This window comes from Microcaecilia unicolor, chromosome 9, assembly GCF_901765095.1.
Source record: "Microcaecilia unicolor chromosome 9, aMicUni1.1, whole genome shotgun sequence".
NCBI lineage: Eukaryota > Metazoa > Chordata > Amphibia > Gymnophiona > Siphonopidae > Microcaecilia > Microcaecilia unicolor.
In genome coordinates this window covers 9,653,793-9,780,947 of record NC_044039.1, presented here as the reverse complement: position 1 = coordinate 9,780,947, position 127,155 = coordinate 9,653,793, and the positions used below count along the sequence as shown (strand labels likewise).

Here is a 127,155-nt window from a genome sequence, read left to right as displayed (position 1 = left end):
AGAGCGGCCGAAACACGACGCGTGTCGAGTCCAGTTTTTATCAATAAACTCTTGCTGTGAACTTTTTCCGAGTCCAGTAGTAGTTTCATTGACATCATCCATCGTGTCACCTTCGCTGTGCCTTTAACCCAGAACTACCGCCGTCCAAACGCGCACGGTGGCTGTAATTCCTCTCCCAGCACACAGCGTTGCCAGCACTGGCGGAAAGATTTTAAAAGTATTTCCGCAGAGGGTTACCCAGCTGTAATCCGGCAGTGCCGTGCTCTGCCCGGTAACCACTGAGTTAGCTCGGGAAACTTTACTTCCACCTCAATGGGTGGCGTGAAGTGCTCCCCCTTGAAATGGCCGCACAGCGAGCGCAAACTTGCCATACAAAGCCATTTCTTTTTTTGGCCTTCTTACCAGCCGTGATAAAAGGGGTCCTGGCATGTGGCAAAAAACTAGCCCAGGCCCCCCCCCCCCCCCATTTACCGCAGCTTAGTAAAAGGGCGCCTGTGAAAGCACAGGATATAGAACCGCTTTTCTAAGGAAACTTTTTAGCCTGCTAGTTCAATCATTGATACCAACATAGATTACTACAATATTGTATATATTGGATGTTTAAAAAAAAAAAAAAAATACTAGTACCCATGCAAATGTATTGTTAGGATTGACTCGCTTAAGTATGTCTTTCTAGATCCTTCTCAGCTCTCCGCCTTTATTGCATCTAAAAGAACTTCTAGTAGCTTTAAAGAAAGTTAGCACTCTCTTCATAAGTGTATGATTTCTTATGTTATATTTTCCTGGTTCTCCTCAAAAATTAGAATCTTGGATCCTCCCTATTGTTAGGACTTGAGTATTATATCAGAAATATTTTATTTTGGAAAAATGCTAATACTTATTTTGGTTTTGTTTATTTTTCATTCCTATGATGTAATACTATCCTTCAAGATGTATCTTCAATAATTGTTTGTAAAATATATAAATAAATAAAATACTAGTACTAAAAAAAACTTCAATCAGAACAGAATATAGTAGCCCAACTTGATTTGTGGAACATCAAAATATGGAAGGGTTACACTGCTGCTGCTACTGGTAGGTTTGCACTGGTTACCAGTTGAGGCATGTTCCCTTTTTAAAGTATGCTTGTTAGCCCACCGAATTATTTATGGGACTTCTCCAAGCTATATATAGGATTTAATTCATTTCTCCAAAAGCAATGCCAGTTTACAATCTAGGGAATTTTTACTCCTCCAGTGTTCTAGCTGTAGGAAAACCATGCACCATTCTTGCTTTTCATATTTGGCAACTAAATGGTGGAATAAATTTCCTTTGGAAATTCGGAAGCAGGAGAAGTATGGTAGGTTCTGGAAAATGTTAAAATCTTTTCTGTTTCATAAGTTTCTTCTGATGTTATTGTGTTCTGTCTGAAGGCAAGGATTCTGTACTGCGTGCTGTGCTCTTAATTAACTGTAAGCCACATTGAACTGGGATAGAAATGTCATGTGTACATTTTTAGCAATTGTATTACACTGCAGAGAAAGACATGCTTTTGGATAAGCAGAATATATATTTGTATAATAAATGGTTTCTCTTAAGCTCCATACTCAGCAGCCTCTAATCTGCAAGTTCTAGAGAAGGCCAAAACATTTGGCACAGAAGACAGAGCTGGAAAAAAAACACATCTTGTCTCCGGGATATGGGATCACTTGCACTGCTGAGGAATTTAATAGATTTGAGGCCAATATGGCACATCAGCATCACAAGAGTTCTGGTGAAAAAGCATTACAAGATGGCACTATGTCTAAAGTACTGAAACAATGTAACTATTGCTGACAGTTCATCACTGACCATTCTCACTAGCACTTTGGCAGTTCATGTCACGTAACCTTAATTTTCACAAGTCTACCTACAATACACATTTAAGATGGTTTAATAAGATTTACTGAGCCCAAAATAAATATAAAATGAAACAGATTTCTCTTGCAGGTCAATATATGGATTGTTTCTTTTACAGGATTTTTTTTTTTTTTTACAAGAAAAGATTTTGTGGATGAATGATTAAGAATAGAGGCAACAGTATCTATTTAATTATTTGAATATCACTGCAGCCATATGTTCAAAATCAGGGTGAAACTAATATTCGAGTTCTCTTGGACTTCTTAAAATATTTGAATTAAAATATCTTATGATGTGGGACGTCACAGATAAAGCTATGCCTCACTTCGCAGAAACCATGATGGGCTTGATTTTATAAAAAGTCACCTATGTGGGAAGTTTGTAAAGGCTCCAATATTGATACACAAATTTACACTTGCTCCAAGGGGGAAATTTTATAAACCATATTTGCACAGAAATGGGTTCTTACAAGCCCCCCCTTTTACAAAGCTATGCTAGCGGCTGCCAGTGTGGTAACGCCTAACACGGCATTACTGCGAGGCTTTGTAAAAAAAGGGGGCGGGGGAATTAGTTGATGCCTAAAAGTAAGCAAGGTATGAGCTGGCATGTATTTGTACAGTGACCCCCCTAATTGTATAAAAGCCATGAAAAATTGTGTGCATAAGTTTGGGCACATGCCCAATTTAATTGAACAAGCCAATTAGTGCTAATTGGCTTAACCAATTATTGGCACAAATTGAAAGCAATTAATATGTACACACAGAATAGGGGCACTTATTTTCTTTTTTTTCTCAGAGAAAATTTATCATATTTAAAGCTCCTGAAGAAGCTTGTCAAAACCCTGCAGAGTCGAACTCTTTATGATTTTATTGTGTAGACAAGAAGAATGGAAATGTTGAGAAGTCCAGCTACGGCACCCACAGGATTTGCTCAATGGTGAACTACGTGGATTTAGCGTTCCCTTTTGAAAAGTTGAGCTTCAGAACTAATTGAATCCGTTCCATTGAGAAGCACATCGGATTGGAGAGCAGCTTGGGAAAGCAGTAAGACGTGTATATACTTGGATCCTGTTCGGAAGCATCATCTGATCATATAAAGCTAAGTGCCCGATTTATTACATCTGCTTATTATTCAGGAAAAAAAAGCACACAAAAGTGATCAAGAACTTTTTTTGATTGTAGTACTTTTTTTTTTTTTTTGAGTAGGAGGACGTGACAGGATTGACTCAGCAGTTCAAAAATTTTGAGAGAGGTACCAAATTCCTTATTACATTAATAGCACTAGTGTGCATTTGCTTATAAAAACATTTTTAAAAACACATTGAGGATGAAGTTCTATGATCGAGAAACTTGTCCACCCTTAGAGACGTAATTCACTTCACCTCGCTTGGGTGAGTTTATACTGAGAACTTCCCAATTAGTTTCAAATATTATTATATAATTGAGAAGTTCTCAGTATAAACTCACCCAAGCGAGGTGAAGTGAATTACGTCTCTAAGGGTGGACAAGTTTCTCGATCATAGAACTTCACCTTCCATGTGTTTTTAAAAATTTATATATTATATATATATATATAGGGAATTTTTTGATTTAGTTGGTTTACCACACAACCCGGAAAAAAGGGTGTGGAAATGGAGGAGCATGGATGTGGATTGAAGTTATGCATGCAATTATAAAATGAGGTTCCACACATAAATTTAGGCAGTGGAATTTGCATCACATTTTTGTTGGTGCAAATGGATGCATCTAAATTTATATGCAACCCCTGTGTTTAAACTAGGCTTAACTTTAGGTGCAGCTTATAGAATAGTGTTTAAGAGGTTTTTTTTCCACAACAAATGTTTAGGCAAGATTTATAGAATTCACCCCCCAAATGTGCTCAAGGGTGGAACTGGGCAAAACATTGGTGGAGTGGCAATATGTGCGCGTTTATAGCTGCTCTCAAACAGATATAATGTCCGCACTCCCAATCGAAGCACGATTACTGCAGGATTTGTACTAGTACTTTATAAAAAGATACGTGGAAGTGTATTTTCAAAGCACTTAGACTTACAAAGTTCCATAGGTTACTAAGGAACTTTGTAACTGCTTCAAAAATGAGCCCCATAGGCACCTATCAGTCTATATAAAGTGGGCACCTTCCTGCCCCATTAACCTAAGGGCCCCGTTACAAAATCACCCTCTCAAGGTGTAAATGTGTGTGTGTGTGTGTGTGCGCGCACATGTGCATATTTCATGAAATATGCACATACATTGTAATCCTGCCTCTGCTCCACTCTGGGAATGCCAACAGGCAGACCACACAAAAGTGGGTACAGATCTACGTGCACACTTTTTTTACACATAAATGCAGTCATTCAGTTTTATAAAAGTCCTCATCTGCCTGGAAAACAAACTTTGGACGTGGCAAAACAACTTTATAAAATGACCCCTACAAACCTATCGATTGCAAACATCTCAAATTTTTAATATGACCTTTAAAAAAAATACAAACTATATCTACTTTATGATTCATAAGTACATAAGTATTGCCATACTGGGAAAGACCAAAGGTCCATCGAGCCCAGCATCCTGTTTCCAACAGTGGCCAATCCAGGTCACAAATACCCGGCAAGATCCCAAAAATGTACAAAACATTTTATACTGCTTATCCCAGAAATAGTGGATTTTCCCATCCCCTTTATCATTTTCATCGCCCTTCTCTGCACCTTTTCTAAATCCACTATAACTTTTTTGAGATGCAGCGACCAGAATTGAACACAATATTCGAGGAACGGTCGCACCATGGAGCGATACAAATGATTGCTCTGACCTATCATGAAACTTATCAAGTTATTTGCCAAATTAACTTAAATTTTGTTAATACAATCACAATCTGTAATGATCAGTGGACAGCAAATAGGAGGTTTCTTCTAGTCTATGGGTTCCCAAGCTCAGTCCTTGAGGGCCACAACAGTCTGGTTTTCAGGATTTCCACAATGAATAGGTATGAGATAAATAACATAATAGCCATACTGGGTCAGACCAATGGTCCATCTAGCCCAGTATCCTGCTTCCAACAGTGGCCAATCCAGGTCACAAGTACCTGGCAGAAACCCAATTAGCAGCAACATTTCAGAATCCCAAAGAGTAGCAACATTCCATGTTACCAATCCCAGGGCAAGCAGTGGCTTCCCCCATGTCCATCTCAATAACAGACTATGGACTTTTCCTCCAGGAACTCATCCAAGCCTTTTTTAAACCCAAATAAATTTACACTTTAAATTTAAATTTGTTAATTTTTTTAAACTGCCGTTACCGCACCCTCTGGCAACAAGTTCCAAAGCTAAACTCTTCTTTTGAGTGAAAAAATATTTCCACCTATTTGTTTTAACAGTAATTTCATTGAGTTTCACCTGGTCTTTGTACTTTTAAAAATTTACACGTACTGCCTCCATTGTACACAACTAGATCTCATACTTATTCATTGTGAAAATCCTGAAAACCTGGAAGGAATGTGGCCCTTGAGGACTGGGCTTGAGAGCCCCTGGTTCTAGTCATTCAGATTACTCGACACCCAACATGTCAGGAATGCAATAATCATGGTTCCATGCAGAACAAAGCTCCAGCTCATTGTATTTTTAAGCATGATTTAATCAAAAAGCATAAATTCTGGGGTTTGTTTTATAATCTGTACAACACAGTTAATTTAAAATGAAAACAATGAACCAACTGCATTACTGATACAATTTAACACGTTAAGCTGCACTGCAATACTTTTGCAGAGTTTTTCATACACAGAAGACTGTGTAGTTAGATTACGCTGTTTAATATATAGCATTTTTTTTTCTATTTTAAATTACACTCCCCTTCCAAAACACTAGTGTGGCATAAAATTAATTCAAACAAGAATTACTGAGAAGTCAATACGCTATTAATGGTTGTAATAAACATGGTTAGTATAGTTACATTATGAAAAGTAATTCTGAAGAAAGTTGAAGTAATTTCATTGTGGTAGGTATACCTGGTTTATCTTCATTAAAAACTCATTTTTACAAAGTGCCAACATTAATTTGGTCGCAATGAATAAAACGAATAAGCTGCCATGCCCTGTGTAATGGACACACATACTCTCTGTAATACTTTTAATTTACTGCCTCTGTATACTAAGTAGCAAGTCAAAATTATACATACAAAAATATACTATTTATTCACTTCAGGATTATATTTTTCAGAGTTAGGACATCAAATTGTATTAATGGGGAAACAGATCTATTTTTAGCTGTATTCAAAACTGTAAAAGTGTCTATGTAAATCTTTTACAGAAAGTATTTTTATTACAAAAGTATATTCTCTAGGGTGAAAGCATTGTTGGTCACCTGCCGAAGATGTTTTCCATAGAAAGCAGGATAAATCGTGCACACAAGTAGGTGATCTCACTGCACGTCACCAGAATGAATACCTCTCCTGGAGCTTAAAAACAGTGCAAACTTCTAAGCAGGTGTAGCCCTTATCGAACACAGCAGTCTCCTCGCTTCCTCAGTTGGTTCTGAACTCAGGAATTAATGCAGCTCTCTGGAAGGTGGGAGGGACAGTGTTGTCAATCAATCCTGCTGCCTATGGAAAACACCTGTCAAAAGGTGAGCATCAGTGCTTCTTTTTCTGAACAAGCAGGATCCAGGCAGGCACAGGTGGTTGACTTCCAAGGTCAGAGCTGCTAAATTTTTCATTGACTGTCCATTGTCAAGGAGCAGCCAACACATTAGAAAGGTGCCAGAGATGCAAATGTCACAGACAGACTGGTCAGCACAGCTCAACGAAATGTACTGCCCTCTACTGTAGTCTCACCCCAGCAATAAGTGAGTGAGTGGAGGATTGGCCTAGTGGTTAGGGTGGTGGACTTTGGTCCTGGGGAACTGAGGAAGTGAGTTCGATTCCCGGCACAGGCAGCTCCTTGTGACTCTGGGCAAGTCACTTAACCCTCCATTGCCCGCCGCATTGAGCCTGCCATGAGTGGGAAAGCGCAGGGTACAAATGTAACAAAACAAAAAAAATAATGCAAGGTAAATATATGAAGCTGCTTTAACAAATAGAGTCCAATGAAACAAACATGAGAAAAGCTCCAATAGCTGTAGTGTGATTTGATTCTCTATTTTTAGGCTTGTCACTTAATATGTATAAAGTTTTACATCTGTCCAAAATTCAGCTGCTAGGCTTTTGACCGGTTCATCTCGATTTGATCGTATTACTCACGTATTGTCCTCATTGTGTTGCCTCCCAGTATTTTGGAGAGAATTTTACAATTCTCTCTTTTATTCAAAGAATTCTTTTGGCGACGCTTTTTTTATACTTTGTCTTCCTTAAGACCATATGTTTCTCTCTGAAATAATTAAAAAAAAAAAAAAAACCACCAGAAGGCTTTAGTTACCTACTTCCCAGCAATATCATCTTGCCAAAACTTTAACAGATCGTTTGCACTGGTGATCATGTTTGAATGAAACAATTTAGCAAAATAGATTAGAGTGATTATCATTTTTGTACCTTTAGAAAGCGACTGACGGCAGTTTTGTTCAGACGGCAGAACAGCATTTTAACGACGGAACTGAATTGCATTATCTATTTATTGTTTAATATTGTGTATGTGAACCCATGTTCTGCCTAGAAGTGTAGACAGTTTAAAATAAATACATTGATCAGATTTCACTTCAGAAGTGAGGAACACTAAGAGTTGGGTCCATGATGTAGCTACTTTGTTAATGTCAATTTTGCAAATATAATACCAATTCTATTGGGGGACAAGGGAGACAAACATCTGTGTGTAGTTTTTTCTCACAGGGATTTTAATGAGGCTTCAGGCAAAAAGGAAGTACTTTTTTTCTCATTTACGTGGAAGACTTTTGGTAAAAATGTGGAATGCGTTTGAAGAGCTACTTTGTTATAATGAAACCGTGTAAGGCTCATAGGTAATTAGAGCTTGAACCTCTCTTCTACCAAAGGTAATCGCCAACAAAGAGAAAATTTTCCATGCGAGACGTTAAACAAGGCAAATCTATTTGCTCACAGACACATTAAGGTCCTATGACACAGGAGGACGGTGCAACGGTGGTTTCGGATGGAGTGGAGTAGTGGTTAGGGTGGTGGACTTTGGTCCTGGGGAACTGAGGAACTGAGTTCGATTCCCGGCACAGGCAGCTCCTTGTGACTCTGGGCAAGTCACTTAACCCTCCATTGCCTGCCACATAGAGCCTGCCATGAGTGGGAAAGCGCGGGGTACAAATGTAACAAAAAAAAAATCTCTTCATGAATTCAGAAATACGTGGTGACTAAGAAGCCAAATGTTCATCAATTTCTAGTAAACAAAAGAGCACCGAGATGCTCTTGTTTGAAGTCTCAGATGACAGAGAGGGTGATGTAGGTGTGACCATTTATGAGGCACCAGATGGAAAACATTTTCCACTTGAAGACATAGGTACATCTGGTAATTAAAATCTCTTGAGTGTGTGGTGGGAAGACAGTGCAGTGATTAAACACTGTTCAATTTCCACACTGTGTGAGAGATAGGACTTTAAGGTTGGAATGAAGAAAGCAGCCCTTGCTCTGCGTAATTAATAATGGAGATATTGGAAGCCTGCAGGATGGATGGATTGCTAAGCACTTCAGCAAAGGAAGCCAATTAAGATGAGGCCAATGAGAATAGTTATTCCTGACCTCCACTGAAACTTTTGTAAAATTTGTTGCTATGAGTGAAGCTGGAAAGTGTAGTGCACAAGGTATTGCTAAAGAATCGCTTGTCAGATGAGCTGAAGATGGGCAGACTAAGCAGTAAAGTGGCAATTTTGCATTTTCTATGCTGGTAAACAGATCTAGGTGAGGGATTCCCCATGTTTGGTAGGTAACATTGCAGCATCTCGTTCTGACAGGATCTCATGTGGTTGGAAGACTCTGCTGAGTCTGTTGGTCACCTGATTTTGGATGCTAGGGAGACAGCAAATTATATCCAAAATACAAGTAACCTATAATAAAATCCTAAATCCTTAATGCTTCTCAACAGAGGCAGAAATAGTCTCCCCAGTTGTTTGGTGACATAAAAAATATAGCACACTTGTTTGTCTGCTTGAATGAAGACCAAGTTGCCTTGGAGAAGATGGACAAAGACTCAAAGGGCTTAAACTATGGCCCAGAGCTCCATTTGATTCGATACATAGGGGTTATCTGGATCCCATCCATGTTCCCTGTGTGAAGTAAGTCGAAATAGGCTCGGCACCCTATGGTTGAAGCTTCCATTGTCATGGCAAAATGGTCTTCCAGCAGAGTAAAATAAACTTGAACTTGCTGTGAGACATCAACCACTACACCACATTTCGTAACTGAAGAATGCAGTATGATGAATGGAGGCTGGGTATGCTGACATCACTGAAACGAGATCCATTTAAGGGCATCTCATTTTCATATGAGCAAAAAAAAAAAGACATGCAGTGTAGCAGCCATATGACCTAATATTTTAAAGAATGCTTTGGACATGACTTCTGTCGAAGTCTGTATATGGCCAAAATGGTGCATCAGAGAGTTGTCTATCCAGTGGCAAAAATGCCTTCTTTTGTACTGTGCTTAGAATTGTCCCTAGGAAGGACCGACTGTTTGCTGAATGTAAGTTTGACTTCTGGAAGCCGACTACAAAGCCCAGACTCTGCAGCAAATGAATTGTTTCACCCCTGACAGATAGTGCTTCTAGAAGAAAGTTGTCAAGGTGGGAAAGAAACTAGATGGCTTGCTTGTGAAAAAGTGCAGCCATGACTTCAAGGGATTTAAGTGACAAAACTCTGGAGCCCGATGATAGTAGCCCTTGCGTGGTTTCAAAAAAAAAAAAAAAATTTCTGCAGCAGGAATTGATTAGGATGAGAGTATAAAGCATTCTTGAATAAAGAGGAAAAAGCATTTATTCTGTATTTCCTCTTGCACAGAAAGAGGTTGAGATCCCTGTTGTCCAGGATGGGATGTAATTTTCCTGGTTTCTTGGGAATCAGAAGGTACCTGGAAATTTTGTAGAGAAACACTGGATTGAAAGTGACAATTGACCTCTTCCTTCCTGGTTTTGCATCTTGTACTGAAACCAAATATGATTGCTGGAGTGAATGAAATTTTGGATAAGCACGTTTGTTTTTCCTTATGTGCAAGCAGAACTCCTGATTTACTATACCATTGCTCAGAGATCGTATAGCTGCAGTTTCAGCCCACCTCTTCAGTAGCCACTATCAAATACTCCAGCATGCTCTGTAAGAACAGGTAGGGGTGATCCAGAAGACTGTATGACAGCCCTGAATGCCAGTATTTCTAGTTTTAGGAAGGAAACCAGAGATAGAAGCTGGGATGATCAGAACACCGTTGGATTTGGAGCCGCTAAGCTGGGCCAAAACTTTGCTACAAAGCCTGTATCAGGAAAGAAAAATATCGGAACAGAAGTGAGGAACTTCTTTCTGCAAAAAGGTCTTCTGTGTTGGGTGAAGAAAAAAATGACAGTGCTATGTGGATTAACAGCTGGTTGTGCACATTTCTCACGGTGCAGACTGTCGTAATGGTCGTGTCCTCTGAAAAGCCCTCAAATTTTCCATCTGCACAGGGAAGAAGTCATCCTGAAGGCTCAGTACATATTGCACCATCCATCCTTTCCAGTGATGAGGTCACCAAGCTGATGACAAGCACAATTAAGAACTCGTTCTAAAGCCTAAGCGCTGATCCTATGATGTTTACTCTGCACTGTTGCCAGCCCAGTCTGGGACACCCAAGTGGCCATAGCAAGTGCCCAGAAAATAAAAGTATTTCTAATCTGGCAAACTCCAAGGGAAGGGGCCACTACATTACATTTCATTACTGGGTGGCAGGATCTTGTGGGTCACAGTACAGCGAGGTCAGTGGATGGTCCAGAAAGAAGAGAATCTGCTGAGGAATAGAGTCTGTCAATCTCTGTGCAGAAATTACTTCTTTCTTGATGTCGGTAATCCACTACGAGTTTGTCGTGATACCTTCAGAGTCAAACAAGGCAACCTCTATGAAAGTGAAGGGATATGGAGATGTCAAAGACAGCACGCAGGGTTATGGCCAACACCCAGGCAGAGTATACGAACAGGATGAAGGTCCGAATTCTCAAAGATTCTTCTGCACTGTAGGCAAGAACTAGCTGCAGACTCCATTGACAATGTTCTTTTCTCTTTTCTTTGTTTTGAAAATAAAATTAATTAATCAAATCACTAAAACCCTCTCAAACTGGAGGGACAGCATTGTTTTTGTGTCTGTTCAGCAGAGCAGAAAGACAAAACTGAGTTGCTGAGGAGACTGCTATGTACTGGAAGATATAGGCTCGGAATCGTACACTAAGTTCTCAATTCTGGCATAGCTGTTGCATCTGGCAACATCAGCCATTTGCGTGCCTGAGTCCATCTTGCTTAATCGAAGGAAAATTAATGTTCCATCTTTTATATAACATGCTGTTGATCCCATTTACATTTTCTGAATCTAATCTAAATTAAACTAGCTAAATACCAACCAAAATCAGAGTCCAATAAAAGTGAAAATTAGATAGAATGCATAATTACCAATTCAACCTCCTTAACTATAATAATCCATTTCCAGTTCACTTCAGGAAAATTAAATGCACTTAGCTACAAAAATATTTAAGGAATGAAACTGAACACAAAGGCTTTTGGAAGAACTAACTAGAAAAATAGTCGGGTCAGACCTTTTGTAAAGCTTTAATGCGAAGGCATCACATTTGACAAATGTCGAAATGTACTTCAAAAATTCCAAACCTGAAAACTTCATCGACATCAATTTTTATCCAATATTCTTATTTCAAGTTTTTGAAGAAAAAAAAAAAAAAAAAAGAGCTGCAATAAAGTGACTTTTTAAAATTTATCCCAGAACAATGATTATGTGTGTGTCAGTTTATGAATACTGTCGGTCACGTTGCAATCTTGAGCAGCGCTCTCTTCTCTTCCATTGGGTTTCAGCACAGGCACAGAGTTGCTGAGATTTGTTGATTTCCGAGAACTCTTTGCAACGACACGTCCATCCTCCTCCGTGTCGGAATCTGGCGTTGTTATGGCACTCGTCTGCAGACCCAGAACTTCACAGACTGCTTGTGGCAATTCCTAGAAGAAAGGAAAATAACCACAGTACTGAAATCTCTTTTCCCTCCCACTGGAAACCTAATTTTTTTTGATCAGAATTATTATTTTGCTTTTCATTAGATATAAAGGCATAGTGAGCACAAATACAACAGAAAATGATTTTTCTTGAAAAGCTGTCACTGATATCTCCTGAAATAATCTTTATTGGCAAAGCTTACAAAACAAATTGTCTAACTTGTCTGGTTCTTGCTAATCCTATATAATAATTCTCACCTCCAACTTTCGAATGTGCCTGGGACCGTGCCTCCCTCGGAGGTGGTCTGCTAGGCAGGCACGCAGTGACGTCAGTGACAGCTGATTCCGAGCGTGTTTCCCTACTCCTCCCCTGCCTCGGAATCAACTGTCACCCCTGCGTTATGGCCCCCTGGACCCCCCTTCCGTGACCCTGTCGATCCCCCCTTCCCGCCGAAAACCGCCCCCCCGCCGCCGACTACCTGTGCTGACGGGGGACCCAAACCCCCGACAGCCGAAGTCCTGTTCTGCCCTTCGCGGCGTTGGTTCCTCAATGATCTTCTCTTCAAGTTTCAGTGCGTGCGACAGAACGTCAGATGTCAGACGCACGCACAGAAACTTGAAGAGAAGATCCGCGAAGGGCGGAACAGCACTTCGGCTGTCGGGTGTTTGGGTCCCCTGTCAGCACAGGTACTCGACAGGGTCACGGAAGGGGGGGGGGGTCGAAAACGGAGGGAGGGCAGACTGTGGAACACCGAGGGACGGTGGGGGATTGCCTGCCTAGCGCCCGTTTCATTGGTTACAGAAACGGGCCTTTTTCCTAGTTTGTAATATTATCCTATCAAGTGTAAAGCTTGGGCTTATCACATTTGAGACTCAAGGTAACAACTGCACCAAGGAAGAGGCCAAAGCCTGTAGAAAGAAGGTACAGGGTGAAGGTTGTCTGGGGGCTGTAACTGCAAAATCAATATACCCCTTATTCTATAACTTGAGTGTCTAAATGCTCACACCATTCGAATGCTCAGTTATATAACACTAGCATTTGTGTGTGGATGTTACATATTCGTGTGCAAGTGCTAGTTGGGTGCCAAGTAGTCTTCTATAATTTTAGTATATTATCTTACACAGGGGCCCTTTTACTAAGGCAGCCCAAAAAATAGCCTGCACTGGTGTAGGCGCATGTTTTGGGCGCGCGTATGTCCATTTTTCAGACGACAGAACTTAAGGACCTAAATGTGTGCATCAGACAAGGGAAGAGGGATCAACAATGTCCCCATTTTGTTTTCTGTTGGTACATGAATCTGTTTGCTATTGCTATGCCTGAACATTAAATAAAGCTAAAAAAGAAAAAAAGAAAAAGGAGATGTAATAGAGATATTCAAAAGTATAAATAAATGCAAAACAAGCATTTTTTAGTGGAAAGAAGTGTAGCTCTAATTCCGAAAACAGGGGTAGAATTACTCAAAAAAAAAAAAAAAAAAAAAAAGAGCTGAGACAAAAACAGTAATACAGTTCAAGAAAACTCAGGCTATAAATTGAGGACTCCGCGCAGATGTGAAGAAAAAGCCAAAGACCGACTGGGGTCTATGGCACTGCACCAGGCGGTAAATTGGACCGACTAGGTGGGCTTATTGGCTTTGTCATTTTCTATAGTGTAGTACCACCACCAATTTCAATCACCATAACCACTCAAACGTATAATTTCAGAATCCATCATCAAGTTCAAAAATCAGAAAATTTCAGAATGACCTTGCATTTCATCATTTGCATAGAAATAGCTTCTGCTTTGCACAGTACATCTTCCACATCCAGTTTCATGGACAGTTCATTGATGTGCTAAAATAAGCAAAATGAATATACATTTAGCAACTGTACAATTATATAACTTGAAAAGACAATAATTCAACTTACACCTTCTTTCTGTAAAACGGCTTAACAAATATTCCCTCTTAAAGTCGGTCAGGTCATTATAAACCCCTTGGAGAGCAGTATTTTTGAACCCTGGCTGCAGTGTTCTAATCATTCTCATCTAATTCAGGAGCACTGAACATACTTATGACGCTGAGCTATCCGGATAGTGGCCGAATATTATTATTATTTATTGCATTTGTATCCCACATTTTCCCAGCTCTTTGCAGGCTCAATGTGGCTTACAATACATCATGGATGGTGGAAATATATAAGAAAATAGACATTTAGTATTGCAGAAGGATCATGGGTACATGATAATGATAAAGCATAATAATAGTATAACAAGCAAGTATTATAAGACAATTCTGGATATATGTGGAGGAGTTCACATTTGTTGATCTTTGTGGTATGACTTGTTAAAGAGATGGGTCTTCAGTAGTCTACGAAAGTTAGTTAGTTCATATATCGTTTTCAAGTTGCACGGCAGTGCGTTCCAGAATTGTGTGCTCAAGTAGGAGAAGGTTGACGCATGCATTAGTTTGTATTTTAGACCTTTGCAGTTGGGGAAATGAAGATTGAGGAATGTGCGGGATGATTTTTTAAGCATTCCTGGGTGGTAAGTCTATCAGGTCTGACATGTAGGCTGGGGCATCTCCGTGAATGATTTTGTGAACTAGGGTACATATTTTGAACGTGATGCGTTCTTTAAGAGGGAGCCAGTGTAGCTTTTTCTCATAAGGGTTTAGCGCTTTCATATTTTGTTTTACCGAATATGAGTCTAGCTGCAGTGTTCTGGGCTGTCTGGAGCTATCCAGATAGTTAACTCTTCAGCAGCACTATGTGGTAATTCTATAAGGAAAAACATAGTTTTGGGCATCAGGAAAGTGTGTAAATGGTGATACTCTTAGTCATTTATGCCCGTAATGTGGCCACTTAAGTGAACAAATGCAGGAGTAAGCCACCCAATGGTTAGTGCAGTGGCCTGAGAATCAGGAACTGAGTTTCATTTCTCCTTGTGACTCTGGGCAACTCACTTAACCCACCTGTGCCCCAGGTATAAAATAAGTACATGTCTATAATATGTAAACTGCTTTGATTGTAACTATACAAAAGAAGTATATCAAATCCCTTCCCCTTCTTTCTTTGAATGAAATTTTTAATACTGACTAGCAGGAAAGAATATGCCAGGATTTGATAGCACATGCTTGCCGGTAGAATGTGCCTAAGACAGGGTTATCATATGTCCAGATTTACCCGGACATGTCCTCTTTTTGCCAGTCCGCCCGTTTGTCTGGATTTCTGGACAAACGGGTGGGCGGGCAGCGGACCTATCCTAGCTTCCTTTCCCCTCCCATCTACTGCCCTGGTGGTCTAGTGACCTCTTAATCGGGACAGGAAAGAGCCCCCTCTTTCCTGCCCGGAGCGCTGCCCTTGCCTGCATCCTGTTGCTGTGTGACAGTCTCGGGATTCAAAATGGCCGCCGGACTTATACGGTCTGTGCCAGAGCCGGTGGTGGGAGGCGGGGCTGGTGGTTGGGAGGCGGGGATAGTGCTGGGCAGACTTATACGGTCTGCGCCCTGAACAGGACAGGTACAAATCAAAGTAGGGTATACACAAAAAGTAGCACATATGAGTTTATCTTGTTGGGCAGACTGGATGGACCGTGCAGGTCTTTTTCTGCCGTCATCTACTATGAGAGTTGAAGCGGCCTCGCGAGACTTCAATTCTTGGTGGCCATTTTGAATCCCGAGACCGTCACAGCAACAGGATGCCGGGCAAGGGCAGCACTCCGGGCAGGAAAGAGGGGGCTCTTTCCTGTCCCCATTAAGAGGTCACTAGACCACCAGGGCAGTAGATAGTAAATAAGGGGAGGGGAGGGGAATATGTGACAGGGGGTGGGGTGAGAGCAAGAAAGGGCAGGGCGATGATGCAAAAGGGGCATGGTATGGGCGGGGCAGGGGGCGTGACATGTGTCCTCTTTTTCAGAGGACAAAATATGGTAACCCTAGCCTAAAATAGTGCTGCTGAAAAGTATTCCTTAATTTACACATGTTCTGGCTAACATCTTGGTGCGGGCATTTGCATCAGCTACGGGGTGTTTTCTGCCTTCTCAACTAGTATTCTATAAAGAAAAGTACTATTCTGTATAGAATTAGCTTTAAATAGGAGCCTGCTTACCATTGTTCCCTCTAGCTGAGCGGGAGACTCCCACTGCATTGATGCCAGTGCTTCAATGCTGTGTTGTCAATCGCTACAGACAGGTAGGTAGAGCTTGCCTGTCCCTCACAACTGAAAATGTGATAGTGAAACAGCACCCCCCACTGGCAGGGCTGTAGGTGGAGGACTCCTGCACAGCTTAGAGAGAGAGCAGTGTTACTTAACTTATTCTAGGTTTTCTGTTATAAAATTACCCTTCAAATATATAGTACCGCTGAAAATCCAAAGACGGAGCACTTAGGGTACTTAGCATATTGGTCCAAGTGATTCCAAAGCAAAATATACTAGTTTACCACACTGTAAAATATTACATATGCCGAGATTAAAAATTATTATTATTATTATTATTAGCATTTGTATAGCGCTACCAGACGCATGCAGCGCTGAACACCTGACACAGAGAGACAGTCCCTGCTCAAAAGAGCTTACAATCTAAATAATACAGACAGACAAGACAATTAAGGGCGAGGGAAGTACTGGGTGAGAAGAAACAAGGGGGGAGGCAAATGAGTAGTGGCTGGGAGCCAAAAGCAGCAGTGAAAAAGGTGGGTTTTCAGCATAGATTTGAAAACAGGTAGAGATGGAGCTCGACGTACAGGCTCAGGAAGTTTATTCCAGGCATAAGGTGCCGCGAGAGAAAAGGAACGAAGCCTGGAGTTAGCAGTGGAGGAGAAGGGAGACGACAAGAGAGATTTGTCCAGTGAGTGGAGGTCACGGGGAGGAATGTATACAACAGCAAAGATTAACATAGAAATTACAAATGTGATGTTTCACTGGTTAAATACTGGATAAGTTAGCAGACCACAGATTAGTAGAAAAATTATGCTAAACTATGCAAATTTTACTTAAAACAAGAGTGCATGCTCTCTATAGAATGAAACTAATATGCAGCCATGAATGGAACTATACATTGTGAATTCTTCTCATTCATTCAATTATGAGCCCAGAGCAACCTTTTACCTCAAAGGCACAGTAAAAATCTAGACTGATTATTTATATTGGAGTCTGAATGTCAGTTCACATTCCAGACACAGACATTATAAAAAGTTAAAATAGACTTCTTAATGCAGAATAGTTCAGTGACCTTGGGCTTTGTACTGTGTATTTCCACATGATAAATTTGGCTTAAGGAACTATTATGGATTTTTCATAGTTTTCCTGAACCTACTGTAGTAATCAATAGAGTGGAGGAGTGGCCTAGTGGTTAGGGTGGTGGACCTTTGGTCCTGGGGAACTGAGTTTGATTCCCACTTCAGGCACAGGCAGCTCCTTGTGACTCTGGGCAAGTCACTTAACCCTCCATTGCCCCATGTAAGCCGCATTGAGCCTGCCATGAGTGGGAAAGCGCAGGGTACAAATGTAACAAAAATAAAATAGATACTATTGGAGATTCTACATGGAATGTTGCTACTATTGGAGATTCTACATGGAATGTTGCTATTCCACTAGCAACATTCCATGTAGAAGGCTGCGCAGGCTTCTGTTTCTGTGAGTCTGACGTCCTGCACGTACGTGCAGGACGTCAGACTCACAGAAGCAGAAGCCTGCGCGGCCACATTGGTGATCTGCAAGGGCCGACTTCTACATGGAATGTTGCTAGTGGAATAGCAACATTCCATGTAGAATCTCAAATAGTAGCAACAGTGGAGGAGTGGCCTAGTGGTTAGGGTGGTGGACTTTGGTCCTGAGGAACTGAGTTCGATTCCCACTTCAGGCACAGGCAGCTCCTTGTGACTCTGGGCAAGTCACTTAACCCTCCATTGCCCCATGTAAGCCGCATTGAGCCTGCCATGAATGGGAAAGCGCAGGGTACAAATGTAACAACAAAAAAAAAAAAATCAACTTGCAATGGAGCTTGTGTATTTAACAGCAGTTTTCCCCATCGATACAAAATGGGAGAAACCCCTCGGCGGGTAGATCCCAGGGTTTTCTGTATATGTCCGTGTAGAAAGTCATATGTGCAGGTTTTAGGTATATGTTGGAAAGGAATGGATTTAAAGGCAGAGTTTATAAATCATTCAACCAACTGGAATGCTCAACTAACCAGTATCTCACAACACAGCTTTTTTTTCTCTTCTGGTGTGCTTGCACAGGGGCACAAACTGTGCATACACAGCAATATTATTTACCTATTACAGGGGTTCTCCGCAGACTGCAGGATAATGCAGCACAAAGGCTCCTAAGAATGGAGATCTGACATCCCAAAGCCCTAAATTTCTCAGAAAGCAAACTAGGCATGAATACAGTATCCTGGTAGTCAGCAAAAAAGCTGTCCTAACTTAAACCACTCAGCTATATGGCTACCAGTTAAATAACAATGCAGTACAGTGATAGTATATTCATCCCTGCCGCTTCTGACAGCAGGATTCCCCAGGATCAAAGTCTGCTGACCTTGCTCTATGGATTGGTTGGTTATGTGTGAATACTTAATTTTCCCCTGAGACATTTGCACAATAAGAATATCCCTCTATTTATATGTTTTATTTGTATCCCACATTTTCCCACCTATTTGCAGGCTCAATGTGGCTTACATAAGTACATAAGTACATAAGTAGTGCCATACTGGGAAAGACCAAAGGTCCATCTAGCCCAGCATCCTGTCACCGACAGTGGCCAATCCAGGTCAAGGGCACCTGGCACGCTCCCCAAACGTAAAAACATTCCAGACAAGTTATACCTAAAAATGCGGAATTTTTCCAAGTCCATTTAATAGCGGTCTATGGACTTGTCCTTTAGGAATCTATCTAACCCCTTTTTAAACTCCGTCAAGCTAACCGCCCGTACCACGTTCTCCGGCAACGAATTCCAGAGTCTAATTACACGTTGGGTGAAGAAAAATTTTCTCTGATTCGTTTTAAATTTACCACACTGTAGCTTCAACTCATGCCCTCTAGTCCTAGTATTTTTGGATAGCGTGAACAGTCGCTTCACATCCACCCGATCCATTCCACTCATTATTTTATACACTTCTATCATATCTCCCCTCAGCCGTCTCTTCTCCAAGCTGAAAAGCCCTAGCCTTCTCAGCCTCTCTTCATAGGAAAGTCGTCCCATCCCCACTATCATTTTCGTCGCCCTTCGCTGTACCTTTTCCAATTCTACTATATCTTTTTTGAGATACGGAGACCAGTACTGAACACAATACTCCAGGTGCGGTCGCACCATGGAGCGATACAACGGCATTATAACATCCGCACACCTGGACTCCATACCCTTCCTAATAACACCCAACATTCTATTTGCTTTCCTAGCCACAGCAGCACACTGAGCAGAAGGTTTCAGCGTATCATCGACGACGACACCCAGATCCCTTTCTTGATCCGCAACTCCCAACGCGGAACCTTGCAAGACGTAGCTATAATTCGGGTTCCTCTTACCCACATGCATCACTTTGCACTTGTCAACATTGAACTTCATCTGCCACTTGCACGCCCATTCTCCCAGTCTCGCAAGGTCCTCCTGTAATCGTTCACATTCCTCCTGCGACTTGACGACCCTGAATAATTTTGTGTCATCGGCGAATTTAATTACCTCACTAGTTATTCCCATCTCTAGGTCATTTATAAATACATTAAAAAGCAACGGACCCAGCACAGACCCCTGCGGGACCCCACTAACTACCCTCCTCCACTGAGAATACTGGCCACGAAATCCTACTCTCTGCTTCCTATCTTTCAACCAGTTCTTAATCCATAATAATACCCTAAGAATGGAGATCTGACATCCCAAAGCCCTAAAATTCTCAGAAAGCAAACTAGGCATGAATACAGTATCCTGGTAGTCAGCAAAAAAGCTGTCCTAACTTAAACCACTCAGCTATATGGCTACCAGTTAAATAACAATGCAGTACAGTGATAGTATATTCATCCCTGCCGCTTCTGACAGCAGGATTCCCCAGGATCAAAGTCTGCTGACCTTGCTCTATGGATTGGTTGGTTATGTGTGAATACTTAATTTTCCCCTGAGACATTTGCACAATAAGAATATCCCTCTATTTATATGTTTTATTTATATCCCACATTTTCCCACCTATTTGCAGGCTCAATGTGGCTTACATAGTAGCGTAGAGGCATTCGCCAGTTCAGTAAAGAAACAAATACAGGTGATAATATGGTTGAGTAAGGAACATATGTTTCAGTTACAATGGGAATCAAGGAGAGGAGAGATTATTTAATGTTCGGTACAAGCTTTTGGTTGTGATGTGTTGCAGGGTTCAGGCATTTAAGTTGGGTCGGCGGGGTATGCCTTTTTGAACAAGTCTTCAGTGATTTCCTAAAGTTTAGGTAGTTGTAGGTTGTCTTCACAGCTTTAGGCAGTGCGTTCCATAGTTGTGTGCTTGTATAGGAGAAGCTGGACGCATAGGTTGTTTTGTATTTTTTTGCAGTTTGGATAGTGAAGGTTTAGGTATGTTCAAGATGATCTGGTTAAATTTCTGAGTGATAGGTCTATAAGATCTGACATATATCCCGGGACTTGGCCATAAATAATCTTGTGGACCAGGGTGCAGATTTTGAAGGTAATACGTTTTTTGATTGGTAGCCAATGCAGTTTTTCACGGAGGGGCTTGGCACTGTCGAATCGAGATTTGCCAAAAATTAGTCTGGCTGCTGTATTCTGAGCGGTCTGGAGTTTCTTTATAAGTTGTTCTTTGCATCCAGCGTATATTCCGTTGCAATAGTCTACGTAACTTAGTACCATTGATTGTATTAGGTTACGAAATATTTCCCTTGGGAAGAAAGGTTTTAAGCGTTTTAAGTTTCCACATCGAGTGGAACATTTTCTTTGTTGTAGAGTTCACTTGGCTCTCTAGAGTGAGGTTGCGGTTGATTGTGATGCCATTTTCAGGCTGTTTGAAATAGGGAGGGTGTGTTCTGGGGTGATTAAGGTTGTTGGTTTGTATGTACAGTGGGGGAAATAAGTATTTGATCCCTTGCTGATTTTGTAAGTTTGCCCACTGACAAAGACATGAGCAGCCCATAATTGAAGGGTAGGTTATTGGTAACAGTGAGAGATAGCACATCACAAATTAAATCCGGAAAATCACATTGTGGAAAGTATATGAATTTATTTGCATTCTGCAGAGGGAAATAAGTATTTAATCCCTCTGGCAAACAAGACCTAATACTTGGTGGCAAAACCCTTGTTGGCAAGCACAGCGGTCAGACGTCTTCTGTAGTTGATGATGAGGTTTGCACACATGTCAGGAGGAATTTTGGTCCACTCCTCTTTGCAGATCATCTCTAAATCATTAAGAGTTCTGGGCTGTCGCTTGGCAACTCGCAGCTTCAGCTCCCTCCATAAGTTTTCAATGGGATTAAGGTCTGGTGACTGCTAGGCCACTCCATGACCCTAATGTGCTTCTTCCTGAGCCACTCCTTTGTTGCCTTGGCTGTATGTTTTGGGTCATTGTCGTGCTGGAAGACCCAGCCACGACCCATTTTTAAGGCCCTGGCGGAGGGAAGGAGGTTGTCACTCAGAATTGTACGGTACATGGCCCCATCCATTCTCCCATTGATGCGGTGAAGTAGTCCTGTGCCCTTAGCAGAGAAACACCCCCAAAACATAACATTTCCACCTCCATGCTTGACAGTGGGGACGGTGTTCTTTGGGTCATAGGCAGCATTTCTCTTCCTCCAAACACGGCGAGTTGAGTTCATGCCAAAGAGCTCAATTTTTGTCTCATCTGACCACAGCACCTTCTCCCAATCACTCTCGGCATCATCCAGGTGTTCACTGGCAAACTTCAGACGGGCCGTCACATGTGCCTTCCGGAGCAGGGGGACCTTGCGGGCACTGCAGGATTGCAATCCGTTATGTCGTAATGTGTTACCAATGGTTTTCGTGGTGACAGTGGTCCCAGCTGCCTTGAGATCATTGACAAGTTCCCCCCTTGTAGTTGTAGGCTGATTTCTAACCTTCCTCATGATCAAGGATACCCCACGAGGTGAGATTTTGCGTGGAGCCCCAGATCTTTGTCGATTGACAGTCATTTTGTACTTCTTCCATTTTCTTACTATGGCACCAACAGTTGTCTCCTTCTCGCCCAGCGTCTTACTGATGGTTTTGTAGCCCATTCCAGCCTTGTGCAGGTGTATGATCTTGTCCCTGACATCCTTAGACAGCTCCTTGCTCTTGGCCATTTTGTAGAGGTTAGAGTCTGACTGATTCACTGAGTCTGTGGACAGGTGTCTTTCATACAGGTGACCATTGCCGACAGCTGTCTGTCATGCAGGTAACGAGTTGATTTGGAGCATCTACCTGGTCTGTAGGGGCCAGATCTCTTACTGGTTGGTGGGGGATCAAATACTTATTTCCCTCTGCAGAATGCAAATAAATTCATATACTTTCCACAATGTGATTTTCCGGATTTAATTTGTGATGTGCTATCTCTCACTGTTACCAATAACCTACCCTTCAATTATGGGCTGCTCATGTCTTTGTCAGTGGGCAAACTTACAAAATCAGCAAGGGATCAAATACTTATTTCCCCCACTGTATTATGTTGGGATGAGAGAGTGTGTTTTTTCAGTATTCAGTTTCAATTGAAATGAGTTTGCCCATGTTGATGTTTCCCACAGGTTGGCAAAGGCACACTAGCATGCAAGTAACTCTTATAGAACATTTCTGCACGCACAGCTAGATCTGAAACAAGAAAAAAAAACGCTGAATACCTTGAGGATTTCATTAAAGCCATAGTGTTGTTCCATTATTTGCTGTTTTTCAGCGTCCAGGATAGCACAGCATATAAGGAGGTGAAAATTGTGGCAAGGCAGGTTTGTCCACAATACCTGTGAAAATTATTGGAATGATTTTTATTAAATTACATAGTGAAAAATTTACAGCGACACAAATTGCAAGGCACAAATTCACTCAAACTAATTATAAAAAACAAATGCAGAACCAGAAATCATTAAATCTTTTTTAATAAGTGTACTTAACAGATACAAAGTAGCTATGAATCAGAATGAACATTAAATCAGATTCACAGAATCCATCTGCAAGGTCTGGATTGTTGGTCCTAGTTCTACCGCATAGTAAAGAATTTTCTAGAGTCACTGTGAATGTGAAACAAGGTGGCCAGGGGAAGGGAAAACCTCGAGCGGCAAGGGGGGAGGGAGAACCTCGAGCAGCAAGGGGAGAGGGAGGGAGGGAAGAAGAACCTCGAGCGGGAAGGGAAGGAGGGAAGAAGAACCTCAAGCGGCAAGGGGGAGGGAGGGAGAACCTTGAGCGGCAAGGGGGAGGGAAGGAGGGAAGAAGAACCTCAGGAGGGAGGGAGAACCTCGAGCGGCAGGGAGGGAGGGAGGGAAGAAGAACCTCGGGAGGGAGGGAGAACCTCGAGCAGCAAGGAGGGAGAACCTCGAGCAGCAAGGGGGGGGGAGGGAGAACCTCGAGCAGCAAGGGGAGGAGGGAGAACCTCGAGCGGCAAGGAGGGAGGGAGAACCTCGAGCAGCAAGGGGGGGAGGGAGAACCTCGAGCAGCAAGGGGGGGAGGGAGAACCTCGAGCAGCAAGGAGGGAGGGAGAACCTCGAGCAGCAAGGGGGGGAGGGAGAACCTTGAGAGGCAAGGAGGGAGGGAGAACCTCGAGTGGCAAGGATTCCTCCATATTGAGGTCTGTAATTTCCTTGTTTTGCATACCGATTGGTAATTACAACTTTACTATATTGGATTTCCTTAGTACTGGAAAATTTCTATTCAAGTTTGTTCTTTGATGTGTAATAATATTTAATAAACATTTAAAGAGTAAGAAAAAAAATAAGGAATCTGAGAAAACAGTATTTCCATCGTGAGGATAGTGGACAATAGGAACAGGCTTCCAGTATAAGCTACAGAAACACTGGCAGCATTGAACCATGCATGGGATACATACAGAGAAAGCAAAGATCAAGAAAGGTCCTGTGACAACGCAGTAGGTAGGATGGACCACAGGGTCCTTTTCCTGTCAACATCCTCTGTGTTTCTATGCCAAAGCAGATAAAATGCCCGCTCTTGTCAGGGAAGAAGTAAAATCTACCAGTTTTCCACTGGGACTCCAAACATTTAGCAACCAGTGACAGTTTTCAGTAAACAGCAACACTCACTAAAGTCGTGAGGGAGATCGCTGCTAATTGCCCACAAATTGCAATTATTATGTTTGTTAATTGTGTGTGCTACACATCCCTTGATACATGTGAAGCTCCATTTTGCATATTATGTTGAAGGTCAGGACGTTCACAATTCCCCTGGTACTTTACAAAAGGCTCTGCCAAACATGGAGTCAATTTTAAAATATGTACAGCAGGGAGCAGCGATTTAAAATAAAATATATGTGGAAAAAAAGAACAGCATCACTCAGCAGCTTCCAGATATTAAAAAAAAAATCAGCATATATAGACATAGTGGCTCAATTTTGACAACCTACATGTATTTTTAATTTTAAGGCACAAAATAAGAAATGGAGAATTAAGGAAAATTAACCCCTCATTTGTACCCTGGCTGAAAACTAAAGCTTAAAAGAAAAAACTACATATGCGTCAGAGCTGATGCAAAAGCCAGCAATGAAATTGTGCAGAACATATAGCTTTTCGAGAGCCGTTATAGCCCCCGAGCATCAAGTTAAAATGGAAGATATATCTCCGAGATAACACAAGAGCTAACCACCTGATTTATTAATCCTGCAGATCAGTGCCAGTATCTGCTGAGGCATAACATCACATGTGTGTGGCTATATGTCCATGTCGTAAACTGTATGTTGGGCAAACAAGCCCTCTGTTTAGAAAATAGATGACAGAACCTAGCAGTTTGAAAAGAGAGAGGATTAAGGCGCCGCTCGAGTAACAATGGGGCTCATTTTCAAAGCACTTCGCCTTACAAAGTTCCATAGGTTTCTATGTAACTTTGGGGCTCATTTTCAAAAGAGAAAAACGTCGAAAAAAAATCAAAGCAGCATTTGGACGTTTTTCTTCTCAAAATGTCCAAATCGGTATTTTTGAAACCTATTTTGCAGATGTTTAGCTATGCAATTCGACGGCAGTGCATCCAAATCACAAGAGGGTGTGTGTCGGAGGCATTTTGAAGGTGGGATTAGGGCGTGCCTAAGACTTAGACATTTTACAGCCATATTAGAACAAAACAAAAACGTTCAGGACTAAAATTAAGACGTTTTGGTCTAGACATGCTTTCATAATGATTAAGGCACACAAAGGTGTCCTAAATGACCAGATGACCACTGAAGAGAATCAGGGGTGACCCCCCCCCCAATACACCCCTTCCAGTGGTCACTGACCCCCTCCCACTCCCCAAAAATGTGAATAAAAATATGACTTACCAGCCTCTATGACAGCCTCAGATGTTAAAAGTCAGGTCTATCAGAGCAGCATGCAGGTCCCTGGAATAGTGTAGTGCTCAATGCAGTGCACTATGGATAGAGGGACCAAGGTCCCTATCTCCCTCTACCCCTTCACACTTGTGGTGGAAATTGTGACCCTTCCCAAAGTCATCAAAACCCCAATGTGCCAACACATAGGTGCTCCCTTCACCCATAAGAGCTACTGTAGTGGTATACAGTGGGGGGGGGGGGGGGGGGTAGTGGGTTTTGGATGGATTTTGGAGGGCTCAGGGGGACAAGATAAGGGAGCAAAGGTGAGATGTGCACCTGGGAGCATTTTCATGAAGTGCACAGAAGAGCCCTCTAGGGTACCCCATTGCTCTCATGGGATGTCTGGGGGACCAGTCTACTAAAAATGCTGGCTCTTCCTACATCCCAATGGCATGACTCTCTACACTGTAGTTCGGTTGTTTTTTTTTTTTTTTTTTTTTTTTTTGGGGGGGGGGGGGGTTCGAAAATGGACCAAAAAATAAAACGTCCAAAGCACAAAACTTTGTTCGAAACAGTATTTTCGAAGACAACATGGACTTTTTTTTTTTCCCCGAAAATGACCTTCTTTCCTATTTGGATTTTGGACGTTTCATGCAAAATGTCCAAAGTCAGACAGATGTCATATTGAAAATGTCCCTCTTTGTAAGTCTAAGTGCTTTGAAAATATGCCTCATTGTCTCCAAGTTGGTCATTCATATCAAATGTTATTGTGTGTGTTCTTGATTATATTCCATTTAATTTACAAGGAGGGAGAGTGTAAAAGCCAACTTTTGACAAAAGAACAATGGATTTATAAGCTTCGATCTGAGAACCTAGAGGTCTGAATTTAAAGACTGATTGACAGTTTGGTTTTGAAGTAACCAGAGGATGCAACGTCAATAGTGATGTTTAGAATGAAAGCGTTTATAAACCCAGCAGCCATTTTTTTGGATGGAACTGAACATTTAAAATTGAAGTGTTAAGAATATACGACTCTTTTGATTGAATAGATAATAGGATGGAATGAATATATGTTATGGTACTGTGGTTTTGTTTGTTTGTGTTTTTTTTAAACACAGAGTCCTTAATCCCTGAAACAGACTGAAGCAAAATGCTGGCTGCCATAAGCGAGACCAATGTGTGGTTTCAGATAAAAGGAGATTTTTTTTTTTAATACAAAAAATTTCATAGCAAAATTAGTATAATTTATAAGAACACACAATGATTGTAGGACTAATTTTGCAGAAAAAAAGGAGAGGTTTTTTTGAGGCCAGGATGTGATTATTCCTAAATGTCAACAGCCTTGTGACCAAGACTAATATACAGAGGCTTTTTCCTTTCTTGAACTTGATATGAGAATTTATAGACTCAAGAGAAGTGAAGGTGAATTTGTTTTGGTTGTGCATGTGTGTGCAAGTCCCATTGTAAAATGTGAAATAAACGTGTACATTATTAGACTACCCGAACCACACCTAAAACATCACCCTTGAAAATCCCTGTGCCTTAGCAATCTTCACATATAAGCAGTGACCTTTTAAAAATCTCTACATGCAGCTTATTTACACGAGAATATGCTGTTAGCACATGTCACATCTTGCCCATGTGCATCTTGTCAATGGGTGACAGGTTTATAAGATACATGACAACTATAAAATGATTTTTTACTGAAAAAGAAACATTGACATATTATTCAGGTAGGAAGCATATATACTCCCAGTCTGTGTACACTGGAATATCACATACCCCCAGATTCAAATTTGGGCGCCCAGGACAGATGTACGTGCAAATTCATCAGTTAATGAAGCATTAACAATCAATAACGAGTAATAGGCAACAATTTGCACTGTTCTATAACATCCACACTACTGTTCTAGCATGCAACTCAAAAGGGATGTGGCCACGGGGGGTCATTACTAGAAGTTAGCTAGCTGCGATGTTATAGAATACTGCGATTTGAGCACCTAACTGCCAAAAATTAGGCACCAGCATTTTACACCAGGTTTCAGCAGGCGTCAATGCTGGATTTCTCCTAAAGTTAAGCGAGAAATCCATGGTAAACTAGTGTTCTATAAAAGCGTGTGCTATATAGAACATTTCACATGCTTGATATACTACAAAGAGCCTAGCCAAGGCTTCAATACGGTTTGCAAAAACAGATTAAAAACTAGGGCATGGAAGAAAAAGAGAAAGAAAAAAAAAAAAAAAGAGGGAGAAGGATGGGGAGGGGGCGACACTGTGGAGTGAGAAGGGGAGCGGGAAGGAGACACAGAAAAGTTAGGGAGGAAATCAGAAAAATCGGGTAAAGGGAAGGGTTATGAAGCAGGTCAAATGCTGTTCTGAAAAGGTGAGTTACTAGTGCCGTTTTAAAAGATGCAATGATGGGTTGATCCCGAATAGGACGTGGAAGCTAATTCCAGAGTTTAGGACTTAAGTAGCTAAAAGCAGAATCTCGAGTACTGGTGAACGGATAGAAGAGGGCAGTACTAAGGGAAGATTATTATCAGCTGATCTAAGACAATGTAAAGGAGAGCAGGGAATAAGATACGTCTTCAGATAGAGAGGGGCAGAAGGGGACCTAGATTTATACACCAACAGTAGAATCGTGAATTTTATTCAGGAGGAAATAGGAAGCCAGTCTTCAGAAATCAGGAGTGACATGATCTAAACATTGTAAAGTAATTTGACCACTGTTGACTGGATGATTTGTAAGTTTTTTTTATACTTTTAAAGGTAGGCCTGCAAGAAGGGAGTTACAGTAGTCCAAACGAGAAATAACCAGTGCATGTATAAGTGGACATAAAAATGTGGCAGGAAGGATGGAGCGGACAGACAAAAGACGAAGAGCAAAAAAGGAAGCGCAAAGAATCAAATCTATGTGAGGTTTCAAGGATAGAGCTGAGTTAAATGTGACACTAGTTTAGCACAGATTTTTCCAGCACCTAACTTGGGCACCACTTACAGAATCCAGTCCATGGTGGCAGAATAGTCATAAGACACAATATTGGAAGAGCTTCACATTCTGTCAGATAAACACACACAGCAATGAATCCTAGCGGAAGGAAGCAAGTCTTACTGTGGTCCACTGAGAAGAACCAGTCCCCCTTATTTAAGAGGGGAACAGCTGTACCTACAACCATTCTGAAGAGCTCCTTTCCTACAAGCTAATGACTAACTCTCATGACTAGGATGAGTCTGAATAACCAAGTCTCAAAGGACAACTCCATGTCCTTGGCATAGGCTGGACTGCACAACCCTAGCAGCTTCAGGTGGGATAAAAGGCATGAAAGATTATCTTTGGTGACTGGGGGTAAAGGTTTATTTGGAGGATTTCTCAAAATCTAAACTTGAGTCCTCTTGAAGAATTCTAAGACACCGGCCACCGAAAGCGATGATGGCCAACGGTTTATGAAAATTCTTAGTTTCTCCTTTTCCTTAGAATTCTCTCTAAATAACCAGGTACCAATTATTCAGACATCGTAAAAATATATATATATATCCAAACATGAAGGAAATGTTATACCTCTATATTTAGAGTTTGTTATTAACAGTTTCACATTGTATAAAATTAAGGGCTTTCATACCTTACAAGTCAATAACTATTCTACAGTTAACCCATGAACTCCAGCGAGGATAACTAACACAAAGCCCTTCTATAAAAGTTCAGTAACTTTGGGGGGGGGGGGGGGGGGGGGAAGCACTGTTCAACAAATAGTAAGGTAAATACAAAAATATTTACCTCTCTTATTAAATATACTAGCCGTTAAGCCTGTTAAAACGGGCGAGATTTCCAGCAACCCTCCTCACCGCCGCTCCCTCCCCCCTGCACTGACCTGACAGTGCCTCTCACCTCCGTGTGAAAGCGCTGCAGGCAGTTCGCTCGGCTGCTGCCTGCAGCGCTTCCACACGGAGGTGAGAGGCGCTGTCAGGTCAGTGCAGGGGGCCCGATACGGAGGGGGGCGGGAGCGGCGGCGGGGATGGGGGGGGGAGGGTGTAGGTTGGTGCGCGCGATGTTTGTTTGCAGGCTCCAGCAGCAGTGGCAGCGTCCGACAGTCCCACCGACTCCACTTCCCTCTCTGTTCCGCCCTCCGACGTCATCACGTCTTGACGCGCGGGCGGGACAGAGAGGGACGTCTCTACTGCGCATTTGCAGGTGAGTCGGTCACTTGCCATTTATATGTTTGATAGATTCACAAACACAATATCAAGTTCAACCACAGTACTACAGAGTAATACAAATAATCAAATAATACATTAATTACATTAAGGCCTGAAAATGCAGTGTTATAACCGCCACCAATGTTGTTAGATTTGCAGTATTGCTGAATGCTGCTCTTTATTTTTTTCCTTTTAAAGAGAGAAGGTGGGGGTGGCTTAACGCCGGTTTAATAAAGAATACTCAAAACAACTTATTTTAAAATAAGGCCATCTCCTCTGCTCCATCCTTTTAGTCCCTAGTTCAGCATAAGAACTGAGGACTGCCCCTAAACAAAGACAAAATATATATACTTATATTGTTCTTACCTCCCATAATCGAAGAATATCTTGAAAATTAAACTCCCTTTTAAACCTGATCAAAAGCCATCGGAAGCAAAAGTACAGATATCCCGAGTCTTGAGATTCTAAGAAAAATAATCACAGCCCTCATGAAACTAAAACTTCCTTTATCAAGCAAATATGTACTGCTTCAAATCAATATTTCCCTAGTCATAAAACCTATAACTTTAAGCTGAAACTATGCCAAACTTTTGGTAGCTATGAGCCCAAGCTATTATTTTATATACAGTATATGGCTACTATATTGTGAAGGTAAACCCCAACACAGCCTACAAATTTAACAGTGCAAACAAAATACAGTTGGCATAAAAGGAAGAAAAAAAAGTATGCTAATATTTCACCTTTTTCTGAAAAGTTGAGTAGTTTCAGAAGAGAAAGGTTTGATTCTATTATATGTGTGTGAACACCCTTGAAGCGCAAAAGTATTTCATAAGACTTACCAAGGTAGCTGCAAAAGCCACTGTCCAGCAAGCGTAGCAAACTACTCAACTGGATGAGCTGCGTCTTCATACCCTGCATCTGCTCTTCAAAATTCTGATGCTTTTAAAGGAGGAGGAGGAGAAGGGGAAAACATGATCACAGGGTCAGTTTCAACGCAATAATGACCATCAACTCAAGTAGAAAGATCCACAATGTCTGTTGATTAAAAACATCCAGGTAAGCCTAAGTAGAAGTAACAACTACACTGCCCTGGTGTGCTGGTTAATACAATAAAATGTAACAAGAGCAACTGGGTTTATTGCCGCCTGACTTTTAAAAAGAAAAGCTTTCAAGAGAGAACAGAATTGCCATGCTAGATTAGAACCATGGTCCACCTCAGCTCAGCATCCTGTAGCCAAAAGGGGCCAATCCACGTCACTTAGCAGTATCTCACCTGCTCGATAGCTAATAGCCAATGACCAGGAAGAATAGGAAATAGAAGCAGCAAGACACAGACTAAATGCATTAAAGCAATTTCAGCAGTCAAACTATGCATGTAAGTGTCAATATACTAAACTTACAAAAGTTACTTTCTAAGAAATAATGTTTAAAGTGACCAAATCCAGCAAACAAGTTGTAATTGCTCAGTTAACAGTTAAAATAGGAGAATTTGGACTTACCTGTTAATTTCCTTTCCTTGAGTCTTGCCAGACCAGTCGAGATAAGCAACTCATACCCCTGCCAGCAGATGGAGCAAGAGAAAAACAGCTCAGAGCCTACTTCACTGTCCTTACAGGGGTTGGTACTGTCTTCAGCTCCCCAGTATCCTATATTAAAAGTTAAGAATTACCTTTGGTAGTCTTATGTTTTGGGTTTCCCAATTCATCCCCAAAGCTAAACCTGGTGAAATCAAAATCAGTTTATGGTCACTAACAATTATTTTCAGAATGGGCTTCAACGTACTCTTTATTAACTTTCTACATTTGTCAGTCTGAGAACTCTTGATTACCATGATTTCCATGGGTGGGTTCTGGACTGGTCTGGCAGGATTGAAGAAAAGGAAACTAACAGGTAAGTCCAAATTTCCCTTCCCTTATCATTTATGACAGACCAATCCAGAACAGTGGGATGTACCCAAGCTCTGCGACAATCCACAAGAGTGGAAGAAGTCAAGATTGTGTTGACAAACTGAACCCAATACAGGCCATGTTTCGGCTCCCAAACCTTCTTCAGGGGTTGTTTTAAAAGCCAACAGGACGATCATAAATTGGATGACAAATAAAACATCAACACTAAAAAGCTCAACTTCGCTAGTTCGTTTTCTGACAATAAATGCTTGTTTGATCATCTTTGAGATTGTGGTTGGCTTCTTCTATTCTTGTGAACTGTCTTTGATTACCAGTGGGAGATTTCGTTTCCTGATTTGTTTGTCATATACCCAAGCTCTACCATAGCTCTCAGAACTCCTACACCTAAGGTGTCAAACCTCCAGACCGGCATACCCATGCTGAGGCACTTAGAGCGGAGTGCAATAGAGGCAAGGACACTATCTTACCAATATCCTCTGGAAGGCAGAATCTAACTCAGTTTATGAGGACTCTTGTGTTCAGTTTGAGTTAGCTTGCTGGCCCTCTGGGACTTACATAAGTAAATAAGTACATAAGTATTGCCATACTGGGAAAGACCAAAGGTCCATCAAGCCCTGGGATCTTGCCAGGTATTTGTGACAAAATAGGCCACTGTTAGAAACAGGATGCTGGGCTTGATGGACCTTCAGTCTGTCCCACTATGGCAATACTTATGTTCTTATGACTTATCATCAGAAGACAGAAAGCCTAATTCCATCAGGACTCAGGAGGAGGAGAGTGCTGGGCACAGAGATATGTTTTCCTTTAAAATTACCCAAGGAGACCAACCTCTGCCTCAAGATCTACAAGATGTTACCCTTCAAGGCTTGAGAAAAAGGGGGATCCGAGACCTTAGGACTAAACCCAGGTTCTAATCAGCAGTCTTGCATGCTCAACTCCCTGGAGGACAATATCCCATCTGTCAAAATAGTGAGGGAGCTTCTGTGCCTGTGTCCCAGAATCAGTCTTTGCCCTCCGTGAGAGCTGTGTTTATCTTCATCCCAATCTCTTGTGGAGGAAGAATGTTGAAGAAAAAATAAATCACTAAAGGGGAATGGTACCCCCAAAAACTGAACTCAGAGGCTTCAAACTCCTACACAAATCTTCTATGTGGTCCTCTTTCTCATAAGCAAATACAATATCACCCGACACTATGTACCCTTGCCATATTGCCCTATTCTGCCAACAGCCAATGGTAAAAGAGAAAGGAAGGGATGTTTCAGGAACAAATCATCTGACTGGGGGAAAAGTTGAAGCACTCCAATTGGCCCCTTCATAAAATGGGTCAGGGTATATCCAGGCTCCCCAGCAGGAATATGCACAGGAGAGTGGATGTAAGCCCTGGTTCTGCCAGGATATCCACCCCCACCCCACCCCAAAAAAAACCCCCACACACATTCTCTTTCTTTGGCTGAAGAATTTGCTTGTTTTGAAGTTCCACTGAGCTGATATAAGGTCTTATTCACAAAGATGCCCCACTTCACTCCTAGTAAAGCCACAGCTGCTTCTTCCAGTCCTTACACTTCATGGTCCCAAACATTTGATCCATAATGGTTTGAGTCATGTGTGCTGCTGCCACTCCGAACTCCATCCAAATCTGACACACTGCTTTCTCTCAGCTTTGCTCCCATCAGTAAATAGTGTTGCCTTGCTTGCTCCCAAGCTAGAGGACAGGACTGGGAATGCTACCTGGCTGATTCTGGCCCTCAGCTAGATCTGGACTTGCTGGTAATCCTCCAGGGCCACTGTCACCATTTCAGCTATCCCAAACCACAGCTCTTCTCCCAGCCTGGCAGGTCCATCATATAGTGCAAAATAACCATAAAGGAGACTCCCGATCCATTCCCTGTCAGACAACTGAGAAATCACCTGCTCAGGCTCCCTCCACAACCTCCCTAGAAAAAATGAAAGTAGCTTAGTGATGCAGAGCTAATGGAAGTCACCCTGAAAGGTGTCTGAACAACCAAAGAGACATATGGGTCCGAGTCCAAGGTACAACATACAGGTACATTATCCTAGCACCTAGACCCTACAAAAAAAGGCCCATTCTCATGGAAGAGGTGGTAACAGGAGATCAGGGCACAGAGTGAGGTCTTGAGCCCCTGATGTGCTAGGGCATAAGACCATGATTTTCTTAGGAGACAAAACGGTTCCCCTATGTTCCAGAAGTTAAGCACAACAAAATTGTTTTTCATGATAAATCATCCTGGCTACTGTCAAACTCTCCTGTGCTGATTGTCCTAAATGGCCAGACATCTGAATTCACAACCCCTTGACCGACAGATAATTGGGGGCATAATTAGTCCAAGGGGAGAGAGCCTGAATCTGTCAGTGACTGATCACACCTACCGAATCTGAGAACATCTGGGGTAACTCTTAAAAGGAATGTCCCTAGGTATCCACACAGGGAATTAAGGGAAGAAGTCTGCCATTCTGAATGGGGACCCCAAGGACAGGCAGACTCAGAGCTCCCTTTTGAGCCCAAAACCCTAACACTGCCCCTGAATCCTACATTGAAGTTGAAAGGAAATATCCCTGAGTCGTGTCCAACAACCGAGTGAGAAGATTCCACATTTCCATGAAGGAGCACAGCTGGAACACAGTGGTTTGCAACAAGATGTTGTCTACCTTGGTCAAACTTTGTATCCAGGACTACCTTCCTGAGGTTGGGAAGGAGCTGCCAGAATAGTATTGCTCTGAATTTGAATCAAAAATGACCAGTATTGTTAGGAGGGGCCTGAAGTGAGGAAGGACCTCTCAAATACTTCCAGGCAGTCTCTGAATTTTTAGTCCCAAAAGTTCCAGGCCTTCTTCAGAGACAGTTAACTTTTACAGAGGATGAAACTGTGCAACCTGTTCGAGACTGCTGTCTGCCACCCTGCATGGAAGCTCCTGAGAACCATGGCTGAAACACTGTGGCCCTGTCTTGAATTAGCCCTTACTAGACAATATGAAGAATCCAATCAAAGGGGTTCCTAGAATTATTTACCTCCATTGTGCAAGACTCACTGGCCATTAACCTACCCAGGACCTATTAGGTCCCGCATAGGAATGTTCAAGACCTCTCTCCTATGCATATTGTTACCTGTAGGAAGGCCGCCATGGCCCCAACCAGGGGATGCTGAACTCAACACAAAAGGACTCGACATGGAGCCACTGCAAATAGCTGCTTGGAATGAGCTGGGTGCTAAACTTCCACAGAAATATAAGTACCTGTATACATGTAAACCGTTTTGAATGTAGTTGCAAAATACCACAGAAAGGCAGTATATCAAGTCTCATTTCCCTTTCCCATTGTATCCTCCTTCCTAATGCTTGCTTCCAAACCAGATGAAATACACCAGTTAACACACTGACCTACCATGAGTTACTTGCAGCATATCACCTTCCTTTATTTCCTGACATACTAGAAAACAGGTTATACTCAGCTACCTGGTGCCTGCCTGCTCCTAGGCCAGGTCAAATGTTGCAGCAAACACACTTAACTGCCATGACTTATCTGCAGTGTGACACATCATCCCCTCCCACCCCCAAATAATAAAACAAGAACATACTGCAGAAGTGTTGGGAAAAAGGAGTGTGATCAGTTTAGAGCCCCTGACCAGAGCAGGAAACCAGCTGGAAAAAAAGCTGCACTGAAGGCTTGTTTTATTTTTCTTTTCACAAAACCTTTAATTGGTCAGCCCACAGGGAACATAGATTTGGCCTCCTCCCAGGAGTTGGGAAGTTGGTCAGTAGACATTGCTGCCACAACCTGCCACAAGAATTGGAGAGAGGAAGAAACCAGGCACCACTGGGTTTAGCACCCCTGGGTTCTGTGGACTGGTCTCCATCAATCCTAGCTCTCTGTTACCAAGGGGGAAGGGAAATTGGCCCCAAAAGGAATGTTGCCTAACGTCCCCCTGTCCCCCCAGACTCAGTCTATGCTCCACTGGGAATCTGAGCCTAAATCTTTCCCAGGAACAGGACACAAGTCTGAATCATCTGCTGAAACCAGAGAAATACTAAAGAGTTGAAGGCAGCACCAGCCCCCTATAAGGAGAGTGAAATCAGTTCTGATGGCAGGGTGACATTACCCACTTGTCTGGACTGGTCTGGCATGGACGACAAGGAAAAGCAAAATCTTTTGCTCTAATATTCAATTAAATCCTGAGGAATATTAGTAATTATACACTTTAAAAGTTCCTCCTGTGCACATATTTATGAATATTTTGTAATGCTGCTCCAACTTTGGCTCCTCTGGAACTTGATTCCACAATTCTAAGAATCGCTCACTTCATCTCCTTAACCACAAAGACCCCAAATGTACCACGTGACTAGATATGATCACTCAGCCAGGCGTGTACCACGTGACTAGATATGATCACTCAGCCAGGCGTGTACCACTTTCGCTTGAATACATAACCAAGCCCATTCAGCCTCAGCACCCTAAAAGCAAAGGATCAGCAATTTAAAATGGGTCCTGGTTTTCACCTGCAACTAATGCAAGATCTTCAAGAAAGGAGAAGCTGGAATCTACTTCAGACATCTCATTACTTAACAACTTATCAGAGACTGGGAGTGTATGTCTGTGCACATTTGCATAGGATTAGTAAAGTTTTTTTATTCTCAGAAATGGTCTTCTCTAAAATTGCCTGAAGTACATGTACTTAAACTCATGCACACAGACTCTCTATATGCAAAGGTTTATGCAATTTGGGTGGAGGTGATCCTAGGGCTAGGAATAGACTTGTGCACATATTTATAAAATAGGGGCCTGATATTCAGCTTGTGGTGCTCAGCATTTTGCTGGCTACTGCTGGTGTTAAAACTGGAAATTGAATGCCAGGCCATGTCCGGGCACCAAGGTTGAATTTCCAGGTTTCCAGAGCTGGCGGTTAAATGCGATATTCAGCAGTTAACCGGCTATGGGTTACCAAATAAAGATAGGATTAATCGCATACATTGGACATTTGTGTGGTCTTATTTATGAGGTTAACTTGGCAGGTTAAGTGCTGAATATCGACACTTAACCGACCAAGTGCCAACTCTGCCCCTGGAACACCCCCCAAATAGACATTTTTTCAGTCTGGTGCTAACTGGTTATTTTTAGCAGCATTAACTGGTTAAATGCCACTGAAAATTAGTGGTTAACCCCAAATAGGTGATTTAACCAGCCAGGAGCTATTTCTGGCTGGTTAAATCGCACTGAATATTGACCCCTTATGTGTACACAAACAAACAGGAAAATTTGTGCATGTCAAAGAGCAGATATAAAAGTGTGCATGTACTTTCCATTGGGTAACTTTCAAAGGGCTAAAGTGTACATCCTTTCCCTTTTGAAAACCAATGTAACCCATATGCACACCACTTAGCCAGTGTTATAAAATAATCCACAGCACATGTAAAAAAAATACAGATCACTCAGCTTGAAAGACCAAATAGGCACCTATTTTGAAGTGATTTTATAAAGATACATAAGCACCTATGTGTCTCTGTAAAATTCTTTTGCGATTCTAATCAACATCCTGACTAAATTGCGGCCACATAAATTTATACCAGCTTGGGAACTGGTATAATTGTACCCGATTAAATTCTTCTCCATATTTTAGAAACTGAACATAAGCATTGCTAGTTCAGCATTTTCAGTTCCAAGCATACAGTAAGTAGCCTATTAGCTTGGCAACTTCTTCCTGAACTTTCTCCATAGTGATCATGGCAGCATTTACCAACAGACAAAAGGGGGCGCTGCCCTGGGCCCCTGCATATAGAGGCCCAAGCCACCCAGTTGCCCATTGGTAAGTTTATTCTCGATTCCACTATCTGTGACCCTTCTCCGCACCTCCCCTCTGCCCGCACGAGTCCTACGCCCCTTCCGCTGCACTCCGCCCCCCGTTCCCATCCCCCAGTTCCCAGAATGCATAGGTAAGTACTTACAACTGCTTGACACGGACAGCACCCAAACTCCCCCTCTCCTCAACCCACCTACCCTCAGATGGTGTACACGTTTAGTACATGCCTTCTTGACACCACGCACACTTTTACATGCAGGATAATTGTATACAAGGCCTTTTACACACATGCAAGAGGTTTTGTGTGCAAAATGCTCTTTACAAAATTACTCCCTTTAAATGAAACGTTTGGGATATCCCATTCCAAAGCAAAATAATTTGCTCTTTACCATTTGATCCATGTAGGACACAAAGCACCAAAAGGCATCCACTTCATTTTCCATCACATATAAAACAGGAGAAAGCAAGTCGCTCATTCCTTGTACGTATCCTTAAAGCAAAGAGATTAGGGCTTACTCAAACACATTCACCAGCTGTACAGTTTATTCTCATTTCTAAAAATTATCTGCACCTTGCAAAATAAAATAAGACAAAATCCGATTCTCACCAACAGCCAGACTCATGGAGAGCTACAGTCATTTTATTATTTTCAACTCTGAATTTAAGGTAGACCTCCTAGATGTTTTACTTCTTGTATTTGCACATTAGGGAATATACAAGCTACTTATGAAGTCTTTCCTCCTGCACCTGTCTGACCACTTCTTTGTCAAAACTTCTGGCAAAGCATTTTGACAAGCTGTAAATTAAGAGGTGGTGTTGGTCTTCTTCAAGCAGACAGAGTATAAATAAATTTGACAGATCAAATAAAACAAATGTAAACACCATAACAGATGGATAATTGATGTAATACTTCATACTAAAAATCTGCCCAAGTCAGCCGAACTCAAAATTGTAATACTCAATTATCTATCAAAGCATCAAAGATAAAAATATTGTTATAATAAACCACTCTGGAGCCTCATTATAGTGCATTAATTATTAGAACATGTACACTTTACCTATCTCAGACCATTGCAAAGAGGAACATTTCGGGCCAACAAAACCTAGTAGAAATTATCATTCCTTATGCCTGAGAATGTAAACGTGCTTTGCTAGTGATGCAGCTGTGTTAAGCTTATTAGCCCACAGGTGTATTGTGGGAAGATCTTTATTTTCCTAATTAGAAACAAAGTACTTTTGTATCAGCAGAAACAGCAGGGGAAATGAACTAGACTGGAATTTTTGACAGCCAAAATAACGGAGAGCCTAGCAATAAACCTATATTATTACGTTTAATGGGAACAGATACCCAAAGATACTACATAGTAACATAGTAGCATAGTAGATGACGGCAGAAAAAGACCTGCACGGTCCATCTAGTCTGCCCGACAAGATAAATTCATATGTGCTACTTTTTGTGTATACCTTACCTTGATTTGTATCTGTCATTTTCAGGGCACAGACTGTATAAGTCTGCCCAGCACTATTCCTGCCTCCCAACCACCGGCTCTGGCACAGACCGTACAAGTCTGCCCAGCACTATCCCCGCCTCCCACTAGTGTCTGGCAGTTTCTATCCAGGATTTGTGTATGTTTTAAAACTTTCACTGTTCTGTTTTTATTTTTAAGGATATTGGACTAGATTCTATATATATCATGCCTAAACAAAATCAGTGCCAAAATGAATTACACCTGGGTGCATTCTATAAACTACGCCTTAATTTAGACGCACTTACAGAATAAGCCTAAATTTCTGCGCAGTTTATAGAATATGCCAAATTCAGTCACGGGCAGTTACGCCAAGTAAAACTTGGTGTAAATGACGATGTCTAAATTACATGTGGGCTGGATGTATTCTATAACCACGTGCATAGATTTTAGAAACGCCCACAACCAGCCCCCGTTCCATGCCCCCTTTTTCAATTGTGTGACTTAGAATTTACACGCATCACATTATAGAATAAGCTTAGACAGTTCTGTGTGTAAATTCTAATTAATGCCAATTAGTGCCAACTAATTAAGTTGCGCACACAAATCCAGAATACAACCGGATTCACGCTTTATAGAATCCAGGGGATTTTGTTTAGTTTATTGTGAACCATTCTAGAAAACTGGGTTTTGCCTAGGAGAATAGTATATAAATAGACAGTGCTTTGCAAATCTCCTTGCAACCTTATATCATTTCTATATTCTGCTGTGTAAAACATACAATTCAAGATGCAGTAAAGTAGGGTCTTGCTTCTCTGATCTACACAACGCAATCCATACTATCAACATAAAAGGTAGGCATATTCAACCAGAAAATCATGCTTACATAAGTCATTACATTCTTTGACACAATATTTGATGTAAATCTCCTTCGTAATATTTCAGATTCAGATCCGAAGACCACCTATTCTCAATACTCTCAACACGATTAAAGACCTTATAATGCTCTGGTGTTTATGTGATGGTGTCTCACGCTATGCTGAGGACCTTGGGCATGTGACACAGACCTCCAACTCTTCATCAGCACAACCTGAGAACACATTAGCAATGTATATCCCACATATCACTGGTTCAACACTTGTATGTGTAACTCTCTGCTTCTGTAACACTTTGTGGGCTTTCACAGCGGTCTCAACATTGCCAGCTGTGAGAACTAGTCTTTCATAGCTTCCTACAGATAAGAATATGGGAGCGTGGAATATATCCAGCATCATATCTAAAAACATTATACAAAAGCTTTTCACAAAAGGCATGCGGTTTACAGACAGTTTGCAATATGGGGGTGATTTTATATGAGATTTATATATATGGTCTACCTAAATGATCATCCGACCTTCAAAAGATACCTCGCGACCTACTTATTCGGTAAGGCTTATGCTCTTGACCCGCCCCGCACCGCTACCTATTGAATTCTATTTTCTATCCATATTTTCCCACCTCTGCTATTACTCACTTGTCCCTTTCCCTACAATGCCGCTGACTGTTTGTTGAAGATTTGATATATGCTTTTGTAAATTACTGTAAGCCACATTGGGCCTGCCCTTGGGTGGGAAAATGTGGGATATAAATGCCGTAAATAAATAAATAAATTTGAGAATGTAGAAGTGTGTTTTATTCAGCTAGGCACTTAGAAAACTGTCCCAGTGCATACATGCATAGAATAGGTACTCAAAACACACAGGGGATGTTTCCCTAACATTTATGCCCCAGTTAGATGCGTAAATGTTCAACTTCAGAACTCTAGCATATATGCTGGCATTTATCATACTTCTGTTATGTGACTGTTGTTCTGTGTTGTTTAAAAGAGTATTATTTCTGCCCCGTATCACACTATTCCTATTAGGATTCAATTTGCAGTTATCCAGTTTTATCCCACTGACTGTATTTATGCTTATTATTTGGTCGTTTTACTATTAACAAAATTTGCTGTTAACAAAATTGTGATTTTTACATCACACTGTACAATGCCTCGGATGGATCTCTTTATAAAGGTGGTTAATAAATCCCAATACACGTGCATTAAATATGCACATACATGCTGGATATGTGCCTATGCGTTATTGTGTAAATGCACACAGTTCTTACATAGCACTATTTTAGAGATGGGTGTACACACTGCCCCGGATTCTGTAAAGGTCGCCCAAATTCGGGTGCAGATCCCAGATCAGCGCCCAAAATTAGTCAATGGGCTCCAATGAATTCATAGTGTTAACAAGCATTTAATTGGCACTAATTCGAGCACCAATCTAGCTAAGTGCTATTCTATAACAATGGGCACCTAAATTGAACCAGGTGCAAAGCAAAAGGGGGCGTGACCACGGGAGAGGCATGGGCGGGTCAGGAGTGTTCATACAGAGACGCAGGGATCTGCACCCAATGTGTGTGCCAGGATTTAAACCAACTTTCAGCTGGCTTAAAGTCCTTGCTCACAACGCTATTCTAGAAAGAGTGCTCATCCTGAAGTGCCCTTTATACAACAGCATTCAGTGCCGAATTTTCAGCACCATTTATAGAATCTGGCCCATTATGTGGAGTCTGAGCAGAAAGTGGGCACAGCACACATTTTGTGCCTATCTTATACATTTAGGACTATATATGACGACAGAACAATCCATGCAGGAAAAAAATACTCATAGGTGTATTCTATAAAGTATACCTAAACCTAGGCATACTTTATAGAATAAGACTAAATTTATGCGCGGATTATAGAATACTAGTAAAAAAGCCCCGCTTCTGATGCAAATGAAACGGGGGCTAGCAAGGTTTTCTTCTGTGTGCATGTGGGAGTGTGTGTGTCCCTGCCCTCTGCCCTCTCTCCCCTCCCCCCTCCGAGTCCTTCACTGTTACAGAGAGAGCGATTTGATTTCGTGCTTTGCTGTGTTTTCCTTCACTGTGTGTTACAGAGAGAGCGAGGGCGGGGCAGACACTCATGGGGAAACTGGATATCTCTGTCCCTGCCCTCTGCCCTCTCTCCCCTCCCCCCTCTGAGTCCTTCACTGTTACAGAGAGAGCGATCTGATTTCTTGCTTTGCTGTGTTTTCCTTCACTGTTTGTGTTACAGAGAGAGCGAGGGCGGGGCAGACACTCATGGGGAAACCGGATATCTCTCCCCCTTCACACTTCCGGCTGGAGGCTTCATTTAGAACGTTGGTGGTGCCTTTTATATAGAGAGATGACAAGTGCTTGTCCGTGTAAATAAATTTGGCAGTGTATTCTATAGATTTTAGAAACGCCCACAACCCGCCCATTTCACACCTATGGCCACACCCCCTTTTCAACTATGCAACTTAGAATTTAGGCACACCACATTACAGAATACGCTTACACAGTTGAGCATGTAAATTATAATTAATGCCAATTAGTGTCAATAATTGTTAATTGGATTTTATCAGCCCTGACTGGCTTGTTGGAACCTACATTTAAGGGTACAGTTCTAGAAAGCAATGCTTTAACGGATAAGCTAACATTTACACGCCTAGTAGGCATTTAAAGGTCAAGAATGGCATTTACGCAAGTGTGTGAACATTTGCGCAGAAATGCACTATTCTTCAAATACCTACTTCACTTATAGAATGCATAATTGTAAGGGGAGTGCACACAAACAGAATGTGGGAAGAGCACAGGCGTGACTCACATATCATATATAATACAATGCTATAATTTACATGCATAACTGTTGCATTTAGCTCTATGGCTGGCATTAAGTACCCACACCAAAATGTTAAGAGTAATATATGCTTGGTTAGGTTAGTATTCTGCCTCAGGTCCTTTAGAGAAGAGGCTCCTACCAGTGCCTGTTATGGAACTGGTCTGATAGTGACTTTTTATGTGATATTCATGTAGGCATTCTCTGGGGAGGGAATGGGTGGAGCGAGGGCAGGATCACACTTATGCATACATTATACAAAATACGCTCCTACCTCAGGGGCAGGAGTAACTGTGTGCAGCAGCTTCCAGGGCAGAACTGCTCTCAAGTGCATATGCCACATTTATAAAACAGATGCATCAGTGATGTCTATGTATCTTCCCAGCCTGGGCACCCTGTTACGAAAGTACCCTTTTATAGGAACAGGACAGATTGTGCAAGTAATCAGAGCGGACTGAAATCTAAGATTATGCACCAAGCTAGTCCCAAGAACTTCTGAGGGCCACGTCTCATTAGCCCATTAAGGCACATGCATAGAACATGAGCAATTTTTCAACTGTCATTTCTGATTAGGACCTGAATTTGCTTTCTGATAATGTTACAAACGCCCAACCATATTCAATATTTGCCAATTCATAAAAAAAATTGGTATGCTGGCATATTAACTGTACTGCTTTCACAAATGTTTTAATTACGTGAAGGACAGTCTCATCCAGATTTTCAATTATAATGTTATATCCCAGGCAAGAGCAAATAAGACAAGCTCTGAATGAATGAGCTTCAACCCACTTACAAATCCGTCCCTTTAACAGGCCAGGAAAGACAACGGGCAGAGTGAACTTACAAGGAAGGAAACAATTTATACTTCCATTACATTTTTCTCTTATTTTTTTATTTTAGTTACATTTGTACCCCGCGCTTTCCCACTCATGGCAGGCTCAATGCGGCTTACATATTGTATACAGGTACTTATTTGTACCTGGGGCAATGGAGGGTTAAGTGACTTGCCCAGAGTCACAAGGAGCTGCCTGTGCCTGAAGTGAGAATCGACCTCAGTTCCCCAGGACCAAAGTCCACCACCCTAACCACTAGGCCACTCCTCCACTGTTGCTACTATTTGAAATTCTACATGGAATGTTGCTATTCCACTAGCAACATTCCATGTAGAAGTCGGCCCTTGCAGATCACCAATGTGGCCGCACAGGCTTCTGCGAGTCTGACTCACAGAAACAGAAGCCTGCGCAGCCTTCTACATGGAATGTTGCTAGTGGAATAGCAACATTCCATGTAGAATCTCCAATAGTAGCAACATTCCATGTAGAATCTCCAATAGTAGCAACATTCCATGTAGAATCTCCAATAGTATCTATTTTATTTTTGTTACATTTGTACCCTGCGCTTTCCCACTCATGGCAGGCTCAATGCGGCTTACGTGGGGCAATGGAGGGTTAAGTGACTTGCCCAGAGTCACAAGGAGCTGCCTGTGCCGGGAATCGAACTCAGTTCCTCAGTTCCCCAGGACCAAAGTCCACCACCCTAACCACTAGGCCACTCCTCCACTCCACTTGTTTCTTTAACCATTTTTCCCACTACCCTCCCCCCTCCAATTTCAGATGTATTGTTAGATGTTGGAAGCACCAGTGGAGGTGGATTCCTGGTGTTCCTCTTGGTCTCTGATGGCAGCTTCTCCATTCTTCAGCGACAGCAGCAAAAACTCCTACCACTGCTTCCCCCGTCCCCACTCTCTAGCAACAAGACGCCACCCTGCTGCCCCTCCCATTTTTTTCTGTGATGATGTAATCTCTTATTGAACCCCAACCCTCTGATGGCAGTGGCAGCTGCGCAGATTTCTTGCCAGTTCCTACATTCTCCAGTGACAGCAGAAACTGCCACGATTGATCCTTCCACCCCTCTCCGCTTGCACTAAGTTTGTATGTGGCCACACATGCACACCACATACAAATGAAGGGACAGGCAAACACACACAACATCCCCAAAAGGAAGACGACGACAGGATGAAACAGCAAGGAACAAAAGGAAAAATTACTACAAATATCCTCTCCCCTTTCCCCTACAAAAAACACAAGCAGTAATCATCACAAATACACTATTTCTCTTTACACATTGACAATCAATTAAACCTTACTTATTACATGTAAATACTGGTTTTTTTTGCATAATGCTGCTCTTCTTACCTAGATCAAAATCATACATGCAATACGTCATCAAAATGTCATGCAGCAAAATCAATCCGGGATTATCTTGGCCCTCATAAAACTTGTTTGTTCGATCTGTTCTGTTGACATCTTTCTCTAAAGAGATGGAGAAAAGTTTCAAACACTTCGGAAAACAGATAAAAGTTTTCAATAAGCCCCTATCTTACAAATACAGCATGGTCACTTAGTTTCGGATTTTCACACAAAGTCTATCAGGAAGCTTTGAAGAGCTTGATACATCTGCATTCACTGATTGCTATTTCCAAATACAGTGAAGTAGCATTAAAGAATATGTACTTCAACAAAAATATATATATATTTTTTACTCACCCAAAGATGACTTATAAAAATAAAAAAAAAAGACTTCAAATATTTAGTAAAATGTTAACAACAGAAGTGGCCTCCATAAATTCAAAGCAACAGTTTAAAAGCACTTCAGCTTAGCTGGCTGCAAATGTCACTCAATAATGAAACTTAATGTCACACAGTTTGGTGACAATTTGCATTTTTCATCATCACCCTTTTTAAAGCAAACATTTCTTGCAACTTCAATTTTTAGAAAGGAGATGCAGCCAAAACTCACATTTCATTAGCTCATTACTGTCCGATATGATACATATGTTTTCAAATTACAATATCTAAAACCAGAGGAGTTAATATTTTACATAGTAACATAGTAGATGATGGCAGAAAAAGACCTGCATGGTCCATCCAGTCTGCCCAACAAGATAAACTCATGTGTGCTACTTTTTGTGTAAACCTTACCTTGATTTGTACCTGTCCTTTTCAGAGCACAGACCGTAGAAGTCTGCCCAGCACTATCCCCGCCTCCCAACCACCAGCCCCTCCTCCCACCACCGGTTCTGGCACAGACCGTACAAGTCTGCCCAGCACTATCCCCGCCTCCCAACCACCAGCCCCGCCTCCCACCACCGGCTCTGGCACAGACCGTGTAAGTCTGCCCAGCACTATCCCTGCCTCCCAACCACCAGCCCCGCCTCCCACAACCGGCTCTGGCACAGACCGTACAAGTCTGCCCAGCACTATCCCCGCCTCCCAACCACCAGCCCCACCTCCCACCACCAGCTCTGGCACAGACCGTATAAGTCTGCCCAGCACTATCCCCGCCTCCCAACCACCAGCCCCGCCTCCCACCACCGGCTCTGGCACAGACCGTATAAGTCTGCCCAGCACTATCCCCGCCTCCCAACCACCAGCCCCGCCTCCCACCACCGGCTCTGGCACAGACCGTATCAGTCTGCCCAGCACTATCCCCACCTCCCAACCACCAGCCCCTCCTCCCACCACCGGCTCTGGCACAGACCGTATCAGTCTGCCCAGCACTATCCCCGCCTCCCAACCACCAGTCCCGCTTCCCACCACCGGCTCTGGCTTTTCTCACAAGATCACAAGGAGCAGCTGTGAGATTTGAACCGGCCACCTCTGGATTTCAAGACAGGTGCTCTAACCATGTATTTATGTTTATTTGTACTAACTATACCTAATGGTTAGAACAACAGGCTAAGAATCGGGGGGGGGGGTGTTCAAATCCCATTGCCACTGAGATTCTGGACAAGGCACAACCTTTCATTGGCTCAGATTCAAACTACAGGCCCTCCGGAGAAAAGAAAATAAACAACTGTAGCTGAATGTACCTTGCCTTGAGCTACTACTGAGAAAAGCATGAGCCAAGTCCAAATACAAAATTCAGTACCAGGCATAATAAGAAAAATTAAAAAAAAAAAAGCCTACAAAAGTCACTCAGGACCTATACAGCAATTCTAGCATACCATAATAGCACTAACATTCAGGAGTTATACAACAAGGACTATCTAGGAAAAAGTAACACCATAAACATCACAGCGAACACTGAAACATCAATACATCTAACAGAAAATTAAACAAGCCAAAGCAGTGGGCAAAGGTGCCAGCAGGAGGAAGGTGAGGAAAGTCATGCATGCAAGTTGGAGAGGCTTAGCCTCCTCAAGTCTCTTACACCAGTTGCCTATGAGCAGGCATGTGTGTGCGCTTTGGGGAAGGTGCAAAAGTCAACTTATAGAATTTAATATCCACACGTATAGCCCCTATAAATGGGAAATACATGTTTAGAGGCTGACTGAATTTCCATTTCCGTACCAAAACTAGACCGAAATCCAGGTTCAGGTTTCGGCCAAAAATGCCTGCGCATGGACAGTCATTGCGTCAGAGCAGTGGCTCAGGGCAAGAATGAGTGAGGTTCATTCCTGCCCCCACAAAGACCACTAGGGCTTCCTAAGGTAGGCCCAGAAACGGCCTATGAGTGGTCAGGTGAGATCACGGGTCAAGGGGGGCTTCTTTTTTGATCGGGTATGGAGGAGGGAAGTTTTGTTTATGGATTTGGTTTTTGCCAAAACCAAACAGTCAACTTCGGTCACTGTTTCAGTTTTGGTAGAAACTGAAGATCCTGGGTTCAATCGGGATCTATACACATTGATACTTTGGGTCCACCTAAAATCATTCCCGCTCCACACACTAACCCCATATTGTATGGACCACTATGTGTAAATAGCAGCTTTCTAAAATCATTATTTGCACGTGTCAACTATCCATTTGTTTTAAAAACCACTATTTATATTTAGGAAGATTTCTGCAATAAGGAATATGCACTCAACTAAATGGTCTTTAATAGCAAAATCATGAGTGGTTTGAGAAGTAAAGGGGTGAGAAGCTATTTAGATTTTGCTCACACCTTTTTCAGTAGTAGCTCAAGGTGAGTTACATTCAGGTACTCTGGATATTTCTCTGTCCCAGGACGGCTCACAATCTGTTTGCACCTGAGATAATGAAGGGTTAAGTGGCTTGCCAAGATCACAAGGAGCAGCTGTGAGATTTGAACTGGCCACCTCTGGATTTCAAGACAGGTGCTCTAACCACTAGGCCACTCCTAGTGGTCACAAACATCTTGAATACTAAAACTTCGAAATCCCTAACTGAATGCCTCTACTGCCACAATACATATTTACCAATGCAGAAATTAATATTTGCAACCTTACACCACCAAACTCCAAAGCAAAATTTGAAAGTGCACTTTAAAAAGACGATTACAACTTTGATAACCAAACTACTCAATTGTGCAGTACATAAAAACAATTACCTATAAGGCTTCTATAATCTCGTAACCTTGAATTCCGTTTCTCTTGTTCTTCGCTGACTGATTTCCACTGAAGTTTCATTCTGAAGTATTCATCTCTAAAGACAATCAAGTCATTTCAAAGTCAGTAAGATGCAACAGTGACTTGTTTATTTTCAGTTTGATACGTATTGTGGAGAGAGTGGCCCAAATGAGATAAGAGGATGAGCGGAGAGCTTTATGCATATTGTGGGGAGGGGAAGATGATCCAAGTGCCTACAAACATTGCTTTATCAGATTTGTCCATTTTTGGCAGCTCCTTGGTACTGACTACTGCCAGGCTCCAGAAGGTGGACTTACAATCTGGCAGCATGAAATATGGTAAAAAACAAAAAGTGAGGAGAATGGATGAGGATACCAAAAAAATATGTATTATTCACATGAAAAATCAAAATTAAAAAGTAACAAATTAGTACATAAAATGGACCCGACACGGCCGTGTTTCGGCCCTAAGGCCTGCCTCAGGGGTCTTTGCAACCTCAGAATATGTGCTCCAAGGGAAATATCGAAACGAAGATCTCTAAGGTCTCCTCTCTTCTAAAAAATGTATATAAAATGTGCTAAAAAGCAAAACAAACTTGTAATACTCCTCTCCGAAGAGATGTCTACAATTGTGAAATATATAGAAGAGAGGAGACCTTAGAGATCTTCGTTTCGATATTTCCCTTGGAGCACATATTCTGAGGTTGCAAAGACCCCTGAGGCAGGCCTTAGGGCCGAAACACGGCCGTGTCGGGTCCATTTTATGTACTAATTTGTTACTTTTTAATTTTGATTTTTCATGTGAATAAATACATATTTTTTTGGTATCCTCATCCATTCTCCTCACTTTTTGTTTTTTATCTCACGGTTTCGTGAGGGCGTTTACCTCCTCTTTGTTTTTGCTTAGCATGAAATATGGGCCAGTTACGAGCCTGGCCTCATTTTTGGCATCGCTCACAGAAGTGTCCTATAATTCAATTAGTACAAATGAGAGAGCCCAAGGAGAATGAGGCATTAACTTATATCTAATAACCTCCTCTACAATTTTAATTCTAAGAAAATTTAATAAGTCACACATACGCTTTTCTTTTTTGTAAAGTGTGTCTTTCTTCTTTCGTACTATCCCAAGGGAAATAACCCAAAAGGAATTTCCAGACTTCTTTCCTTAGGGAATGGCAAAGTCCCTAATGGGGAGAAAAACATACATTTTAGAAAAATCTTGTAATAATTTACAGCAAAATAATACTCTCTCCTATGAACGAGTAAGGTAAAAAGGAGTAGACAGCACTTCAAATGGAAGAGCTGAGATGCTGCCTTCGTTTGGATTTAAAGGTTGCAACTTAAGTAGAGGAGTGTGGTAGCCGTGTTAGTCCACTCTTAAGGTTATCAATAGAAATCAAACAAAATAAAACATGGAAAAGAAAATAAGATGATACCTTTTTTATTGGACATAACTTAATACATTTCTTGATTAGCTTTCGAAGGTTGCCCTTCTTCGTCAGATCGGAAGGACCTGGGGTTCCTAGCCCATTATAAACCATAAAGCTGTATGTCTCTGTTGATCACCCCACCCCTCACCTATCCACACCCATCCTGTTAGAATATCAATGATATGCTTTGATGTCCCCATGCATACCTCCGACCCACCCCCATCCTCCCACCCTGTCAGACTGTCATAGTAATGCTTGAATGTTTTCACTTATATACACTGTCAGCTAGCACATTTGCTTATTTCCGATCTGACGAAGAAGGGCAACCTTTGAAAGCTAATCAAGAAATGTATTAAGTTATGTCCAATAAAAAAGGTATCATCTTATTTTCTTTTCCATGTTTTATTTTGTTTTATTTCTATTGATAAGTTTGCAACTTCAAATCCCAAAGTCACTATCCATTACTATTACTTATCTCTTTAGCGCTACTAGACATATTGCAGCACCGTACAGATAAACTAATGTCCACAGTATGGGAAATAGGTTCTGGATCTAGAGTCTGACAGTCACAGCAATGTAGCAGGAAGAAAAGAAAACGAGGAGTGGTATTATAGAGACAATATTAAAAACAACAGAATTTGCAGGTTAAGGAAGAGGCACTCTGGGTCAATCTATTTACATTGGTGTCATATACAGACCTCCAAAAAGATACCGCACTAGGTATGGGGGGTTACCATACAAAGTGTGGAGGTGCACTTAATCCCCACGAAACAATTAAAAGGGAACAGAGGGGAGCGGGGAAGATAGTCTCTTAAACAATGGGGAAGACGTATAGTTTCAATTAAAAAATAAAGTTTATTACAACAGGTTGACTCAACACAGCCGTGCTTCGGTGCCGTAGTTACACGTGTAACTACGATTATGCTCGCCACCGTTCTTGTGGAAGGAGAGAATTGTGAATTCCTATGTGCATTGTTTTCTGGTGTTTTAACCACCCAAGCACCTGATAAACCTTTGGAAGACTCCTGAAGAAGGCGCTACGGCGCCGAAACACGGCTGTGTTGAGTCAACCTGTTGTAATAAACTTTATTTTTTTTTTTAATTGAAACTTTACATCTTCCCCATTGTTTGTTAGGAGCCTACCTTCCCCACCCCCTTCTGTTCCCATATACAGACCTCCATCACAGGCAGGAGAAATAGACAGATTTAATTGAAGGCATTCATAATAAAGCTATGAAAGAGGACGTACTACTAATAGATTTCAATATGTTGGATGCTGAATGAGGCATCCCTGTTGCAGGATAGTCTAGAAATAGGAAGATCCTGAATTATTTATACAGTGAACTGTTCCAGTGGGATGGGGCCATAATAGACCTGGTGCTTACAAATGGGGACAGTGTTCCTGAGGTTATAGGGGCTGATTATCTAGCATCCAGTGAACACCATATGGTATGGTTCAATAAGACAACACACATGGAAAGGGTCTATTCAAGAGTGAAGGTTCTAGAATTTAAAAAAACAAATAAACAAACAAAACACTGAACTTAACCTTCACAGACTACAAGAGACTGAAGAGAGGAAGACAGGCAATATATAGAAAAGTAAAAGAACCTGGTAAAGCAGTCAGGAAACCAATGATACAAATGGGGGATAGCTAATACAGTAAGAGGGGGTGAAGGCTTTTCTTTTTTTTTTTTTTAAAGATACACTAGTGATAGTAGGAAGTACAAAGTTGCGTTGTGAGACTCAATGGTGAAGGCTAGGAATGTGAATAAACCGATAAGGATAAAGAGGAATTGCTTAACAAATATTTCTGACCTGTGTTCACAGAGGAACAGCAGGTCTACAAAAGACAATCACAAAGAGGAACAGAAGTGTGGCCGACCTTGAAGGATTGTCAGTAGACTGCGGGGCCTATGGAAAAGACCAACAGTACAGCCTGCACTCTACTGTGGTATTACAGCTAAAACAATATCACTGCATGCTATAAGTATGCAAATTACTGTCATGATTTTAAAACAACAGTAATCTACAAATCATTGCTAAATGCCATTTTTCCTGTAGGTGCCTGAGCAGTGACTGGCTCAGGCACTGACAGGAAGGGTGACATTGAAGAAAAAGAAAGCAAAAATTGACGGTACCCCGACCCAGCTTTCTGCACAGCCCCCTATCCCTAGCAGCCTCCCACCCTCTCCTTTTCCCAACCAAACCAGGTCCCAACCATCCCCATTCCCCAACAGTAAAACATAAAATTACCTGGTGGTCTAGTAGGACCCCCCTCCTCCCAATCTGACCTCCCTATTATCAACACACCAAAATCCCCGGTGGTCTAATGGATCCCCTTTTCCAAGCACACACCCCCCTCCCATACCTGAAGGCAAGAGTGATGCCTTTCGCTCCTGCCCCTGGCCCCGTCATTTTCATAATGGTGGCACTCTGTCCTGCATGGTGAATCCTGGGATGCACTGGGCAAGGCCAGTCTACCATATAAAGGAGAAATTCCAAACTGCAGCCCACTAAACCTTCCCTGCCTGTGGCCAAATTAGCACACAGAGCAAGATTTTTTTTTTTTTTGGGGGGGGGGGAGTGGGGGGCACTATATACAGAGAAGATGGTAACACAGAGGAGGAGACCTGCAAAACAACACATTCAATTCTGTAGGGTTCTCTACCCAGCAGGAGAGGAAGGCCTGCTACACTGGATGGGGGAAGGAGAATGAAAGGAAATGGGAGGTCAGCAAAACAGAAAGGTGAAAGCTAGGATGAAATGAGACAAAGAAGAAGGGTGGTCTGAGCAACACGAGAATGAGTAAGGTGACAGCAGAGAGGTCCCAAGAGTGTATGGAGCACACACACAAAACCCTGACAAACACTCCCCCCAACTGCCTCAAGCAGCAAATGCTAGAGTGGGAGACAGGTGGTAGAGTTCCTAGGAGTGCAGCAGGATTAGCAACTTCCTAGAAGGTGAGGTTATTTACCTGCAATGGGGGCTCTTTGTGGATGGCAAGGAAATGCAGTCATACATACGGGTGATGTCTACCTAGCAAATATAATTGCTACATCTTAGCACAGGAAAGTCTCAAAATGGGCTTCCTGAGTATGCATGAATGCTCCAGTACTAACTGTCCCTATCTCCTCAGTCAATACGAAGCTAGATACAGGTAAGCAAATTCTTTCTCCATGGACAAGCAGGTATATGACTCACACAGGAGGTGATAGCCAAGCTAAGGGTTGCCTTAACTACAATGCTCCTTGGGCAACCCAGGAATACAGTTCTAATTCCACGATATCTTTTTTTGAGAAACAGCGACCTTTCATAAGCCCAGAAAAAGGAACAGAAAAAAAAAAAAAAAAGCATTCACTTGGCCAGCCAGAACTAATATAACAGACTGGCAGACACTAGAAAAACCCCTCCATCTGTCCTACTCTAGCACTCTCATCTCACTTATCTCAAATGAGTACAATTCATCTCTCCCGACCCCTCTTCCCTCACAACCATAGCCTGAATGCTCTTTCCTTTTTCTCTTCCTATCCATTAATATCCTGAGGAAATACATCTTCACAGAAAGGGTGGTGAATTCGTGGAACAGCCTTCCCTGTGGAAGTGAAGGAGACGAAACCAGTATCTGAATTCGAGTGAGTTTAGGACAAGAACATAGAATCTCCAAGGGAGTGATAGAGTAGATGGCATGAATGGGCAGACTGGATAGGCCATATGGTCTTTATCGGCCTACATTTTTCTCCGTTTCTATTCTTCTGTCTCCCTGTGCTCCCTCAGCTCTGCAATCGCACAGCCATTCTCAAAGCCCAGCAACTTTGCAAAAGAGGAGGCTCTTTGCAAAGTACACACAGATTGGGACACAGGACCCACTCACAACCAAAGCCACACCAGCTTAGTTCTCAACAGACACGAACCAAGGACCTAAGCATTTTATATATAAAGATAATTATAAGGATGACTGCAGCGGACACAAATCTTATTGGAGTCAAAAAAAATTATGCAACCATGAATTACATCTAAGACTCTAGCAGAGTGAAAATGTGCTACGCACTCATGAGTATGCATTTAAACACAGCTGACTATGCTAAAATGTTGCTTTAAAGTTACTGTTTAATAAAATGAAGACCATTCTCCATAATAATTTAGCACTTTTCTTTCATGTAAGTGGAGAAAAACGACAGCCAACCGTTCACTTCTTCAGATTATCTGTTCTCATCCTTTATGAAACAGCAAATTTAATGAACCAAATAAACAAACTTAATTAAAAGCAGCAGTACTTGCAAATTATTTTTAGATAATTCAGTTGGAAATTAAAAAACACACACTCATTAAGATCCCCCCTTCCTCACTCTGATTTTTATTTCCTTCCCCTGGGATACCTAATAGTGCAGAGTCTGCACGTTAAGTCCTGTGAAATGAAACTCAAGGACCTAAATTTGTATACAACAGAGAACAGATGGAAAGAGGGGCTATGATAGAGACATTTAAATACCTCAAAGGAATAATTAATACACTAGAGGTAAGAATTTGGATTTTTAGATTTAATTACTTACACCTTTCCAAATATGAGCTCAAAACAAATTAAAGTCAACTACAGGAGGTATTTCCCTGCCCCAGAGGACTAAATGTTAGGGGCTAAATTTAAAGAGAAAATAATGTTTAGCCTGACCCACTAATTTTCTTTCCTTGTGTCCAGCCAGACTAGTTCTAGCATATGGGTTTTATGCTCCTCTACCAGCAGATGGAGACAGAACAACTTGTTTGCTGACACCACTCTACATCAGGTCCTGTGCTAACATCAGCTCTACAGTATTTTTGTAGCAAGCCCAAGGACTCACACAAAATTACCAGGCAAGGCCTTTGAGGTCTTCCTTTGCCCACTGGGATCTAGAGTTCAGGGTGGATTTTTTTTTTTTTTTGCAGATCACCTTCAGATAATAGCTTATGAAGGCGCATTTTCAAAGCACTTAGACTTACAAAGTTGCACAGAAACCTATGGAACTTTGTAAGTTTAAGTGCTTTGAAAATGAGCCTCCATGGCTCCTCAGATCAGTAAGCTACGGTCACATGGTCAGTTGCATGATCATAGTTTAATAAAGAATCTGGAGAAATTTTCTGTTGTGTGATTCTCCAGGAAATTACAGCTGTGTTCTGAAAGTAAAAAATTACGACAGGATTTTGTCTACCTCTTTATAACCTTCATTGGTTACCACATGAAATTAGGATCCGTTTTAAAGATTCATGCCTTGTTTATGTATACACACATGGTACTGACAATGTTATCTAGCAAAACCTATGAAGAGAGGTTTATCAGGACATTCACTCAACTATTCCCAGCTGGAACTTTTGGATTTGCTGTCCCTGTCTGCTGTTTGTCATCAACTAGGGAGAAAGCCTTCTGACACATAGGCCCCAAAACTCTAGAAGCTTCTTTCTGTGGACTTGAGGAAAAAAAAAATGTTCTACATTCTGGAAAAAAATTGAAAAACTTGGTTCTGCAGGCAAACAGAGGTAGACTGGGGAATTCGTGTTTTATTACCCATTTGTTTGTTTATAAAATACATATACTCCTTGATTTAGACGGGTAAAGTCTGGTGACAGAATCTGGAAGGAATATATACCATGAAGTAAGAAGTTCACGGTACAGAGGTTATAGGGAGGGATGGGTAGAGGGGGAGAAAAAGGGGTAAAATTGATGATCCAGATAAGATGTACATAAATGCAAATGATGTGTTGTTATGATTACAGAATGTTTGCCTTTAATAATTCTGTTCCAAATGTATGATCATCAATAAAAATCGTTTAAAAGTAAAAAATACACACTATATTAAAAATTGAGATCCACTCCAATGAATTGTGAGGGGTGGATAAATCACATCATGTCAGACCTCAATGCTGACCAGTACTCAGAAAGAGCTTCCTGCCTCAATGCACTCAAGATCGACAACATGAGGGCTTAGTTTTCTAGATAATCCTAATAAATTTTCATGAGATAGCTGCATACATTTCTACTATTGTATGCAAATATATCTCTTATATTCTTGAGGGATATCCTGACAAACAGGATTAAATGAAAAGTAATGACTCCACCTCCATAACTTTTGTTTAAATATATTGTAGTAAGTAAAAAATGAAAACAATGCTTGAAACTTGACTTTTATTACATACATTTACTTTTCTACATATTGTCACCACCATTCACAACACATTTCTACCAACAATGGACAAGTTTTTGAAAGCCATCATGAAAGAACTGCACATCTTGTCTCTTCGACTCAAATGAAGAGGTGAAAAGGACTGTAAGCAACTGGTTGAACAGATGCCCCCAAAGGTATTCCTTCAATTATGGAAAAAGATGGAAATTGCATGGCGCTAAGTCTGGCCTGTATGGTGGATGGGGTAAGAATGTGAGACCTATCTTCGCCACCACCTATCTGTGGTGTTTCATGCTGTGAGAGACCTAGCATTGTCATGATGCACCAAAATGTCCTTCTTATGCTTCTTAACTCCATCATTCTTTCAAAGTTTTCAGGATTGCATGCTTTGAGTGATCCCTCCGATTGTCCTTACAAGCTCGTCATCCTTTCTTGTGTGAAACTCATTCGTTGCTGTCACAGGTCACCCACTTCTTTTTTGATCACACAAATCAGCCCTTCCCGGTCCACAATCTTTACATATTTTGGCCCAGCAATGCACAATACTCACATCAAACACAGTTATCACCATAAACAACCTGCATGCGACAGTGAATTGCACCGACAAGTGCTTACTGCATGCCTCCATTTCACAATAGCAGAACAGCCTCTTCACAAAGACACTTCTTGTCAGCTGAGGTGAAGGAACAGATTTCAACAAACAAGTGAGCAGGTATAGCATGTCATGAATTAAGGAGGTGGAGGCATTACTTTTCATTTAACCCTCATAGTTGTGGCCCACCAGGATGGCAGTTTGACATTTCTGCCCTAACTAGTAGTCTCCATGAGATAAGAAAATGTTTTCTAGAGGTGGCAACCTTGTGAAAACAACAAATACACCATAAAACTTTATCTCTGGGGCCTATAGGACACATTCTACCATTTCTTCTGTGGTGAGGTAAAGTGAAACAATAGTGGCTCCATGTGATAGCAGTGTCATCATGGAAACCCATGCATATGTACATAAGTACATAAGTAATGCCATACTGGGAAAAGACCAAGGGTCCATCGAGCCCAGCATCCTGTCCACGACAGCGGCCAATCCAGGCCAAGGGCACCTGGCAAGCTTCCCAAACGTACAAACATTCTATACATGTTATTCCTGGAATTTTGGAGTTTTCCAAGTCCGTTTAGTAGCGGTTTATGGACTTGTCCTTTAGGAAACCGTCCAACCCCTTTTTAAACTCTGCTAAGCTAACCGCCTTCACCACATTTTCCGGCAATGAATTCCAGAGTTTAATTACACGTTGAGTGAAGAAAATCTTTCTCCGATTTGTTTTAAATTTACTACACTGTAGTTTCATCGCATGCCCCCTAGTCCTAGTATTTTTGGAAAGCGTGAACAGACGCTTCACATCCACCTGTTCCACTCCACTCATTATTTTATATACCTCTATCATGTCTCCCCTCAGCCGTCTCTTCTCCAAGCTGAATAGCCCTAGCCTCCTTAGTCTTTCTTCATAGGGAAGTCGTCCCATCCCCGCTATCATTTTAGTCGCCCTTCGCTGCACCTTTTCCAATTCTACTATATCTTTCTTGAGATGCGGCGACCAGAATTGAACACAATACTCAAGGTACGGTCGCACCATGGAGCGATACAACGGCATTATATGGTACATCACTTTGGAAAGCTAGAGAGAAATGCTGGAGAGTTTTTATACTACCCCCATCTATCTGGGCACTATTGGATGACATCATCCATATACAAGGTCTTGCTATCCTGCTTTTTCCTCAGAGAATACATCTTCCCCACCCTTCCCCCTATTCACATTTAAAAAGATTTGTAGTCTGCCTATCCACTATTCTAGGCAGATGAATATAGTCAATATATGAAACAGTAAATAATAGAATGCATTCCTTGTGTGGCTCTGAAGAAAAATAATTGTTGATTCATTTTTAACACAATAATTTCAAGAAGACCCCACGAGTTTCATAAGAAAAAAAATTATATATTCATCAGGGTCTGCTGCCCAGTAAAACTTGTTCGTTAATAAACCAAATTTTATGCAGTATTCGCAAAATAATTATGTCAAAATGTGCTGGAACATTCAACTTAAGATACTTCGTAAAACCAGAGTTAACACAGAAAGCTGACTGTACAGCTAGAGGTGTGGTTACATTTTTGCATTATCCCGCCTATAACAACATTTGCACAATTTAATGCGCCTATTATTTTGCATATTGCGCAATGATGCCAATTCAATGTATGTTAGGCTCTGGCATTAACATAGATGTTTAAAACTTTGTTGGTCTCAGGGCTAATGCGCTTCGTTAAAAAAAACCTTGTTGTACAGATTGCTATTTAAATTGTTTAATGGAAATGCAGCAAAACTGGTTTACAAGCTCGTTTTCTGAGAATACTAGAATTTAACAGGGACCCTATAGGTATACTGGGTAAAGAAGCTTATGTGAGGAAAATTAAGGAGACTGAAGTTACCCCTTTGAACATCAACATCTTCATACGGTCTACATTCAAGATCCTCCCTTCTGAATCCATGTTCTGAGTCCACTCTTGAACGGATACTGGCTCTCTCCGCTGAACTGTATGGCGATCTCCTAAGTCAATCTAAAATAGATAGCATTTGTTAAATTTACATAACTGCATCTATGGCACTCATTTTTTTTTTTTTTTACATGCCAAACTGCTCTAATTATTATTGCAAGCAGCTGCAAGGGACTTAATGAAATACAAATGACATTCGCTTCTATAATGAACAAACACACCGAATTGTAAAACTGCTTATGGGTTGTACTAATGGTGTTAATTTTACCTTACAAGCAATTCAGCCTACTTCAATTAATCTCTGAAACACATTTTGAATACAAAAAAAAAAAAAAAAACCATAGAAAACTCAAATAGTACTGTGCATTCCCATTACTCTCCTATCATAATTTGAGTCAGATGGGTGTCAAAGATATGATCCATGATGCTTTTATCACTGGTCCATCGCTGCTGACTCACCCAGTAGTAACAACCTGTGAAAGAATGCGAGTAAAAAGAACTGATGCACTCCCAAGTACCTCCACCAACACATCAGCCAGGAAGGAACGGCATTAGCCTAGGGCTTGGGAACACACATTCCCCCCAGATTCTATATAGCGTGCCTAGAGATCCACGCAGAAATCCAGTCATATTCTGTAATAACACACATAACTTAACTGGCTTAACAGTTCTTAACAAGCAATAATGAGCACTAATTGGTAATTAGAATTTAGGCGCCTAACTCGCTAAGAGTATTCTGTAATGAACTGCGCCTAAATTCCAATGCGCGGTTTAAAGGGGGAGTGGCCATTCCAAAATTTACACACATAGTTATAGAATATGTCCCAATGCGCATAAATCTAAGCGCCGGGATTTACGTTATATTTTCATTGGTGTAAATGGACACGCATAGTTTTAAGCGCTGGGATATCAACTAAGCATATTCTATATACCACGCCTAAATCTAAGTGCCGCTTATAGAATACACTTAAGCAGAAATATTTACTGCACCGGTTTGTTTGCTTTTTTAGGCACCATGGTTAGAATCTAACCCATTATCTCATTCCCCAGCCCACACTCCTTACAACCTGCTGCTCCACAGTTCAGATCAGGAAAGGTGGTCTGAGGGAGAAGAGGAAAGAAGGGAGAGGTCCTCATGGTGTGTGAAGGAGGAGAGAGCATGACACCCAGGGGTCAATTCTCAGCAGAATCAAGTAAGTAGTTATGTCCCTTGGCAAAAATTTACATAACCCTAGAACTATTACTGGATTTGCACTAATTTCCAGGACTAGGAATTCAGGATAGCCACTGATCCTTGGTGGCAAAATAAAAGGCTTCAACCTATGCGTCCAAATTTTCATCACCCAAATTACTTTTCAGATGTAAAATCCCCATTTTAGTGTTAGCTTGCAGTCTTAAGCACTACAAGGATGGCTAAAAAAAAAAAGAGACCTGCATCCCCCCTGGTCTCATATTCTTATACTGTAAACATAATTATCTGTGCATAATTATGTTGCAGAAGGCTCTTATTTACAGAGCTATAAAAATACTGAAATACAACAAAAAGATGCTGGCAGAAACTGATCTCAACAGGATGGCAGTATCGATTTTGGCAGAGTAACCTTTGCAAATGTGAGCTCTGGTGGGATCTGTGGGTAGAAGAGTACCAACACAGTTAGCAAAGTCCTTGCGAGAAGTACAGGCAGGGGAGTTAAAATAAGCTCCTCATGTGTACTTTTTACAGGGATGGACATAGTGCCTCTCCCCCCCTCCCCCCACAGACACACACAAACACTGGTGGGAAGGAAAATTTTCCAAAAGGTGCTTTCTGGTTTTTGTTTTTTTTATTTCATACAAGCCTTTATTAATAAACTGCAGCAATACACCAAATAAACAACAAAAATTCAACAAACTACAAAGTTTCACTCTGACAACTTACTATAAGAAACAGTCTATTGATTGCGTAAATTATTTTGTAGAAACATATCAAGCAGCCAGATAATACCATCTGCGTCTTCTATTTTTGTATTAAAGGTAAAATTATGTATAATCATACCTGATAATTTTCTTTCCATTAATCATAGCTGATCAATCCATAGACTGGTGGGTTGTGTCCATCTACCAGCAGGTGGAGATAGAGAGCAAACTTTTGCCTCCCTATATGTGGTCATGTGCTGCCGGAAACTCCTCAGTATGTCGATATCAAAGCTCCATCCGCAGGACTCAGCACTTAGAGAATTACACCCACGAAGGGACACTCTGCCCAGCTCACCACCGCCGAAACGGGGGAGGGGAATTAACCCAGCTCATCCCCACACAAGTGGGGGAGGGGAATCCGTCCAGCTCATCCCCGCGGAGCGGGGAGGGACACCACACCCGCCGATGCGGGGGGGATCTGGCTTATCCTGCAACCGCAACCGCGGGAGGAGCTGACTGACCCTAACACCGCCGAAGCGGGAGGGGTACAAAGCTGCCCTACAGCCGCACGAAGCGGGAGGGAGTGCCGGCAGAATTTTAAGTCTCAATCCAGCCCCGTAAAACGGAGGGGAGAGGAATGCAGCAGCTCACTGTAACACAAACTCGTCTTAACTCTTGAAGAATCCAAGTGAAAAAACTTGAACACGAAGTCTTTCTGAAGTAACTGAAGACTAAACTTGAACCTGAAATGCAACCAGAATAAAAACAGTACAGATATCTGGGAGGGGCTATGGATTGATCAGCTATGATTAATGGAAAGAAAATTATCAGGTATGATTATACATAATTTTACCTTCCATATCATCAAGCTGATCAATCCATAGACTGGTGGGATGTACCGAAGCAGTACTCACCCAGGGCGGGACATTGAAATTCCTGACCTCAACACTGAAGCTCCAAACCGGGCCTCCGCCCGTGCAGCCACAGTCAAACGGTAATGCTTGGAGAATGTATGAGCCGAAGCCCAAGTTGCCGCCTTGCATATCTCTTCCAAGGAGACGGATCCGGCCTCTGCCATCGAGGCCGCCTGAGCTCTCGTGGAGTGAGCCTTCAGCTGGATAGGCGGCACCTTCCCCGCGCCACATAAGCCGCTGCAATGGCTTCCTTGACCCATCTTGCCACTGTAGGCTTAGCAGCTGCAAACCCTTACGAGACCTGCAAACAGGACAAACAGATGATCCGATTTCCGGAAATCATTGGTCACTTCCAAGTATCTGAAGATGACTCGTCTCACATCCAGATATTTAAGAGCAGAGTACTCCTCTGGGTAGTCCTCCCTACGAAAGGAAGGGAGACAGAGCTGCTGATTCACATGGAAGCGAGAAACAATCTTGGGCAGGAAGGAAGGCACTGTGCGAATAGTCACTCCTGCCTCAGTGAACTGCAGAAAAGGCTCTCGACATGAGAGCGCCTGGAGCTCGGAAACTCTTCTGGCTGAAGTGATAGCCACCAAAAAGACTGCTTTCAACGTCAGGTCTTTCAGAGATGCCCTCGACAAGGGTTCAAAAGGCGGCTTCTGCAATGCTCTTAGTACCAGGTTGAGATTCCACGCAGGCACCACTGAGTGCAGAGGAGGGCGCAGGTGATTAACTCCCTTGAGAAAGCGCACCACATCTGGCTGCGAAGCCAGGGAAGCACCCTTCAGGCGGCCCCTGAAGCAAGCCAGAGCCGCTACCTGGACTTTAAGGGAACTGAGCGACAGGCCTTTCTCCAGACCTTCTTGCAGGAACGCCAACACTGAAGAAATTGGAGCAGTGAAGGGAGAAAGTGAGCCTGCTTCACACCACGCTGCAAAGATACGCCAAACCCTGGCGTAAGCAGTAGAAGTAGAGCGCTTCCTCGCTCTCAGCATAGTGGCGATGACCTTGTCTGAGAAGCCTTCTTCCTCAGACGCTGCCGCTCAATAGCCAGGCCGTAAGACCAAAGGGGGAGGGATCCTCCATCACCACGGGACCCTGATGTAACAGGCCCTGCTCCACTGGCAGCCGCAGAGGATCGTCGACTGAGAGCCTGATCAAGTCCGCATACCAGGGACGCCTGGGCCAATCCGGACCCCACCAGGATTACCCTGCCGGGATGCTTTGCCACCCGGTCTAGCACCCTGCCCAACATGGGCCAGGGCGGGAACACATAGAGAAGCTCTTGTGTCGGCCACTGTTGGAGAAGAGCATCTACTCCCAGGGATCGAGGGTCCCGTCCTCTGCTGAAAAAGCGCGGGCACTTGGCAATTGGCCGATGACGCCATCAGATCTAGGCTCGGCTGGCCCCAGCGCTTCGTGATGTCCAAGAAACGCCTGAGCAGATAGCTGCCACTCTCCGGGCTCCAAGGTATGGCGACTGAGAAAGTCCGCCTTGACATTCATGACTCCGGCAATGTGGGCCGCTGAAAGCTGCTCCAGGTTCGCTTCCGCCCACTGGCAAAGATTCATAGCCTCCTTGGCTAGAGGGGCGCTCTTGGTACCTCCCTGGCGGTTGACATAGGCCACAGCCGTGGCATTGTCCGACAGGACCGTACAGGCTTCAACACCAGTACCGGGATGAACTCCAAAAGCGCCAACCGAATGGCTCTGAGTTCCAGGAGGTTGATAGACCACTTTGCCTCTGCAGGAGACCAGAGCCCCTGCGCTGTCCTTCCCAAGCAGTGGGCTCCCCAGCCCGACAACGAGGCGTCCGTCGTGACGACAATCCACTCTGGGGTCACCAGAGGCATTCCCGCAGACAACTTGTCTGTCTGCATCCACCAGCTCAGCGCCTTGCGCACTGCTGGGTCCAAGGGAAGGCGCACAGCATAATCCTCCGACATCGGAGTCCAGCGCTGCAGCAAAGAGTGTTGAAGTGGTCTCATATGAGCCCTGGCCCAGGGCACAACTTCCATCGTGGCCGTCATAGAGCCCAACAGCTGCACATAGTCCCAAGCCCGAAGGGGAGAGGCTACTAGGAACTGGTCCACCTGAGCCTGAAGTTTGACAATCCGATTGTCTGGCAGGAACACTCTGCCCACTTGGGTGTCGAATCGAACTCCCAGGTACTCCAGGGACTGAGTCGGGCGCAGCTGGCTTTTCTCCCAGTTGATGATCCATCCCAGGGAGCTCAAAAGAGCAACTACCCGGTCCACAGCTTTGCCGCACTCTGCATAAGAGGGGGCTCGGATCAACCAGTCGTCCAGATAAGGATGGACTTGTACCCCTTCCTTTCGTAGGAAGGCCGCGATGACCACCATTACTTTGGAAAAGGTCCGCGGAGCAGTAGCCAACCCGAAAGGGAGGGCTCTGAACTAGAAGTGTCGTCCCAGGACTGCAAAACGCAGAAAGCGTTGATGAGGAGGCCAGATGGGAATATGCAGGTACGCTTCCTTGATGTCCAAGGATGCCAGGAACTCTCCTGCCTTCACTGCCGCTATAACAGAGCGGAGAGTCTCCATGTGAAAGTGCCGCACTTTCAAGGCCCGATTGACCCCTTTGAGATCGAGGATAGGCCGGACAGAACCTCCTTTCTTTGGTACCACAAAGTAAATGGAGTAACGTCCCTTGCCAAGCTGACTTTCTGGCACCGGAACGACCGCGCCCAGGCGGATCAGATTGTCCAAGGTCTGCTGCACTGCCACAGCTTTGACCGGAGACTTGCAGGGAGAGAGTACAAACCCGTCTTTTAAGGGTCGGCAGAACTCTAGTTTGTAGCCGTCTCTGATGACTTCCAGCACCCACGCGTCTGAAGTTATTGTGGTCCACTCGCCCAGAAACGAGGACAGCCGTCCTCCAATCTGCACTGGGGCGTGGACCAAGACCCCGTCATTGGGTACGAGAACCCTGGGGGAGGACCGGAGGGAGCACCTCCGGGACGGCGGTCTCTGCGAAAGGAATGCTGCTTGGGGGAGAAATTCCTCTTGAAGGAAGAGGGGGCAGAGGAACCCGACTTGCCCAGGCGGTACCGACGGGCTTCCTGCAACCGTCCTCTGGAGGTACCGGGACGAGTACTAGCCCGAGCCCTGACCTCTGGTAATTTCTTGCCCTTAGACGTGCCGAGATCGGTCACGATTTTGTCCAGCTCGACCCCAAAGAGCAGCTTGCCTTTAAAAGGCAACCTAGCCAGGCGGGATTTAGAGGCTTGGTCAGCAGACCAATGTTTCAGCCAAAGCCACCGCCGCGCAGAGATTGTCTGAGCCATGCCTTTCGCTGAGGCCCTCAAGACATCATACAGCAAGTCTGCCAAATAGGCTAAGCCCGATTCCAGGGCCGGCCAATCAGCCCTCAAGGAATGATCCGAGGGGGAAGCCCGCTGCACCATAGTCAGGCACGCCCTGGCCACATAGGAGCCGCAAACTGAGGCCTGCAAACTTAAAGCAGCCGCCTCAAAGGACGACCTTAAGGCCGCCTCCAATCTTCTGTCTTGGGCGTCCTTTAGGGCCGTGCCAACCTTCCACCGGCAACGCCGTTTTCTTAGTCACCGCAGTGATTAAAGAATCCACGGTAGGCCACAGATAGGCCTCACGTTCACTCACAGCCAAAGGATAGAGGCGGGACATAGCCCTAGCCACTTTAAGGCTCGCTTCTGGGACATCCCATTGAGCCGAAATTAAGGTGTGCATGGCATCATGCACGTGGAAGGTTCTAGGCGGGCGCTTCGTCCCCAGCATAATGGCAGAGCCAACAGGGGCTGAGGGAGAGACGTCCTCCGGAGAGGAAATCTTCAAAGTGTCCATGGCCTGTAACAACAGGTTGGGCAAATCCTCTGGGCTAAAAAGCCGCGCTGCAGAGGGGTCATCCGCTCCATCCGAGCGGGGATCCGTCTCCTCCAAGGAATCCGCAAAGGACCGTTGGGAGACCTCAGACACGCTGCCCTCATCTACATCGGAGGAGACAACTTCCTCCAAGGCCTGGGAATCAACCCGAGGACGTTTACCTCTGGGAACCTCAACCTCTTTACCAGACGAGGGAGCAGGGGCAGCGTTGTGCATGAGGAAGGCCTGATGCAGCAGCAAAACAAACTCGGGGGAGAAACCCCCCAGACTGTGCACTTCCGCAGCCTGGGCAACAGCCCTAGACGCACCCTCAACCGGCGCTCGCAATAGCAGGGGAGAGACATGCTGCGCATCCAAAATGGCGTCCGGCGCGAAACTCCGCGAAGGAGCCGCGCGGGAAGAACGGCTCTTAACTTTAGCCGCTTCTGTGCCGTCGCCCAAATTAAGGGCGTTCATGGCATTAATGTCTCCAACCTCAAGGGCGGCCCAAGAAGAAGCCGTCCGAGCCGCGTGGCCGGCCAAGATGGCGGAGGCGAGGAGCGGGGGATGGGCGTTTATGGCGGGAAAAACCGCCACGCCGGAGGAAGGACCGGGACATTCATCGGTCACGAAACTGTCACCCACAAGGGCGAATCAGGCTTTAAGACCCCCGCATCCCCTCTAGAAGCGCTCAAGCGACCCGGGGAGCGACCCTTTGCGCCCTCGCCCTCCGACGCCATATGCCACGAGGAGAAGAATCGGGGAACCCCCTGCCCGCTATAAAAAGGTAAAAATTACCTGCTGTCCGCTCCGAGTTGTAACGACCTGGAGGCATATTTTCAAAGCACTTAGCCTCCCAAAGTTCCATAGAAACCTATGGAACTTAGCCTCCCAAAGTGCTTTGAAAATATGCCTCCTGGTGTCCCAGTGAGTAGCTGCAATAGACGCTTAAATAAACGTCGAAATAAACGCCTTTAAGGACGTTCAAAATTTTTTTTTTTTTTTTTTTTAACGGAGCCAGCGGGAGGGGGGAGAAAAGGAGGGACCTGGCACCACCAGGTTTGCACTTGCTCAAAAGAGCCCTCAACCCCAGGCACTCAACAAAACCTAAAAATTAGGCTTGGAGGCCTAGCCAGAGCTGCTGCTGTGTGTGACCACCACCTGCTGAGATAGAGAACATACTGGGGAGTTTCCGGCAGCACATGAACACATATAGGGAGGCAAAAGTTTGCTCTCTATCTCCACCTGCTGGTAGATGGACACAACCCACCAGTCTATGGATTGATCAGCTTGATGATATGGAACAAGGTTTTGAATTTTTGAACACTAGGAACTCACCCCTTTCTCAGTGGTTAGACATCAGGTTACTCAAGGTGAATCCCTTAGAAAATTTTCATGCCCCTCCCCCATCTAAATAATCCTTATGAATGTAAAGAACACTAATACACTAGAGTAGCAAGGGGGGGGAGAGGGGCAGTCTGCCCCGGGTGTGAGCTCAAGGGGGGTGCTTCTTGCCAGCTCCCACCCCCCCCCCCCCCGGGTGCACCACGATGACACCCCCCCAGACCCAGTGCCTACCCTGAACTCTAAGCTGCCGCACCCTACCTTTAAAAATGCTCAGAAACCGAGGCGAGGCGCAGCGCCTCCCCCTTGCAAGTAGAGGAAGTATGGATGGATCGTCTCGTCGTCGATCGGGCCTTCCCTCACTCTGTCCGTCCCGCCCTCCGCTGACGCAACTTCCTATTTCCGGAAGGGCGGGACAGAGCGAGGGAAGGCCCGATCGATGATGAGATGATCCAGCCATACTTCTTTTACTTGCAGGCGCGAGGCGCTGCGCCTCGCCTCGGTTTCTGAGCTTTTTTTAAAGGTAGGGTGCGGGAGCTTAGACGGAGTTCAGGGTAAGCACTGGGTCGGGAGGGGGGGGATGTCATTGTCCTGCACCTGGTGGGGGGGGGGAGTGAAATGGCAAACCGCCCCGGGTGGCAGCCCCCCTTGCTACGCCACTGCACTAATACAAGAGCATAATTTCATAATGTCAGAAAGGTTCAATAAACAAGCCAACAGGGGGCTTCCACCAGCAGAATTCTTTGTCCTTACCCGTGTAATAACTTCAAATCCAGGTTCTTCCTGTTGGTTTATTTTCAGTCCCGGAATAGCATCACTAAGAAAATCTGCCATTTCTTGTGGAGGTCGGTGTTGTACTAAAGTGTCGCTTCCTCGAAAAGTATCAAAAATATAATTTGTAACTTTGGAGAACCCTATCATAGTAGCTACATAGGGATCCTTTTTCAACTTCTGTACACAAGCAGAAAAAAAAAAAAAAAAAGACACACACAAAATTATCTACAGTTATTTTACTAATTTGTAAAAGTAATAGGAAAATCAAAGATGACCACCACTGAGGCGACATGGCATCGTCGGACACCACACGAATACGTTTTCAATAATATATGGCTTTGCTAGAAATTAGAGAAGGTAAAAAAACTATTACATTGTTTACAGTTTTTATTAATACCAATTCTAGAGCATTTTCCATTATAAGCTATCTTTAAAGCAACAAGGATTTGTGAGAGGTTTGGAGTCAACAACGTATTATCAATAGAGATGGATAACTACTGAGAGGAACAAGACGCATACGTAAGGAACTTCAGATGGAAACCAAATGCTAAGGTGGCCATGAAATAAAGCTGATTTTGCTATGAATATTTTTAGCTCACACTTTTCATTAGTAGCTCAAAGTGAGTTATATTCATGTGCAACTGGTTATTTACACATCTCTGGAGGATTTACAGTCTATAGCCTCATTTATTAACCTGTGTTTAGGTGATAATGTGCATTAATATGAGTTAATGAATGTTATTTAATGCAAGCTCCATTATTCTCAAAGAGGCTATTTACTAAAGCACATAACTCATTAATATACTAGTAAAAAAGGCCCGTTTCTGACACAAAGGAAACGGGCGCTAGCAAGGTTTTCCCCGGAGTGTGTATGTTTGAGTGTGTGTGAGAGTGACTGTGTGAGAGTGACTGTGTGAGAGAGAGAGAGTGAATGTGTGAGCGTGTGTGACAGAGAGACATTGAGACTGGGTGTGTCTGTGTGTGTGTCTGTGAGTGTGTCTGTGAGTGTGTCTGTGTGTGTGAGTGAGTGTGTGTGTGTCTGTGAATGTGTGTGAGAGAGAGACAGTGAGTGCCAGGGGCCCCCCTCCCTCCCACCCAGTTCCAGTGTCACCCCTTCCTCCGTGTTCCAGGGTCATCGTCATCCCCCTCCCTCCCTCCCTCCCTCCGAGTTCCAGGGTTGTCCCCCGCTTTTATTTTTTTTCTAGCTTTTGTACAGGTGGTGCATTCCCCCCCTCCTTCCCCGAGTTCCAAATCCCTCTCCTCCACCGAGTTCCAGACAGTATGGTAATTGTCCCCACAACTTTTACAATCAGCACATATGTTGCGCAGACCTGTGAAAAACTCCAACTTTAACTGAATGGTACTCCACAAACATGTATACGGGTGTGAAAACATTTTGCAAAGCAAAGCACTGTACATACAACGCTATATCCAACTATAATTAAGTGGTGTTTAGTAAATTTTTACAAAGTTTCTCTGAAGGAGTAAGAGCTGTTGGTAACGTCTCCCAGAAAAAGCTAAAAAGCCTACAACGGGCCCTGTTTACTAAGCTACGCTATAGGTGAGCTAGCATTTTTAGCACGCGCTAAAGCTAGAGACACCTATAGGAATATATGGGTGTCTCTAGCATTAGCACACGCTAATTTTTAGCATGTGCTAAAAACGCTAGCGCACCTTACCGTGTTTCCCCGAAAATAGGACATCCCCCGAAAATAAGACCTACCCAGGTTTTGGTGCCCTTAGTAAATATAAGGCCTCCCCCGAAAGTAAGGCCTAGCAAAGTCTTATTTTCAGGGGATGTCTTATTTCGGGGAAACACGGTTGGTCCGCCCACCCTCCCTCCGTCGCTCCTGCAACTAACCCCCCACCCGAGGTCGCCCCCCCACCCCCCTCCATCACTCCGAAACTAACCTGAAGCCTCCTTTCACTTGCCTTCCAGTTCGCATCGCAGCAAGCAGCAGGGCAGGCCACTCCTTCCTTCCGTGTCCCGCCCTCGCCTGACGTAACGTAACGTCAGGCGAGGGCGGGGCATGGAAGGAAGGAGAGGCCTGCCCTGCTGCTTGTTGCACCGCGAACTGAAAGGCAAGTGAAAGGAGGCTTCAGGTTAGTTCCGGAGCGACGGGGGGGGGGGGGGGGGGGCGGCGACTTCAGGTGGGGGGGCCATCTCGGGTGGGGGGTTAGTTGCAGGAGTGATGGAGGGAGGGTGGGCGGGCCAACCGTGTTTCCCCAAAATAAGACATCCCCTGAAAATAAGACCTAGCGCCGTTTTGGGAGCAAAAATTAATATAAGACAATGTCTTATATTCGGGGAAACACGGTAGTAAACAGAGCCCAAAATGTTTTTAATGTCTTTAAGGTTTATAGTTCAGCAAAATGCATACCGCTGGATATCTCTGAGAACAGCAAAGCCTCGCAACCAAACAGATCTGATAAAACTGAAGGAAACAGACTGTGCCAACTGCATAAATTCAACAACCACAAACAGCCTTCGTTGCATTCAGTGTTAAATAAAACAAATATCTAGCGGAAAATGGCATTCTACCAGCTGTATAGCAGAGTCTGAAAACTAAAGAGAGTTTTAATCAATAACTGCTCAATTTTAAACTGGGAGAAATCGGTTCTCTTTAGCCAGATAAAGCATGAAATAACAGTAGTTGTCTCTTGGATAATGCTACAGATGAAAAACACTCTTTTAAGGATCACATGGCAACAGCAACAAGAATACAAGCGGGATTACAAAATAGATTCACTGCCGTTTTGTCCCTGCATGTGGAGTGAGCTGTGGGGACTACGATTTGTAGGACTGTCCAGTGGCTTTAGCGGGATATGCTGAGGGTCCCCCCCGTTTGTTTCCCCTGAAGAAGCCCCGGTTGTGGGCGAAACGGGACCGTTGGGCAGGGCAGCCCGATTGCAACCACATTAAAGCTAAGCGGCATTGAGCTTCACTTTTGTGAGCATATCACATTTGATGTTTATAAATTACATTTTTTTTTTTTAATAATTGGCACAGTGGAGGAAGGTGGGTAAGTGACCGATGATTGATACGTAGTGACGCTCATATGAGCACAAGGTTTTCAGCCTGTTCGCTGTATCCGAGGTCCTTCCCACCATTTCTTAGTCAAGCAGTGAATCTATTTTGTAATCCCGCTTGTATTCTTGTTGTTCATGTGATTGACTCAAGCGGGAGTTCCCCGATTGAATATTGTCACATGGCAAGAGGCCATCATTAGAGAAAAATATATGTTGTCAATAATGGCCCAATTCATAAAAGTATTAGCCATTCAGTTTGCTCTTATAATGGGTTTTGCCTTTGCAGACAGTACAGTTTATATTGTAAAGGATAATTCTGAAAAAGGAAACAGTGCCGTCTGGACAAGGATTGGGTGTGCATTATATTCAATGAAATCAGTTATGTTGGATTGCCCAATAGAGGAGAAGGAGGATTATAAAAGCATTGCAATCTATCACCAGAATTTAAAAAGAAAGTCTGATATCTCTCTACGGAATGCGGGTGGGGGGGGGGTCAGCATGATTTCCTAATTCTTTCAGGCACACGTAGTATTTAACAGCATCAAGCAACAGATAACATTGTTTCCTATGATTAAGGACAGGGCCAGTCCAGGGGCTCAGTAGCAGGGCTGAACACTGGGGCTGACACCCCGTTTAAAATACTGTGTACAATTCTAAAGACTGCACCTTCAAAAAGATATCAACAGGATGGAGACAGTCCAGAAGGTGGCCACTAAAATGGTCACTGGTCATCATAAAGCGTGTAAGGACTTAAAAGACGTCAACAAGTATACTTTGGAAGAAAGGCAAGAGAGGGGAGATATAAGAGACACTTAAAATACTTTTGTAGCATTAATACACAGAAGGTAACTGAAAGGAAGCTCTGGAAAAAAAGGGGATAGACTCGGGAGCAATCTAAGGAAATACTACTTTGTGGAAAGGGTAGTGGATGTGTGGAAAGGTCCCCTGGTGGAGATGAAGACTATCTAAATTCAATATACGAGACAAGAACAAAGCATCTCTAAGGGAGAGGAAGGGATAGTGGATGGTATGGATGGGCAGACTGGATAAGTCATATGGTCTTTATCTACCATCACTTTCTACGTAAATCTCACTGAAAGTAGAGAGAGGTCTCTTTCCGAGTACACATTATATATATATATATATATATATATATATATATATATATATATATATATATATATATATATATATATATATATATATATATATAAGTGCAAAGCTAGAATGGGCAAATTTGGAAATCATTAAAGGGTAGAGATAATTCATAGCATAACTACCAAAATAATGCTGTAGCCGCAGAGAAGGCAGTGCTGCCAAGTGATAACGTCTCTGTGGAAGACATGGATTCAGACCTCATCTGAAATATATGTCCAGTTTGGAGTCCATACTCCCAAAAAGAATACTGGCAGATCAGAGAGTGCAGAAAAAGTTTACCAAAGTGGTGCAGAGCAAGCATCATGAGTTATCCTATATAATAATTCTCACCTCCAACGTTCTGAAGCTGCCTGGGACCGTGGCTTCCGCCGGAGGTGGTCTGCTTCATGCAGTAGATAACTGACGTCACTGGCCTGGAAGCATTGAAGCGCGAGCAGGCTCAGCGAGTCTGCTGCCTTCCCTTCTGTTTGCTCTGAGCAAGGGAGCAGAGTCACAGCTCAGAGCGAACAGAAGGGAAGGCAGCAGACTTGCTGAGCCTGCTCGCTCTTCAATGCTGCTGCCGGGACCCCGGTAAGAGAGGGGGAGAGGGGACTGAAACTCGGAGGGAGGACTGGGAGGACAGAGTGAAGGACAGTGACAGAGGGAGGGAGGAAGCCATGAAAATCGGAGGGGAGGAAAGGGGGCCGAGGGACTTGGATGGGACACAGGGACAGAGCGGGGGGGGGGGGGGGAAATCTTGCTAGCGCCCGTTTCCTTTCATACAGAAACGGGCCTTTTTTACTAGTACAAAATGAAAGTTAAGAACTTAAGTATATCTACCATAAATGAGAGGGGGGAAATAGGAAGGACAGTCAAAAAAAATAAAAAAGTACATACGCTACACAAAAATAAGGCATTTTCATTGGAAGGGAAGGTCCTAAAACAAGGGGTCAGATATCACAAAACTAAAGCCTGCTAAATAGAAAGTAAGGTACATGCATGGAACAGTTTCCCCAATAAACATGCAACAGGAACAAAGAATCTATAAGCCGCAGGGGGGGGGGGGGGGGAAGATAAAGCTAGAGATATGGAGGAACATGGGAAAACAGACAAAGTAGTTGGATCTGGTGGTCATCACTTGCTGATAGCAGGTAAGGTTAACCTACTTGTAATACACTATATGTTGGCTCATCAAGTAGATTTTCAAAAGATTGTGATGGGCTCCTGTTCTGGAAGTTTACCAGAAGAACTCTGTTATCTTGTGGGGACCTGTAACAAAATTATTCTCATTAATCATTTGTAGAGTGCACACCAGACATACACAGCGCTGAACACCAATAATAAAACAGTCCCTACTTCTTTGGAGCTTACAGTGTATTCAAGGTGGCAGGACAAGACACAAAAAACAATCCAGAACTCGGATGAACAAATCTGCAATCTGATTAAAGTTAAGTCTCTGCTATTTAACTTGTTAAAAAAACTATTTTAACCTTGTCCAATATTATTGTGGAGGAGTGGCCTAGTGGTTAGGGTGGTGGACTTTGGTCCTGGGGAACTGAGGAACTGAGTTTGATTCCCACTTCAGGCACAGGCAGCTCCTTGTGACTCTGGGCAAGTCACTTAACCCTCCATTGCCCCATGTAAGCCGCATTGAGCCTGCCATGAGTGGGAAAGCGCAGGGTACAAATGTAACAAAAATAAAATAGATATTATTGGAGATTCTACACGGAACGTTGCTACTATTGGAGATTCTACACGGAATGTTGCTACTATTGGAGATTCTACACGGAATGTTGCTACTATTGGAGATTCTACACGGAATGTTGCTACTATTGGAGATTCTACACGGAACGTTGCTACTATTGGAGATTCTACACGGAATGTTGCTACTATTGGAGATTCTACATGGAATGTTGCTACTATTGGAGATTCTACACGGAATGTTGCTACTATTGGAGATTCTACATGGAATGTTGCTACTATTGGAGATTCTACACGGAACGTTGCTACTATTGGAGATTCTACACGGAATGTTGCTACTATTGGAGATTCTACACGGAACGTTGCTACTATTGGAGATTCTACATGGAATGTTGCTATTCCACTAGCAACATTCCATGTAGAAGGCTGCGCAGGCTTCTGTTTCTGCGAGTCTGCGCGGCCACATTGGTGATCTGCAAGGGCCGACTTCTACATGGAATGTTGGAATAGCAACATTCCATGTAGAATCTCAAATAGTAGCAACAGTGGAGGAGTGGCCTAGTGGTTAGGGTGGTGGACTTTGGTCCTGGGGAACTGAGTTCGATTCCCGGCACAGGCAGCTCCTTGTGACTCGGGGCAAGTCACTTAACCCTCCATTGCCCCATGTAAGCCGCATTGAGCCTGCCATGAGTGGGAAAGCGCAGGGTACAAATGTAACAAAAATAAAATAGATATTATTGGAGATTCTACATGGAATGTTGCTACTATTGGAGATTCTACACGGAACGTTGCTACTATTGGAGATTCTACACGGAATGTTGCTACTATTGGAGATTCTACATGGAATGTTGCTATTCCACTAGCAACATTCCATGTAGAAGGCTGCGCAGGCTTCTGTTTCTGCGAGTCTGCGCGGCCACATTGGTGATCTGCAAGGGCCGACTTCTACATGGAATGTTGGAATAGCAACATTCCATGTAGAATCTCAAATAGTAGCAACAGTGGAGGAGTGGCCTAGTGGTTAGGGTGGTGGACTTTGGTCCTGGGGAACTGAGTTCGATTCCCGGCACAGGCAGCTCCTTGTGACTCGGGGCAAGTCACTTAACCCTCCATTGCCCCATGTAAGCCGCATTGAGCCTGCCATGAGTGGGAAAGCGCAGGGTACAAATGTAACAAAAATAAAATAGATATTATTGGAGATTCTACATGGAATGTTGCTACTATTGGAGATTCTACACGGAACGTTGCTACTATTGGAGATTCTACACGGAATGTTGCTACTATTGGAGATTCTACATGGAATGTTGCTATTCCACTAGCAACATTCCATGTAGAAGGCTGCGCAGGCTTCTGTTTCTGCGAGTCTGCGCGGCCACATTGGTGATCTGCAAGGGCCGACTTCTACATGGAATGTTGGAATAGCAACATTCCATGTAGAATCTCAAATAGTAGCAACAGTGGAGGAGTGGCCTAGTGGTTAGGGTGGTGGACTTTGGTCCTGGGGAACTGAGTTCGATTCCCGGCACAGGCAGCTCCTTGTGACTCGGGGCAAGTCACTTAACCCTCCATTGCCCCATGTAAGCCGCATTGAGCCTGCCATGAGTGGGAAAGCGCAGGGTACAAATGTAACAAAAATAAAATAGATATTATTGGAGATTCTACATGGAATGTTGCTACTATTGGAGATTCTACACGGAACGTTGCTACTATTGGAGATTCTACACGGAATGTTGCTACTATTGGAGATTCTACACGGAATGTTGCTACTATTGGAGATTCTACACGGAATGTTGCTACTATTGGAGATTCTACACGGAATGTTGCTACTATTGGAGATTCTACACGGAATGTTGCTATTCCACTAGCAACATTCCATGTAGAAGGCTGCGCAGGCTTCTGTTTCTGCGAGTCTGCGCGGCCACATTGGTGATCTGCAAGGGCCGACTTCTACATGGAATGTTGGAATAGCAACATTCCATGTAGAATCTCAAATAGTAGCAACAGTGGAGGAGTGGCCTAGTGGTTAGGGTGGTGGACTTTGGTCCTGGGGAACTGAGTTCGATTCCCGGCACAGGCAGCTCCTTGTGACTCGGGGCAAGTCACTTAACCCTCCATTGCCCCATGTAAGCCGCATTGAGCCTGCCATGAGTGGGAAAGCGCAGGGTACAAATGTAACAAAAATAAAATAGATATTATTGGAGATTCTACATGGAATGTTGCTACTATTGGAGATTCTACACGGAACGTTGCTACTATTGGAGATTCTACACGGAATGTTGCTACTATTGGAGATTCTACATGGAATGTTGCTATTCCACTAGCAACATTCCATGTAGAAGGCTGCGCAGGCTTCTGTTTCTGCGAGTCTGCGCGGCCACATTGGTGATCTGCAAGGGCCGACTTCTACATGGAATGTTGGAATAGCAACATTCCATGTAGAATCTCAAATAGTAGCAACAGTGGAGGAGTGGCCTAGTGGTTAGGGTGGTGGACTTTGGTCCTGGGGAACTGAGGAACTGAGTTCGATTCCCGGCACAGGCAGCTCCTTGTGACTCGGGGCAAGTCACTTAACCCTCCATTGCCTGCCGCATTGAGCCTGCCATGAGTGGGAAAGTGCGGGATACAAATGTAACAAAAATAAATAAAAATTTGATCATGCCCAACATTGAAAATGAAGCATCAGACACCACTCCAGGGTAGCCATTATGGAACCTAATAGTTGATGATACGCGGAGATTCCCCTCTGGGATCTCCCATTCCGCTGGCATCGTGTGAGAGAGTGCCTTATGAAGCAGAAAATGATTTGGGGGCCCATGAGACCCTCCAGGATAGAGTCTCCCTCTGTCAAAGAGCCCTTAGAGAAGCTCAGGGCCTCCGATACCCAGTCAATAAAGCAGGAAAGCTCTTCCCGTCACAACAGCCAAAATGTTCTTCCTCTTTCTGGAAGGGGAGGGGCTTCTGCCTCAGAATTAGAGCCTGGAAGCAACTGGGGGTCTGAAAGGTTCCCTATGTCCCCTATAATTCACCCCCAGCACAACAGAAACTGTAGTCAGGGCCTGGTCTCCCCTGCAGAGAGCCAGCTTCAGCTCCCAGAACCTGCTTAAAAACAACAGAATTAAGTGCCGGAACCAAACAGCGCTCGTGACTTTCCCCCTCCCCAACACCAGCCATGACCCAAGCCCCAATGGGACTGTGAAAGCTCCTGCTGCAGAAATGAAACAGCAGGAGAAAAACCCGTATCTCAAAAAAGATATAGTAGAATTGGAAAAGGTACAGCGAAGGGCGACGAAAATGATAGTGGGGATGGGACGACTTTCCTATGAAGAGAGGCTGAGAAGGCTAGGGCTTTTCAGCTTGGAGAAGAGACGGCTGAGGGGAGATATGATAGAAGTGTATAAAATAATGAGTGGAATGGATCGGGTGGATGTGAAGCGACTGTTCACGCTATCCAAAAATACTAGGACTAGAGGGCATGAGTTGAAGCTACAGTGTGGTAAATTTAAAACGAATCGGAGAAAAGTTTTCTTCACCCAACGTGTAATTAGACTCTGGAATTCGTTGCCGGAGAACGTGGTACGGGCGGTTAGCTTGACGGAGTTTAAAAAGGGGTTAGATAGATTCCTAAAGGACAAGTCCATAGACCGCTATTAAATGGACTTGGAAAAATTCCGCATTTTTAGGTATAACTTGTCTGGAATGTTTTTACGTTTGGGGAGCGTGCCAGGTGCCCTTGACCTGGATTGGCCACTGTCGGTGACAGGATGCTGGGCTAGATGGACCTTTGGTCTTTCCCAGTATGGCACTACTTATGTACTTATGTACTTATGACAAAATGCCTGCCATTCCCACCAAAGACTTGTCCCAATGTCTCAGAGCGGGGACTGTCAGCCATGGTCTACCCTCACCACTGTCCCCCCAGGAATGGTCTCATCAAAGAGGGGCACAAGGAACTGGCAGCTGTAGTCAACTGCAGTCTTCCACAGGTCTTACAGTGCCTGCCAGCCGGCATGCCTGGCCACATGGCTGGAGCACTCAGACCTGCTGTTTACTCAGGCAGACCCCGGCCCGGGACTCCAGCAATCCCACCATCCCCATCAGCCCTCACGCACATGCAGTATTTTAATGCTGAAAAAGCAGCTTTTTTGTTTGCCTTGAATTACAGGGAAGCCCAGCAGAAAAACACCCAAAGTGGAAGGGGGAGCATGGGGAGAGAGGAGACACAGGGCCAAGTCCTACACCTTACACAGTGGTTGCTATCAGAAATGGTGGCCTGTAAGCCTGCAGCACCAGAGGAAAATAAATAAACAAACAAGTCGGAACCTGCTGCTCCACCTTCTTCTCATACACCTCCTTAATTGATGAGCCAGCCCCCCCTGCACAAACATAGTCTTCTTTGGGTACTTCCAGCACTTATCCACCTACTCTGGTGTGAAAGCATACTACCCGTCCAAAATCTTGGACCCTCTGAGAGCCCCATTCATCATGCAGAAGAGCACCTTATGGAGTGGAAAATAGGTTCCCTCCTCCTTTTTTTGTGTATCAGAACCTAATCCAGCCTTAAAGGCACTTTGGGAAACTTCAACGTATAGAACTGAGAGTCAACTCTGCAGGCTGTTCCCACTTTGATCTCCCTTTCCTGAGCTGGGAGGGAATATGGAGGACAGAGGAACTCCGACATACATGTGTCACCTGCTGAAATATTAACTCACTAACATAGTAACATAGTAGATGACGGCAGAAAAAGACCTGCACAGTCCATCTACTCTGCCCAATGATAAACTCATATGTGCTACTTTTTGTGTATACCTTTCCTTGATTTGTATCTGCCATTTTCAGGGCACAGACCGTAGAAGTCTTGCCCAGCACTAGCCCTGCCTCCCAACCACCAGCCCCACCTCTCACTAACAGCTCTGCCACCCAATCTCAGCTAAGCTTCTGAGGATCCATTCATAGGGAGCTAGAGCTGCATAAACTCTGTCATGCCTGAGGAAACATAAGTAGTTTTCATGAACTCTCTTTGTCAAAGTAAAACTAGGAGGGTGAGGGAGAAGAGAGAGAGAGGTGTGGGAAGATAAAGGAACCACAACAAGGGTGACAAAAAGGCAAAGTTGTAACATATAGATGAGTAAGAAAGTAGGAAGAATTAGAAAGTAAGGTGATTGATTTGAAGAAAGTTGCACGTGAGGTCAGAGAGATGGTTAAATGTTATCTCAGCTAGAGTAGGAGTGGATAAACATGTCCTGCTGCAGTATATGCAGCCTGAGTACTCCTTAGTTACTTCTTCCATGAAAGGCTTGGTTGAAGAGCCAAGCTTTCACCTGCTTCCTGAAGTAGAGATAGTCTTGTGTTAAGCGGAGCCTTTCAAGCAGTGCATTCCAGAGCGTGGGGGCTACTCCGGAGAAGGCTCACTTGCGGGTATCACATCATGTAATGTCTTTTGGAGAGGGTGTGGTTAGTGAAAGTCCTTGGGAGGACCTTAGTGTCCTTGGTGGTTTGTGGAGGATCATCCTATTCTTCAGATACTCGGGGCCATTTCCTTTCAGGGCCTTGAAGATCAGACATAGAGTTTTAAATTTAGCTCTGTATAGTACTGGTAGCCAATGAAGTTTTTGCAAAAATGGTGTGATGTGGTCGCTTGCAACTTTCTGTGAGTCTTGCTGCTACATTCTGAATCAACTGGAGCTGGTGCAGGCCCTTTGTAGTCAGACCATTGTATAGTGCATTGCAGTAATCCAGTCTTGATGTTACCATGGCATGCACAACTGGGATAAGGTTTACCTTCTCGTTGTAAGGAGAGAGGCAGCGTAGATGTCGCAAATAGTAGAAGCAGCTCTTGAAGGTTGCTTGGATTTGGGGAATCAGAGGAAGTGTTGAATCTAACTGTATTCCAAGGTTCCTGACTTGTGATTTGAGGGGGAGTTCATACTTCCCAAAAGGGATTTTGATGCCAGGTATGTAACCACTTGTGTTAGGGACCCAGAGAAGCTCGGTTTTACTTGGGTTCAGGCAAAGTTTGTTGTGTTTAGCCCATTCTTGAATTGATGTTAGACAAGTGATCAGTTTTATTCAAGGCTGTAGGTAAGTCAGGTTCAATGGGTATTGATACTGTGTGATATAGCCGGCTACTTGCAATATTCAAAGTGCTGGCCAGGAAGGTTTAGCAGGCAAATCAGATCGCCTAAATAGTAGTCCTATCCTTGCCCACTATGAACTTAAGCAGCCAGTTGAATATTCACATAGCAGATAAGTTAGACCTGGGCCAAAAAAAAAAAAGAAATCCCCGGACATTCAATGCCGGTCATCGGAAACGGCCCAACGTTGACTATCTGGGGTCACAGCCGGTGATGGCAGCTAACCGTGCCGCCACCTGAATATCAGGGGTAATGTGGTTTCGTTAAAGTTTTCAGACAGTTATTCTACCCTCACACATATGTGCAATTTCTTTCCAACATTGGGTTGCAAAAAAAACTATTTAATTTTCTAAAATATGACCTCTAATTACTTGTTTTCAAGGAAACAAGTGGACAGTCGTACTTTCACAATACATTTTATCTTAAACATTTATTTTACTTCTTCCTGCCTTACCAACACAACTGGCACTCTGTTTTGTATTTAATTAGAACCATCTTCTGAAGCCAGACCTAATTGCTGGCTTGGTCCATGAGGCTTTGTAATGAGAAGAAAGGAGCAGGAAGCACTGTGGTTTACCACCCAAGTGTAAAAGGTGTCTTTGGGCTCTAATTGTATCTTGCTGTAGCACACAATTAGTAACACTGATTTTGGAGTAAGTTCTCATAAACTCACATTTTGCTACTTGAACAATGCTTGGAGAATGAATTTTCTGACTGGTCCAAAACAAACCACGAATTGAGAGCCCCTCAACTCAAGGGCTCTGTACCGTGAGATCTACGATATGAAACCAGTGTTATTTTAACGGAAACTAAATGAAGACAGACAAGCCTCTGTAATAACATTTCATTGCCACTGCATACGAGTTTCTTTTCACTTTATTTCCACTTATGAATACCTATGAAGGATTCATTCTCTTTCAGCAAGTTACAGCCTTCAATGAACATAACAAGAAAGCAGAGATATTTCTAAGGAATGCATGAGAGTATAAGTAATCTTGCATGCATTGCTGATCTATTTCAAACATGTTTCATATCATCCTCCCCTGCTATAAACGCCAGGCACATCTACTTCATATTCAAACAGAATCATTTTTCCCGACCTGAAGGTGATAATGTAGTTCTGCTCACAGGCTGACATCTTATTTCTCTTACTCTATCCACAGTGTTACCCAGCACTCGCAGAGTGAAATGCAGCCCCGAATCTAAATGCAATCCTCATACCCACCTAACTTTGCCTTCCAACTGCTACAATGCATAATCTGAGGTTGTGTTCTAACATCTATATAAATAAAATCCCCCCTCAAACGTTCTGAAGCTCACTCCGTGGCAGTGAAGTACTGAACTCCTGTACTCTGTGTAGGCTAGGCTATATGGACCATTCACCCTCACTCATAGACCCGCCCTCAGCCACGCCCCATCTGCACATAAAAAGCAACCTCAACGTTCTAAACTTTGTGGCTTCAGAGTTCGTAAGTTCGAAGCTCTGTAAGCACTTTTACAAACCATCTAACTCTGCCCCGCCCTCACGTCAAAACGTTATGACGTCGGGGGCGGGTCATAATAAACACAACCACACTAACCTACTGAAGCCCATTGCTTCATCTGTGTTTAAACGAGGCACGCGTCGCCCCCCCCCCCGAAATCTACCCCCCCTCTCTCACACATGCCCATGCACATCACCCCCCCTCCAAAAACGCCAAACCACTCCCATGCCTCCACCCGCCCAACGCCCCTCCGCTCCCCGACATACGCTCCGCCCATCCCCAGTACGTGCACGTCGGCCCCCCTCCAAAATCGCCAACCCCCCTCTACTACCCTCCCCTCTTCTTACTGGAGTCCCAGTCGCAGAACTGAAGGGCAACGTACTTCGGAGATTCTGCTGCCTTCCGATCTGTTCGCTATGAGCTCTGTGCCCTGATTGGCTGCTCCCAGGGCACACAGCTCATAGCGAACACAACGGATTAAGGCACCAGAATTTCCGAAGTACCTTGCCCTTCACTTCTACGGCTGGGATTCCGGTAACAGGAGGGGAGGGTAGTAGAGGGGGGTTGCCGATTTTGCAGGGGGGGGGGGGGCCAACGCGCACGTACCGGGGTTGGGCGGAGCCTATGTCGGGGGGAGCGGAGGACCTTGCTAGTGCCCGTTTCATTTGTCCCTGAAACGGGCCTTCATTACTAGTGTAACATAATGCACACCATCCTAACCCAGCATCTCCTCCTCCTCCTGACTCAAATACCAAATTTAGACTCATCCACACTTTTCTTTATCCAAGTCAAAATTAAAATTTCATTTTCTTGCTACTTAGTCTACCTGTGTTATTAAAGCCTGCGATAAGAACTTCAATATGTTATCTCTTTTCGATGCCATCTTGACAGGATGTGATGGTATTGGGAAGTATCAAGAAACCGACATGAGACCTTCCTACTGAAGAAAAAGTAGTTAATAAACAGCACAGCTGCGAGCAAAAGGTTGACTCATCTATTACTGTTACCTAAGCCACCAGAAAGGATACCCGTGAGGGATTTTCATACTAATTACACAGCTTCTCGGGAAAGCTGTCCAAATAGTATTCAAAACGAAATCGGACTGTATCGACATAAGGAATTTATGCACAATCATCTCTCTATATAAAAAGCAACACCAACGTTCTATGAAGCCTCCAGCCGGAAGTGTGAAGGGGGCGAGATATCCGGTTTCCCTACGAGTGTCTGCCCCGCCCTCTCTGTAACACAGTCAGTGAAGGAAAACAGCAGAGCACGAAATCAAATCGCTGGCTCTGTAACAGTGAAGGACTCAGAGGGGGGACGGGAGGGGAGAGAGGCCAGAGGGCAGGGACACACACACTCCCACATGCACACAGAAGAAAACATTGCTAGCCCCAGAGGGGGGAGGGGAGAGAGGCCAGAGGGCAGGGACACACACACTCCCACATGCACACAGAAGAAAACATTGCTAGCCCCCGTTTCATTTGCATCAGAAACGGGGCTTTTTTTACTATCTCTCTATATAAAAGGCAAAACCAACGTTCTATGAAGCCTCCAGCCGGAAGTGTGAAGGGGGCGAGATATCCGGTTTCCCTATGAGTGTCTGCCCCGCCCTCTCTGTAACACAGTCAGTGAAGGAAAACAGCAGAGCACGAAATCAAATCGCTGGCTCTGTAACAGTGAAGGACTCAGAGGGGGGAGGGGAGAGAGGCCAGAGGGCAGGGACACACACACTCCCACATGCACACAGAAGAAAACATTGCTAGCCCCCGTTTCATTTGCATCAGAAACGGGGCTTTTTTTACTATCTCTCTATATAAAAGGCAAAACCAACGTTCTATGAAGCCTCCAGCCGGAAGTGTGAAGGGGGCGAGATATCCGGTTTCCCTATGAGTGTCTGCCCCGCCCTCTCTGTAACACAGTCAGTGAAGAAAAACAGCAGAGCACGAAATCAAATCGCTGGCTCTGTAACAGTGAAGGACTCAGAGGGGGGACGGGAGGGGAGAGAGGCCAGAGGGCAGGGACACACACACTCCCACATGCACACAGAAGAAAACATTGCTAGCCCCCGTTTCATTTGCATCAGAAACGGGGCTTTTTTTTACTATCTCTCTATATAAAAGGCAAAACCAACGTTCTATGAAGCCTCCAGCCGGAAGTGTGAAGGGGGCGAGATATCCGGTTTCCCTATGAGTGTCTGCCCCGCCCTCTCTGTAACACAGTCAGTGAAGGAAAACAGCAGAGCACGAAATCAAATCGCTCTCTCTGTAACAGTGAAGGACTCAGAGGGGGGAGGGGAGAGAGGCCAGAGGGCAGGGACACACACACTCCCACATGCACACAGAAGAAAACATTGCTAGCCCCCGTTTCATTTGCATCAGAAACGGGGCTTTTTTTACTATCTCTCTATATAAAAGGCAAAACCAACGTTCTATGAAGCCTCCAGCCAGAAGTGTGAAGGGGGCGAGATATCCGGTTTCCCTATGAGTGTCTGCCCCGCCCTCTCTGTAACACAGTCAGTGAAGGAAAACAGCAGAGCACGAAATCAAATCGCTGGCTCTGTAACAGTGAAGGACTCAGAGGGGGGACGGGAGGGGAGAGAGGCCAGAGGGCAGGGACACACACACTCCCACATGCACACAGAAGAAAACATTGCTAGCCCCAGAGGGGGGAGGGGAGAGAGGCCAGAGGGCAGGGACACACACACTCCCACATGCACACAGAAGAAAACATTGCTAGCCCCCGTTTCATTTGCATCAGAAACTGGGCTTTTTTTACTATCTCTCTATATAAAAGGCAAAACCAACGTTCTATGAAGCCTCCAGCCGGAAGTGTGAAGGGGGCGAGATATCCGGTTTCCCTATGAGTGTCTGCCCCGCCCTCTCTGTAACACAGTCAGTGAAGGAAAACAGCAGAGCACGAAATCAAATCGCTGGCTCTGTAACAGTGAAGGACTCAGAGGGGGGAGGGGAGAGAGGCCAGAGGGCAGGGACACACACACTCCCACATGCACACAGAAGAAAACATTGCTAGCCCCCGTTTCATTTGCATCAGAAACGGGGCTTTTTTTACTCTCTCTCTATATAAAAGGCAAAACCAACGTTCTATGAAGCCTCCAGCCGGAAGTGTGAAGGGGGCGAGATATCCGGTTTCCCTATGAGTGTCTGCCCCGCCCTCTCTGTAACACAGTCAGTGAAGGAAAACAGCAGAGCACGAAATCAAATCGCTGGCTCTGTAACAGTGAAGGACTCAGAGGGGGGAGGGGAGAGAGGCCAGAGGGCAGGGACACACACACTCCCACATGCACACAGAAGAAAACATTGCTAGCCCCCGTTTCATTTGCATCAGAAACGGGGCTTTTTTACTAGTCTTTTCTACACAATAAAAGATAATCAAAATTGTCAAGAGCAGAATCTCCACGCTGTCAAACACTTCAAAAACACATGCTCTTCTCAGTCCCTTCAAGCAGAGAAATTCGACACTGTAGAGTACATTAACACCAAACCTTGTTATCTGAAGAAAATAAAGAGAAATAAAAAGAAACACTTTTTCTACTCATCCCAGGAAAGGAAAGAATGATGAAATAAGAGTTAAGAGAACAAGACTCAAGCCTGTATGGCTGGATTAAAACAAAAACAGAGAGAAGAAAATTAAAAAAAAAAAAAGACAGCAAAATATACAGTTTTATATTCCAGTTAGATTTCTGCACAAATTAAAGATGTATAGGGCCACTAAGGTAAGGCAAACATGGGAAGAAACATTGCAAATTATCCCATGCAGCTACTTTATTTCCAAGTGCCTTTGGTTTTACTATTCTAAGGCAGTCACACAGAAGTAAAAGCTATAGCTGAAAGGTCTAATATTCCTTTTGTCACAGCTTGTTCTCAGTCCAGTGATTTCTGATTCATGAATACGCAGTTGTCTCTTAGATGACAAACTCTGAATTGCAACTTTATCCATGCTGACTGCATGATCAGGCCACCTAAGGTATAGAAGGCACCAATGCTTCACTGTGCCTCAGTGAGGCTTCCTTCTCCAAAGTACTGGAAATGGATACCAGCGCAGCCAACCCCCAAAACCCCTCTGTGCCTCATTGTCAAGATATTTCATCTCAGGGCAGGGGACGAGTCTCGAGTATTGGCTGGATAGCCTCTGCTCTCACCCTCTGATGTCAAAGCTGCAGTACCACATCCAGCAAAGATGGGCTCCATGCACTCCTTGAACTTCTGCATGAGTTACTCCTCAAATGACGACACAGACATCACAGTAGCAGTGGCTACATGTTCCTAAATTACTTGGGGTGTATTAGAATTCGGATTCTTGGAGGCTGTCACACCTCTCTCCAATGGCATAGAAAATGAGCAGTGCTCACATCGATGGGGAGCAGTGCCTAGATAGCTCAGGCTCCACTCGACATCCTACATCATGGTCCAATGAAGATTAGGTCAAGTACTTCCTCTTCTAATGAGAATCAATGAGCACTCCCAGTGGATACTATCAATTCTCATTGTCGAGAGCACCTAGTGGGGTTAGGGTGGTGGACTTTGGTCCTGAGGAACTGAGTTCGATTCCCACTTCAGGCACAGGCAGCTCCTTGTGACTCTGGGCAAGTCACTTAACCCTCCATTGCCCCATGTAAGCCGCATTGAGCCTGCCATGAGTGGGAAAGCGCAGGGTACAAATGTAACAAAAATAAAATAGATACTATTGGAGATTCTACATGGAATGTTGCTACTATTGGAGATTCTACATGGAATGTTGCTATTCCACTAGCAACATTCCATGTAGAAGCCTGCCTGCCCTTGCAGATCAGCAACGCAGCCGCGCAGACTTCTGTTTCTGTGAGTCTGACGTCCTGCACGTACGTGCAGGACGTCAGACTCACAGAAGCAGAAGCCTGCGCGGCCACATTGGTGATCTGCAAGGGCCGACTTCTACATGGAATGTTGCTAGTGGAATAGCAACATTCCATGTAGAATCTCAAATAGTAGCAACAGTGGAGGAGTGGCCTAGTGGTTACGGTGGTGGACGTTGGTCCTGGGGAACTGAGGAACCGAGTTCGATTCCCACTTCAGGCACAGGCAGCTCCTTGTGACTCTGGGCAAGTCACTTAACCCTCCATTGCCCCATGTAAGCCGCATTGAGCCTGCCATGAGTGGGAAAGCGCAGGGTACAAATGTAACAAAAATAAAATAGATACTATTGGAGATTCTACATGGAATGTTGCTACTGTTGGAGATTCTACATGGAATGTTGCTACTATTGGAGATTCTACATGGAATGTTGCTATTCCACTAGCAACATTCCATGTAGAAGGCTGCGCAGGCTTCTGTTTCTGTTAGTCTGACGTCCTGCACGTACGTGCAAGACTCACAGAAGCAGAAGCCTGCGCAGCCACATTGGTGATCTGCAAGGGCCGACTTCTACATGGAATGTTGCTAGTGGAATAGCAACATTCCATGTAGAATCTCAAATAGTAGCAACAGTGGAGGAGTGGCCTAGTGGTTAGGGTGGTGGACTTTGGTCCTGGGGAACTGAGGAACTGAGTTCGATTCCCACTTCAGGCACAGGCAGCTCCTTGTGACTCTGGCCAAGTCACTTAACCCTCCATTGCCCCATGTAAGCCGCATTGAGCCTGCCATGAGTGGGAAAGCGCGGGGTACAAATGTAACAAAAATAAAATAAATCACGACACTCTCATTGTCGACAGCACTCAGGACACTCTCAGTATCGATGCATTCTCAGCGTCCAATCCAGCTCCTGGACCCATTGACACCAACGTTTCTAATGTCAACAGGCTGGTCTTATCACTGAAAAGATTTTCTCTGCTATGAATTCTTCTCTTTGACACCTGCAAACTGAGAATACAATGACAGGGATCACGGTCATGACCCAGGTATTGCAGGCACTATGAGTGGGTTTTCATAATCGATATGGTCCTGTTGCAAATAGCTACAGCAAAATCAAATGACTTGATGGTAAGCAAACATACCCTGCCAGGGGTTCGAGTCCTAAAAATAGTCCACACCAAACGGATATGAAAAAAAAATCAACTTAAAATTTGCCAAAAACCTAGGGAACTACTGGGTACTTATGAAAAGACCATGCGACAGTGACAGGATTTACAGGCAACCGTAACATAAAAACATAGTAAATGACAGCAGATAAAGAGCTGAACAGATCCAATTGGCTGTGTAGAAAAAAATAGACTGAAGAGGTCCCATGGGGCATAGAAACATGATGGTAGATAAAAGCCAAATGGCCCATCCAGTTGGCCCATCCTCCGTAACCACTAACTCTTCTTTTTCCTAAGGAATCCCACGTGACTGTCCCACACTTACTTACATTGTGACACAGTCCTCATCTCCACAACATCCACCAGGAGGTCATTCCACGCTTCCAGCACCTGTTCCATGAATGAATAGGTGGCAACAGGTGCATATATACAGGGACCATACCCAAAGGATTCTAGATAGATTTGCTTCCCCTGTGGGGCTCCATCGGTAACGTCACCGCAACTGAGGATTTTATAGTCCTGCTTGTCCTTGGAGAAAAATAAGGCCCAACACACTGTCCTCCTCCTACCAGTTTGATCAACAGCACGGTGCATGGAGAAAGTGAATCTTTGTGGCGTTCATGGGAGGTATGAAGAGAAACTGAGAAAAAGGACTGGCTTGGAAAGAAGGAATCAGTTGGGGGTACTGATATGAGAGCAGAGGATTGGTGGAAGCAGAAAGGAATGAGAGTGCATGGAACAGGCTATGTGAGATTTTGTAGGACAAAGGTGAAAAGAGCTTATAGACTGGGTGGCGATGAGAGGATGGAGGGGGGGGGGGGGGGGAACTGAAGCCAAAGGAGGGACACTTCTCTTCCCCCACAATTCTAATTCTCCCTCTCCTGATACCAGCACCTCTTCCCCAACCTTCCCACCCAGTCTTACATCCTCTTCCCTTCTCACCTCCCCAACCAGTTTTTTTATTTCTTTCTCCGATTCCAAATCGAAGTAACAGAGTTTTAAAACACTATGAGGCATATTTTCAAAGCACTTTGGGAGGCTAAGTTCCATAGGTTTCTATGGAACTTTGGGAGGCTAAGTGCTTTGAAAATGAGCCTCAATGTCAGTGTAAGAAATATCTTTGGAAACTGTGTATTCCATGGAATACATCTTTACAAATGTGCAATCTTCACAAACACCAGCAAAAAAATGAAAAGATTTGATACTTACTCACAAAGCATTACATATTTTTCAAGGCACTCAATTAACCGCCTGCTGTCTCCATGATGAAAGTGAAGAGCTGGAAGGCCCACATCATCCTTCAAGCAGAACACCAGGTATGACCACCCCATGCCTTCTTTGTTCTGCTTAATCGACTTCAAGTCTGTTTTCAGATTAAAGAGGAATGACCATTTGCTTTGGCTGTTTGTAGAACACAAAGAACCTGAGAAACAAAACACAATTTGATCCACAAAGTTATATCAATTTTTAAGCAGTTCATATTTCTGTGGAAAGCAAAAAGTTCCAAAAATAAAAAGATTCTTATATAAGCAAGGACTTACAAACGTCCAGTTCTCAAATTTCCTATTGTTAAGTAATAGTGTGTTTCGCATATCAATAGGACTTAAATCTCAAATAAGGGTAGAAGTGCCCACACTACAAAAGAAAAATGTGAACTACAACACAGTGGTGGATAACAAGTTCACTACTAAATCTTAAAATGATAAATAGAGGAGGAAAACGGTCTCAGACGTCACTAGACATCTCATTCTCTGTCCCATAAATATCAGGGATCAGAAAAAATGCTGATGTGACTGCTGTAAATTGACCAAAAAAAAAAAAACCTCCATCCAAAATGATCAAATAGTGATAAAACTGTGATATAATTTTTGTATTTTGTTTTATAAATTTATCTAAGAGTGATCATGAAACATTCTGGCAGCCGCAAAAATCTGTAACGACGACACTTATCTGTGACCAAACGAACCCCGACAGGCACCCGTTTCGCCTTTGCTTTCTCAAGGGGTCAAAAACAGAGGTCATGTGCGATGGAACAGAGCTGTGCTCACTGCCACTTCTCATCAAAAAAAATGGCGGTGGTGTTCATTATGGGATTACACTATATTATAATCCCAAGAAACAGTTAAAACATGTAGGAGCGAGGATCCTTGAGATGAAGCCAGCTCCAACAGTAAAGGCTTTTACCTCATAGTGAGTTACACTCAGGAACTGCAGGTATTTCCCTGTCACAATAGGACTTATAATCTAAGTTTGTGTCTGAAGCAATAGGAGGTGAGGCAACTTTGCTGAGGGGCATCAGTGGCATTTGAATCCTGACTTCCCTACTTCTTATTCTGCTGCTCTAACCATTAGGATACTTCTCCATGACATTATTTAGGAAGAGACCCTAATAATTCAGGTCACCAGCTATTTGTGTCTGCCTTCTCTGAAACTAAAAATTTGCATTAAAATAATTAAATCAAAGTAAGCAGGACATATTGTGGTATTTTCAAAGCACTTAAACTTACAAAGTTACATAGTAGCCTATGGAACTCTGTAAGTCTGTGCTTTGAAAATGAGCCCCATAGACACAGCTATTATGCACAACAATAATTTTTAATAACTTAAGAATGAATTTCAGCCTATTAGAATGGTATGTATCCTCCACAAAGAACATTTCTGACCTTTTCCAGCACTTAAACCCAGGTAAAATGTTCCAGCTTATTAGGTTTGATTGGCCAGGATCTCCCCAGGAAATTTACTTAAGATGTAGTGGAGAAGTAGCCTAATGGTTAGTGTAGTGGGCCTTGATCCTGGCAACCAATCTGGATTCAATTCCCACTGTAGCTCCTTGTGACCTTGGGCAAGTCACTTAATCCTCCATTGCCCCAAGTACACTTTAAAAAAAAAAAAAACTTAGATTTTGAGCCCCCTAGGAACAGAGAAAGTACCTGTATATAATGTGTTCAGTGCTGCATACACCTAGCAGCACTATAGAAATGATTAGTAGATGGTAAATATTCAATTTTCCTATTTTCTCTCACTTTAAAAGAAATAAGGGATTCTTTAATGGGGGGGGGGGGACAGCAGAAATGATAAAACAAAGTGGGTGGGCCTAACATCAGGATGGAAGGGGGAATTACTACCTTACAGTAATCACCTGATTACAGAATGCTTTTCATTTTAATTACTCACAGTACATTTGAAGTATTCTGTGAGAGATGAAGGCAATATGCTTTGCACTCTCGGTGTCTAAATTTTAAAAAATGTTGTTACCTTTGTTTTTCACATTCTGCTGTCGAGACAATACACCTCAAATGCATTAAAGTGAAAGTCTGTTTCACTGATCTACACAACACACTCTCCCCCGGATACTATATATGGCAACTAAAGGTGAATGCGCAAATTAGCGCACATTGCCAATTTGCAAGTGCGACTTAACTGATTAAACAGCCAATCAGTGCCAATAATTGGCTGCTAATAACCAATTATTGCTGTTAATTCACCTTTACTGGAAGTAAGGCGGTTAGCTTAGCACAGTTTAAAAAGGGGTTAGACGGTTTCCTAAAGGACAAGTCCATAAACCACTACTAAATGGACTTGGGAAAAATGCACAATTCCTGGAATAACATGTATAGAATGTTTGTACGTTTTGGAAGCTTGCCAGGTGCCCTTGGCCTGGATTGGCCGCTGTCGTGGACAGGATGCTGGGCTCGATGGACCCTTGGTCTTTTCCCAGCGTGGCTATGTACTTATGTACTTTTTTTTTGTTTTTTTTGTTGTTACATTTGTACCCCGCACTTGTATCGTATTCTATAAAGTTGTGCATGGAACTCCTGTAGCGTGTAATTTCAAAGGGGCATTTCCAGAATTGTTACAGAATAGACTCAATTGGGGCCCCACTTAGGTGCCACCAATTCCACCTGCTTTCACCAGGCGTAACTGCCAGCATCTAAAGTTAGACATCGTTTATATGCTTAACGCTATTCCAGAAGGATGCAGATGTGCCATTTATAGAATCTAGTCCTCTATGCTTTCAATCTTGAAAGAACAATTGTAGAAATATAAAGCAATTAAGACCAATAAAATTCTAAACTATGCACACGACATTTTTCAAAAAAAGTGTGAATCCTCCGTTTTTTAATTTTTTGGTACAGAATTCATCCATCAGAATGGTTTGGTCTTCTCCTGTCTCAGACTCCTCAGCAACCCCATTCAGTAACTTTCTCTCCCCCAGCTTACTTTGAGCCCTCCACCCAAGGCTTATCACCTCCCCCCAGCTACTACTTCCTGTCTCCTGCTTCCCGAGCAGAAATCTACACAAATTCAACATTGTACGAAATTGCCTCAGGAGTAAACACAAATAATTTTTCTTGAAGAGGTTTGCCAGCTACAGCAACCCAACCCAGTGCCTTTAGTATTCTGGGAGTTGTTTAAACAGTTTGCATTACAGACCAACCAATATACAAATAAAAAAAAAAAAAAAGACCATTTTAGGGAGTTCTCAACATCTCTCAAGATTTCAAAAGTTCATGTTATACAAACCTCCATTGGTACACGGTTTCTTCTTGAAGGAGACGGTGTTCACCATATCCCATTCAGCTTCATAACTATTTTGATGTTCTGGTCCATGTAGGGTTCGTTCTTTAGGGGTCTGTGTCCATTCCACAACTGAACTGGAGTCCTAAAAAGAAAATCAACAGCATAAGGAATCAAATATGTTATTCATACATAGGCCTCTCTCTTACTTAATAAATAATGTTCTGGAAAGTTGAAAGGGGCTAGTGAACAAGTGTAGAGGCACCAACTCCTATTTCCTAGGAGTGGCCTAGAGGTTAGGGTGGTGGACTTTGGTCCTGGGGAACTGAGTTTGATTCCCACTTCAGGCACAGGCAGCTCCTTGTGACTCTGGGCAAGTCACTTAACCCTCCATTGCCCCATGTAAGCCGTATTGAGCCTGCCATGAGTGGGAAAGCGCGGCGTACAAATGTAACAAAAAAAAATTAATTCTGTGCTTTTTTTCTTTCCCAGTGATTCTGTATGTTTGGCATTTACTTTGGAAGTCGGGACCTGCAGAACTACAGATGCTGTAATAATGCGGAAAGGATTATCCAAGACTGATGCAGCCAAGGAATCTACAAAGACAGAAAAATCAGTATGTCCTTGATTCAATGGCCCAGCATGCTACCTGGGTTTGCCTGTTGCGAAGGGAAAGAAAACTGCCTTCTAAGCAAAACATGACAATATGTCAAATTAATTTAGAATTATGCTGGTCAGATCATTACAATTCAATATTAAGAGGACAATTTTCAAGAGCAATTTACCTGCATAAAAGGGCTGTCTGAAAACTGCCTCTCTTCACAACACATGTACTTGTATCCATTTTAAGGGGAGGCTATGTAAATTGTATCTTCCAAACTTAGTCCACAAACAAAGCAGGTACGAAGACATCAAGCCAGACGTATCCTGGGCAATTTTCAACGCAAAAGTGCACACAGACTTTCCATTTGAAAATTGGTATGTCTATGGTTACAAAACATTTTGAAAATTGTCCCCAAATGTGCACTTAGTACATGACCCAATTTGCAAGCCTCTAGCGTAGTAGAGAAGAGCAGGCACCATTATTCCCTAAAAACAAAGATGTAGCATGATCGCTTATACCCGCTCGAAAGCTGGCGCATGCCAACTCTGCTTCTGCTCTGCACAAGTCCACTGGCAAGGCATGCTCCATCATGTAATAGCACAAACTTTTATAAGGACATCATTGCACATGTAAGTGGCTATGCAAAATTATCTCCTTTTTGTCAAGTGAATTTTGAGCCTTGGCAGCAGTAAAGGACCATATGCCCATCCAAACTAACTGCCCAGTCTCTACAATCCCTTCCATTCCCTCTCAGAGATCCTTTTTGCTTGTTGTATCCTTTGTTGAATTCAGACACAGGCCTGGTGTCCATTACCTCCACTGGGTCAGTGCTCCATGCATCCATTACCCTTTCAGTAAAAAATATATTTCCTTAGATTGTTCCAGGTCTTTCCATTTCTATAAGTATGAGGATGATTTGGGTAGGGAGATTAGGGTGTTATATGCAAAAATGGAGAGGAACAGTGCCCTTATTTCGAAAGGCAACTGTATCCAGCACTGGTACTGTGAGATCTCCCAAAACAGAAGGCGTGGAACAGCGGCACTGCATTCCAACTCTTATACAGTGTGAATAATTCTTCTCTCTCATATCTACATAAGTACATAAGTATTGCCATACTGGGAAAGACCAAAGGTCCATTGAGCCCAGCATCCTGTTTCCAACAGTGGCCAATCCAGGTCACAAATACCTGGCAAGATCCCAAAAATGTACAAAACATTTTATACTGCTTATCCCAGAAATAGTGGATTTTCCCCAAGTCCATTTAATAATGGTCATAATAAATGCATATATATTAAAGCGATAGTTAATACTGAAAGCATGCATGGGGCGTATCATTCATTGTAGATAGTAATAAGATGTTGAAATATGGATGCTGATGGTTTTATTTTGTCTAATAAAAATTATTGAAACATAACGGTCTATGAACTTTTCCTTTAGGAAGCCGTCCAAACCTTTTAAAAACTCCGCTAAGTTTACCACATTCTCCGGCAACGAATTCCAGAGTTTAATTACACATTGAGTGAAGAAACATTTTCTCCGATTCATTTTACTACATTGCAGCTTCATCGCATGCCCCCTAGTCCTCGTATTTTTGGAAAGCGTTAGCAGACGCTTCACATCTACCCATTCAACTCCACTCATTATTTTATAAACCTCTATCATATCTCCCCTCAGCCGCCTTTTCTCCAAGCTGAAGAGCCCTAGCCGCTTTAGCCTTTCCTCATAGGGAAGTCGTCCCATCCCCTTTATCATTGTCATCACCCTTCTCTGCACCTTTTCTAATTCCACTATATATATATATATATATATATATATATATATATATATATAGTCTCTGATAATTGTATTTTCTATTTCTACCTTTTCTCATATTTTTGTAATATTTTAATTGCTTTATGTCCTTGCACAACTACGAAAAGGTGTTATATCAAAATGTAAACTAAACTATAGTAAGAATAAGCTGTACAGACAGTGGTTGGGACGTGGGCGTCTCCCACATGCCTGCCCAACTTATAGAATCCTGCCAGTTGCACATATCGCCTGACACACTTAGGCATGTCACTTATGCCTGCCGTCAACCTAGCACACATGAGTGCACCGATGTGTGTTCACACTAGTGTTTTATAATGGAATCTGGGCACCCAGGTCTCATTACAAAATAGCGCTCCATGCATAGCTGCATTGGGGTACCTTAGTGCTTAGAACTTTCTCACAGCAAAAGAATCTCTCCTTTTTGTCTCACAAAGTTAACAAGTGTCCAAAGGTTTCCAGACCTGCACAGACACAATCTGAAGGGCAGAAGAAAGAGGCTCTTTTTTTTTTTTATTACACTTCAGAAGTGCAGAGTTCATTATCTCATACACAGTATATATCTTTCATGGGTGTGACCAGCTGGAGTGGTTTATCAGATCCATTCGTTAGATGTTACTCAAGAAGTTCTTGCAGAGTCACAGACCTCTTCTGAGCTCCTTGAGTACTGGTTCGCTTCCACGCATCAATATTTCTGTGAAAATTGTAAAATCTTTCTGGGTCTTTAATCCACTTATATAAAATTTGTTCTCTGTTTTATTAACTAAGAGGCCCTTTTACAAAGGGGCTGTAGAGCTACCACTGCTTTGTCGAATGCCAATCTGGCACTACCGCTGACTCATTGTGGAAGACGGAGGTAATGCCACCCCCACTGTGTGCCAATTCCAGAACGCTGGAGATTATTTTTTTATTTTTTTCTGCCCAGGGACTTGCCTGGCGGTAATTCCTTACCTACGGACTAGGGCTTACCCAGGAAATGGCTGTCTAGCAAGTATACACTTACTGCTCAGTCATTTCCGTTTTTTTCACAAAATTCCTGCTGCGGTAAGAGAGGCCTTGACACGCAGCAAATCCACGCACTGAGGCCACTGCAGGGCCCCTTTTACTGCAGTGTAGTAAAAAGGCCCCCAATTTTTTTTTCTATATCCAGAAAAGATTTTGTATCTTTTGTTTAAAGGATTAAATTGAATTTAAAGTAAAATAAAATATAGCTTATCAGTACCAAGGTCTCTTCCACATTAAGTGAACTACAATTAAGACACCGGAAAACCAAGGGACTTCTATCAATATATATAAAAAGGCGAGTGTCGTACTCACTCGCAAATGCGCAGTACAGACCTTCTCTGCCCCGCCCCCGCGTCAATATGTGATGACGGGGGGGCGGAACAGAGGGTCTGTACTGCTTCTTTCTGAGGGAGGGACACCGCCGTCTAACGCTCCCCCCACCCGAGTCATCGCCGCCACCCACCTTCTACCCGGTCGGGCCCTCGCTCCACTATTGAAACAGCGAGGGTCCGGGAACGCAGCACTGAGCTCTGCTGAGCTGCCAACGTCGGCCTTCCTTCTTCTTCTCTGCCTCTGTCCCGCCCTCGACGACGTTACGTCACACGAGGGCGGGACAGGCAGAGAAGAAGAACGAAGGCCGACGTTGGCAGCTCAGCAGAGCTCAGTGCTGCGTTCCCGGACCCTCGCTGTTTCAATAGCGGAGCGAGGGCCCGGCCGGGTGGAAGGTGGGTGGTGATGGCTCGGGGGGGGGAGGAGCAAATTTGGAGGGGGAGGGGCAGCAGTGAACTCGGCGGCGGGGGCGGGCCTTTCAACCCCCCCTTCCTATAATAGCCCGTTTTTACGGGCTCAAAAGCTAGTATATACATAACCCCTAGGGTTACACTTGGGGCAGTTTTCAGAGATATCCATGGATAAATAGGTGTTTATCTGCCAAAAAAAAAAAAAAAAAAAAACTCTCTCTGAAAAATGCTGCAATTCTGCTGCAAATGATAAAGGGGGTGGGGAACTCCTCTCGTATGAGGAAAGGCTAAAGAGATTAGGGCTCTTCAGCTTAGAAAAGAGACGGATGAGGGAGATATGACTGAGGTCTACAAAATCCTGAGTGGTGTAGAACGAGAAGAAGTAAATTGATTTTTTACTCGTTCCAAAAGTAGAAAGACTAGGGCACACAAGGAAATACTTGGAACATTTGTTATTTGGAAATAATTTAAAAACAAATAGGAGGGGGGTTTTTTTACTCAACGAATAGTTAAGCTCTGGAATTCTTTGCCGGAGGATGTGGTAACAGCGGTTAGCTTATCTGGGTTTAAAAAAAAAAAAGGTTTGGACAAGTTCCTGGACGAAAAGTCCATAGTCTGCTATTGAGAAAAAAATGGGGAAGCAACTACTTACCCTGGGATTTGTAGCATTGAATGTTGCTACTAATTAGGTTTCTGCCAGGTACTTACGACCTAGGTTACTGGGCTAGATGGGCCATTGGTCTGATCCGGTATGGCTACTCTTATGTTCTAAAATATCATGCAACAATTACTGCTCACTGTTAGCCAATGTCTTGCGGTATGGTTCCCTGAAGAAGAATATCGAAACGGGACCGTTGGCATCAACACGCAAGCTGGAGCACACTTTATAAAGATAAGTGTTTTTGTGCACTCTATGAAACCATAATGATGATGTTTTAAGAGGAAAGGACATGTAACTAGTGTCTTTAGGGTTCAAGCACTATGTGCAAAAAAACAAAACAAAAAAATGAACATTTTTTCACGGGGGGTTTTCTAGTCGACGATGACTTTTTGTGCGTGCAACAAAATTCCTGTGTGTTGCCGTATTAGTTGAGACTTTTCCACCTTTTTTCCAATATAGACACTATAATACTGCTAGTTTACTCTTACGTTCTAAACAGAGCATGCATACACATCCCTTAGGAAAACAAAACAAAACATTGTGCTGGGGTGGTTAAGGAGGAAATGGCAAATTTCATTTCTCCACCTCCAGAGAACACAAGGGGCTCTAAATTCAAAGGACTTTAATGCTATATTTACCGAGTGCCTATATTTATGGTCAAAATTTCATTAGACTCCTAGGAGCACAACAAGTGAGTGGATGGCGACAATGTCGGATTTAGAGTGAGGAAAAATATTAGTAGCTTAACGCAGATGTTCAACGCTAGGCTCATAAATTAGGCAACTGAATGGCAGGCCAAAATGTACAAGTATAACTTTTAAGCTTCTAAATAAAGATGCATTTTCTGCTGAAAACTAAGGGGCTCTTTTACTAAAGCTCAGTGTGCACTACATGGTAGCAAGGCCCTGCTATACCTATGGACTTCTTAGAATTTAGCAATGCGCTAAAGGTTTAATAAAAAGGGCTCCTGAGGCTCCTAAGTTTGGCTGAAAATAATGCACAAGTTTAGAAGAACAGCTTTTATTTAATTTATTTCAATAATAATCCTCACGGCGCCTGCTCACTCCAGAATTTTCAAAAGGAAATTCTGCGGAGAATTTGTGTTTGAAAATTGAAAGTCAGACAAACTACAAAGTTATCTGCAGCACTCCCCTATATTTTAACCAGAAATGCTGACGAGTGAGTCCCCACCAGATTACTGGCATTGGAGGAACAAATTACATGAACTTCTATTGTTGGAACGCAGAGGGGTTGGGTCTGCCCCCAGAAGACGAAAAGCATTTTTGGCGGTGTGGGAACCCTATATACAATCCTTGTCACATAAAGCTCGCAGCTTAATATTTAACAAGCTCTGATAGGAAGAAATGTGTGGTTTTTTGTTTTTTTTTTTTTGATTTTTGTTGGTTTGGTGAACAGTCAGGAAGAGTGAGGACACAGAAAATGGGAAATTGCATTAATAGTGAGGGTTTGGACAGGGTCATGGGGGGGGTTAATAGACGGTTACTTAATTAGGGTGGAGTGTCATCAGAGTTCAGGCACTCTGCTAGAGCAGTGACCTTTAAATACTGCTGTGATAGTTGAAGGTTCCACTATTTATGTTTGTGACGCAGCATTGCAATATAGTTTTATGTTAGAGGGTCATAAATGGATTTCAATACAATGTGAAAAGCAGTTTATGAGGGATTTTTTTGGGGGGGGGAGGGGGAGGAGAATGCTGGGAGAAATGTTTGATGGTAGATTGTTCTTTTCTACGAGAGTCGCACACACATTTGTACTGTATATCTTATCTCCATTTGTTACTTGGAAATGTTCTTTCTGAAGTACCATCAATAAACTGTTGGAGACTTTTGGGGGGGGGGGGGGGAGGGGGGAGGAAGGGAGGGAAGAAAAATGTAAAATGTTTTTGAAGAGCAAAGTTAATTGTTCTATTTCTCTGTGTTGGTTGCAAAATGGAAGTTGTCTCTTCAATAAAATATATTTAAACATAACCAGAAATGCTTAATCGAAATAGTTGGGGGGGGGGGGGCATTCCTCTCCACTATCATAATACATGTGCAATTAACATATGGAAAAAAAAATACATACATTATGTAACGTATCTTTGAGAATACCTTTCCAGCACAAAGAATATTAGCAGAATCCAAAGTATCATCCAACGGCCTCCACTCCACTATTACTTCTGCATCCTAGAACAAAGACATCCGAAAGAATTATTTCTCAAATAAAATGAATGCAATAAAGCTGCAATTCAGACATTATAACAAAGTACACTATTAGTCACAGCACTACTGTACAAAACTAGGTCTAATAAGACAAAATATTTAATGTACTAGAACCAGATTTTAAATTAAACATTTTAAGTACTAAATATGAAAATACCTTCTCAAACACACGCAATGTTCCTGAAGTTAGGCTGTCCTGGTCATCAATTCTTTCACAGCATGAATGGATAAACACGCCTTCCTGTTCATACACAACCTGAAACAACGCCAAGTTTTGCAATTGATAAGGATATATCTGCAAGAATAAACTTCCTGTTAAGGTAAAATTATGTATAATCATACCTGATAATTTTCTTTCCATTAATCATAGCTGATCAATCCATAGACTGGTGGGTTGTGTCCATCTACCAGCAGGTGGAGATAGAGAGCAAACTTTTGCCTCCCTATATGTGGTCATGTGCTGCCGGAAACTCCTCAGTATGTCGATATCAAAGCTCCATCCGCAGGACTCAGCACTTAGAGAATTACACCCACGAAGGGACACTCTGCCCAGCTCACCACCGCCGAAACGGGGGAGGGGAATCCGTCCAGCTCATCCCCGCGGAGCGGGGGAGGGACACCACACCCGCCGATGCGGGGGGATCTGGCTTATCCTGCAACCGCAACCGCGGGAGGAGCTGACTGACCCTAACACCGCCGAAGCGGGAGGGGTACAAAACTGCCCTACAGCCGCACGAAGCGGGAGGGAGTGCCGGCAGAATTTTAAGTCTCAATCCAGCCCCGTAAAACGGAGGGGAGAGGAATGCAGCTGCTCACTGTAACACAAACTCGTCTTAACTCTTGAAGAATCCAAGTGAAAAAACTTGAACACGAAGTCTTTCTGAAGTAACTGAAGACTAAACTTGAACCTGAAATGCAACCAGAATAAAAACAATACAGATATCTGGGAGGGGCTATGGATTGATCAGCTATGATTAATGGAAAGAAAATTATCAGGTATGATTATACATAATTTTACCTTCCATATCATCAAGCTGATCAATCCATAGACTGGTGGGATGTACCGAAGCAGTACTCACCCAGGGCGGGACATAGAAATCCCTGACCGCAACACTGAAGCTCCAAACCGGGCCTCCGCCCGAGCAGCCACAGTCAAGCGGTAATGCTTGGAGAATGTATGGGCCGAAGCCCAAGTTGCCGCCTTGCATATCTCTTCCAAGGAGACGGAACCGGCCTCTGCCATCGAGGCCGCCTGAGCTCTTGTAGAGTGAGCCTTCAGCTGGATAGGCGGCACCTTCCCCGCGGCCACATAAGCCGCTGCAATGGCTTCCTTGACCCATCTTGCCACTGTAGGCTTAGCAGCCTGCAGACCCCTACGAGGACCTGTATACAGGACAAACAGATGATCCGATTTCCGGAAATCATTGGTCACTTCCAAGTATCTGATGATGACTCGTCTCACATCCAGATATTTAAGAGCAGAGTACTCCTCTGGGTAGTCCTCCCTACGAAAGGAAGGGAGACATAGCTGCTGATTCACATGGAAGCGAGAAACAATCTTGGGCAGGAAGGAAGGCACTGTGCGAATAGTCACTCCTGCCTCAGTGAACTGTAGAAAAGGCTCTCGACACGAGAGCGCCTGGAGCTCGGAAACTCTTCTGGCTGAAGTGATAGCCACCAAAAAGACTGCTTTCAACGTCAGGTCTTTCAGAGATGCCCTTGACAAGGGTTCAAACGGCGGCTTCTGCAATGCTCTTAGCACCAGGTTGAGATTCCACGCAGGCACCACTGAGTGCAGAGGAGGGCGCAGGTGATTAACCCCCTTGAGAAAGCGCACCACATCTGGCTGCGAAGCCAGGGAAGCACCCTTCAGGCGGCCCCTGAAGCAAGCCAGAGCCGCTACCTGGACCTTAAGGGAACTGAGCGACAGGCCTTTGTCCAGACCTTCTTGCAGGAACGTCAACACTGAAGAAATTGGAGCAGTGAAAGGAGAAAGAGAGCCTGCTTCACACCACGCTGCAAAGATACGCCAAACCCTGGCGTAAGCAGTAGAAGTAGAGCGTTTCCCTCGCTCTCAGCATAGTGGCGATGACCTTGTCTGAGAAGCCCTTCTTCCTCAGACGCTGCCGCTCAATAGCCAGGCCGTAAGACCAAAGGGGGAGGGATCCTCCATCACCACGGGACCCTGATGTAACAGGCCCTGCTCCACTGGCAACCGCAGAGGATCGTCGACTGAGAGCCTGATCAAGTCCGCATACCAGGGACGCCTGGGCCAATCCGGACCCACCAGGATTATCCTGCCGGGATGCTTTGCCACCCGGTCTAGTACCCTGCCCAACATGGGCCAGGGCGGGAACACATAGAGAAGCTCTTGTGTCGGCCATTGTTGGAGAAGAGCATCTACTCCCAGGGATCGAGGGTCCCGTCCTCTGCTGAAGAAGCGCGGCACTTGGCAATTGGCCGATGACGCCATCAGATCTAGGCTCGGCTGGCCCCAGCGCTTCGTGATGTCCAAGAACGCCTGAGCAGATAGCTGCCACTCTCCGGGCTCCAAGGTATGGCGACTGAGAAAGTCCGCCTTGACATTCATGACTCCGGCAATGTGGGCCGCTGACAGCTGTTCCAGGTTCGCTTCCGCCCACTGGCATAGACTCATAGCTTCCTTGGCTAGAGGGGCGCTCTTGGTACCTCCCTGGCGGTTGACATAGGCCACAGCCGTGGCATTGTCCGACAGGACCCGTACAGGCTTGAACACCAGTACCGGGATGAACTCCAAAAGCGCCAACCGAATGGCTCTGAGTTCCAGGAGGTTGATAGACCACTTTGCCTCTGCAGGAGACCAGAGCCCCTGCGCTGTCCTTCCCAAGCAGTGGGCTCCCCAGCCCGATAACGAGGCGTCCGTCGTGACGACAATCCACTCTGGGGACACCAGAGGCATTCCCGCAGACAACTTGTCTGTCTGCATCCACCAGCTCAGCGCCTTGCGCACTGCTGGATCCAAGGGAAGACGCACAGCATAATCCTCCGACATCGGAGTCCAGCGCTGCAGCAGAGAGTGTTGTAGTGGTCTCATATGAGCCCTGGCCCAGGGCACTACTTCCATCGTGGCCGTCATAGAGCCCAACAGCTGCACATAGTCCCAAGCCCGAAGAGGAGAGGCTACTAGGAACTGGTCCACCTGAGCCTGAAGCTTGACAATCCGATTGTCTGGCAGGAACACTCTGCCCACTTGGGTGTCGAATCGAACTCCCAGATACTCCAGGGACTGAGTCGGGCGCAGCTGGCTCTTCTCCCAGTTGATGATCCATCCCAGGGAGCTCAAAAGAGCAACTACCCGGTCCACAGCTTTGCCGCACTCTGCATAAGAGGGGGCTCGGATCAACCAGTCGTCCAGATAAGGATGGACTTGTACTCCTTCCTTTCGCAGGAAGGCCGCTATGACCACCATTACCTTGGAAAAGGTCCGCGGAGCAGTAGCCAACCCGAACGGGAGGGCTCTGAACTGGAAGTGTCGGCCCAGGACTGCAAAACGCAGAAAGCGTTGATGAGGAGGCCAGATGGGAATATGCAGGTACGCTTCCTTGATGTCCAAGGATGCCAGGTACTCCCCTGCCTTCACTGCCGCTATAACAGAGCGGAGAGTCTCCATGCGAAAGTGCCGCACTTTCAAGGCCCGATTGACCCCTTTGAGGTCGAGGATAGGCCGGACCGAACCTCCTTTCTTTGGTACCACAAAGTAAATGGAGTAACGCCCCTTGCCAAGCTGACTTTCTGGCACCGGAACGACCGCACCCAGGCGGATCAGATTGTCCAAAGTCTGCTGCACTGCCACAGCTTTGACCGGAGACTTGCAGGGAGAGAGTACAAACCCGTCTCTTAAGGGTCGGCAGAACTCCAGCTTGTAGCCGTCTCTGATGACTTCCAGCACCCAAGCGTCTGAAGTTATTGTGGTCCACTCGCCCAGAAACGAGGACAGCCGTCCTCCAATCTGCACTGGGGCGTGGACCAATACCCCGTCATTGGGTACGAGACCCTGGGGGAGGACCGGAGGGAGCACCTCCGGGACGGCGGTCTCTGCGAAAGGAATGCTGCTTGGGGGAGAAATTCCTCTTAAAGGAAGTGGGGGCAGAAGCACCCGACCTGCCCGGGCGGTACCGACGGGCTTCCTGAAACCGTCCTCTGGAGGTACCGGGACGAGCACTCGCCCGAGCCCTGACCTCCGGCAACTTCTTGCCCTTAGACGTGCCGAGATCAGTCACGATTTTGTCCAGCTCGACCCCAAAGAGCAGCTTGCCTTTAAAAGGCAATCTAGCCAGGCGGGATTTTGAGGCGTGGTCAGCAGACCAATGTTTCAGCCAAAGCCACCGCCGCGCAGAGACAGTCTGAGCCATGCCTTTAGCTGAGGCTCTCAAGACATCATACAGCAAGTCTGCCAAATAGGCTAAGCCCGATTCCAGGGCTGGCCAATCATTCCTCAAGAAATGATCCGAGGGGGAAGCCCGCTGCACCATAGTCAGGCACGCCCTGGCCACATAGGAGCCGCAAACTGAGGCCTGCAAACTTAAAGCAGCCGCCTCAAAGGACGACCTTAAAGCCGCCTCCAATCTCCTGTCTTGGGCGTCCTTTAGGGCCGTGCCACCTTCCACCGGCAATGCCGTTTTCTTAGTCACCGCAGTGATTAAAGAATCCACGGTAGGCCACAGATAGGCCTCACGTTCACTCACAGCCAAAGGATAGAGGCGGGACATAGCCCTAGCCACTTTAAGGCTCGCTTCTGGGACATCCCATTGAGCCGAAATTAAGGTGTGCATGGCATCATGCACGTGGAAGGTTCTAGGCGGGCGCTTAGTCCCCAGCATAATGGCAGAGCCAACAGGGGCTGAGGGAGAGACGTCCTCCGGAGAGGATATCTTCAAAGTGTCCATGGCCTGTAACAACAGGTTGGGCAAATCCTCCGGGCGAAAAAGCCGCGCTGCAGAGGGGTCATCCGCTCCATCCGAGCGGGGATCCGTCTCCACCAAGGAATCCGCAAAGGACCGTTGGGAGACCTCAGACACGCTGCCCTCATCTACATCGGAGGAGACAAATTCCTCCAAGGCCTGGGAATCAACCCGAGGGCGTTTACCTCTGGGAACCTCACCTCTTTACCAGAGGAGGGAGCGGGGGCAGCGTGTGCATGAGGAAGGCCCGATGCAGCAGCAAAACAAACTCGGGGGAGAAACCCCCCAGACTGTGCACCTCCGCAGCCTGGGCAACAGCCCTAGGCGCGCTCTCAACCGGCGCTCGCAATAGCGGGGGAGAGACATGCTGCGCATCCAAAATGGCGTCCGGCGCGAAACTCCGCGAAGGAGCCGCGCGGGAAGAACGGCTCTTAACTTTAGCCGCTTCTGTGCCGTCGCCCAAATTAAGGGCGTTCATGGCATTAATGTCTCCAACCTCAAGGGCGGCCCAAGAAGAAGCCGTCCGAGCCGCGTGGCCGGCCAAGATGGCGGAGGCGAGGAGCGGGGGATGGGCGTTTATGGCGGGAAAAAACCGCCACGCCGGAGGAAGGACCGGGACATGCATCGGTCGCGAAACTGTCACCCACCAAGGGCGAATCCGGCTTGAAGACCCCCGCATCCCCTCTAGAAGCGCTCGAGCGACCCGGGGAGCGACCCTTTGCGCCCTCGCCCTCCGACGCCATGAGCCACGAGGAGAAGAATCGTGGAACCCCCGCCCGCTATAAAAAGGTAAAATTACCTGCTGTCCGCTCCGAGTTGTAACGACCTGGTGTCTCAGTGAGTAGCTGCAATAGACGCTTAAATAAACGTCGAAATAAACGCCTTTAAGGCCGTTCAAAATTTTTTTTTTTTTTTTTTAACGGAGCCAGCGGGAGGGGGGAGAAAAGGAGGGACCTGGCACCACCAGGTTTGCACTTGCTCAAAAGAGCCCTCAACCCCAGGCACTCAACAAAACCTAAAAATTAGGCTTGGAGGCCTAGCCAGAGCTGCTGCTGTGTGTGACCACCACCTGCTGAGATAGAGAACATACTGAGGAGTTTCCGGCAGCACATGACCACATATAGGGAGGCAAAAGTTTGCTCTCTATCTCCACCTGCTGGTAGATGGACACAACCCACCAGTCTATGGATTGATCAGCTTGATGATATGGAAGCATACATTTAAATATTGTTCGCGTGGATTAAAAATTACATAAGCATTGCGTTCTGTGGCAAGTACAGGTCATGCCTTGAAGTAGAGAGGCCACTAGAGGGAGCTCTACCAATAAAGGCCCTGTTCAGCTAGGGAGGAGCCAGTAGAGGGAGCTCTGCCTCATATGACAGTCTAAACCAAGAAGGCTGTAAGAAGCGGTCTGGCCCTTTTTAGGCTAAGGGTTGGTGAAGGCTTGTCTGGGAGACCAGAAGTATTTCCCTTTTTAAGACGGAAGCCCCAGCTATGAAAGTTCTAGACCCATCTGGAATTAGGAGAGGCCCAGAAAGGGTGGGGTCGGGTATTAGAAGCCCCATAAAAGCATTTCCTAGGAGGAAGAAGTCAAAAAGAAGAGGGGCCCGAAGAAGGATGGTGTCCTACCGGTAACCTGAGAAGCTGAGAATCCCGGGGCACGGACCCCAAAGGAGAAGCCAAGCAAGCTGGACGAAAGGCTGATCAGAATGGCCTGCAAACACTGGGGCATGGATCTATCCGCCCTAAGAAGAGCCTGAGAGAGGGGTTGTTTAACGAAGTCACCCCGAGAGGGGGGGGGGCCAGTATTCAAGACACCGGGAGTAAGCATCAATGTTGGAAGTGTTTGTCTCCGAGTTATCTTTCTTAGAGGCAAGTTCTAAAATATGCTCCAGCGGACTAATGACTCAGGCCCTGGCCATAACCAAGGCCGAGTTTCACTGTTCTTCGACAGAGCCCCTCCAACGCTTCTCAGAAATTCAGGCAGTTGGGCCATGGTATCAGGTGATGAGGAGGAAAGCAATGGGAAACAGGTGATCAGTGACGGTCAGTAACAAGAACAAACAAATGCCTTGAATCTGGCCGGATACAACTAATAAAAACTACTCTGTGGGATGACAAGGAAGAAGTTCAAGTAAATTTACACCATCTCTCCTCTTTCTTGCACGAATAAGTAAAAAATGTATCGCACTAAAAGACTGGCCCTGCATTCTTCAGGTATCCAAACAAATCATAACTGAAATATGAAAAAAAAAAAAAAAACATTATGGTAGGGATATGTTCTGGTTTAAATCTGGCACTTTAAAAAATAAGTTGTCTCAAACACAAGCCTTATCGACTTTGTAGATCTTCTCTTCTATATGAAGATATACTGATACAGAGACTCGCTTCATGGTGGGCAGCAGTGTCTTTTGAAAGATGTGCGATCAGTAGGGAGGCTACATAAAGAAAGCTCCATCAGTCTCCCCTGTAGCTCAATTAGCCGGACTCTGATAAAGCAGAAACTGAAGACAAAGCAGATGGGTCTGAACAGTTCTTGAACATACTTACCCGAGGCCCTAACCTCGGAGTGGAGGAGTGGCCTAGTGGTTAGGGTGGTGGACTTTGGTCCTGGGGAACTGAGGAACTGAGTTTGATTCCCACTTCAGGCAGACAGCTCCTTGTGATTCTGGGCAAGTCACTTAACCCTCCATTGCCCCATGTAAGCCGCATTGAGCCTGCCATGAGTGGGAAAGCGCAGGGTGCAAATGTACCAAAAATAAAAGACACACTATTGGACATTCTACGTGGAATGTTGCTACTATTGGACATTCTACGTGGAATGTTGCTACTATTGGCTATTCTACGTGGAATGTTGCTACTATTGGCTATTCTACATGGAATGTTGCTACTATTGGAGATTCTACATGGAATGTTGCTACTATTGGACATTCTACGTGGAATGTTGCTACTATTGGACATTCTACGTGGAATGTTGCTACTATTGGAGATTCTACATGTTTCTGTGAGTCTGACGTCCTGCACGTACAGAAGCAGAAGCCTGCGCGGCCACATTGGTGATCTGCAACGGCCGACTTCTACATGGAATGTTGCTAGTGGAATAGCAACATTCCATGTAGAATCTCAAATAGTAGCAACAGTGGAGGAGGAGTGGCCTAGTGGTTAGGGTGGTGGACTTTGGCCCTGAGGAACTGAGTTGGATTCCCACTTCAGGCACAGGCAGCTCCTTGTGACTCTGGGCAAGTCACTTAACCCTCCATTGCCCCATGTAAGCCGCATTGAGCCTGCCATCAGTGGGAAAGCGTGGGGTACAAATGTAACACACAAAAAAAAAAAACTATTTCATGGCATTATAACACTACGTCCTATTGCTGAAGCAGGAAGACGTATTATTACTGTTATGTTATAAAGACAGAATTTATAAGCAAGTTGTATAACTCAATAGCAACACAGACACCTTAAATGAACTCTCCCTTCTAAAATGTGTTAAATGCTGAATATTCATTTCTGGTTTCCTAATTAGTATATACCTGGGGAAAAAAATCTCCAGATACTGGTGGTGGAATGTTTTACTTAGAGACAAGGATAGAACATTTTTGGACACCACGTCATCACAACACTGGTGCCAAGTGACTGGAACTGGTCCAGAGCATGAAGAAGTCACTTCTGCTGCAGCAGTGGAAGATGAAAGAACAGCTGCCTTCACTATGCTGTCACTGTTGGCTTGAAGAAGAGCTACAAAGAGAGAAAGAAAAAGAGAAAGAAAGAAAAAGAGAGAGAAAGAGAAAGAGAAAAAGAGAGAGAAAGAGAAAGAGAAAAAGAGAGAGAAAGAAAGAGAAAGAAAAAGAGAGAAAGAAAGAAAGAAAGAAAGAAAGAAAGAAAGAAAGAAAGAAAGAAAGAAAGAAAGAGAAAGAAAGAGAAAGAAAGAAAGAGAAAGAAAGAGAAAGAAAAAGAGAAAGAAAAAGAGAAAGAAAGAAAAAGAGAGAAAGAGAAAGAAAAAGAGAGAAAGAGAAAGAAAGAGAAAGAAAAAGAGAGAAAGAGAAAGAAAGAGAAAGAAAAAGAGAGAAAGAGAAAGAAAAAGAGAGAAAGAGAAAGAAAAAGAGAGAAAAAGAGAAAGAGAAAAAAGAGAGAGAAAGAGAAAGAAAAAGAGAGAAAAAGAAAGAAAGAAAAGAGAGAAAGAGAAAGAAAAAGAGAAAGAGAAAGAAAAAGAGAAAAAGAGAGAGAAAGAGAAAGAAAAAGAGAGAAAAAGAAAGAAAGAAAAAGAGAGAAAGAGAAAAAGAGAGAAAGAAAAAGAGAGAAAAAGAGAAAGAAAGAAAAAGAGAGAAAAAGAGAGAAAGAAAAAGAGAGAAAAAGAGAAAGAGAAAGAAAAAGAGAGAAAAAGAGAAAGAGAAAAAAGAGAGAGAAAGAAAGAAAAAAAGAGAAAAAGAAAGAAAGAGAGAGAGACAGAAAGAAAGAAATTCCTCCCTCGTCACAACAACAAAAAAATAGACAACCCAAGGTGATAAACAGAATCAGAAAACGGCAGCAGAGGGTGAATGAAATTTGCTCAAAAGAAAGAATGGCGAGTAGTGGAGTGACTCAGGGATCCACCCTGAGGATGATTTTGTTCAATATATATGTGAGTGATTTTGTTAAAGGATTAAAAGGAAAAGTGGCTCCCCAGAGGGAGTGGAATACATGAGAACAAAAATTGTAAGAAGTGTGGGCTAATGCTTGGAAGTTAAGATTTAATGTGCAGAAATGTAGGGTGATGTATTTGGGGTGCGGAAATCCAAAAGAACTGTATATGCAATAGGAGTTGGCAGGTTGATAACGTGTCTGAGGATCTCAAGGAGGTAAAACAATGTGGCAATGCAGTGGCCAGTCAGAAGGATGACTGGCTGCACTGAGAAGGGTAAAACAAGCAGGGGAAAAACAAAACAAAAAAAGGTTGATAATGCCTCTGCACAAGTCATTTGTGGGACTGCATTTGGAGTACTAGGTTCAATTTTGGAGGCTTTATCTTGCCAAGACATAAAAAGACAAAGTCATTTACAGGAAAGTGACCAAAATGGTATAGGGTCTGTACCACAACACATATGAGGAGAGACTCGAAGTCCTGAATATCTATACCCTGGAGGAGGGAAGGGAGATATGAGACAAACATTTAATTTTTTTTTTTTTTAATTTTTTATTTATAAATTTTCTTTTAAATATCAAGCATTACATCTTGAAATACAGAAAAAGACAATTTAGTTTCCAAATTTTTTTTTTCATAACAATATCAATAAAGGAAAAAAAAAAGATAAAAATATCAAAAATATAGGATAGGAAATCAATACTTGTCTATAGTCCACAATATCGAGGGGTTATCACAATTTCAAGGAAAAACATATATATCAAATTTGGAAATCAACTTCCAAATTTAACTTGGCAGTTAGTATAGGCAGGCCAGGTAATATATATATTATTTATGGGGTTGAAGTTGTTAAAGTCCCTAATAATGGAGACTGTGGGTCTCTCAGCTTAGCTTCCAGAAAAAAGTTCAGTTGTTTCACCTAAAAAAAAACATATTTGATTGAATTCAATTTTATCACACACTTGCACGGGAAGTTCAACCAAAATAATGCCCCAAGTTGCAAAACCTTTGGTCTCAGTTTGAGGAATTCTTGTCTTTTCTTTTGGGTAGATCTTGAGACGTCGGGATACATTCTAATTTTACAGTTTAGGAAATCTGGTCTTTTATTTAAGAAAAATTGTTTGAGTATCCAGTCTCTATCTGGTTGGAGTATGAAAATCACTTTAAGTGTCGCAGTTGTCAGGCCCTCATTGTCTCCTTCAATAATTTGAGTCAAATCCAAAGTTTGAACATTCATTTCAACTCTTTGTGATAAATCTCTCTTACGAAATGGTTCTACATAGAAAATCTTTGAAATTGGTGGATGCGTTTATCAATCTGAGGGCATTGGAACGTTGGTAATTTTCTAATATTTCAATTCTATTTTGAAGGTACAGATTTTCTTTAATTAGGTTAACTTGAATTTGTTGAGAGTTTTTTTTTATAGCAGAAGAGTTTACTTCCGTTTCTTTGCCCAAAGATATCAATCTCTTATCCATTTCAGATATCTTTTTTGAATCAGAACTGAATTTCTTGTCAAACTGAGTAAACTTTTGTGTAAAAACATTTAAATTTTTAAGGAAATGAAAATGAAATGAAGATACAAGGAAGCAAATTAAAAGCAACATGAGGAAAGAGGGTGGTGGATGCCTGGTATGCACTTCAATGGGAAATGGTGGGATTGAAAACAGTGATGGGAATTCAAGAAAGCATGGGACAAACACAGAAGTTCCCGGTGACAGAACAGTGTGTTTTAAGCCTGTAGACGGCCTAACTTCGGAAGTATATTTCTTTAGTTTGGCAGCTGGTGCATGTTTATGCTTAAAGCTGTTACAGAGGACTGACCTCTCTTTCTCTTAGGTAGCACACAGATAAAGGAAATGCCTGTAGTGATGTAACCAGTTTTTTGTTGTTGTTGTTGTTGTTTTGTTTTTAAACTTGATTGTTCTGGGCTCTGATGAGCTCCTCGGCCAATTTTTATTTATTTATTTTTTTACTTTACTGGCTTTTACCCCCGTTTCAGCCCAGGAGGAGAGAGAGAAAACACTTTGCTGAAGCCCTGTAAAAAAAACCTTAGAATGATATACAGTGAAGTGTGTTCAGATTAGAACCTTTGCATAAATATATTTCCACGTGATCTCCTTATTGTTTTTGAACCTACTCCCTCCTTTTAACTATGGTCTAAAGAAGAGTTATGAATTTTTCTTTATATATTTTCATATCTGGGTTTATTTTATTTTATTATGTTTCAATTTTGCTCACACCTTTTTAGTAGTAGCTCAAGGGGAGTTACATTCAGGTACACTGGGTATTGTTCTGTCCCCTGGAAGGCTCACAATCTAAAGGCGTGCAAACTTTTTAGTTTGCGCTAAAAATTAGCGCATCCTAACAATAGATACGCCCATAGGATACGGCCACCTCTGGATTGCAAGACCAGTGCTCTAACCACTAGGCCACTCCTCCACTCTTGGGCAACTAAGCATCTGTACTATGTTTCAATATATTGCTAAATAAATAATTAAATAAAATAAAAAGCTTTGTAAAACTACTGGAGGAAATGTCTATAAAAGGTCATTATTCGGGAAGACTTGTGGAAGTTATCACTTGCCCCTCAAAATGAGCTAGGGGAAATTTGGTCTATTTTTTTAGAATCCGTGGGGGCTTTTGACTTAGAGGGGCCACTGCTGGAGACAGGATTCTGAGCCCAATGGCTTATCCTGGTGATTTTCAGGCAGGCCGTTGAAAATTTCTTTATGTATGAGACAAGCCATAAACTGCTCATCATAAAAGGAATTGCTTCAATGATATTAAATTCAGCACTAAAGTTTGAATTCTACTGAATATGGTGCACGCTCTATAGGGATAATGTTTTTAATCTATATATCAAAGTAATTTACACTCCATTACATATCCAGAACGAAAGAAGACTAGCCAATTCACAAATAAAGCTTGAACAAAGTAAGCTGTATGAACTTCAACAAGAATACTTTTGTAACAAGACGTTCTTACAGAACAGGCTGGAGCATGAAGAAGCGTTACAATGTTTTAACAAACTTTCTGTAAAACTATGAACAGTTTCACTCTCTCTTCAAATACAAATAGCAAAATACAAATGCTCAAATCAGCATTTTTCAACTGGTGTGTGATGGGTGTGCCATTAAATTTATAATAATCCCTGGATTCTATACAGTGCGACCAAAATTGCATATGCAAATCCGGTCGTATTCTGGATTTGCACGTGCAATCAAGCCAACCAGCACTGATAATTGCCATTTAAAAAGCAATTGTCAATACTAATTGGCATTAATCAGAATTTAAACGCACAATTTGCTAGCTATATTCTGTAAAGTAGACCGCATAAATTCTAATGCATGCTGCCAAAAATAAGGCATGGTAAAGGGTGTGGAATAAGTGGACCATGGGCGTTCTGAAAATCTACGCACACGATTATAGAACACACACCTGCTCCGCGCCTAACCAGGCGTCACTATTTACACCAAGTTTTACTTGGTGTAAATCTGGCGTCATATACAGAATCTAGCCCTAAAAGGGCAAATATTTTGTGCTACTGCCTTAATGAATGTTAGTAACTGACCCCTTAATCTCAGAACACTAAAAGCCCCTTTTACCAAACAGAAGTAAAAAAAAAAAAAAAAGGGGGGGGGCCTACGGTGGTGTCAGTATACGAGTTTGCCACACACCGAGGCCCCCTTTTACTGCCACCGGTAAAAAGCTTTTTTTTTTTTTTTTTTTTAAATAAGGAAATGACTGTGTAGTAAGTTAAACACTTGCTGCGGGGCTATTTCCTGGGGGAGCCCTCACAGTCTCCTATTTATGAGGTGGTAGGGGCTCTGGCGGTAGCGTGACGCTGCCCTAGCACTAGAAATTTGTAAAATATTTTCTAGCGCTGGAGTTGACGTGTGGCAGGAATCAGAACTACCATCCTTTTGTAAAAGGGCCCCTAAATACTGTCAGTAGAATTTCAATTCATAAGAAAGAAAAGAAAAAAAAAAAAAAAAAAAGATATATTTTTTTTACATTAAAGTTTTTATTGAGAGTTTAACAATTATTACACCTCAAAATGTTGAACACGTGGTACATTGCTTTTGTTACAGTTAGTCAACAACTTTAGATACATACATTTATGAGTACTTAGTGTTCTTTGTGATCTACACACTCTCTAATTTTGTCCCCCCCCCCAGCCTTCCCTCCCCCTTCCTCAATTCCATTTATCCCCCTTCCCCCCTATCTCCCTTCCCCTCCCCCTATTCCTGTTAATTCAACCTTTATATTAAAAACAAAAAAAGATATTTAATTAATAAATCCAAAATAAAATGTTATGGTGCTAATTTTTTATGGTTCAATTTTGGAAGTTATCAGGGACGCAAACAAACTGGGCAACACAATAATAATGGGGGATTTCAATTACCCGCATATAGACTGGGTTAATGTAACATCTGTACACGCAAGGGACATAAGATTTCTTGATGAAATCAAGGACAGCTTCATGGAACAGCTAGTTCAGGAGCCGACAAGAGAAGGAAAAATACTAGACTTAGTCCTTAGTGGTGCTCATGATCTAGTGCAGGGGGTAACGGTACGAGGGCCGCTTGATAACAGTGATCATAATATGATCGGTTTTGATATTGGCATTGAAGGAAGTGAAACTAGGAAATCAAGTACGCTAGCGTTTAACTATAGAAAAGGTGATTACGACAAAATGAGAAAAATGGTGAAAAAAAGACTGAAAGGAGCAGCTCGCAGAGTAAAAAACTTGCGTCAGGCGTGGATGCTGTTTAAAAACACCATCCTGGAGGTTCAGAACAAATATATTCCACGTATTAGAAAAAAGGGAAAAAAGACTAAACGTCAGCCGGCGTGGCTAAACAGTAAGATAAAGGAAGTCATTAGAGCCAAAAAACAATCCTTCAGAAAGTGGAGAAGAGAACCAACTGAAAGTAACAGGATAGATCATAAGGAATGCCAAGCCAAATGCAAAGCGGAGATAAGGAGGGCAAAAAAGGACTTTGAGAAGAAATTAGCGTTGGAAGCAAAAATACATAGTAAAAAATTTTTTAGATACATTAAAAGCAGGAAACCGGCCAAAGAGTCGGTTGGGCCGCTGGACGAAAATGGTGTTAAAGGGGCGATCAGGGAGGACAAAGCCGTAGCGGAGAAATTAAATGAATTCTTTGCTTCGGTCTTCACCGAGGAGGATTTGGGGGGGACACCGGTGCCGGAAAGAATATTGAAGCGGGGGAGTCGGAGAAACTAAACGAATTCTCTGTAACCTTGGAGGATGTAATGGGTCAGTTCAGCAAGCTGAAGAGTAGTAAATCACCGGGACCTGATGGTATTCATCCCAGAGTATTAATAGAACTAAAAAATGAACTTGCGGAGCTACTGTTAGAAATATGCAATCTGTCCCTAAAATCGAGTGTAGTACCGGAAGACTGGAGGGTAGCCATGTTACTCCGATTTTTAAGAAGGGTTCCAGAGGAGATCCGGGAAATTATAGACCGGTGAGTCTGACGTCGGTGCCGGGCAAGATGGTGGAGGCTATTATTAAGAATAAAATTGCAGAGCATATACAAAAACATGGACTGATGAGACAAAGTCAGCACGGATTTAGTGAAGGGAAGTCTTGCCTCACCAATCTAATGCATTTTTTTGAGGGGGTAAGCAAACATGTGGACAATGGGGAGCCGGTTGATATTGTATATCTGGATTTTCAGAAGGCGTTTGACAAAGTGCCGCACGAAAGACTCCTGAAGAAATTGCAGAGTCATGGAATCGGAGGTAGGGTATTATTATGGATTAAGAACTGGTTGAAAGATAGGAAGCAGAGAGTAGGATTGCGTGGCCAGTATTCTCAGTGGAGGAGGGTAGTTAGTGGGGTCCCGCAGGGGTCTGTGCTGGGTCCGTTGCTTTTTAATGTATTTATAAATGACCTAGAGATGGGAATAACTAGTGAGGTAATTAAATTCGCCGATGACACAAAATTATTCAGGGTCGTCAAGTCGCAGGAGGAATGTGAACGATTACAGGAGGACCTTGCGAGACTGGGAGATTGGGCGTGCAAGTGGCAGATGAAGTTCAATGTTGACAAGTGCAAAGTGATGCATGTGGGTAAGAGGAACCCGAATTATAGCTACGTCTTGCAAGGTTCCGCGTTAGGAGTTACGGATCAAGAAAGGGATCTGGGTGTCGTCGTCGATGATACGCTGAAACCTTTTGCTCAGTGTGCTGCTGCGGCTAGGAAAGCGAATAGAATGTTGGGTGTTATTAGGAAGGGTATGGAGTCCAGGTGTGCGGATGTTATAATGCCGTTGTATCGCTCCATGGTGCGACCGCACCTGGAGTATTGTGTTCAGTACTGGTCTCCGTATCTCAAAAAAGATATAGTAGAATTGGAAAAGGTACAGCGAAGGGCGACGAAAATGATAGTGGGGATGGGACGACTTTCCTATGAAGAGAGGCTGAGAAGGCTAGGGCTTTTTAGCTTGGAGAAGAGACGGCTGAGGGGAGATATGATAGAAGTGTATAAAATAATGAGTGGAATGGATCGGGTGGATGTGAAGCGACTGTTCACGCTATCCAAAAATACTAGGACTAGAGGGCATGAGTTGAAGCTACAGTGTGGTAAATTTAAAACGAATCGGAGAAAATTTTTCTTCACCCAACGTGTAATTAGACTCTGGAATTCGTTGCCGGAGAACGTGGTACGGGCGGTTAGCTTGACGGAGTTTAAAAGGGGTTAGATAGATTCCTAAAGGACAAGTCCATAGACCGCTATTAAATGGACTTGGAAAAATTCCGCATTTTTAGGTATAACTTGTCTGGAATGTTTTTACGTTGGGGGAGCGTGCCAGGTGCCCTTGACCTGGATTGGCCACTGTCGGTGACAGGATGCTGGGCTAGATGGACCTTTGGTCTTTCCCACTTTTATACACTTCTATCATATCTCCCCTCAGCCGTCTCTTCTCCAAGCTGAAAAGCCCTAGCCTTCTCAGCCTCTCTTCATAGGAAAGTCGTCCCATCCCCACTATCATTTTCGTCGCCCTTCGCTGTACCTTTTCCAATTCTACTATATCTTTTTTGAGATACGGAGACCAGTACTGAACACAATACTCCAGGTGCGGTCGCACCATGGAGCGATACAACGGCATTATAACATCCGCACACCTGGACTCCATACCCTTCCTAATAACACCCAACATTCTATTCGCTTTCCTAGCCGCAGCAGCACACTACCATGAAAGATCTCTGTATAGCAGTGTGTCACCAAAAGATATCAACACTGTACAAGGAACAAGCACAGTTATGGTGAACTAAGAGATGTGACTACATGGGACCTGGAGGCTCAAATGATTGTTTGCCACTGCCATATGAAGATATGGGTTTTTTCAACTGGGAATGCTTGGAGCAGAACTTTCCTAACGGGGTCACAAAACTAACGTTTGAGGTCCAGACCTGTGTGAATTCTCAATAGGTGCATTTTTCTGCACCTGGGGGGGGGGGGGGGGGGGGGGTAACACAATTTTATCTGGCCACAATCAAGAGGGTCATGTCCATAATAAGATCGATAAACACTGGCTTAGATGCAGTGCCCACAGCTTTTGAAGGGGTGGGGAGGAGGGAATGGTAAAGGAGGCTCAGTCACTGATCCACAGTGATGTCTAGTAGGGAAGTTATTAACGTGGGCTACCATTAAAACAGGTCATTGTACCACTAAATCATGCTATTTTAGCATAGGTCCCATTTTATGCAATGAGACCTAATTACTAGTAGCCGGTGTTAACAGTAGCTCACATTGATAACTTCCCCCTTTAGTATGTACTTTAGCTGAATTCTGTGGGTCTAGCCAAAGAGAGTGTTAGATAAGCACCGCCATACTGGGGAAAGACCAAGGGTCCATCAAGCCCAGCATCCTGTCTCCGACAGTGGCCAATCCAGGCTTCAAGAACCCGGCAACTCTCCTCCCCCCCCCCCCCCCCCCCCCCACACACACACAAAAAAAAAAATAATAATGCTCAATGGACTTTTCCCTCAGGAATCTGTCCAAACCCCCTTTAAATTCTGTAAGGCCAGCTGCTGTCACTACATTCTCCAGCAACGAGTTCCAGAGTCCAATTACACGCTGAGTAAAGAAAATCTCTCTCTTATTTGTTTTAAATCTACCATATTCTAGCTTCATCTTGTGTCCCCTGGTTCTATTGTTGTTTGAAAGTGTAAACAAACGCTTCACATCCGTCCGCTCTCCTCCGCTCATTATCTTGTAGACTTCTATCATATCACCCCTCAGCCGCCTTTTCTCCAAGCTGAAGAGCCCTAACCTTCTCAGCCGTTCCTCATAGAGAAGTCGTTCCATTCCCTTTATCATTTTCGTCGCCCTTCTCTGCACCTTTTCTAATTCCTTCATATCTTTTTTGAGATACTGCAATGGCTGATCTAAAAAGGGATATACTAGATAAGAAACACACCAGGGTAGCTGCAAATGAAAGCTTGTTTAGATCCCTACAAAAGCCAGTTCCAACTGAGCTGAAAGGCCTAAGGAACAAGAAGAGACTACTGGACCCGAAAAAAAATGTAAGGAATCATGTAATGTATTATAAAGGTTAATGAATTAGGATTTAAAAAAAATCTTAATAGGTATACTTTGAAAGAAAGGCAGGAGACAGGCAATAGGATAGAGACATTTAAATATATCCACAGCAGACAAGTCTCTCAGCCGAAAGGAAGCTCTTGAATGAGGAGGCATAGGGTGAAGGTGAAAGCGGACAGACTCAGGAGTAATCTAAGGATATATTTCTTCATGGAAAGGGTGGTGGATATGGTAGACTGAATTCAAGAAAGAAATCCTTTATTCTTGACCTGTCCTAAAAGAGAGGAAGGAATAGTAGATGGATGGGCAGACTGGTAAGCTATATGGTCATTACCTGCCATCATTTTCTATGCGTATGCAAAATATATAGCATAGCAACAAAAATAAACAAAGCACTAAGCATCAAAACCAGCACAAAACAGTGACTACCTGAATACAGTAATAAAAAAAACTATTATACCTATAGATAAATATGAATTTGCTTACTCAATAACAGTGTGAGGTACAATTTATGTGGAAGACTTGATTCCACAAACATATACATTTAACTTATAAAAGTCACCTATTATTCTAAAAGCTGCACACAACCATAAACAATAACTATACAATAAGACACACAAACATAAAAGAATCCAGCAAACAAAAATGAGTAAAAAAACAAAAAAATCAATTAAAAGCAGCAGAAAACAACTAGGTCTGACATGTCTTTCTGAAAGATCTTGCCACATATTCCTAACAGCGAGTTCCAAAGACAGGTTGCGTTTAAAAAATGCCCATCCACAAGCATATCTTGGCTAAGGAAGAGGAAAGACAGAAGGTAGTGCTGGCAAGATCTCAACTGTCTGTTGGGAACAATGAAAGATCTAAAAGACAGCTGAATCCCAGTGTTTATGCAGAGATCACCAAAGATCATATCTATACCTATTATCCTCTCATGAATATGTCATAATAACACTCTGTAAGCCACATTGAGCCTGCAAATAGGTGGGATAATGTGGGGTACAAATGTAATAAATAAATAGACATAAACATTCAATCTGTTTCTTAAGTAAAGGCCCAGATGTTGCTGAAAAGTATGAAAGGTCAAATATAAATTATTTTAATCACAGGCAGTGACAGTTTTAGAACAGGTGAAAGTCTGAAAACCACAGGCCTTTTAAAATACAGACTGCCCTATTTTGAAGTTTATTCAACTTTAAACCACTGTGTAAGTCATCACACAATAGTCTAACCCAGCGGTTTCCAAACCTGGTCCTGGAGGCACCCCAGCCAGGCAGATGTTTGGGATATCCACAATGATTATTCTAATAGGACTAAAGGAAAGAAAGTTATCAGATAAGACATAACTGTTCCATCAGTTTAAGCATATTCAAAAAGGGTATGCACAAAAAGTAGCACATGAGTTTATCTTGTTGGGCAGACTGGATGGACCGTGCAGGTCTTTTCTGCCGTCATCTACTATGTTGCTATGAGAGAGAGATTTGCATGTTCTTCCTCCAGTGCATGCAGCTCTCTCTCATAGTAACATAGTAGATGACGGCAGAAAAAGACCTGCATGGTCCATCCAGTCTGCCCAACAAGATAAACTCATATGTGTATACCTTACCTTGATTTGTACCTGCCTTTTTCAGGGCACAGACCGTACAAGTCTGCCCAGCAGTATTTCCCGCCTCCCAACCACCAGTCCCGCCTCCCATCACCGGCTCTGGTACAGACCGTACAAGTCTGCCCTCCACTATCCTCGCCTCCCAACTACCAACCTCTCTTCCCCCACCTGCTCCGCCACCCAATTTTGGCTATGCTTCTGAGGATCCATTCCTACTGCACAGGATTCCTTTATGCATATCTCACGCATGTTTGAATTCTGTGGGATATGAATATTCATTGTGGATATCCCAAAAACCTGACTGGCTGGGGTGTTCCAAGACCAGGCTTGGGAACCACTGGTCTAACCTACTTATAATAGCCGAATAAAAATGACCACATCCTGTCAAATATGATCACAACTTATGAATAGAAAGCTGCTACATGGAAACCATCATTAAATAAAATTATCAACTTGGACTTATATACCCATTTCTAGATACAACATCCCCAGGATCCTCACCATTCTTTACAGATATGAATAACCTTGACGAAAAATCTCCGCAAGGGAATAAAGTTGATTTTTATTTTATCACCCAAAGCAATTCAAACTTCTGCCAATTCCAAAATAATGATTGGACTCTTTCCATCTCTGAACAGCAAGCAGGAATTGATTTAATTAAATAAATCAAGCAGGTCTCTGAGGGCAATGCTCACAAACGTCATGAATATCTTCTACATAAATTTTTCACATAGACAACAGGTTGTATATAGATAGTTAAAAAGTAAAGAGAAGGATTAGAACCCCGAGGTACTGCTTTACCCAACTTTCAGAGGTCCTGGGGAGTTCTTCTCTGAACTGTACTTGAAGAGATCTATTAGTCATTAAAGTTGCCAACCAATCAAAAACACTTATCAATATCCCATGATCTTGACCAGCATCAAAGAACAATGAAAGATCTAAAAAGACAGCTGAATCCCAGTGTTTATGCAGAGATCACCAAAGATCATCTTGGTGAAAGTTCTACGGCAGAAAGACGGATCCAGGAGTCATCTGCATGGAAGTCATGGAAGGAAATCAAGCTACCAAGGGAGAGCGTGTACAGGAAGAAAATGAGAGGGCCTAGAATACAGCCCTGTAGTATACCAACTGATAATGGCACAGAAGTGGAGAAGGATCCTGCAAAAGACAGGATGGGATTTGATATACCACCTTTCTGTGGTTACAATCAAAGCGGTTTACATATTATATACAAGTACTCATTCTGTACCTGGGGCAATGGAGGGTTAAGTGACTTAGCCAGAATCATACACCAAAAGCATACAGAAAGCTACAAAGACTTAGGCGAGAGGTTCATTTGAGACACTGCCCCCAAGACAGAACCAAGTTTCAAAGTTCAAGTAAGAAAAAACCATTAAGAAGCAAATTATGATCAAACAGTCCAAAAGCAGTCCAAGGGTCAGAAAGCCACAATGGATATGTGGTTAGAGCAGCAAGCTGAGAAGCAGGGAAGCTAGAAGTCAAATACTCCTTGTAACCTTGGACAAGTTACATCACCCTTTGTTACTCAAACACAAACTTGGACTGAAAACCCTCCAAAGATGAGGAACTACTTACTGTACTGAAATGCAACTCATCATGAGCTGCTAAAGAAAAATACAAGAACTAAATCCAATCATATCTAAACACATCACCTCAACTGTGATACAGAGTCACTCCCCTAGTTTCTCCTCATATCGAATAAACTCTTTCCATTTAAAATCCAGTTAGGTGGTGAGGATAGTCCTCCACTTGAGGGTTAATACTCTGCCACAGAGCAGAGCCACTGTGAACATAAGAATTTTACAACTGCTACTACAAGAGTAAACCTCATGAAAATAATACCGCTACACAAGCGTATGTGTTTCTATACAGTAATAAGGTGTGGCTGGCGCTAGCTATTATGATTTTGGATATATTTTTTCACTTTTGTGTAAACCGCTTTGACCTTTATTAGCAATCGCGGTACATCGAGCATAACAATAAACAAACATATAAACCAAAACTCTTAGTACACAGTGGACAGAAAATATGACAGAATTGGAAGAAAATTCCCTCTACTGATGCAGTCAGTCCCACTGAAAGTTAGAATGATAGGAGCCAATATCAGAATGTTGCAATTAGCTTGTTTTGTTTATTTTAAATGCGGACAGCAGCATTTATTTGTAACACTTATACCCCACACTTTCCCACTTGCTAGCAGGTTCAATGCGGCTTACATAGTACTACAGGTTAAACAAGTAACAAGTATTTATTTATTTATTTATTGCATTTGAATCCCACATTTTCCCACCTCTTTGCAGGCTCAATGTGTCGTTATTAGTAGCTTAGGAAAAACAGTTAGTGTTACATGGAAAGTAGCATGATCGAAAATTAAACAAGTTAATATAAGCAGAGAATATTACTTATCCGACATTGCTGCCTGGATGTCGGACCGCCACCTGAAACTGAACATGGGCCAAGACCGAACTCATGGCCTTTCCACCCAAACCCACTTCCCCTCTCCCTCCACTCTCTCTCTCAGTCGATGAACTCCCTGAGCCCATACGCCAGGGAACAACTGTGAGGCGTCCTGTGCCCCGCCCTCGCGTCAGAACGTGATGACGAGGGCGGAGCACAGTTCACGAGCACACCTCATCTCCCCCTGCCCCTCGGCGGCCATGGTTCAGACGGGACCCGCATCACACAGCGCGCACCTAACCACTTTATCTCTATTCAGGAAATCTAGACTGCCCCAACTTGACATTTCGTCCTTTAGATTGTAAGCTCCTTCGAGCAGGGACTGTCCGTCTTTGTTAAACTGTACAGCGCTGCGTAACCCTAGTAGCGCTCTAGAAATGTTAAGTAGTAGTAGTAGTAATATGTAGGTGGAGATGTCATAGAAAATAGCATAATCAAAATGCAGATAAGTAGATATAAGCAAGAACATTGTTGATAATAGGTACTACTACTACTTAACATTTCTAAAGTGCTACTAGGGTTACGCTGTGCTGTACAATTTAACATAGAGGGACGGTCCCTGCTCAAGGAGCTTACAATCTAAGAGACAAGTGAACGGACAGTCCGATAGGGGCGGTCAAATTGGGGCAGTCTGGATTTAGTGAACGGTAAGAGTTAGGTGCCGAACGCAGCATTGAAGAGGTGGGTTTTAAGCAAAGACTTGAAGATGGGCAGGGAGGGGGCTTGGCGTAAGGGCTCAGGAAGGTTGTTCCAAGCATAGGGTGAGGCGAGGCAGAATGAGCGGAGCCTGGAGTCGGCGGTGGTGGAGAAGGGTACAGAGAGGAGGGATTTGTCCTGTGAACGGAGGTTACGGGCGGGAACATAGGGGGAGATGAGGGAGGAGAGGTGGTGAGGGGCAGCAGACTGAATGCATTTGTAGGTAAGGTTGCGATGTACATATTCTGGGTATAGTTAGTTAGCATGCTAACCGGATAAGGAGCAGCACTAAATACACGTGGACAGAGGTGGTAAGTTAAGCCAGACTCTGAGCTGCTCTAATTTTACTCCCATCTGGATAACGACTGGGCATCAGGTACCATACTACTACTTGACATTTCTAAAGCGCTACTAGGGTTACGCAGCGCTGTACAGTTTAACAAAGAAGGCCAGTCCCTGCTGAAAGGGTTAAGCGAAAGACCCTTGCTCAAAGCCCACCTCTTCAATGTTGCTTTCGGCACCTAACCTTTGTACCTTTCAGGAAATCTAGACTGCCCCTATTTGACTGACTTTACATTTGTCCTTTAGATTGTAAGCTCCTTTGAGCAGGGACTGTCCCTCTATGTTAAATTGTACAGCGCTGCGTAACCCTAGTAGCGCTTTAGAAATGTTAAGTAGTAGTATAAGCAAGAACATTATCGATAATAGGTAAGGTTGCGATGTAAATATTCTGGGTATAGTTAGCATGCTAACCGGATAACGAGCAGCACTAAATACATGTGGACAGAGGTAAGTTAAGCCAGACTCTTAGCTGGCCTAATTTTAGTCCCATCTGGATAACGACTGGGCATCAGGTACCATACTACTACTTGACATTTCTAAAGTGCTACTAGGGTTACGCAGCGCTGTACAGTTTAACAAAGAAGGCCAGTCCCTGCTGAAAGGGTTAAGCGAAAGACCCTTGCTCAAAGCCCACCTCTTCAATGTTGCTTTCGGCACCTAACCTTTGTACCTTTCAGGAAATCTAGACTGCCCCTATTTGACTGACTGTACATTTGTCCTTTAGATTATAAGCTCCTTTGAGCAGGGACTGTCCCTCTATGTTAAATTGTACAGCGCTGCATAACCCTAGTAGCGCTTTAGAAATGTTAAGTAGTAGTATAAGCAAGAACATTATCGATAATAGGTAAGGTTGCGATGTAAATATTCTGGGTATAGTTAGCATGCTAACCGGATAACGAGCAGCACTAAATACATGTGGACAGAGGTAAGTTAAGCCAGACTCTTAGCTGGCCTAATTTTAGTCCCATCTGGATAACGACTGGGCATCAGGTACCATACTACTACTTGACATTTCTAAAGCGCTACTAGGGTTACGCAGCGCTGTACAGTTTAACAAAGAAGGCCAGTCCCTGCTGAAAGGGTTAAGCGAAAGACCCTTGCTCAAAGCCCACCTCTTCTATGTTGCTTTCGGCACCTAACCTTTGTACCTTTCAGGAAATCTAGACTGCCCCTATTTGACTGACTGTACATTTGTCCTTTAGATTATAAGCTCCTTTGAGCAGGGACTGTCCCTCTATGTTAAATTGTACAGCGCTGCATAACCCTAGTAGCGCTTTAGAAATGTTAAGTAGTAGTATAAGCAAGAACATTATCGATAATAGGTAAGGTTGCGATGTAAATATTCTGGGTATAGTTAGCATGCTAACCGGATAACGAGCAGCACTAAATACATGTGGACAGAGGTAAGTTAAGCCAGACTCTTAGCTGGCCTAATTTTAGTCCCATCTGGATAACGACTGGGCATCAGGTACCATACTACTACTTGACATTTCTAAAGTGCTACTAGGGTTACGCAGCGCTGTACAGTTTAACAAAGAAGGCCAGTCCCTGCTGAAAGGGTTAAGCGAAAGACCCTTGCTCAAAGCCCACCTCTTCAATGTTGCTTTCGGCACCTAACCTTTGTACCTTTCAGGAAATCTAGACTGCCCCTATTTGACTGACTGTACATTTGTCCTTTAGATTATAAGCTCCTTTGAGCAGGGACTGTCCCTCTATGTTAAATTGTACAGCGCTGCGTAACCCTAGTAGCGCTTTAGAAATGTTAAGTAGTAGTATAAGCAAGAACATTATCGATAATAGGTAAGGTTGCGATGTAAATATTCTGGGTATAGTTAGCATGCTAACCGGATAACGAGCAGCACTAAATACATGTGGACAGAGGTAAGTTAAGCCAGACTCTTAGCTGGCCTAATTTTAGTCCCATCTGGATAACGACTGGGCATCAGGTACCATACTACTACTTGACATTTCTAAAGCGCTACTAGGGTTACGCAGCGCTGTACAGTTTAACAAAGAAGGCCAGTCCCTGCTGAAAGGGTTAAGCGAAAGACCCTTGCTCAAAGCCCACCTCTTCTATGTTGCTTTCGGCACCTAACCTTTGTACCTTTCAGGAAATCTAGACTGCCCCTATTTGACTGACTGTACATTTGTCCTTTAGATTATAAGCTCCTTTGAGCAGGGACTGTCCCTCTATGTTAAATTGTACAGCGCTGCGTAACCCTAGTAGCGCTTTAGAAATGTTAAGTAGTAGTATAAGCAAGAACATTATCGATAATAGGTAAGGTTGCGATGTAAATATTCTGGGTATAGTTAGCATGCTAACCGGATAACGAGCAGCACTAAATACATGTGGACAGAGATAAGTTAAGCCAGACTCTTAGCTGGCCTAATTTTAGTCCCATCTGGATAACGACTGGGCATCAGGTACCATACTACTACTTGACATTTCTAAAGCGCTACTAGGGTTACGCAGCGCTGTACAGTTTAACAAAGAAGGCCAGTCCCTGCTGAAAGGGTTAAGCGAAAGACCCTTGCTCAAAGCCCACCTCTTCTATGTTGCTTTCGGCACCTAACCTTTGTACCTTTCAGGAAATCTAGACTGCCCCTATTTGACTGACTGTACATTTGTCCTTTAGATTATAAGCTCCTTTGAGCAGGGACTGTCCCTCTATGTTAAATTGTACAGCGCTGCGTAACCCTAGTAGCGCTTTAGAAATGTTAAGTAGTAGTATAAGCAAGAACATTATCGATAATAGGTAAGGTTGCGATGTAAATATTCTGGGTATAGTTAGCATGCTAACCGGATAACGAGCAGCACTAAATACATGTGGACAGAGATAAGTTAAGCCAGACTCTTAGCTGGCCTAATTTTAGTCCCATCTGGATAACGACTGGGCATCAGGTACCATACTACTACTTGACATTTCTAAAGCGCTACTAGGGTTACGCAGCGCTGTACAGTTTAACAAAGAAGGCCAGTCCCTGCTGAAAGGGTTAAGCGAAAGACCCTTGCTCAAAGCCCACCTCTTCTATGTTGCTTTCGGCACCTAACCTTTGTACCTTTCAGGAAATCTAGACTGCCCCTATTTGACTGACTGTACATTTGTCCTTTAGATTATAAGCTCCTTTGAGCAGGGACCGTCCCTCTATGTTAAATTGTACAGCGCTGCGTAACCCTAGAAATGTCAAGTAATAGTAGTAAAGACCCTCCCCCCTCCCTCCCTGCAGCTGAAAAGTGTTAAGTCTGGGAGCAACTGCTGCCATAAGGTGAAGCGTTTTTGAAGGTTGACACGTCAAAGGTATCAGCAAAACAAGGAACAAAAATTCAGACAAATAGAGACACCAACAAGTCACTGACACACATTTAACAGGCCGAGCGCCCCCTCCCCCCGAACCCTCAATCTCCAACTCGCCCCATGGCTACCTTCAAACTCATGTCTGAGGTCGGGTGGTCGCCCGCCGCTGGCCCCGCGCGCACCGCACTTCTGACTCTCGCGCGACGCCCCCCCTTCTTCCGACGCAAACAACGTCTCTCTCTCTCTCAGCAGCGGCAGCCGCGTCCCGGAAACAGGAAGTAGCGTCAGAGGAGGGCGGGGCAACTGAGCTGCTTGGGCAGTTGGGCTTTTTCTATCGGGGAGGTTGGGGCGGAGATAAGATGAAGGGTTTAGTGCTTTCGAGTCCCGAAGGCAAGTTGGAAGGAAAGTAGGACACAGAATCAGGGGGAAATGCTGGACTGTGGGTTCAGGTGATACAGGGGTTGGCGACTCCGGTCCTCGAGAGTCGCAGCCAGGTCAGGTTTTCAGGATATCCACAATGAATATGCAGGAGATAGATTTGCATACCATGGAGGCTGTGTATGCAAATCAAGTTCATGCATATTCATTGTGGATATCCTGAAAACCTGACCTGCCTGCAGCTCTAGAGTCTCGAAGGCAAGTTGGAAGGAAGGTAGGACACAGAATGAGGGGGAAATGCTGGACTGAGGGTTCAGGTGATAGAGAGAGAGAATCCACTAAACTTAATCAAAACCTCGGATGCTGATACGCAAAAATATCTAACAATAACCACAGTATCTGCTGCTTCAAAATGACTTCCAAAGTAACTTGTAGAATTCTAGTAAACAGGAAAAAAAAAAAAGACCTCAAAGAGCTCAGAGATCTTCATCTTGATCGAACTGTACGAGCTTGAACGGATCACTAGATCCTGCCTTCATCATCGGCCAAAAACCTTTCTATGTAAATATTTCCTGTTACTAGTCACAACTCAATTATTTAGTCAAATGACTGAAGTCTTAGAACCTTCAGGTAATATTATAAGCACTGACACTTATCTTTAATGGTCGTGCTATTAGACCGCGTTGCTCCAGCCGGTAATTTACTGTAGTCTCTCTCTGGAATCCAGTGCCGAGCCGACGATGGCCAGCGTTTCGCAAGGCTGCTTCAGGGTCTCGGTATCACAATGGGGGAGAGAACAGCACGACTTCTCAACGCGCTTCGAGTCACCTCAGTGCTTATAATATTACCTGAAGGTTCTAAGACTTCAGTCATTTGACTAAATAATTGAGTTGTACCCCCTGGATCCAGCACTCATTCTCCCCCAGAAGGACTACAGCCCCCTGGATCCAGCACTCATTCCTGTCAGAAGTGCCGCATCCCCCCCCCCCCCCCCACAAGAGCCCTATCACCCTGGATTCAATACTATTTTCTCCCAGAAGAACTGCTTGCATCTGGATCTAGCACTTATTCCCCCTGAACCCAGCACTCAGGGCTGCCGAGAGGGGAGGGGGGGAATTGGCACCACAGTCACATGGGTCCCGACAGGAGTAGGAGAGAGACAGACTCTGGCACCAGTCCCCCCTTAGAGGCCAGGGAGGAGCAGACACGGTTGAATTTGGGGCCCCTGATTTGGGTGGTGGGGGTCCCCAAGCCCCGCCAGAAGCCTTCCATCCAGCGCTGTTCAGCTCATTGCCTGCCCTGCTTCTGCTCACGTCACACATGCTCGGTTTTGATTAAACTGAGCATGCGTGACATGAGGAGAAGCAGCTGCACTGGGCAGGCAACGTGGTGGAGAACAGCATTAGAGAGAAGGCTTCTGGTGGGGCTTGGGGACCCCCACCAGCCAAATCAGGGGCCCCGAATTCAACTGTGTCTGCTCCTTCCTGACCTCTAAGGGGGGACTGGTGCCAGTGCCACCAGCCAAGGTATGAGGAGTTGCAGTGGGGGGGAGGCAGAAAGGTGGGGCAAAATGTGGCCCGCACCCCCACGTTGGGCTGCAGCCCTCCCAATCTGGTCTAAGTGGCGGCACTCCTTCTCAAGCCTGGCTTAGTTTTTCAGCGGCCCTGCACCCATCCACCTCCAAAATTGCTGCACTAATTATTATCTTTAGAAGGGTTGCTGACTCCTGGATCCAATATCAATTTCTTTAGAAGGGTGCATCCTCCCGGGCACTGATTCTTTTTAGAAGGGCTGCAGCCACATGCATTCAACACTCGTTCCCCCCCAGAAGGGATTTATTCCCCTTGACCAAGCTCTCGTTTCCCCTAGGGGGGCTGCATTCACCAGGATCCAGCATTGGTTTATCCAAGTGGAATTTGCCCTTCTGGTACTGGATCCAGGAGTCAGCAGCCCTTCTAAAGGTAGTTAGTACTGCCTCCAGGTTGGTTACAGCCCTACTGTGAGAAAACAGTGCTGAATCCAGGTTGGGCAGCCCTTCTGGGCAGGAAATGAGTGCTGGATCCAGGGGGATAGGGCCCTTCTGTGGGGAATGAATGCTTGATCCAGGTGGGTTCAGCCAGCCCTTCTAGTGAGAACCAGGGTGGGATTCAGGACAATGAATCCCTTCTAAAGAGAATCAGTACTGGATCCAGGAGGCAACAGCCCTTCTGGGGAGAATGAGTGCTGGATCAAGGTGAATGCAGCCTTTCTTTGAGAAAACAGTGCAGGATCCAGGTGGATGCAGCCCTTATGAGTGAAAACAATGCTGGATCCAGATAACGTGTAGCAATGTTGGAGGTGAATGAGTGCTAGATCCAGGAAAAAGCAGCCCTTCT

At 43.7% G+C, this 127,155-nt stretch overlaps 1 protein-coding gene across 1 annotated transcript; it reads right to left on the bottom strand.

Annotated features, from left to right (window-relative positions):
- Positions 1 to 11,586: 11,586 nt before the first annotated feature.
- On the bottom strand, positions 11,587 to 125,590 carry TBC1D15 (TBC1 domain family member 15). The gene is made up of 18 exons (XM_030214306.1): positions 125,587 to 125,590; positions 124,531 to 124,595; positions 98,000 to 98,098; positions 97,732 to 97,806; positions 90,807 to 90,945; positions 87,492 to 87,705; positions 72,117 to 72,219; positions 66,763 to 66,960; positions 57,927 to 58,055; positions 48,946 to 49,049; positions 47,848 to 47,942; positions 44,694 to 44,810; positions 37,716 to 37,816; positions 30,449 to 30,548; positions 29,976 to 30,073; positions 22,792 to 22,908; positions 13,742 to 13,828; positions 11,587 to 12,001 (listed from the first exon to the last, which is right to left on the bottom strand). The coding sequence occupies exons 2-18, from the start codon at positions 124,540 to 124,542 to the stop codon at positions 11,780 to 11,782; spliced, it is 2,010 nt and encodes a 669-aa protein (XP_030070166.1). The 5' UTR covers positions 124,543 to 124,595; positions 125,587 to 125,590; the 3' UTR covers positions 11,587 to 11,779.
- Positions 125,591 to 127,155: the final 1,565 nt, after the last annotated feature.

Coding starts and splice junctions, on each gene's coding strand:
- TBC1D15 (XM_030214306.1), bottom strand. Junction 87,706..90,806: donor GAAACCGTGTACCAATGGAG/GTTTGTATAACA, acceptor TTTGTTTCTCAG/GTTCTTTGTGTTCTACAAAC. Junction 30,549..37,715: donor TGTCCTACATGGATCAAATG/GTAAAGAGCAAA, acceptor CTCCTTTAAAAG/CATCAGAATTTTGAAGAGCA.